The 144,179-nt window shown below is 40.0% G+C and overlaps 3 protein-coding genes across 6 annotated transcripts; all 3 read left to right on the top strand.

The window, feature by feature from the left end:
- The first annotated feature begins 33,874 nt into the window (after window positions 1-33,874).
- On the top strand, window positions 33,875-36,448 carry tmem250 (transmembrane protein 250). Of its 2 annotated transcripts, none has more exons than XM_084746622.1 (2): window positions 33,875-34,060; window positions 35,234-36,448. In XM_084746622.1, the coding sequence occupies exon 2, from the start codon at window positions 35,432-35,434 to the stop codon at window positions 35,849-35,851; it is 420 nt and encodes a 139-aa protein (XP_084602748.1). In that variant the 5' UTR covers window positions 33,875-34,060; window positions 35,234-35,431; the 3' UTR covers window positions 35,852-36,448. The 2 variants fall into 2 exon arrangements, with proteins under 2 accessions (XP_084602748.1, XP_084602749.1); XM_084746623.1 differs by having other exon boundaries at window positions 33,875-34,089.
- A 5,462-nt stretch (window positions 36,449-41,910) lies between these two features.
- Window positions 41,911-83,937, top strand: nacc2 (NACC family member 2). 2 transcript variants are annotated; one of them, XM_084745678.1, is made up of 7 exons: window positions 41,911-42,534; window positions 68,988-69,156; window positions 70,626-71,402; window positions 73,828-74,004; window positions 76,593-76,698; window positions 76,939-77,036; window positions 77,786-83,937. In XM_084745678.1, the coding sequence occupies exons 2-7, from the start codon at window positions 69,045-69,047 to the stop codon at window positions 78,316-78,318; spliced, it is 1,803 nt and encodes a 600-aa protein (XP_084601804.1). In that variant the 5' UTR covers window positions 41,911-42,534; window positions 68,988-69,044; the 3' UTR covers window positions 78,319-83,937. The 2 variants fall into 2 exon arrangements, with proteins under 2 accessions (XP_084601804.1, XP_084601803.1); XM_084745677.1 differs by having other exon boundaries at window positions 41,912-42,534; window positions 68,972-69,156.
- A 1,426-nt stretch (window positions 83,938-85,363) lies between these two features.
- Window positions 85,364-124,556, top strand: nup214 (nucleoporin 214). 2 transcript variants are annotated; one of them, XM_084745590.1, is made up of 36 exons: window positions 85,364-85,541; window positions 86,747-86,942; window positions 87,063-87,217; window positions 88,683-88,881; window positions 88,972-89,042; window positions 89,155-89,218; window positions 89,376-89,479; window positions 90,588-90,694; window positions 90,867-90,933; window positions 92,347-92,470; window positions 95,811-95,969; window positions 97,547-97,997; window positions 98,103-98,236; window positions 98,351-98,439; window positions 100,117-100,200; window positions 100,837-100,986; window positions 101,820-101,978; window positions 102,067-102,170; window positions 102,263-102,442; window positions 102,843-102,931; window positions 103,035-103,118; window positions 103,597-103,905; window positions 104,062-104,229; window positions 104,652-104,763; window positions 107,360-107,423; window positions 108,089-108,158; window positions 108,616-108,700; window positions 109,709-109,761; window positions 109,855-111,345; window positions 114,003-114,070; window positions 114,194-114,371; window positions 115,309-115,461; window positions 117,894-118,065; window positions 120,029-120,174; window positions 122,286-122,319; window positions 124,099-124,556. In XM_084745590.1, the coding sequence occupies exons 1-36, from the start codon at window positions 85,500-85,502 to the stop codon at window positions 124,133-124,135; spliced, it is 5,952 nt and encodes a 1,983-aa protein (XP_084601716.1). In that variant the 5' UTR covers window positions 85,364-85,499; the 3' UTR covers window positions 124,136-124,556. The 2 variants fall into 2 exon arrangements, with proteins under 2 accessions (XP_084601716.1, XP_084601717.1); XM_084745591.1 differs by having other exon boundaries at window positions 103,032-103,118; window positions 114,191-114,371.
- The last annotated feature ends 19,623 nt before the right edge of the window (window positions 124,557-144,179 follow it).

Here is a 144,179-nt window from a genome sequence, read left to right as displayed (position 1 = left end):
AAGAAGCAAAAAAAAAAAAAAAAAAAGGAAGAGGTGGACGAGGAAGAGGAGGAGGGGGGTGGAAGGCAAACAGGAGAAAAGGGAGCTCGGGGGATTTACGGTGACAAAATGCTGGGGTCAGGCAGGGTGTGTGGCGGCGGTATTGATCAGTGAGGCATGCAGCGCACACGTGGCCCGAACCCTGACCCTTAAATAGCGAATGAATCTCAATCCAATAGACTGGAGTGTCTGGTACAGCTTACACACACAGGGAGAGCCACGTAAAAACACACACACCACACAAATATATATGTAGAAATACACTCAGTGGCCTCGCTGCCACTGCTGCTAAACAGCCACAAACACCGACCCCCAAGCAAGCTGGATCGATACCAGCAGAGCATGATTTCCACATTATAGATTGGCAGTTCCTTAATAAAAGAAAAGGTGTGTATCTGTGTATGAGCATCAATATTTACATGCATGTGCAGTGTGTGTACGATGTATGCTTGTTTTTGTAGAGAGAGAAATGTTATAAAAGATACTAAAAGGAAAGACGTGACTGCATTTCTATTTGCAGCCAGCTTTAGCAGCTTCATTACAAAGATTTTTTCACCCCCCCAAGAAGATACCTCTTACATAAATAAGAAAATCCAGAAAAGACACATGGAAACAACCATTTGTTAAACATGGAAACGCTGATTTGGTCTCTTTATTTCAGGATAAAAAAATGAAGATGAACTGTGGCTGCTCGACACACAGATGGAAACATTAAGTCAATGCAGTAAAGGGTTAACGGGTAAAAAACAATGCACGAAAGACAGGACAACTCCACCTCTAATTACACTAATTGAATGAAATCCACACAAGGACATATACATGAGAATTATGGCGTAAGCAGAGCACCACGTAGAGATATTAACATGAAGTCACAAGGACGCATGCTGAGGCGCTGCGAGAGATTCATACACACATCCATGAATTATATGCATATATGCACATTTTATTACATTTCTAAGTGTTGATCATGAGAATTCCTCATATTTATTTATTGGAAAATTGGTTGCATTCAAGATAGATTATACATCATAGATGGAAAAAGGTAAATATCACATTTTTAACATTTGTTTTTCAACTGAATTAATGAAAATGGTGTATGACGATATGATGATGTTAAATGAGGCCTTATCACTGCAACTTCTTTACTGATTAATATATTTTTAATCATTTACAGTTAATCAGTAATACCTCTAGTTGCCAACTATTATGATAATCGATTAAACTGTGATTTTTCAAGCAAAAATTTCAGACGTGCTGATTCCAGCTTCTTAAAAGCTAAAGATTCTCTGATTTTCTGTGTCATTTATGATTGTGAATGAAGACTTTTGAGGCTTTGGACTGTTTGTTGGACAAAAGAAGCTATATAAAGGCTCTGAGAAATTGTGACAAGCATTTTTCCATTTTTGGCATTTAGCATTTTTTAAGTTAAAATAAACACACACAAGCAAACACATGCAAAACATGAAACAGTACATTTTACAATTTGTGTGATTGTATGATGGGATTCCTGGAAGTGGTGTTCTTAAATACCACAATAAAACCTACTTAACAAAATAAAGCACATTTCTAATCTTCGTTTATGTTTCTCGCAGGGTTTATCGAAGTTGAGATCAGCCTGTGTTTTACATTACTTAGAATATTAGACATTACTGGGAGCGGACCTTTTCAATTCAGCCCCATATGTAGATTGCCTGCCTACATAAGTGCACACTGGTAAAATCTGCAAACAAAAAACAGCTTGGATTATTCTAATGTCAATGAAAGGCTCCCCTCTTTATTTAATGCCTCTGCCCACTTTGCATTTCTGTGATCTTGATGCTGACACACATTCACCCTCGACCCTACACACAGTACGCACAGGCATGACACAAACATAAGGCTTTACTAATAATCACTTCTTCTATCTTCTTAACCCCCAACTGCATGCACGTGCACACACACACACACACACACACACACACACACACACACACACACACACGCATACACCCTCCCGCTCTCCAACAAACACAAAACCCTTTAACGTAATGAAATTACATCGAGTCATATGTTACATCGTCCACTAGAGTTATGGGTACATTTTACATAAAATTCACATCGGCCGCATTGTCCAGGATGCATGTGTGCATACGGATTTACATTTTAGAGGGTATTAAAGAAATGAGCGGGGTGCAGTAAAATAGGAAGGAGGGAAAAAAATGAAAAAGCGGCCCAATTTCCTGTTCTATCATCTCAAATCCTGGCAGCCATAAATAACATGAACACACACCCGTTTTCTCCCTCGATCACACACACACACTTGCAAAGAAAAAAAATCAAAGGCACATCTGTGCACGAGGTAATTTTCCCATGCTTTTTTCTTCATGAAATACAAAAACATATTTGTGTTTTTAAACTGAACTGCCTTCAAAAAAGTACCATTTTCTTTATTTTACACAGATTTTAGCCTACACTGTAAATTAATGTAATTATTTTTATTGTTTTCACAGTATTATTATTGTATTCTCAACAGAGTCTTACTGTATACACTGTACAGTACAGTTACCATAGATTTTCAATGCATTCTGGGAAAATATCAGGCCTCTTGTAAATCTAAATACAGTAATACTAACTGACCATGAAAAACAGCCACAAACCTCCATCTTCAAATGAAAGACTGTCCTCAATTTGAATGCAATATTGTGGTTTACTGTAAGTTTTAAAGGGAAAAATATGTAGCAATTACACATGCAAAAATGAGTACTGCAGTCAAAATAGTGAGTTGGAGCCACAGACAGTATATTAACTTGGTTGAAATCTATTCATTTAAAATACGATCTATGTTTAAGGTAAATTGTTTCTCACCTGCCCCCTCCTCCCAGGACTCGAGGAAGCTCAGGATGGTTGCAGGAAAACTGCAGTAGCGCAAGACAAGCACAACATTATAATTTGACAAGTCCTTTACTGTAAGCTGATCAATTGTTTATTACTTGTCAGACTCTAAAAAGCACACTGCTCTGAAAATACACACTCGATTTTGAGTTAGGTGACTGTAAAATATTTATAATTTTATAAACATCTACTCCTTCTAAAAGATTCCGAAAGATTTCTTGCGAGTCATTAACAGACACTAAATCATTTGACAAACTTTCAGCATTAATTTCAACTCTAATTAAGGTGAAATGGGCAAACAAAAACAGTTTGAGACAAAGTATTTCAATTTAACGTGTTTCCTTGATCTCTGCTGACATGTCATGGTCATTTTATGATTTATTATAGTACATTTATTACAGATTTCTCTTTTAACACCACAGCTAAGGAGACTTTCCTTATGACTTTTACTTCAGACTCAAGGAGGTTTAGAAGATAGTCTTTCCTGTCTTGTGTCTGTTTGCTGGACTGGTATCTGTTAGTACAGGGTTAGGGTTAATGTTACCTAGGTGACCTAGCTGGCACATGTCAGCACAACATAGCCATCCTGTTAGCCTGTTAGTTAGAAGCTGATTAAATTAACCTTAAGCTTTTTAAAAATACTTGTTTCGCTTATTTGATTTTACAGTGTTAGATGGTTAGATGATTTAGGCTGAAGGCCAAAGTTAACTAAACTTTCTGTGGTATTTAATGGAGTTTGGCTTTGGTTGTAACATTAATGTAAGCAGGAAGTCTTTTAGATTTTACGTTAACTGGTTTGTTCTCCTGCGTTTACAAGGCCAGAGCTGCGCCATTTAATGGCACCAAGACCCTCTTCAAGATTTCATTTATTTTCATTTTGATGTCCACAACTGGAACCGTTACACCGTCCAGAGCTTTTTACACTCTCCCTCCTGTCTCTCTCCGAGCCAGGATCACCAGGGAGCACACGGCCACCTCCTCTGGGCCAGCCGAGGCCTCTCTTAATCCAACATGGCTTGCTGGATTCCAACAAGCAAATCTCATATTTCTAAACACTGGATTATGCTTTTCTTTTATTACTGCTGGAGCTGGAGGAGAGTCGCAGGGTTAGGGGGGTAAGGCCGAACTGATAGGATTACCAGAAAAGCCTGCAGACTTAAATATGAAGGGAGGAATAATAATAATAATAAAAATACATATATGTGTTCATTAAGATGATGACTGAATGAAAAAGCTGAATAAAAGAAGGGCTAAAAATACTGATAAAAGGTAAAAGTAGGTCTGACACAGAATAATAATCCCAAGATAAGCTCAAAAGCAGTTCAGCGACAGAAGACGACCGCGCAAACACACTTGATTACACACAGTGAGCAGAAACTTAGTGCACACACATCTTGCGTAAGCTCCACAACAAAGAAAAGACGGTACACAAACACAGACACGCAGATAAACCATTTGCTTGTGAATGTGGGGCAGCTGCTGCAACGCTGCAGATAACCTTGTCACGCCGGAGACCTCTGCCATTCCTACATGTGTATGTTTTCCTAATGTTCACACCTTTATGAGCATAATAACGCCATCATGTCTCGGTGTCACGCCGCGCCGAGAACAGCGAAGAGGGGAAGAGACGGTGGTGTGGAGCGTGAGACGGAGGGGAAGGGGGTAAAAATGACCTTGCTGGAAAATAACAACAGCAACCCTTAATGTGTTGCATTACAAGATATGTGATAAAACACTTTTATGGGGAGGGCTGTAAATGCTGTGGTCTCATCCCGTGCTGTGCCCACTCAGCGGCCCATTTCGTCTGTGGGGAGGGGTTGGTGTCCAGTGTCCAGATCCAGAGATCCTCAGCAGGGAAGGAGGGGGTTTGGTTGTGGGGTGGGGGCACTAATTGTCTTTGCGCTCACCTTGGTCCAGGTTTGTTCTGGGTAAATGAATTTGTTCCCTCTCTCAAGTCACGCAAACACTTGTATTTGCTGTCGGAAGGCAGCTGAGCATCATTATTTTTATGAGTATCTGTTTTGTCTTGAGGGATTTTATCACAATGAGGGCTTCATCGCGCTGCGCGGACAGATGATACATATATGGGTTTCTCAAGTTGGCTTGAAGAGGTGGTTTTCATGTTTTTCTTTTCTGCTCTCTGTGTGTGGGCTGACAGAGGAGCAAAGAGAATCTCAGCATTGCCCCCTAATGGATGTGTCAGACAACAACAGCACCCTAACCTGAGGTGTGATAGCTGTTATATCACTAAAACAGGGCATCAGCATCACTTTATTTTCATTATTAATTAATCTGCTGATCTTTTCAACTTTTTTTGGATTAAAATATTGATTGTACAGTCAATAAAATGTCCAAAAAATGCAAAAATTGCATATCAACATACCTTAAGCCCAAAGCAATGTCTTAATTTGACCTGTTTTGTCAATTTACTGTCACATAAGACAGCAAAACAGCAAAATCATCACAACTGAGAGGCTATTTTTTCTTGTAAAATTGTATAAATGATTAATTAATTACACATATAATTACAAATCAATTTTCTTTATGAATAAATCATCTAGATCGATAGATAGATAGATGGGCTTATTCAAATTTGCCAAAAAGCCTCATAGTTTGCAAGTGTTTGAAGGAGTATTTTTAAAAAAAAGCTGCTAAACAACAGTGAATAATTATATTTCCTTGCAGCATTTTAATCATACAATATTTCCAACTCAATAGTTTCATATCAGGTGTTAGGAGAGAACTGGATCTGTATAAAGACTAACAGGATTTCTGTGTAAATTCCCAGAGATTAGTGCTAAATCAGTGGAAAGTGAAAGTGGGAGGCAGGTCTCCCCGGGGGGCTTCAAACAGTTATTACATTAGTTATCAAAAGGATATCACATAATTTTTTTATATATATATTTAGTGTAGTAGGCATCCAGAATCTCACCTCTGTCCTTCTTTCACTCACTTATTCATGATTTCTTTCATCCTAATTTGGCAGTTCTGTTATAAGTTAATGAACGGAGAGCACCTCAACTACAACTTGCTGTCTGGTTGAAAAATAATGAAGATGCAGCTTCTAGCGATGACGCCTGGCCAGACTTTTCACACCAAAATCTAAAAAAGGTAACAGTTATAGAATAAAGAGTTTGCTGTTCCTCCTGAAAAACACTGAGATCTCCGTATAACAAACTTGCGACGGCACCGCCCCTTTTGACTTTTGGGGTGGCTGCTCGTCTTTGTGCGTTGTTTGCAGCAGATGCCCAGTGTCATCAAGTACGAGGATCACCTGGGCCCAGTGTTCCCAGTATAAAAACAAGAAAGACCACTGCACACTCATAGCTCCATTTAAGTTCCATTTAATCTGCTCCATAGACATATATGCGCTGCACTGAGCCTCTCTGTCAGCACCAGCACCTCAAAAACTCTTCGGTACGCGTTCGCCTACCTCCTCCCAGTGTTTCCAGTACCTAAAGAGGGCACCCAACTTGTGCCAAGAGAAGAGAGATGGAGAACCTCTGCTCCTTGGGCTGCCTTTTAGTATCTGAATAAGCTGTGGCCTGTCATTTTTATTATATTTTCAATTTCTGAAAATACGATTTCCATACCACTCTCTCTTTCTGTGCCTCTGTCCCAGTTTCTGTCTCCGTCCGTCTCTATCAATCTTCCTCTTTCTGTCACTCTTTCCTTTTTCAACATTCACCTTCTTCCCCGTTTGTGGACCCTGACACTCCTTCCGGCCCTCATATCCAGGCAGTGTAGATGTTAGGCCAGGACTTATCGATCAGACTATAAATTACCCATGCATCACCTCTCCTCTCCTCGTTGCGTGTCTCACAAGCCGTCTGAGACCTTATAGAGAGAAAGAAGAGAGAGGGGTGGGATGGGGAGTCGAGCGGGGAGGGAGAGAGAGTCTCCGGCAAATTGTTAATTAAATACGAATCAATCCTCTGCCATTTATCAGGCCATGCGTCCACCTCACCTTTAAGAGGGGGGCTGAGAAAGGTGGGGGGATAAAGGGACGGGGAAAATCAATAAGGCGGACTGAGGGGAGGGATAAGTGTTTAATCCACCAATCAAACTATATCATGGCCATTATAGAGAGACAACTGGACATTATGGGGTGAATAGGGTGGGTTCACATATCAGCATCTTTTAGCCTACTACAGTATGTAGCATTCAGAAAGGACTGTCCACACCAACTGGATTGTAGCATGAACAAATCAAATACAAACAATACATTTTCATTTTCATTCTCCCTGCCTTTTCTATGTCTGACTTCCTGCCCTTTTCAAGCGGAGCAGAGAGATGCTTCTGGGACACACAAAACATTGTGCAGAATGGCTGCGATCAGACAAACAAAATACTTTTGTGTCTGCCTGCGTCTCAGGACTGTTCATACTTGCCCTTCCACTGGATTTCATTACATATCCAGCTGTTACTGAGCAACATGATCATTCATTTGGAGTCACCTGATGAATATGAGTCAAATAGTCAGTCTCTTTTAGCTCTGTTTTTGGTCTCCACCAACTCCTGAGTGAAGTTTCTGGCTCTTTAGCTGCTAAATGTTCCACTGAGTTCACCAGGTAGAATCTAAATGTGTATGTCTGGTGTTTGGTGCTGAGCAGACAGACAGTAACAATATGGCAAATGTTGTTTAAAGGGGATGCAGACTTTGACCCAAGAGTGCATTAGTTAGAAATAGTTCCCCTGTGAAAAGAAAGAAATAGTCAACTAACATTGCATTTGTATCCACTTTGTAGACTGGTTAATCACGATGCACACTGCATTTGCATGTCTGTGTAGTTTGTGTTTATGTGCATATATGTTTTATTGTGTGTGGGATCATCTGCCCGTGCATGGGTGTTTTTGCCCTGCCTTTTTTTTCTTATTAGGCTATAAACAATTGTCCGTGTGTGTGCGTGCGCATCCTTGCTGATGTGTTAATTATTTCAGCACTGGCTGACCAGAGAGACTCGCCCAAAGTCCATAAATCTGCACACAGTGAGAATAACAAGGGATCTGACCCCTCAACTGTAAATCTGGAGGAGAGTGTTAAAGTTACCGGAGGCAGGAAAACGATCCTGATAGGAGTTTTAGCACGCTTACATTGACTGAGTGACTTACACTGTAGGTCATTCTGTGGTTAAAAAACAGCCGACTGATGTCAAGCTGGATTTGATGAAGCAGCAGAGAAGGTTTTTCTGACCTGAACTCCTTTGTGACCTTTGTCTGCTCCAGCACGAAGATGCACTCTGTGACTTTTGTCCAATGACTTGATTAAATACATAAACAATAAGCTTACTATTCTACTACATCTACAATAAACACCAAAAAATATATATTAAGGATTTATCATGACAAACTGGTTAAAATGTCTTTTTAGTGTCAGTTGTACCTATAGAACAAGGCTCAGGGTCTTATTGTCCTTGTCCTTTTCTGTTGCTTTAAAAAGCTGCCATTAAAATAAGGAACATTAAGTCTAAACAGTGTAGGTTAGTGGTGTCTAGCCTTTAAAGACACAGTGCATAACTTTCTTCTGCCAGCTGACAAAACTAAGAATCCACACTCAAGCTAGCAGCTCTGTGAGGCTTTATATAGGCACATTGTGGCTTTGAGCTAAATGCTAACATGCTAATATTCAGCAGCTGTTTACCGTGTTCACCATCTTAGTTTAGTGTGTTACCATACTTACTTGAGCAAACTAAAGTTCCACAATTCATCCTGTCATTGTCGAGAAGTTGCACTCAAAACCATAAATGTCGACTTCATGGTGGCGCAGGAGGAAAAGTCAAGGAATCACGACCGTCATTAAGGATATTTTTCCAAAGAATCGCAAAACAAATTTTGTGTTGATGCATGCCATAGTTTTTAAAATCTCTAGAAACAGATATCTGCATATCAATACAGAATCTGTAGGCAAAGAACAAGATTTTGGCATCAGAAACATTCTGGTTTCCATGGACAAATTGGACAAAATTTTATATCCAAACCCACTAGTTATCGGCATATGCATATTTTTGTATGCAAATTTATCTGAATATGAATGTAATTTTTTAAGATAAGATTAGAGATTGGACTATAAATGACTGACACACAGAAGACGAGGTGTCCGTTATCCGTTATCTAGCTAGCTACAACAAAAGCCCCAAAACATTGACCATCGCCAAGATTGCTCAGTTCCGAGATTGTAGTTTTTTTTAATAATTCAGTCTGGATCGAAGTGGTGAACTGATTGATCAACCTACAGACCAGACCTGCACAAATGCAATGCAATGCAATTAATGCATTTAACCCCCAAACTCAAAAAATAAATGCGAATAAGAACATGCCTTCAATGGAAGCGTCAACGTCTAACTCATCCGTTCCATGTAGCCAAAGGGGCATAATATTGAAACATCAATTTTAAAACCACCTGACTTTTCAGTTGACCTTAAATTTACAGATGACACCAATCTTTTGTCATACTTACATGCCCGATTGACACAGAGCCATTTTATAACCACTTTCAACTCTCAACTTCTCCTTCCCTAAGAACCCTGGGAGCTTAACAATCATCCAACATCTGTCTGGAGCCCAGAGAAAGGCAGAGGCCCAGATGTCGGATAGATTGGTCTTATGGGAGTAGGCTTCTTGGACCGTTCACTGGGCAGCCCAGTTAGTGAACTAGGATTAGAGTTACGACACATCCTGGAGCCAAACGTAGCTGGACTCTATCCCCAGATTTAGAGATTGTAACTGTAAGAAAAACTCTGCCGTTGTTACATGTTTCACTTCTTTGATAAAAAAGGAAAGATAGATGTGCAAACGCAAAAAAAGTTTTGGCAGCATTTTCAGTCATTTACTGATAATGTCCTGTTCTGTGATGATAGCACTAGAACAATGTCCACATAAAAGACAAATTAACAAGGTGATCCAGATACGGAACAGTCAGGGTGAGAAATAATGAGCCTGATTTATGATGTCTGCGTCGACAAATATTTATCACTTGTCTTCCAAATATTGCTCTTGGCTCGTTGCCTTGATGCTGCTGACTCCAATAATTCTAAAATCCACTTTTAATGTAAGTATGTGTGTTTTCTTTTTCTCCCTGTGTCTGTATTTTTTACTTTTTTGTTTTTTCTTCTTCTAATGTGTCTTCCTGGGTGGGTGTGACAGAGCTCGTTCCAGGCAGCTGGACTGTCCTCTATTAGTGTTGCTTCTGTTTCGCGGGCGTAATCCTCTCCGCTGGAGCCTCGCCTCACTCCTAATCTGAGGCACAATCTCTCCTGCAGATGGTTCTCTCCTTAAGCACCGCAAAAGAAGTGAGCTCATCCCTATCTCTCCTGTTATCCCCCTGTTATCTCTCAACTCTCTCATCCCTTTCTCCCGACATTACTGCCTTATTTCTCACCCTCAGCGCTTGATTTTCCCCACAACCATAAAGCACAGAGCACTTTCAGATATGTCACCCAACGGTGTGAATGTCTTACTTTAAACCCACACAGACTGTAAGGGAGTAGCAACCTAAATTATAATAATAATAATTTTACTACAATATGGCTATTATTTTTAGTAGATATTGCAGCATTTCTCAATTATTACACAAAGCAATTATTGAGTTCTGAAAAACATGGCAACACTGCTGCAGCAAAATTCAACAGATGCAAGAAACATGTGGTCAGATGATTTAACAAATTATAAACAAGTCAGTGTCACTAATAATTTTCCATTGCACAGGAAAACTGTGCACAATTCCTGTACATGCAGGGTGCCAGGCCATTTCCCCAACAGCCCATTATTTCAATACCCCAATTGTCAGAAAACTGCTCCTTTGGACTGAGAAAGCCCATTTGTCCCAAAATCCCATGATCCCGAAAACAAACACCTATCAGGTATGCAGCTTAACTGGTGTACCTAACATATTTATTTGAACCCAAATCAATCAATTTCCTAAACTTAACCAAGTAGTTTTGTTACTGAATCCTACCCAAACTGCAACTGTTCCACAACATTAACCATGTGTTTATTATGCACGCCATGACAACGAACAACATGACGATAAAGGTCACTTGACGAGGGTTGTTCCGATATAAGTACCAGTACCAAAAATGCCTCTGACACTGCCTAAAAATGCGGCGTCTGGTAAGCTGTGTTCTGATCAAATACTGGGAACGAGACCCTGCTACTCCACAGCGTTATCCGTCTTTTGTTCTTTGTTTTGGGGTTGTGGAGAAAACAAAACAAACACACTTGTATATGATCGGTACCTGGAATTGGAACATCTCTACCTATGTTACCATGACGACAAATGTTACCTGACATTGCACGATAAAATACAGTAAGATATAAATTTATCTATTTTGTGCCCAGTTTTAATAAATTCCGTCACGATGTTCTTGAGATGTCGACACACAACTCAACTGTTGCTCACACAGAGGCATAAAAATCTAAAACTGCAAAACAGTCTGAAATAGTTTTTAAAAATGAGGCGTATACAGCATTTGTGAACAGCCAAATCTTGTTTAGATATGGTCTTTTACATCAATCTGAAAATATTGACTTTTTTAAACTCTTAACTACCTACTTTATTTTAAAATGTGTCATATTCTACCGCCATGTGAAACAATATTTTTTGGATTTGAAAAATCTGAACACCATGGACTTTCTGAATCTGTGGCTCCATTACCAAACTTCCACATCACCCCACTCAATTAGAGCGTGAGCCGCCCTCCCTGGAAGACTTTCACTTTTTCTGCCTCCTCCCCCAGCAGCCACACTAATAGTCCACACCTGATTGTCCACTCTGATCGGTGGTTTTCTCTAAATACTGTGCCAGAAAGGGCACCGCGAAGAAAGGGATAAATGATGAGGGCGCGACGAACAATAATCTGAGGCAGGTTTCTATGGCAACAAGGAGATATAAGAGCCAGGTATACAATGTGAGCAGTAGGCCAGGAGGCCGGTGCACTGATCAGGTGCTGTCAGGATGCTCGGGGAGCGGGAAGCAAAGCTTTGGGTGTTCGGAAATGGATTGCAGGGCGTGATTCACTGCAGAGGGAGAAGCCCGAAGAGAGACCGGGGGGGTGGGGGGGTGGAGGAGGTGGAGGGGGGAAGTGGAGATGAGAGTTGCGGCACCATTTTTCACAGCAGACAAAAACATTTGCTGGGATATCAATTTGGAGCTGTGAAGCAGTCTTCCCCTCCTGCCCCATCATCCATCATCTTTTCGTACTAACCACCACTTGGGCACTACACATCCCCCTCCTCGTCTCTCTCTCCCCCCCTCCAACCACCCACACACATGCACACTTACACACCCTCACCCTCTGCTTTCCTCCCACACTCATGGCCATACATACAAGAGGCATGCAAGCATTTTCTGCAACCTCATGCAATTACACAAAATACATGCACAAACACACACTGGATCTCAAACAGGACGGGGAAGCGTGACCTGCAGACGTGTGGGAAGAAAATGCAAAGCAGAGCTGAAACACAGCACCGCACGCGTGGTCGGGGTGGGGAAGGCGGGGCTGAGCGGTTGCCACAGCGGCCGTCTCCCCTAGTCTTCTCCCATTAGCGCCAGTAGGGGAGACCCCACCCTCTGGCTGCCCCCTTATTGGCACCTTTGCCTGCACCCCATCACTCATCTCCCAGCCATCATCCATCACCCATCGCGATCAATAGGAGGCCACGCATTCATCAGCCCCTGGGTGCTGATGGGAAAGAGGAGGGTCGGCCGGGGGAGAGATGGAGCGAGGGATCACGTGGTTACAGACAGGGAGCAGAGAAAGAGGAGAGAATATCTGAAAGTGAAAGAAACTACGCAAAAAAAAAGGAGAAATGAAGGAGGAGGAGTCATGAACACGCTGAGAAATAAAGCTGCTAACTAGAACCATGACAGGTTCTACAGCTTGTCCTTGTAGGAGAGCCCTTTTTAGTTCCTGTTAGAAACTTTTATAAAGGTTCCACTTGGAACACTGACACAGAGTTCCCCCTAGAGCCATCTAGGAACCCTTCCATGGTATAATGGTTGTACCCAGAACCCACTTTGTAGGCTCTTTCCGGAACCTTTCCACCTTCAACAACAAGAACCCATGCAGGGGGTCCTACAGAGAACATTTTTATATTCCAGGGTTTTATCTAGAACACACTCATAGGTTTCGACTGAGAACCTTTTTATATTCTAAGGGTTTTATCTAGAACCCACCCAGGGTGTTCCATTGAGAACCTTTTGAGAACCCAAAAACCCCTGATGAAAAAGTTCTTCCAAGATTTCCACAATTCTTAAAGAACTCTTTCTTCTGGGAAGGGCTCTTTGGATGAAAACGTTTCTTAATGGAACCCTTGACGAACCCTTTCTTAAAAAAAGGGATCCTCGGAGGCAGAACCACATCTCTTCAGGACGAACCCTTTGGAACTCTTATTTCTGAGAGTGAAGGGGGAAAATTTGTGAGTACGAGCGACACTGTGAAGCAAAGCGACAGAGGTGCACATATTAATTTCCCTCTCACCAAGGGGGAAATTAATACGTTTTGGGGAGTGAGATATGAAAATGTATCGAGGTGCATTAAAATGTAAAAAGAAAGAATTATAGGAGTCTTGGGAGAGGAGGAACGCCATTACTGCAGCAATGAGCAAAGGAGGCTTGTCCAATTTGCCACAGTCACATTCTGAGGTGTCAGTGTTGAAGCCATCATAATGATAAGTGGTGATCCTGTGCATCGCCTCACTACGTGAAGAGAAAGATCATTTAGAGCAAAGAGAAATTTAACTGAAGGGAGGTTTAATGCGCATGATTATACACACAAGCATGCAAACATGCACACACATATATAGGCAACATAATGGTGCAATGTCCCTGTCAGTCATTCAGTGATTGTCAGTTTCCGGCAAGGCTCTGCACTTTGCGCTGACAGCCCATAAGTTGTGCCCACACACACACACACACACACACACACACGCTGGCTCAGGCCTTTCCCCTCCTGACTGAAGGTGGACCGGAATAGATCGCACTTTAAGATGATGGATGCGCCCTCTGCCCAGAAAGGTTAGGGACGGGGCGATAAGTTACCGAGCACCGCGTTCGGGGCGAGTCATAGAGGTGGCCAACAAATACACAGTAATTGTGATTGCTTGACAGCTGGGACATGAACCTCTGTGAAGGCTGCGCCATCCACCATGACATGCTTTGGTGGGAAATGTATGAAAAAGGCGCAACATTGCATTTCTCAAACGCCAGGGTATATTCATTTATCACCTCTTATTCATTTTCTCAACTGGCTATTTGCAAATGTTAAAAAAAAATGTCATCAGAGTTTGTTACATGATGTCATATTTCAGATGTCACAGCCAGAGCTGTCGCAATGACCGCAATTTTGAAATACCGCGTCATTGCCAAGCCAACCGCCGGAGGTGGCAAGCAGCCACAACAACCGCTATGTTTTTCTTTTTCTCACGTGGCTAAGTCCTTATTTTACACTTCAACATGTGTAATGAATGAATCAATGCTTCAAAAAACCCGAGCAGTTCAAGCTCGAGGGTGGATGGAAACTGGCTGTGTGTGACCCAACTAGTAGCTGCAAGTTTTGCTGTGGTTTATGTTATTTTTGTGGGGTTCAATGCGCTGAACTTGGCGTTAGCATATTGTGCAGCTAATGTGGCTTTTCCAACACACTGGGACAATGTTGGACTAATGTGGTAACACTGAAGGACGGTCAAGAGAAACATTGATAAGGCCCGATCAGACAGCACACCGTTTTGGCAGTGAGAGGTGTCATTTTCAGTTGTTTTCTAAGGTTTTTGCATGCTTCTAATGCACCCCGGGCACCCACCTAGCATTTTGGATGTTTGGAGTGCCTCTAGTTATCACAGGAACACTCTTAAAATCTTAAGTTGAATAAACTTAAAGCCAGAGCAGAAGAGCACCCAACATCATTTACAGCGAGGTGAGCACTCTGTGGTTCTGTGGTTCACAGATGCTTTGAAGTAACAATCATGGAGGAGAAGTTACTGATCTGTTGCTAATACCTGGAGCAATATCGGGGCCTAAGCCTCGTTTGACGCTAACCAAATAGCATGAGTAGTAGGTTGGATGCCGCACCATTTTTTCATGTTGTGAAAGTATATTCTGCAGCTGCGTTAGCTCTCTGATGGTACAGAGGCTGAAATTATCCTTGTCGCCAGTAGTGTGTGTGTGTGTCTGTTGCTGCTGCAGAAAAAAAATGGTCAGACTGCATGAATTCATTAGCAATGTAGTAGCTAGCTTGCTTAGACCGTAAAGTTGCCCGCCGGTGAGTGAGGTGATATCCCAAAATCATTACACTTTTTGTTCCTGCACGAAATTACTTTGTTTGTCATAAATGAGGTAATTTGCAAAAGAATGGTGCTAATACTGCAGACTGCGCTGTTTAGTCAACCCAAACAACCGCAGGAGAAATTCTGTCATGACCACTGCCCTAGTTATGGTCACTTTTCTTCTTCGGCATGTTCTTTTGTCTGCAAAATCAAATACAGATGCACACACACAGTTGGAGGGAAAATGTCAAGCCAGACCACAGAAAGACATCAAAACCAGACCACAGACTCTGTGGTGGAAACTGGACCCTTCAAGGCCAGGTGAGACAGTGTGTTTATTCTAACCGCCACCCACTCTGCCCCATTTAGGCATCATCAAGGGAGCGGGGGGGGGCTGTGGGTTAGGTGACATGTCCAGAAACCACACCACCACCACCACCACCACCACCAACCACCTGAAGTCATCCAGTCCCCAGGTCCCCTCTGTGTGTACGTGTCAGATGTTGCTCTCAGGTTTCAAACCCCGAGTCTCCATCTACCGGATGCTGTCATTGGATTATTCAGGAGAGGCTAAACGCTCTTTGTAGCGAACAGACTGACAAAACCCCACCTGGGAAGGATAATCCACCACAAGCTCTGAGGCAAGTCTGCTCCTGCAGCATGAAAATGTTGTTACATGCTCTGAATTGTGAAGGAACTAATTATCATCCATGAATGAAAAAGAAAAACTTGTTCAGCTCCAACCTTTTATCCTTAACCTCTTTCATGCACAGTTTCAGGTAAATTACTTAGCTAATCTGTAGGCACTGCCAGTGATTTTCACTCTTCACACATGCAGCTACACTCAGGAACATTTCTGTCTAACGCCTTTTCTCACGTGATTGCGGGAATAGATGGGACAACCAGTTCCAACCAGTAGATGGGGGTAATGCAACACTTATGGATGCCAACCGCCATAAAACTCAACAGAAGAAGAAGTGGGCGGGGTCAAGGCCAGATGTACATGCAGGGAATGTTCCTGAACATTTCATGGATAGACTGCATGTGTGAAAGGGGTCAAAAATAGTTTAAGAGTTTGCCAAAGTTTAAATAATGGCCATTGTTCAAACACAGCTTTAAGACCAAAAATAAAATAAGAAAAGAGCTAGTTGTATTTTTTTATGAAGGAGACTATTAGCATATCTCAGTGTAAAGAAACATAAAAGTTAAACGCTAACTAATTTCCAAGACAAGTTATCTAAAACTAGTTTAGAAGACAAAATCATAAAACAGCCAATACTGATTTCTCCTAAACTTATTCAGCGCAAAGAAAATCTGTCTCACTTATGAGAGAGATTAGCTGGACAAATGTTACCAATATTGAAGCTATAATATGTAACACTAATGCATTAAAATGTCTAAAAACGTTACACGTATGTCAAATGTTTTGTTGAGCTGTGTACTTACACATTACATTACCATTACATTATCCCAAATGATTCCAACAACTGTCAAACGGAGAGAAATCCATAATTTGTTCATGGTAACAGTGCGTTTCTTGATAGCCGTTGCTGGCTAGTTGCTATAACTTCAAGGAAAACACGGGATTTGATTGGATGAGTCATGTCAGATAGATTTTCAACAGTTATAATGGTTGTTTAAGAGTAAAGAAAACACGCAAATCCCATGATCCCACTCCACGTCACAACATCTTCAAACCACGTCTTTTGTTACTGTTGTTCTAATGTGAGAGAGACCCCTAGTGGCAGAATATACATGTCGGTTTAAGAGATATTCTTGTCGCAAATATTGGGCTGACTGCAGGACAGGAAGTCAGTGTTGCCTGGACCATTTCAGTTTTAAGCACATAACCGCAAAGTTTGACCTGCTGTTTCTTTCTCTTTCTCCTCCTCTTTCTCCCGGTGACGTGACCTCTAACACCTTACAGCCTATGTGCTGCTCTCTCTTAAATATTTCATCGCGAGCCCATCCATTGTTCTTAGCTCGCACACACTCGTGCACGCGTAGAGGCGGATGCTTGTGCGTATGTGCGTGCATGTGTGTGTGTCTGCGTGTGTTCCTGTGTAAAGGGAGACCAGTTGCAGATAATAGACGTCTGTGTTTAATATTGGAGGAGTTTGAGGTAACCGCAAACCTGCAAACCTGGGGTCACCGTGTGTGAAGCTGGACACCTGATCTGCAGCTGAACACAGCTATTGTAAAAAAAAAAAAAAAAACAGCAGCCTGGAGGACTGATATCCTTCACCTGATTTTTGTTTCATTTGCTTCACTCATTGATATATTTAATGTGTGTTTGAGGGTTTAGAAAGTGGAACAGTATTGCTATTCACAGCTGTAACACTTCTTATGTGAAATCAAAAAATAAATAAATGCAAATAAATACTGTATGTTCCTTCCAGTATGTTTAGAGAGTTTCAGTAACTGACACTGTTAATCTCTTGTCAGCTAGCAGAGATATATGAGGTGCAAGAGTGATCAGTCAGACACTTAAAGCCTGCTGCTGACATCTGGAGCAAAACATGGAAATGTAGGAGGAAGGTGTGGACAGCTACGCACGAAGTACACTGCTGCTGCCAGGTGGAGAGATAGGGGTAAAAAAAAAAAAAACTAGAATGAGGTGGGTGTAGGATAATTGAAGAGTAAGCAGTAACAAGTGAAAATGAATTAATGTTAAAAGTAAAAGAAAAAATCAGGGGTTACCCAAGAAAAAAATGAGTGTTGACAGCCAAAGTCCTGGCGTCACCTCTGGGCTACTTCCTGGTTTGTTTAGTTTTTTCCTGATGTGCGCAAGAAACCCGAGACTCAATGTATGTCTGTGCAGGAGAGCAGAGATAAAGGCATGTTTAAAAGTATGTTTGTTCAGTTCTCAGTAGTTTTGTAGCTTCTGACTGAATCTCAGTGGTTTGAAGTTTAGTTTCTCTCCTGCATCACCGTTTGTACCGCTTTATTTTACTGTTTCATGTTCGCATTCATCTGGATAGGAGTCATGTAAAGTTACTGCTGATGAAAAGCCAACATTTCCTGATTTTGCTATTTCATAATAAAAGCTTTTAGCTAACAAAATAACAGGGAACTTCTTTTGTGAGGTATTTATAGGAAATAAAATGTTTAGCCATGGTTTTGCAGATCCTCAACTTGACAAGTGCTTTCTGAATATATACACATCCTCAAGTGGGTTCAAACTTTGCAGTTGTAGAAATTACCGACAGAGGCAACAAACCTTCATTTGCTCTTCCAAAAAGGGGCAAAAATTTGCACATCCACCTGGTTGTCATGTTTACATGAGTCATTTGGCCTGGGACTGAATGCCAATTGTCCCACTGAAGACAAAAGCAAAATGATAATGGGTGTTAGTAGGTTTTTTGTCCAGTATAAAGGCGGCTTAAGATAAATGAATAACTACTACGGCATTTGCTTTAAAACCTTACTGTTTTGGTTCACTCTCACCACACAGAAACAGTCTGATGATGTCCCTGTACACCGTCATCCCAGCGTCAAGCACCAGACAGACAAAGTCAGCAACTAGCTGGTGAACACTGTCAAGCATTTAGCTGCTAAAGAGCCTGATGTTTCCCTCAGGAGTTGGAGAGCAGACCAGAACCAGAAGCAGCAGAAGTGAATATTGGACATGCATTAATCATGTTAGACACGACTCCAAATGAATGCTAATGTTACTCTGCATCCTCTGGATGTGTAAATACTCGACTGTTTGCTAACATGTTCCCTCTATCAACTTTATAAGATGATAATCTGCTTCTAATCTCTATAAACAGATATCTGAATATGAATATGCAGAATCTGTTGTCTGAGAAGTACTGATCAAACATACTTGAACAGGCTTTGGTTGCATGCAGGTAATGCAAACTTGGGATCCAATAAAACTGTTGTCTGACAACAATTCAGCTGTTTATTAGCTTTATAAAACTGACCTGCAATCATATGCACATAACAGTTTATAGATATCAGCCTACAACACCATTCTTTTGTCTGAAGTTGCTAATTGAAGTGTAAACAGTGACCAGGAGGAAAAGGAGGTCTTGGCCTTGATATCACTGGCTGCCCCGTTCGCTGTTGCCCGAATAGACAAAATCATCATGAGACAACTATTGTTCAAGTGTTGAGTCTTGATTTGTAAAGATCAACAGATTATTGGTTTTATGCCCTGACAAATTTACAAATTCTTCTTTAAAAATAGTTTCTATATGGTATCAAGTCTGATATAACGGCGGGTAAGCTACGCTGAAAAAAATTCGCTGGTAGAATTCCTAATATGTGTTTGATTTAGATTTTTTTTTTTATTTAGACCTATGCACTTCACTACAACAACTAACAAGATTTTGAATTACTTTTTTTTTTTTTTTTTGAGGACCTCTATATTCTGATTTCTGTGCAGTTTGATAAATAGCTTTTCTATTTATTGAACTACATGGAAATCAGAGAGAAATCAGGGCAGACCAACAAACAAAAAAAAGAAGGAATCTAGGTAAAGAAGTTTACTGTTTCGCTCCCTTGCATCACTGTGTTGGTGGTGGTGATGTAATGGGGTCAGGTCACCTCCTGACCCTTAACTTTTTGACCCCTGACATCACGTCGCTGCAGGGGAGCAGCGTGTGTGGAGGTATTTCTTTCTGGTGGCTCGGCAGGCGGATCTGGATTTGGCAGGTTAAAGGAAGAGTGGTATCTGAGCTCGGGTACTTTTGTACTTGCTGTATCATTAATGGGGCGCCGATAAAGATACGCAGATCTCCTGGCGCTTTGCTACAGATTAGGAGACCGACTTCGAAAACTGATGCGTTTATCTTGTGTTTTTGATCTAGGCCACGTTTTGGTTCGAATCACATGTAGGTCCCGCTTTTTTAAAATTGATGGCTGTAATTGATACAATAGTGACAAGATGTTGAGTGACAATAGTGATATATGTTGTTGAAAAGGGCTTTTTTTTGACGTTCATTCACTGAGACTGGTTAGAGAAAAATCCAACACAAACGCCCCTCAGATGTCAGCCCTCATGCACTCATATTTTACCACTGTGAAGTAATTTGCAGCATAAATCTTCTTGCATTAAAAACGCTCTCTTGAGCTGGTCAAGAGGGTTGACGGGGCAGTGCAGTCCTAACGTAAATCAGCATAAGTGATCGGATAGATTTTTCTGTGTTAATGTAACGGAGCTCTGGCGCGCACAATAACTCAGACGAGGGGAGGGACAGCGCGTCCAGCATCCAGCCCTCTATTTGCTAAACCGATGCGGTCGGGTCATCAAATCGACAATGTGATTGACCCATCAATTGACCCCTGCTGACCTCTCCGGCCAATCAGGCTAATGGTGGCTAGTGGTTCGAGCTTTACCTCACTGGTATCCTTTCACTTGTGCTCTTTATTTGCATGTCCACACACACACACACACACACACACACACACACACACACACACACACACACACACACACAAACAAACACCCAGTCCTATCTCACACTCTAGGTTTCTAACCCATCTCAATTTTAACTGCTTGTATTGGCACCCTCTGCACAGAGGGCCTCTTGTTAGCATTGACCTTTCTCTCTTTGCATGCTAGTTAAAATTAACAGGCCTTTATCAGTTCACTTTATAAAACAGTAGGACCTCTAGCCCGTTTGGTAATCATGACTAACTTTTTGCTGTCACGGTTCTCAGTCTTGTGTAAAATGCACGAAATACTCCATTTGGGACCACTTGTTCATATTAATCATAAAAATGCAGAATCACCATATTCCATCAAAACTGCCTCACATGGATCAATGTGTTTCTGCATGCAAGCTGAATCTCCATAAATCAATTATATAGTAAAATGCTCTTTATGTGTGTGTGTGTGTGTGTGTGTGTGTGTGTGTGTGTGTGTGTGTGTGTGTGTGTGTAGATGGGAAGTGGCAGCAGGGTCCGTATCGATCAGACCCAGTATGTGGTAACTGTATCATGTTTCCACTTATTTGATGTAATGGTAGTGTATGGATCCTTAATTGACAAGAGGGTTTACATCAGGGGTGTCGTTCCAGACGCAGTGGGGTGCACAAGCCAAACTCAAGGTGACAGTTCAGAAACCACGTAGGACGCCTGTACCAAGAGTTTGAAATAGTTGGGGAAATAATTGCCAGATAAAGAAAATTCATGTGGAAAGTCAGAGAAAATTTTGTCACGAGTTCTCGAGTTGCTGTTTGATTGTTTGATAACTTTTTATTAATTCACGTATTGCATATCCATTATTTGTTCATGTGTAATTTGGAATTTGGTATTTACCATTAGTTGCTGTCCAAACAAAGTGACCTGAATTTGTTAGAAAATGTATTTACTAGCATCAACCTTGATAACAAGTCAGGTACAGACTCAGGATGTAACATACCCTACCCTACTCTTGATTCCACTGAGCATGGAAAGATTTTCCCATCTGATTATGTTTACTTCCTCAGATTTAGTTAATTTGGGTCACTTTCCTTTCTTTTTGTGCTTCTACCATGGATAAGTAGGTTAAGTAGTTAAACTGTTTCCTTTGTGTCTGTCTTTATGATCACGAGGTTGCACGGGGTCTTCTAATTTGAAAAATTGACCGGATTCTCTCTGCTTTTTCTGTGTGCGACTTCCTGCTGACTGATGCAGCATAGGTCAAAAATAGACTTGGCGCATATTTGAGCTGCTTCTGGGATGTGCCAAGGCGCTCTTGGTGGAATCACAAGCACTGTGCAGAAAACAACCCTCACTCCTCAATCGGAAGTCTTTGTATCTGAACGATTTACACAGTTGCAGTATTTTTCACGTCAAACGCAGACTTGCCATAAGACGGTAAGTGTGCAGCCCTGATGTCTGCTCTCTGCCTCAGCCTCTTACACGGGGTCAACACCATGCATGTACTGATGCCACAGTAAATTCAGGAGAAGAGCTGCACGTCTTGATCACATGGGAGTTTAAGGTTTTGCAAAAGCTGCAGTTTACCTGCACCACTTTGTCTAACAAGCGTTCTTGTCTTCTCTTTTCTTTTAATGCTTAAAACTACTCTGTTTCCTTTCATAAGAACATAAAGGTAAAGACAGTAACAGCTGGTTGCCAACTTTGGTGAAGTCAACACTTCATGTCCCAGGTTCACAGTGAAATGTCTTACCTTTTGTGTGCCATTTACTTTACATGAACACAGCTCATTTATAAATAATTACAGTGACCTCGGGTAAAAATAGTACAGCTGAGCAAACTGACATGTTCTTGCACCACACTCTGGCCTATCATGATTTGATGTTGATGGATATTTCTGGTATATCTTAAACCTGATCTATAGTTGTCAGTCAAAATGACTGATGGGTGCAAAAAGTTTTGGAACTGGTCTAGTAGATCGTCTCAGCTTACAACCACAAAATGGACTGCAACATATTCTTCTGGGATAAATATGCCCATCAAAGCACGTCCAATAAAAGCACCTGGTTTTGTCAGTGACAGGCTCAGATTGTTTTTTGAAGTGACTGACAAGTTTATGGACAGGATCCCTACAGAGAGAGACATTTTTGTTAAAGAGTAGGGTCCTTTTTGTTTAACCAGAGACAGCTGATTTATTGCACTTTTCATCCACTGACGAAAACTGTAATTTTATCTTGCAGAACCCGGGAGTAGCTGGTTTACTGCCACCTTGATCTGGTAGTTAATTCAAACACCTTAACACATATTAAAACACAGAAGTCAGACAATAGAACAAGCTAACTAAAAGATCAAAGCAGCAATAAACAGCAACTCCTGTGTTCTGCAAGGTAAAATGACAAAATAAAATGTTTTTGTCAAGAGAGTCTGGCGGCTTTGAAGAGAGCAATATAACCTGTTTTTTTTGTAAAGAAAGTAAAGTTCAGACTGCAAGTTACCTCATCTCAGCCCTCCTTCTCTACAATAATCAATTCTCTCTCTCTCTCCAGTATCAACTGAAATAAATTGCACATCTTTTCCAAACAGAGCAATTTCTCCGCCATCTGTTCACCAACGTAAATCAGGGCTTGTTGATGTCAACCTCCTCCTTCCTCAAACTCCCCCCAGTGAGGACTGAATCAGGCCTAATCCCCCCCTCCGGTCTCCCCTGCCCTCTAAATCATCCCTGCATATTAATGGAGCTATGCAGATAGAAATGGGTCCCTATGCAAAATATGCAAAACGCACAACCTTGGTTTTATCGAGCCCCATGATGAGCAAGAAGAAGAAACAGATTTTTTAAGCAGCTGTATGTGGCAAATTGTCAGTAAAGTTAAGTTACACATACTCTAAAACATACTCTACTTTTGACAGTAGCCTCACCAGTCCCGTAGGTCCTACAGGTCACAGTCCATCCCAAATACCCCCCCCCCCCCCCCATTTCTAGGTCCAAGCTTCACAACCCTCTCATCCACCCATACAGATGTTTCCACATCAGTCTATAATCCAGCCTAGCCCCCTTATGCCAAGGATTAACACTAGCCAGGCCCAATCCAGCCACATGTGGGGACAAGAAAGACCGACGAGACAGACCAAAAAGGAAACGTCTGCATCAGTAACGCCTCTGCACTGTTTCTCTGATTTTATTTAGATAAATTATTGAAAGTAGAGTGTTGAATAACCCTCTTATGTTTTGAATTTAAGCATTTCCCCCAGTGTGTGATTCCTCTCATAGTAATAGAGAAACCACTGCTGACACATGAACTTTTTTTTGGCTTAACATGTATAACTGAGCTATTGAGATTTGTGCCAAACAGCCATCCAAAGTTTGAGATAGTTCAAAGTAACATCTGTCTAGATGAATACTTGGGATCCATTGTGCAACAGGAGCAGGTTTTAATGACAACAGATGGCTTGACAGGATTATGAAACACACACACAGATGTGTGCACTTAACAGACACACATGCACAAGAGAGATGAAGACACACTGAGGGAGATTGAAAGTGTTTGAATGGGCTCGGGGCTACTTCCTTAATAATTCAACTTTATACAGCAAAGAAACTTGGAAGCAACTGTCTGACCTGGCTGCCCGCATCATGCTTTATTTTAATTAGTTTAATTGGGTACTTAATTTGCTCTCCAAGGCTTGGCATCAAGTGGATCGGTGTTAGGCCCTTTTCACATCTTTTAATTGTATTTACTTACTTGCTTCTTTTTTTTTTTTTAAAGGTTTTTCATGAATAATTTGATTCTTGAACAGAAAAACATGTTCAGCCCAAGGTGCAGATGCAGCAACATGCTTTAAATGGTCACAATTTATAATAACCACTATAAATAAAAGGTAAATTGATAGATTATTAAAATTTAGCTAATAATTGTTTTACAGTTAACAAACATTCAAATTATATTTACATATGCTGTCTTCAAGATTTATAAAAAAGAAAAACAATTTAACAACAACTTTAAAATCAGGCTACTTAGGAAAAGATCACGTAACGTAATGTGACGTAACATCACGTCACCTAACGTCACAACACGTAACGTAACATAACATAACATAACCTAATGTAACGTAACCCAACATCACATAACATCACATCACGTAATGCTACGCAACCTAACATAACGTGACTCAGTGTAATGTAACATAACGTAATGCAACATAGTGTAATATAATGTAACGTAACATAATGTAACATATCACTCGCAACTTTATAATAGCATCCCAATAACGTTAATAAACAGTTTACAAACCACTGATTGATTAAAGGTTACATTTGGTAATCATTAATAAATGCTTAATATAGCATATAAAATGTTATTGTGTGTACAATAATAAAACTAATTTCTCAAAAATGTAATTATTGCACTTCAATTTGCAATTTATAAACAAATTATTTTATGTTCCACAAACTAAATAACATGGCATAAATATTATAGCACTTATAAAAATTAATAATCATAATTAATTGTTTGTTAATGTTTAAATAACTGTTAACTAAAGTTTAAAGTTACTCCTTAGAAACAAATGAAAGCAGGCAGAAACTCCTCTGACTAAAGTCTAACACAGAAGCAGATAAAACTGGGAACACACATACATTTTCAAATAAGTGGCTAAAGTTTGGTGTGACAGGCCTAATGGATCTCTCTATAGGAGATCTATTGAGCTGCTTCATAACGCAGCACAGCGCAAACATGGCTTTGATTAAACTTTCACTAATTAAAGTCTCCCTCATCTTATTAGCCCGGCTAATTGATTTAATTTGTCTTAGCTTGACTATTGGCTGTGACCTCTACTTAGTTAATGAATTAATTGATTTAGCCCAAGTGTATTTGGAGGAGTCAAAGAGGATTTTGACATGTTGCCCCTTTAATCTTGCTCACTCTAGACACTCTTTGGGTCATGATGGCGACGTATTGGCGAAGGTTTTGGGGGGGTGAAGGGCGCACAGCCGCGGATTGCAATCGCCGCTCCACAAGGCTGCATGTGCGGAGTAGATGTGGCCTTCTGCGGTTTGTCAGCGAATGAAGAAGTAGCCTTGGCCGTGACACTTTTAAAGCACAATTCTTCAGTTACTTTCAAACTTGGAGAGAAATTTCAAAAACCTACACAGAATCTGCTCTCCCTGAGCAAGAAGATGAGGCAGAACTCCAAAGGTCTTCACGTTTTAGAAGAGAAAAATATGAGTCAATAATATTGCCATAATGCATGATTAGAACCAGTATACATCCTTTACAAGGGCACTCGGATGCCTAAATCACGAGCATCCACTTTATTGACATCGTTTTTCTTGATAATGGTACGAGACAGAGGAGCTTCCTCAGCTTGGATGCAGTTATTAACCAGACGTAAGGGAAAGGCACCATCTAAACTTGGCACTATTTAGTGGCATTTGCAGCTGTAATGGTGCTGTGTGTGTCCATTTATCAAAGATAATGTAGGAGCTGGATTTTGTTCAAATACGCCTATATAAGAAGGAGGAGGGAAAGCTTGCTGCCGTGCCCTTGAATGTGCTGTGCTCTTCCTCACAGGCGCTGGATTGGGAAGCTCTGTTAGCGTGCAGTGAAAGCTGAACAAACAGCTCCCTCCAGTGGTTGGAAATCAAAATGTTTTCTCCGGCGTGTGCTCATCCTCCAGGCCAGCATCCAACAAAGAGAGTTTCATCCAACCCTTTCTAATGAATAAATGAGAATCCAACGAAATGTCTGAGACAAATGTGGAAATATGAAAAATTACAAAAATATTCTGAGCTGTATAACTGATATTTATAGAGATAATTTTGGGAAAAACCCCTCCTATTGTAGGCCTGTGTTCCTGTGAGGAAATTATCCCATTGTGAAACACTAATTTGGAACTTGGCATCACAACTCAATCCAAACATTGCTGCATTCTGTTTGAACAGTGAGTGTTGTAAATAGGCCGACTCGTGAAATTAGGACTCATTAAAAAGAAACAGCTGATCTGCGTTGGGCAGCAGTGGGTTGAAGATGTGTCCTGGTCAGTTTTGACAAGATTTTATGTGCTTAAACATGCACGTTCAGACAGTCACATTGTAAACAAACTAACTGGAACCTATCCTTCAATTTCTCTGCTGAACATTTGTACAAGTTTCTGTGTTTTTTTGTTGTTTTGTTTGTGTTTTATTTCCTCTTACCTCAACTACTGCAATTCTTTCAATGTATAGGAATCAGTCAGCTCAAGATCAGGAAAAAAATAAGATAAGAAAATCCTTTATTAGTCCAACAACAAGAAAATTTGCAGTGTAACAGCAGCAAAGGGGATTTTCAAAATGGAAAGAAGCATCAATCAAAACAAGTAAGTAAACAAGCAGGGTCTAAATAAGAGGAGATAAAACAAAAAGAACGATATAAAGAAAAAAATAGATCCAATAGTTGACATTGCACATAGGAAATAGTGATACTGTGCAGTTGAAGCACACAATGCAGCGGCAAGATTCCTCACTGGGAAGAGAGAAATATCCCCCCAGTACTGGCCTCTGTTTACTGGTTGCCAGTGAAGTAAAGAATTGATGTCAGGATTCTTTTATCTGTTGTCACATCACTGCGTTGACTGGCATCAGTCTGCGTCTCACAGCTACTCATCCCCTACTTTACCCCTCCATGCCCTCAGATCTGGCGACCAATCACTGCGCTCCCCTCAGTTAAGGGGGTTGCGTTCACAAATTCTTTGAGAATCTTCTCAGAAAGATCCTCTAAACTAGGCTAAAAACTTCTAGCAAGGAGTCCAAGCTTAGAAGTGATTGAGGAAATCAACTCTGCGCGAGGAAGGGACAGAAACTTTTATCTTAGTGAGGAGGTGTGGTAGGATTCATTCTTGTAAAGATTGTGATTGGCTGATCCAAAGAAAAAAGTGAAGAAAATGCACTTTTAATAATAATGGCCAATGGACAATCTCTGGACTCTCTCTCAGAGTCTCTGCTAATAATTTTTAGCTCATAATCTATTTGATATGAACGGGTGAAGCCATGTATGTTCATGACTGCGATTTTGCAGGTCTGCAAGGTGACATCCAGTGGAAATGAAATGAAAGGTGTCACAATATGAAACCGTGAAAGTGCTGCGATTGTCTGTTTGATCGCTCTGCTGATATGAAGGTTGTGACTGCTGCGTTGTGATGTGATCACTTTTAGTTCTGGTGTTGTGTTGTGATATAAATACAGCATCTCATTATTATAACTACGTCATTGCATCTCTATTTAGACCGACCACAAACTTTTTCACACAAGATTGTCATCGTGCTCCATATTGGGCAAGATTTTATCTCCAGCATTTCACAGTTTTTATCTCCACCCGGATGTAGCCTTAACTTTAGAGGGGAAATTCTTTGAAAACATAATTCTAAGAAAGTGCGTAGAATTTCGTCACCAGGAGCAGATCTTTCTATAAAGAAGCTTTGTGAATACAGCCCCAGAGGAGCCGTTTCAGACGTTGACCTGAAATTGTGTAATAGTTTATACAACAATTAGATCCTACCCATCCATTGATAACTTTAAAAAAGACTAATCTTTTCTGTTTAGCCTCTTAATTTTCATCAAGTTTTATCAAAATACCTACAATATATGTTATTTATGTCTGTAGTTTTACATTTGTTGATTTAAAATGTGTGCTATAATTTAATTCAACTTGCTGATTTTTAAGACTTGTCCTCGACTGATAAAATAAACCCACATTTGCATATTTTTAAAGCTCATGTTTGCAAAGCACGCAGCCAACATAAATATGAACTCCATGTAGATCATTCTGATACCTTGTCCTTTATCGTTGATCTACCTGTGCCCTCTCCTACTGTGCCAACATCATTTATCCCTCTGAAAAGAATCTAGTTCTTCACTACCTGACAGGCAAGGATAACCTTCAAGGTATTTTTTTTTTCTTAATGGCAACCATTAATCTTCGAACCAGAAAATAGTGCAGCCCATTATAAGAACACCTCTCGAGGGAGTTACGGAGGAAGATAGGCAGAAAAGTTTCACGCCAAATGGAGTCAACTCAGCCGGGAGAAGAAGTGCAACAACTTTCACAGCAGGTTGTGGTCTTTAAAGAGGTCCAAAGATCCAAAAATCCAATTCAGAGCAAAGATGGAAAAAAACGATTCCTGCTGAAAGGGAGTGTGTTAATCAATTTTCTGCAAAAAGTTTAATAACTCTGTGTGATTAACAGATCAGGGAACTGATTGGTGTAGCCACAAGTGAACTTTTGTTTAGCTTATGATGTTCAGGATTGTTATGAAAAATATCCTGACGTAACGTTTGTCTATTGATACTGAAAATGCAGCAAGCCTTCAGCACCTCGGTCAGACGTGATCTGTCACAGCAGTGGCCTTGATAAACCGAAGATCAAGTTCATACAGGAGCAGTGAGACTACATGAGCAAATGAAAGGGAACAATGAAAGCAGCACTTCCAGTGAATGCAACACATGCACTGGCATGACCCTGAGCTTTAAAGAGCCTTTATCAGATGGCCTTAACAGGGAACACTTCAGAGAAATCAGCCATCTGTGTAAATGGATCATGCAACAATACTGTCATCAACACACTGAGTAAAGATAGCTGGTGGCAACACATGATTTTTACCATCATTTTAGCTGCCTCTGGAACTTTCCCTTTGGACCAGGAAACCTGCAGCAATTCAGTGTCTTTCCACAGCAGAGTCTAAATTATGTTGTGGGGACATAAAGTCCCTGTTCAGGGGTGCGTAGTACTTTGCAAAAATACAGGAACTTTGGGGGTGGGGCTTGCAGTACTGAAAATTTCTGATTGGTCAGCTACTCGCAGCATTTTTACTTCAGCTACAAGTCCAGGGGCATATTTAGATGAGCTCTAAGCTGTATAGTGCAACTCCACTTTGCTATTTAAATGGTGCACAGTCTGGTACAATGCACAAAGGGGTTGTGTTTAGTCTCTTTTCGTTTCAGGCGTAACATGAATTGGAAAGTTGTCCGATCAGAATGTCATCTCCTGTTCCCTTAAAGCTTTAAGATTCAGGTGCGCGTGCCTCTGGCGAATTTCAATTTACAGTGATGGATTCAGCAAATTGTGAAATGATCCACTGATAGCGACGCAGGCCCTGCAGTTAATCCGTGGATCGGACAGGACGGGGTCATAATAATTTATAAAGGGTGAAATATAATGAAGAATCTCCTTGCATTTACGCACAAGGCACAGCAGCAGCTCTGCTGTGCGCGTGGAAACATTACTATGTTGATTACTGAAAGCAGCCCCTGTAATTTCTCTAAGTTTGTGCTGCTTAACATAATTTAAAATATGATTTAATGATCAGAGAGGCTGATTTCAGTCATTTTAAACATTCCCATGCACACAATTATGTTACTGCTCTAAATTTCAGTAATATTTAAGCATCAAAACTAAGAATTCTGGTTATAAACTTTACAGGATAAAGAAACTCTTAAAGTTTTAGACAGCTATGATGAGAATCAGGATGCATACGGCTGCTTTGCTCCACACTGACTCATTGTATGAACATTAACAACACAGAACATTAATGAACATTAGATCCTGATCCTGTCAGATATAAACAGTCAGTGAAAGTACAGCTGCTGCGCCTCCTGTGTAAACGGCCACAGCTTCTCTCTCTGATAGGCAGATACTTCTTTCTATTTAACCCACCCGCAACCCAGCCACTATTATTCAGAATGTTAATTTTTATGACCCACAGATTACCTGCGGTGCCAAGCAGAATGTAGACGGGCTGTGAATGTAGGAGCATCTTACTATCTGCATAATCCTTTAAATAGCAGGAAAACACTGCGCCTCACTGACTTAAGACCAGGTTTTTGTTGGTCAGTTGCGTAATAACTTCCTGCTGCCTCAAGATAGCAATGTGCCAACAATAGTGCACCTGACCACACCTCATTTTAACACCATCACACCCACAACCAGGGAAGTGTATTTGTACACCTACACAATCTGGGTGCTGCACGTGAAAATGAAAACGTTGCTAGGTGGACAACAGAGCCCCAGGCTTGATCGCACATTTACGCTGAGGACAAAATCCATCAGTAATTGGAAACAGCTACCTGCAATGTTAACTTCTACACACACACACAAAAAAAAATCTCCTGCAAGTTCAGCAAGCGGAACATTTTTCACATTGGAAAACAGGGTGAAGCTTAAAAACTGAAGATTACAAGAAAACTAAAATATTTTGATTTTTAATTTTAGTTCCTTGAAAATGTACTTAAACATAAAATTTCCTTCCTTGTCGAAACATTATAATCTCCTGATAAGTGGGCAATAATTGTGAAGTTATGTAAATTTTAAGTAGTTAAGTAGTGGACAGCGAGTGCTCTCTTGTGGACAAAGAAAACTCTCTCCATTTGAATAAATACAGCCATTTTAATTTGCATGTCCAGAGCTGACTTCAGATTTTGGCTGCCAGTCAAATTATTATGCTATGGATTTTATTACTAAACTCAATCATAATGTGAAAGCAAAGTACACGCATTAATATATTCAGCCGCAGTGACAGCTTTATGCATGTTTGATTAAATAATATAAGGTTTGTTTTTCTAATTTTGCATAATACACCTTTAAATTCCCAGTAAAGTGATCCAGCGCACTATTAACAACTGTAATAAACTCTTCTTTTAAAAAAGCCCGTATTTATTATGATTCATCGTCACCTGCTGCCATCTGGCTTGCTGACAGATAGCTGAGATGTAATCATTCGCCCGAGCCATAAATCGGCCCAATGAAGGTTACTTGATATACAGAGGGAGAGGCTGCAACACGTTTATGTGGCTCACACACACTTCTTCTGAGGATGTGTGTGTGTGAGCGCACTGTGCAACCTTGTGTGAGGTTTACAGACACATGAATACAAATGCGCACGCGACCTTTGCAAAGCTTTTTTTTTTTTAAACTGAAACTGCTGCAAGTATAACAGAAGTTCTAAGACTTTAACTTACTTTGGCTGCTACAAGTATGATTGCGATGATAATACATGAAATGTTTAAGGAAGTAAAGGGGAAAAGTTACCCAACCCTGTTGCATCAATGTTGCAGGTAGATACGTTACATTTACTCATATTTGGAATTAATCTGAAACTTTGGCTGTTAAGTTGCTGCTCTGTGAAGTTTCAGTCCCTGAATGTTGCATATTAGTGGTTAAATTTCTTTCACATTACAACAGTGGTGAAAAGCAACTAAGTACATTTACTCAAGTACTCCTTAAGTACGGTTTTGAGGTACTTTATTTGAGTATATCTGTTTTATGATACTTTACACTTCTACTCCACTGCATTTCACAGGGAAATATTTTACCTTTTACCACACTGCATGTATTAGACTGCTGCAGTTACTAATTACTTTTCAGGTTAAGGTTTTACATTAAAAAACAAATGAGAAGTTCATGCAAAACATACAAAAATCAGTGTGCAGTTTGGGGCTCTTGTCATGTTGCAGGAGACTTCAGGAGCTGATAGCACTTCCTCCACAGATTTCTCCTCTAAACTAGATTTATCTCGTAGATGAACTGCATTTACAGTATGTAGCACTTTTCCAGTCTGCCAACCACTCAAAGCACTTTGTCAAACATCACCTCTTCACACACGCATTCGTACTCTGATGGCGGAGGCTGCCATTCAAGGTGCCAACCTGCTTATCAGGAACGATACAGCACCTTCTCTTCAAAGCACTCCGCAGTGAGTCTGTGCTCACCCACTCACACACATGCACACACACACACACACACACACACAAGGAACACGTGGAAATAGTAATCAGCAGCAATTTGGGGTACAGTCTTTTACCCAGGGACACAGGAGATCCATCCAGGACAGAACGAAAGATCCAATCATCTGATTCGTGGATGACCCACTCTGCCTCATGAGCTACAAACCCTATAGGTTGTGAATCAGTGGTCTTAACTAGCTAACCCAAACTGGATAGTAATGCTGTCACGATACCAGAATTTTAAACCATAATAGAATACTGTTATTAAAAGATGATCCTCCATACTTCTTTTGATACTGTGGCAATGGTACAACCTCCACACAGTGCTGATACAGAAAAAGTTAGTGAACTCTGTCCGGTCAGACTTGCAGAAAGAAAGACCAAACTGATTTTCTGCATGCATAATTAACGGAGATTGTATCATTTAAAACATGGTATCGAAATCAAAAAGTGTTTAAAGGGATAGTTCACCCAAAATTGAAAATCCAGTCGTTATCTACTCGCCTTCATGTCGATTGAAGGTCGGGTTTAGTTTTTTGGTCCACAAAACGCTGCTGGAGTTTCACAGGAAAACAGCGCTGCAGAATCTCCAGTGGAAGTGAATGGTGACCAGTTTTCAAATGGAAATGTAATCTGACTCTCATAAAGCCCTGACATGTCAAGTTGACCAAAAAATGTTATTTACACCATGTCTTTAGCCTGAATCTTCATTGTAGGTCCTTAGCTTGTCTGAACTGGGCGTGTGTGTTGTGACGGTGTGCAAACGGCATGTCTGGGTTTTAGTAGACTTGGATTACACCAGACGAGCAGTATGGAGGCATTTTATTTATTTATTTATTTATCTTCCTGCAACACTGTTTTCCTGTCAAACTGTGTTTTTTGCAGGGTAAGAAAATAAACTCGACTCTCAATCAGCATGAAGGTGAGTAGATAACGACTTAATTTTCATTTTTGGGTGAACTATCCCTTTAAGTATCCATCCTTTTGACAAGGTATTGTAAAGTAGGCAAAAAAAAAAAAAAAAGAAGCCTAAACCATAAAATGCTGCATATGTATTGATGCAATGTGATGTAAAATAAACTTACTTATGATATTTTAAGTACATTTTACAGCAACAACTTTGTACTTTACTGAAGTATAATTATTTATTGTTATGAGATAGAACAGTAAACACAGGTGTCACCAGTTATGCTAATTAAGGCCCCATTCTATTTAGTTTAGCAAAGCCTTTCCTGACTCTCTTTGACCTGAATGGAACAGAACCTTAACTAGAATCATTTGTAAAAACCTGTTTTTACCCAGCTATTTCTTGCCTTGTTTTTTTTTACGTAATTAAAGCTGCAGGAAATAAGTCTTTTAAGCAAGTGGTTGTGAAATTGACAGTATCTCCCTTTTGTTGCAGGGGATTAGGAAATATCACAATTTTTTGCGATGCTACTCAGACAGTCTGACTTTTATCTCCCTGCCCTGCGCATCGTCTGCTGCACACTCATTATGTTGAGCTGAAATCCTGCGATTCAGCATCGTTTCTCGAGGCGCACTTCCCCTTTAACTGGGCAGCTGTCGTCACAGCAGGATGACTCGTTTATTTTGCGACAGGACGTTCAAGCACCGGCTCGGCGTCGCTGTCTCGTCCCCGCGTTAAACAGAGCATCGTGGGGGCAGAAAAGAAAACAAATCCCGTGTGTTTGTGTCACAGTCAGGCGTTTATAATGTGATATAATGTTCCAGTCGTCTGAGAATCACACAGAAGCTGTTTAGGTGAGGAGGAGGACGTCGTAGTGTTGCATGTAAGATGACTGTTGGTTCTGCACGATCACTTGTTTTCACCAGAATATGCATGAAAGGTCTTTATTTGCACACAAGATACCGTGTCTGAGCTGTGACTCAGTCATTAAAACATATGCTGACACACAGTCTTAATCCTGTCTCTTAAAATGCACCTATACCTGCTGTTTTCAACTTAAGAACATGCACGTACAGGCCTGCATTTCCTCTGTTAGGTGTGCAACAATGTGTGCTTGTGCAATTTTGAAAAACATACAGCAGGGCCATTCATTACTTTATAAGGGCTGGATTTGAATGAAGTGATAAGATGTTTACATTTCCTATGTCTGACCTGGGAAGTCAGGAATTTAAATTTGTAAAACAATGCATCTTTTTTTTTTTTTTTTTTTCCACTTTGCTAGTTTCCACAGTTGGAAAAGAAGCATTAATGTACAAATGTTGAGGGGAAGAATGCACCTTTATAATTTTAGATTAGAAGCTTGTTTTAATAAACACAGTGTTGCATTTAGCATCTTTTTTCTTTCAGTTTGACTCCCCTAAATTTTGCTCTCCTTAAACAGCCTGAGTTCGAACTTTTTAAAACAAGTGTCTCTGTAATTAAAGGAGACATCTGTAATATATTTACAGTAATAAAATATAATAAAACAACCATAATGTCCCATCAGAGATCAAGGAAACATTTGAAATGCCTATTCCAGTCTGTAACTTGTGCTATCGTTTGACCGTTTCATGTCGATTAGAGTTCAAATGAATGCTGAATGTTTACTGAACGAGTAAGTGTCTGTTTATGTGTCGTAAAAAGTCATAAATAATATTTTAGAACGAGCGGATAACCAATGACTGTCAGTGGAGTCTGGCAGGCATTGAGTCAGGCAGTCACTGAGCTCAAACAGCTGATCATCTTACAGCGTAGGACTCGTCGGTGCTTGTTGTCGTCAGTTATGATGTTTCGCACATCTTGAATTCCCGCAGCCTGCCTGAGCATCCTGGAGTCTTTGCAGGAGGGAACAGGGGAAACAACTCGCTTCAACCATAGATTGCTGCATGCCTAATGACTTGATGACAATGAGATTCACTCCTCAGGTATCAAAATTTTGGTATGAGATGACCTGGCCGGCCCTAAGTAACAGTGTCATTTCTTCACAGGACATCGTTGCGTTGGAAGGACCGGAGTTGACAGCAGACAGACACCACCAGCAGCTCCATCTCATTCCTGGGCTCCTGCAAGAGCCACATTCTGCTCCACAACCAAATGACGCTAACTGGCTCCTCAGACGCAGCACTCACAGAGGACTCCGCCTGTAACTCCTGTGCACTCTGCTGCTGGGCTCCGGTAGCCCACCCATGCCTGTGATCCCCATCCCACGGCGGGTGCGCAGCTTCCATGGCCCCCACACCACCTGCATGCACTCGGCCTGTGGGTCGACGCACGCTTCCAAGCTAGTGCGCACCAAGTACAATAACTTTGACCTGTACCTGCGCTCTCGCTGCATGTACAGCTTCCTCCGGTTCCTCCTCTACTTTGGCTGCAGCCTGCTGACCTCGCTGCTCTGGGTGGCGCTCTCCGCTCTCTTCTTCCTGCAGTACGTCAGCGTGCGTGTCCTCCTGCGGCTGCAGTACAAGCTGTCGGTCATCCTGCTCTTGTTAGGGCACAGGCGCCTGGACTTTGGCGTGCTGAACGACCTGATCATCTACAGCATGCAGATCACCATGTTTCTGGTGGGTGGGCTCGGCTGGTGCTTCATGGTGTTCGTGGACATGTAGCTGCGACGTGAGCAGCGTGGGAAACGTAGTGTATGATGTGGATGCTTCACACTGTAACCTGAGCTTTGTTGTGTGTTGTTATGGGACAACATACGCTCTGTAGAGACCCTGCTGACGTCAACTCAAAATCTTATTGGTTTAGTTTCAGATATGATAGAATCCAATAAGAATCTGTGTAACATCTGTGTGTACAGTCCTTTAACATTGTCGCTCCTGCATAACTCAGAGAAAACCACCTGGTCGCTGAATATTAAAAACGATGCATGATCATTTGTAGACCGTTTTCACAAAGTTTAAAGGGCATCTTGGCTACATTGTAAAAAAAAAAAATTAAAAAGTTGAGAAAACTCAAAATTTCAAGGCAACTTAATGCAGCAGATCTTTGACCTTTGAGCCCAACTCAAACTCTTAAGTTGACATACACTTAAAAAAAAATGTAAGTTTTGCCAACCTGTGATCTTAAGCTGAGATATTTTTCTTCTTTAGATAAATGTGACTAGAAACTTTAGACACTCCAAAAATCATGTATTTCAAAACTTTGTCACAGCGAGCTATAAACCATATTTGTCATTATTTGGGTGCCTGAAAATTAAAGGTGTTTAACTGAAAATATTACACACTATTCACTTTCACTTCAGTGAGTGTACTCAGTAATTTTTAAATAAATTTTTTTAGGGTTTCCAAAACCCTAAAAGATTGACGTTTATCCAAAGAAGAAAATTATCTCAAAACTGCTCAAGAGTTTTCACAAATTTTAAATCTTTACTTGGTTTCTAAGTCTCAAATTCACGTTTAACTGAAGAAGAAAAGTAAATTATCTCAACAAAATATTATTAGTTGGTAAAACCTCAAAAGTTGGGCTCAAAACTCAAACATTTATTGCAGTAAGTTTCACAAATTTTTAAGATCATCTCGACGACGCTGTAAATAAAAGTCAAAATTTCAAAGCAGCTTACTGCAACTAATTTTTGAGTTTTAAGCCCAACTCAAATTCTTAAGTTTTGAAATATGCCTTTTTTTAAGTTCTGCTGACTTATAATTTAGTTGTAATAATTTGCTGTGTCTTTAGATGAACTTGAATCTTGTATTTCTTGTATCTTGTATTTCAAAAATTGGCCACAGTGAGATATGAACCTTATTTACTCAGTGATTTTAGAAATATATATATATATTTTGGGTTTCTAAAACTCAAAGATTCACATTTATTTAAAGAAGAAAAGTAAATTATCTCAACAAAAGGTTAGTAATTGGTGAATTAAAAAAAAAACTTTAGAGTTTAAGTTGGGCTCAAACTCAAATTGCAGTAAGTTGCGTTGAAATTTTGAGATTTCTCAGTGTTTTTGTTTTTACAGTGCAGAAACTCATGTTTTTACAAAAATGGAGAATGTGAATGTCAATGTTGCATGGAAAAGTGACTGAACACATGACTGATATGCATCACGGCTGAGTGATGCAAGGCAGTCATTTGTGCCAAAAAAAAACATGTTTGGGCTTCAAAGCGCACCAGGTTGAGATTATTTGGATAATGCTGAGTGTAAACACATTATAATGTAAACATACAGAGGTGAAGCTGATATACAGTAACTTATGGTGGTTAAAGTGACCAAAAACAAGCTGTCAGCGGTGTGTTTGTTATGTGCTTTTGTGGTGGCAGAGTAGGAGAAACTGACAAACTGTACAAGTGACAAACATCAACTCTTTTTTTTTATTTTTGTAAAGTTATTAAATAAATTTTCTGTCGATGAAATGTTTTCCACGGCCCGGGTGAATGTGTCGACTGTCTTGTGTAACGGCCTCGGGCTGTGTCATAAGAGTGTGTGACAGTTCAATCTGAGAACGTCTTTGGGTCAAGTGTTCCATCAGTCGAGGGCCGCTCTGACAGACTTCTCTGTTTAGCTTCCTCCAGCACGCAAACGCCAGCCACGACTAGACCCCACTGTTTCTGCCAAGCATAACAATGGACATGGCTGTGTCCCAATCACCTTATATAGCCTCATTTTACCATGGCATCAAGTATGCTTACAGGAGCTAACGAGGGCCGCTGGTGGAGTGTGATTACATTTACTCCAGTACTGTACACGAGTATAAATCTGAGGTACTACTGCTGTACTCCACTACTCTTCAGTGGGAAATACTGTAAGTTTTACTTCACCACTGGTACTTTTTCATATGTTACACTAAAACAATTTGGCGTAAAACATTTCATGGTTTTTCTTTTAATTATTTTGTTTATTTTAATGATATTGAGGTTTGGTCAGACAAAACGAGTATTGTGAAGGTTTAGACTCTGGCCTCTGGGTTACTGTGACAACATTTCTCACTTAATTGTTGTTTATTAATTTAAATAATTAATTCATAATGAAAATAATCATTAATTGTGGTTCTATAAAAAAAATGTTGGAAATTAGCTTACCCTCAGACTACAATAGAAAATAATAGAAAATAAAATACAATCCTGTGTTTATATTTGCATCCAAGTAATAATAATTGAATATAATAGTGTAACATTGTTAACACTTTTAAGTACATTTTCCTGATAACACTTACATTATGGGAATTTAATGGCACAATGTGAATGTAATATTAATAAGAATGTTTTCATTAATGTATAATAACCTGAATTATTGTGTTTTTGTTACGTTACAGAGAGCCCTTAATATCAACAGAGGGCGCGGGTCCTCTTCCATGGAGGCCGCTGTGTTTCTACAGTAGCCCAGAACGGACAAACACTTGCTCTCTATTTTCTCCAGAATATAGGTTTTTTTTTTGGATTTGGCATCCTGAGTTAGCTGAGGGAGACTCGAGACTAGGCACAGGCAAAATTTATAAAAGCATTGAGCTGTAGACGTAGCCTTTGATGCACACTTTAGATGTAGAAATATTAAAATTAATTTGTTTTTTGTTTTTGTTTTTAATATGGTGTATAGGCTACATTTTTTTACAAGAATGTGAAGAATGTAAAAACACCTTAAAGCCTATAGCAATGATAAATGAAAAATAAAATGTTAAATAATAACCTTTATTTATTTCCATATAAGTTTTGGTCAAAGTTACAGGGAGCCAAAGTAGCTTTTTGTCTCTTTGTGGTCATTTTGCGAGACGGGCAAAAGAGCTGCATGCGACTCTGGAGCTGCAGGTTGCTGACCTCGGTCCTACATAGTTGGAAGGGGAGGGTGACATGAAGTGTAATCTGCGAGCTCACCACCAGATGCCACAAAAAACCCACATATTAGTTCTCAAAATAAAGGATCTAAATATTCCTCCACCACTGACGACGGTACGACAGATAGACTTTTTATACTGAACTTGTTTTAATTGTAAGGATTTGAATTCTGCATGTGCACGCATCAGCTCGACTTCTGGCTGGTGCAGGAACCAGGCAGAAGAGGCCCGAAACTACCGTGACTCCATCTTTAGATGTGAACTTTCGACACAGTGGCTGGTGGCCTGACTGAGACATGCTTGAGACTGGTATGGCCTCAGGCTGTAAATGGATAATCAGGGGGCAACAATAAGCTTTTGTTCTGGGGATCAACACATCATATGCCTCGTACTCTGAGCCGGGGCCCAGTTACACCAGAGCAGAACTAGAGAACATGGATTGTCTCGTGATGTCAAATATAGTGCAATAGGTAGGCTTGATGATTAAGTCATGGAGTGCTTATTTTCATTTCTTCTTTTTGTTTGAAAAACCTGAAGTTTTGTGCTGAGTCTGAATGACTTGACATTTTCTTTTTGTGCGGTTCATTCATCGACAGCGACACGTCTTCTGTGTTTCCAGTGCAGATCTTGAACCCTTCGACGCCACATTTGTGAAAAATTTAGAAGAACTTAGAATAACTTGGAAATGTGTGTCATAACAAGTCGACTTTACTCATCCGGTTTCTGCAGAACTTAGATTATGAAATACTGCGTTGTTGACGACAGTTTTATGAGGCTGCCATTACAGTTTTACTCGTTTTGCTGAACAATGATTCTTGATGAGGCATCATTAATTTCCTTGTAAACATTAATGAGAATGTAATTGTACTAATGGCGGAGACCTAAGTACAATGAGATCATTATAAACTCACCACAGACACATGATAGTCCCTATAGGAATATCATAGTGGTACCACACACTGTAAATATCAAGAGGTACAATAAGAGCACTGTGAACTCGATTAAATGTCATCAAGACCCTGTAAACTTATATAGAAATATCACAGGACTAATAATAAAGCGACTTCTCATCATGATGCACATAAATATACTTTATCTGAAATTCAAAGGGAAATGGGTATCAGAAGTATTTTCACGCACTGAGATCCATGGTTTATTATGAGCAAACTTGTATCTTTAGTATTTCTGTCATTATTTTGTGTATTTCTGTAGTTGTTTTATGTCTCTTTGTGTAGTTGTATGCCAATTTGTAGTACATTTGTGTCTTTCTGTAGATGTTTTGTCTCCTTGTAGTACTTTTATGTCTCTTTTGTGGTAGTTTTATGTCTCTGTCGAACTTTTTTGTCCCTTTGAGGAACTTTTGTGTCTCTGTTGTTGTTTTTTGGTAGTGTTGTGTCTCTTCATGGTCATTTTGTGTCACTGTGGTTATCATGTGTCTCTTTGTGTTAGTTTTTTTTTTGTCTGTGGTAGTTTTGCCTCTCTTTGAGATCATTTTGTGTCACTGTGGTTATCTTGTGTCTCTCTGTGGCAGTTTTATGTCTCGTGGTCATTTTGTGCCTCTTTGTGGTTGTCTTGTGTCTCTCTGTGGTCATTTTGTGTCCTTTAGTCGAATGACTGACTTACAAAAAGAAATGTTAACAGTCACTTCAAATAGATGCTCTGATGAAGGGGCCCCCTGACCCTGCGGGCCCCTGGGCCTGTGCGCAGTAGACCTGTTCAGTAATCCATCCAAGCTGCTGACAGAAAATATTAATAAGAAATAATATAAAAAGCTCACTCAGATATAAGCAAATGTTAAGTAACTAAATATATTAATTAAATTAATTTACATTATATATAAAAGTACATTTTGAGATCATTGTACTTACAGTCAAGTACTAGTATATTTTATTTTAGCTCAACATTTATCTGATGGCTGTACATGCTGTAGTTTCAGTGGCTCCCAAGCTGGGGGTCGGGATCCCTCCAAGGGGTCGTAGGATAAATTTCAGGGGTCACATGATGATTAAGGAAACATGATATAAGTTTTATCTTTGCTTTTTACTTTTTACATGAGTGGCTGTCCATTTTCAGGTCTCTAAAATTAAATTAAAATTTCTTTCAAAGAGTCAGAGACCAGAACAGTTAAATTTGCTGTCTTGACTTAAAATTGTCTTCCATCACTAATGGATTTTTAAAACTTCTTCCACCTCTAGCTACATATAGGTGTGAGTATTAAGTTTGCTATTGTACTGTGGGCAGACGTGGAAGAAGTAATTATTGTTACTGTCCTGTATTTAATATATTGCTTATATAAAAGTACAAAAAAGTACAATAAGTAAAAGTACTCATTATGCAGAATGATCCATTTCAGAATAATGCATATTTCTTAATTATATTGATGCAGTATTATGTACACACTTCATTGTTGCAGCTGGCAGATTAGGCTTATTTATATTTATAAGTTGTGAATTTCAGCATTATTAATCTAAATCTGCAACTGTAACTATTAACTAAAGTTATGAAATACAAACAGTGGAGTAAAGCCTACAACACCTCCCTCTGAAGTTCAGTTGTATAAGTATAAAGTAGCAGAAAATGGAAATACCCAAGTAAAGTAGGCTTCATGTACTTAAGTGGTAAAAATATATATATTAAAATGTGAATGTAGGTTAAGATAAATGTTTTAAATATAATTTTTGCATTAGTAGATTGAAACATGTTAATACCTGAGCTGTAGCCTCCAGGAGACCCTGCAGCAGTGATTTAGTGAGCTGTCATATTGTGTGCAGTAAAGAAAAGTTGACTTGAGGTCACACCGCCAGCAGTTGGCGCACACATGCGCATCATGCACCCTGAGCTGTCATGACATAAAGGACACGTGAGGTAACCACACATGTAAATTTTATTTAGTAGCACAACAGGGCGCCCCTGATGTATTTATAGCCCCAAATGCGCTCCCAAATGTTGCGTTTGCCTCACATTTATCGCACACTGCGCCGGTAGGAGGTTAACTCGCACAGCAGGTTTGTTTTACCTACAATAGTCTGCACCTTTAAGCCTGCAGCAGAGTGCAGCGAGTTCATGTGTCCGTAAAGGCGGCACGATACAAGCGAACAGTGCTGACCGCGTACAGAGACTACAGTAGGACAGTGTACCTACAGTAAACCTGGAAGGCAGGCGGGCAGGCAGGTCCGACACACCAAAATGTCTGTGTCTTTAAAAAGAAACTCTTTAGCGAGTGGTGCTGCATGATGTCAGGCAGCTATACTGTTCATGTGAGCGGCGTTCACTTCCTGCACAGGGACAGAGAGAGAAAAGAGAGAGTGGGATAGAAGAGAGATGGGGGACGAGCGGCCAAGATAGGACGAGAGTGATAGAGTGAGCCAGCGGACGAGGGGGAAACCGGGGCCTGCTTTTTTTTGTTTTTTTTTTTTTCTTTTTACACCCCGCAAACTTTGTAGGTTATCCGAAGAAGAGAAAGCCTGCTGCCACATCTGCGCCAGCGGACAGCCGCAGTTTATGGAATAGCGACATATCGGGTAAATATATCCCCCCTTCTGTCTTCTTGGATGTTTACAGTGCCTGATTTTGTGTGACGCATAGGGTTTTTTTTTTCCTTTACCATGCATTATTCCCTCGCTTCTCCTTCTTTACAGACAGCCGCATACCCCGACATGTGCTGACATAACAGCGGCAGAGTTAATTTTGATAAAAACTGCCAGCTAAACTAAGTTAAACTCTTCAACTTTCATGAAGTAAAAAAGCACGAAATGTGAAGATCTCTAACGCCGGGAGGATGGTGGGTGATTCCCGCAGAAGTGTGAACCACGCGTCACCAGAAGAATTTAATCGCGTCTGATAATATTTGTAGTTTTTCATCGCCCGAAATTGTAGTTTAATTATAGTAAAGCCGGGAAATAGTGTTGCCATTACTGTAAGAGTGGAGAAAGTGGCATGATATTCTAGGTCTTGCGTCACGATGAAGTCTAAACAAAAAAAAAAAAATCCTCCACCCATAATGCATCCATTGTACTGCTATATGTTGCAAGGAGTATTTTACACCAATCAATTCAAGTTGCTGGTGCCGTTAGAGCCCTTATTTCACAAGTGAGTATAATGTGAGCTGGCTTATCAAATCCTCAAACATAAGCATTTTCCTCACAGTGTTAGTTCAGGACACTTGCTTCCTTAAATTATGTCAGATATAACACAACTATAACGTTTACAGTCAAAAACTAAATGACATGAAATAGGTTGTAAAGTGTTTGGAGGTTTGAGGACCAAATTGGATCTAGAGGCTTCAAGAAAAAAAAAATGAAATGACTTGCAGCCGGAGCCGTCCATGATATTTATGATCAAAACAAAATTACATGATATAGGTTATAAAATGTTTGAGTTTTGTGAACTAAAATCAACCAAGTAGCTTAAATGAATATGTTAAATAAGTTAAGCAAAATCAGAGTGATTGCAGTATTCTGATTAAATTAAAATAAGTTAAATTTGTACACTTTTCTGTTGCCTGCTGTAGTGTCAGTTCTGTCGGTTGCGCCTCTGTTTACCTTGCCTGAACCCTGCAGGAGCCATCTGACTATACATACAACCCCCCCCTCCCTCGCCTCCACCTCCCTCCTCATGTGTGTTCATGGGTGTAGTGTGTGGCTAGCCAGCGTGTAGCTTGTGGCAATTTTCTTCATTTCCTGTCACTTTCCTTCCCTCTCACACATGCTCTCGTTTTTATTCTCTAGTCCGCCACTCACCGTCAGGCTGTGTGTGTTTTTTCTCAAGATGACTGACAAAAAAATTCCCAGATATTTGCAAGTTGGTTACGGTCTGCAGTACATCTTATCTTTGTCATGCGGCAAACAAGCCAGTGTGTAACTTACAGTATATCTAGCAGGTGGTGCAGAGGTCAGAGGTTAAAATGACAGCATAAAGTTTAGAGTCGTGTGAATCATTTAAGTTCTGTGGTGTGTTTGAAAGAACGTCCCTTATCATTTTACAGTTTTGCCCATCTGTTTCTACTTCTTCCATGTAAAAATTATAATGGGGGTGGGGGGGGGGGTGGGGGTGATAGAGACAAGATATATAGAAGGGTGAAATCCCTCCCCTTCCAGTATGCCCCCATAGGACCCTTTTGAATTGTGCCATGAATTACACATTTGTCCATTTAAGAGATAATTTTACAAGTCAATAAAGTCACCGAATGACCATTTTCTAAGTCCAGTCCTGTTTTGCTCTGTGCCCCAATAACAGTTGAGCGAGCTTGGTACGTAGCGGAACCATGCTCAACTTCCTGTAATTATGCTATGTGCTACGCTTGTCTATGTCGACAAGAAAATCAAAATTTTAAGGTGCTTAAAAGATGTTGCTTGGGAACCTTTAAAAGAAACACATAGTTAGGATTAGCTAGCTAGCTGGCCAGAATTTAGCTAACATTAGTTATCATATGTAACTAGCTAGCTAACATTGAGGTAGATTAAGTAGCTCGTTAGCCAGAGTTTTGCTATGGAGCAAAACACTTGATTGCCAACTTGCTAACAATTGATGTAGATTAACTAGCTGGTTACAAGGAAAGAAAGTTGACCAAGGTTCCAATAGGGGCGGGACTTAGGAAGGGTCAATTGTCATAAAACTGTTTAAGTATAACACTGTGAAGATTTGTGATTAGAAGTACAACACATCCTGAAGTTGTGTAAGTGACGTTGTGAGTTTGTATCCCCACAAGCTTGCGACAGGTGCTTCAGCAGCTGATGTTAGCTTGTTAGCTTGTTTTTGTACCGGTATGTAGTCGCACAAGTGAAAAAGACATGATGTTACAAGTCAAGGTCATTTTATCAGCCTGGAAGCGAAAGAACGTATGAGGCCCGTCGCTCATGTGATTACAAAGCGGTACAAAAACACACAGGCACCATAGCTTCAGAGGCTAACGTTAGCTTGTAGAGAGAGAAAGCCATGACTTCTTGGTCTAAAGTCTTATTAATCTTAACAGTCTTATATTCAACAGTTTTATGACAACTAACCCTTACCACTCCTTTGGGAACCTCGGTCAACTTCATTCTCCTCCCCTCCTAACCAGCTAGCTAATCTACATCACTTGTTAGCTAGCTAGTTATCTAGTGTTTTTCTCCACTGCAAAACTATCCAGTCAGCTAGCTAGCCTCCTCTGATAGCTAATGTTAGCAAAATGCTGACTAACAAGCTAGCTAATCTATTAGCTAGCTTGTTAGCTAGTGTTTTGCTAATAATAGCTTTGGGACTTTGGGACTTAATATTTAAAATATCTGTATTAAATTGTCATATTTTGTTGAGTAATATAGTTAAGTTATCCCAAATGATCCCAATAATGGTTGAATCTAGAGAAATCTGTAATTTATTCAAGGCAATATTGCATTTCCTTGCTAGTAGCTAGTTGTTATAATTTCCAGGACACATGTGAGACATGTCAGAGAGTGAGGAAAGCAGTCTGCCAACCTGACAAAGCATAATGTCGAGAGAACTTTAATATTACCTCTTACCTTACCTGATCTTTCTTGACCTTACCTTACCTTACCTCACTTTGCCTCACGTTGCCTGGCCTCACCTCAGTCATGTCAGATGGATTTTAACAGTGAAGAAAACAACTCCCATGATCCCACGCTACCTCAGGACATAATTAAACTATGTCTTTTGTTAATGTGAGAGAGAGAGAGACCCCTAGTGGCAGGATTTACATGTTGTGCATATAAATTGACAGACATCAAATGTTTAATTCTTGGCACATTTCAAGAATAAAAAAAAATATTTGTCTCTCACCAGTGACTACTGTCCATATTTTTTTCAAAGCAAGTTCCCATGGTGGTCCACTGAAAGGGGAGGGATTTAACTTCTTTATTTTACTTCCCTTGTGAATAACTAAATCAGTATATATCCATAGATGTACCTGCCAGCCCTAAGGCAACACAAAGACAGCTTTTATCAAGGTAACGTATGATACCCCCCCGCCCCCCCCAAAATACGTGGAAATCAGTTCGGGGTAATGTGAGTTTGTACTGCCAAGTTTCTATCTTCAGAGTTTAACACAACATACATGGAAAATGTTGGACGCTTTTTTTTTCTCTTTCTCTCTAAACGGAGGCCTTCCAACACCACTCGTCTTTGACTTGGAGGTCTGCCAAAGGGTTGTGATGGCTCTCAACAGCTGTATTTGTCTGTGTGTGTGTGCGTTTGCGTGTGTCGGTGAGCGTGTTAGCGTGTATGTGAGTGTGTGTGCGCTCTCGCCGTGTCCCGGGATGCCCTTCCTCCATAGGCCTCACACTATACAGCATTCCACAAGGGGGCCCGGGGCTATGTGCAAGTGGGGAGTGTCAAGGAGAGAGAACGACAGCACAGTTTCAAATGCAACTGATGCGGATACTGACAGAAAGGGAGAGAAAATAGAAAGAAAGAGAGATTGTTGCCTCATTGAAGGTCTTGCCTCATCTCTTGTTAGACCCGCACATGAACTAGAGTTGATGTTTTCTCAACAGATGAAAAGATACACTGTAAAAAAAAAAAAAAAAGTATCTTCAGGTTACAACCTCTATAAAATTCCTCTAGAGCTTAGTAAGAGATACAAGGTAGAAAAGTAAAACTTCAAGCTACTGTTATTAAAAATCTTTGCTCCTTTGCTTTTTTGAAGAGCCATTTATTCATCCAAACTGCATTTAAAACCTGGAGGCTTGTTTTCGTCCCTGCTTGGGGAGTGTGTTTACGTGTGTATGATTTTCCTTTCCTGAGACAGTAATGAGTCATTGCTGATGGTATGCGATACAGAGCACCACTCATACATCATATTCTCATACATTAGTCTTGTATTTTCTTCATAGAGCAAAGGCAGTTCCAGTTAGAAAAGAAAAAAAAACCTGCTGCTTCTGCTGTTGTGTTCAGGCTTGTTGGTTGCTGTTAATGAAACTTAAATTCTAAAGTATTTCTACCAAATGTTAACCCGCAGAGATCCAGTATAGATATCTGGCAAGAAATCACATGTCACAGCTGTTTGAGATGTAAATGACATATTATATAAGCTAAATTCTAATTTTATCTGCATATTCTAGACAAATCAGTTGGTCTGTACTGCAGCACACAGCAGTTTCTAATTGACTGTGTAGGTGTCAAGGTGGTTTGGTGGAGGCAACAATTAAAATCTGCTTGCAGATCATATTTTTATTTTCGTGTCTGTGTGGCATTGGTGCTGTTTGGTCAACATGTAGATGTTTTTGTCGTGTACTTTTTCTGTTAAGGCATTTTTCGTTTAATGCTTGCACTATTTGATGGAGATACAGAGAGGAAGATAAAATGGTTTCTATAGACGTGTCAGTATGAGAGGAGTTTAGTGTAAACGCCTGATAAGTCTGTAAACCTTCTAAAAGTTTTGAAAGATACAAACATTACCTGTGAAAGAGTGTCCACTGAACTCCACGTGGGTTTAAAGAGACAGCTCACCCCAAAATCAAAAATGCATATTCTTCTTCTTACCCGTTGTAGTATTTATTCATCTAGATAGTTTTGGTGTGAGTCGCTGACTTTTGGAGATATCGACCGTAGAGACGTCCGCCCTCTCCTGAACGTAATAAAACTCGATGGCACTCGGCTCGTGGTGCTCAAAACGTCAACGGAAATTCATGTGAAAAATTCAACAGTAATGTCCAAAGGTTATGACAGGTCAGAGAGGAGGATGCACTTAATGTTTACATGCCACGCCATCATGAACATGGGCCTCTCATCCATGAGTAGATGCACGCCAGTAGTCATTAGTTCAAGCCATTAGTTGACTAGTTGTTGCACATTTATGATGTTACTTTAATATTGTCTTAAACTGATAGTTGAACATGTTAACAATAATTATTAATTAACACAATACAAAATGCAAGCCTTTTCCTCAGTTTTAAATTTTATTTAAATAATTCTAGCACCACATTATTTAAGCAAAACATTCATTCTTGAAGCACAAACAATTTAAACAAACTGAATAATAAAACAATAAGTCTCTCATTCAAAACAATGGAGCAAGGAGGCGGCAAGGAGACTGAATATTTTGTTCATTTATTTAAAAATCACACAGGTCTTGTTCTTCAAAGCACAGGAACAAATACACATACTTACAGAGTCCTGTTCTCACCTTAACCCACCATGCCTTGGTCGTCCAGGGAGTCAGAGTCCCAGTTGGAGCCGCTGTAAATCGCCTTGGTGCTGCACTCGTGGTCGTCAAAACTGGCCTCCGTCGGCCTGCGAGGATGTGGCCCAGTCCAAGCAGAGTCACCTTGCGGGACCGCTAAGCGAGCTCACTAGGTAGGGGCAGCTATAGTTAGCAACAATGTGCCAGTGATTTCAGTGTTACAAGAGAAACAGTCCACTAATACTTTAGCCCCGGGCCTAAATATAAGACACAGTTCCCTAATTAATATTATTTTGTCCAAAACAAAATCAGCATCTGTGATTTGGATATTGCACTTTTGCAGTGTTGATAATATTCCTTTTTTTTTTAATGAATTGCACGGCCGTAGTTTAACGGTCTAAATTCTCAGCTCCTGAAATGCAGATGAATAGCAGACAAAGCTGGAGGCCCCAGTGACCTCGCCTTGTCCACATATTTTCCCATTAAGGCCACAATTATGTCTGGAGTCACATCAAATCAGATTGACTGCTACATGGGTGCATTTGGCAGCACTGCTGAAAGATAAATTTACTTAGATAAACTAAATTACATTCAAATGACTGATGTTCCTCTGGTCAGTCTTCCAACTAATACACAGTAGTAGCTACCCGACAGGTAACGGTTCCCATAAGGTTGTCAGGATACTATACTACTACTATACTATAACACAATACTAATACTTCATAGACTCAAAAGCACTGAAGCAATAGAAGAAATGATCTAAGTTTTCCAGACCTCAGTTCAGTTCGGTCTTTGCCTGAATTTTAGCTTGCAGCAAGATCAGACAGTCTTCACTGACTTTTCCTCTACCAGCGCTGTGTGCAGGTTGTTAATTTAAAAACAACCACAGCAACAAACATTGAGAGGTATCAAATATTGTTTTTTTATACTAATATTGTAATGAAAATTACAGTATTGTGACAACTCTGCCACCTTACTCAATGGTAAAAATATGTCATCACGAAGAGGGAAGTGAGTCAAAAAGAGAGCAGCAGATTAATTGTAAATTTGTCTGTTGATGTATATGTGTAAGCTGGCGCCAGACGATTTGCATTTCTCATGCTGTTTTACACTACTTGTTTTTGGCGTGAAGGGTGATTGCCAAAGCCACAAAAGAGGGCTGGGTAGTTCCTCGAATTCTCTGCTCATTCAGTACGCAATATTGTAGTTTTCTTTATTGGAATTCACCACTAGCTTTTGTCAGTTCCTCCTACCTTCAGCCTCACTTGAGAACAACCACAGATTCAAGGATAAAGTAAAACAGAGAAAGATGCGTGGCTTTAAAATTAATCTTTAATCTTATTCCCCAGTGCACACAGAGACAATATTGTAGCTACGGACCTAAGTTTCTGATATTATTAAGTGGAAATCGTTGGGCTTTTATCGTGCACAAACACGGGTACAGTCCATTTACCGTATGCACACACTGAAATTCAGAAAAGTGGGGAAACAAACGAAGGAGCAAATGAGAGAAAGAGAGGATCAGCAAAAGCCATTAGGAATCTTGAAATGTAACTGATTTGGGCTGCTTTGGCTCGCTACGTGCTTTTCAGGAAGCCTTCCAAGAATTTAGACAATGAACAGTAAACATGGCATGTTCCTCAGAACAATTCCACATTAGATCTCAAAGATCACGTGTCTCTCTTTTTTCTCAGAATCGACAGCCCCCACACCACAGTACATTGCAGATAACTGTAGCAGCTAAATTTCATTCTCCCTGTGTATGTACTGTACTTACACTTGACAAGGAGCTCTCACAAACTGGCAAATGTGCAGAATCTCTCTCTCTCTCTCTCTCTGTCTTTCTCTCTCTCTATCTCACTCTGTCTCAGAGAGATTTCTGGTAAGTGACATGTTTGGCCGTTGGCATAATGCCTAGCAAGATCACATGGCATGAATGTCGTGCCTGTGTTTGTGTGAGAGAGTGTGTGTGTGTGTGTGTGTGTGTGTGTATGATTGTGTATGTCTGTGCATTTGCGCTTGAGTAGAAAAAAGAAAAGAAAGGGAGCCTGTGCACATTTGATTGTTCCAAGTATTTTCAGCATGAATAGGGGCACGTAGCCGTAGCAGAGAATTACAGAGTGCTAAGAAGTATGACGAGGATGTGTTTCTGATAAAGTCATGAGATCGCATTCTCAAACTGGATGGAAAATTAGATTTTGCATAACAATACTTCATAGTCAAAACGATTTTGCTTTATTTGATTGATATTCATGGCATCAGTACATTAAAAATTCATGAAGGTTATGTTTTGCCATCTTATAAAGTGCATGTTTCACTTGTTAGTGTAACAGGGCTGGGACACTTATCTCCTGATTTGATACTATCATGATATTTGGGTGCAATTCTGAAGTATTGCAATTCAATATTATGATTTATTGCAACTTACATTTGCTTTTTTTTAACACTAGACCATGGGGAAAAGTTGAGTCATGCACTATACATACTGTATATAATGACTGATAATTCCAAAAACAATGCACAAAAAAAGATCATAGGTAAGATTTCAAGCCCAAATGAATGGGCCCCCTGAAAACTAACCACTGAGCACACAAGTCGTTTTATGTTAAACGTGTGAATTAAACTGGGTCCGTTTGTAGAGATAATATTGGTGCGATTGTGATGCTAATTTCTGCTAGCATGTTAATGGGAATTCCAATTATGTGTTAGCATCAAGCTAAGTGACTAAGTTATCATAAAAAGAAAAAAAAAATCTGCAATCCAGAAATCAATTCGGGAATCATAAATGAAAGAAATACGATACTTACAAGAGATGATTTTTTTTTCTGCCACCCCTATAATGCAACAGAGCCCAAAAGTGAGGGTCCAGTTCCATTACATTATTAGTCAAAATGTCAGAATGCAATGATTGTGAAACAAAACGATATACATGCTCCTGTAGAAGGCACAAATCCGTACGATATCAACTAAGAAAAACATGTTTGAGATGTCACTACCCACAATCCAAATAATAAAAAATAATAAGAAATAATAATAATAATAAAATATAAAATTATAATTCAAAATAAAATAAAATACAAAATAAATAATAATAAATAAATAAATAAAAATTGCGTGACAGTGATGTCTCTGATTGGTTGAGCTTGCTGTTACCATTGAAATGTTCACAGAACCCACTAACAGGTAGTTCTACTAGCAGGCTGGCTAGCTAAGTAGCTATGTCGTACTAATAATGTTGTTATGCTGTAGTGAAAACAATTTGTACACACACACACACACACACACAGCACAAACTGCAGTATACGACAACAGTGATATTAACAATAGAAACACCAATAATGACAAAAGTAAAATTTAAGGAGAAGCAGTATGGTTTATAGGATTAGTTCTTCACTCCTTAAATAATCATGTACACAGTCTTGTACCTTCATCTGAAACAACAATGGAATGAATGAATGGAAAATTATCTTCTGGAGCCCGAGCCGCTGAAAAAGTGGGCAGTCACTGTTGAGCTTTATGCATTAGAGGGTATTCTGAAAAGCTCAAAAGATTTCCATAATTGTTCATACTTGTGTAATCACTCTTAGTATTACCTGTCAGTTGACTTCCAGTTCTAGGAACCTTAGCTGAACTCTTTTTGTGTATTTAATTTACAATATGTCAAGTCTCATGAGCATAAGGTCACCATTCACTTAGAGAAAAGTGTGGGCTTAAATCAACTTTTTTTAACCACCGCTATCTATGCAACGGCTTGACGGTATCTGAAGACAGTAGCCTGAGTGGGTTCAGAACAATTTTCTCAGATCCTTAGAGTTTCAGTGAGGGGACATTAGATTTACTGTGAAAGTCAAACCTGTAATTCGGGGGATGACGCACACAGACATGCACAAACACACACGCACGTTCACAAACACATAAATAAACCCCACAGAATCATGCAGATACGCACACACACTCACACAGAAGTAGGCACACAGAGTGAGAGAGAGAGAGAGAGAGAGAGAGCACTGTGGATGGCATTTATCCGCGCAGCCCACCTCAATTTTCCATGCTCTTTTGCTGTGTGCTGTACATAATTAAATTGCTGCAAACTTCAAGCCTCTCTCAAGACTCCTGCCAGTAAACAAAGCCCGCTAATTAGCGCATAAGGTAATAAGTGAGGAAAGCGAATAGGCTGACCCCTTTTCCGTGGCGATGACCTGTCCTGTATGTGCTCCTCATGTCCTCACCGCCTGGCAGAATGCTGGTAGGGGCCAGTGGAAAAAGACAGGAATCTGAGGCGGGTAGTTTTCACTACACAGCCCCCACACCCCCCCACCCCCTTCACATTTCCACACAGCTAACATACGTTAGCAATTACTGCTAAATCACAGCATTACCTACCTGATGCTTTCATTACGGTTGTGCGCCCTGCAGAAGGTGAAGACCACCCTGAATCTAAATTTTGTCCTGACATTTATTAGTTTATAATATATTCAAATGATAGAAATTTTTTTGTGGTTATTATGATGGAAATAATTAACTTCGTAATTGTACAGTTTCTACAAAAAAAACAAGGCACAATCATACCAAATTTAAAAAAATCCATGTTATTTATCGCAATATTAAAAAAAGAAAGACAAATAATGACTTGAAAAATGTAATTGTATTAAATAATAAATTTGATGTGTTCATATATAGTAAATAATTCCTTTTAACCTTTATTATCTTTGCTTTCCTTCTTTAATGAAATAAAATAGAAGTAGCCAGTCATGAGCTAAGCACAGGCAAAAATTGCTTGAATCATCCACATACAATTAAAAAAGAAAATGCACCAGTTGGTAGCAGTACTTTTATAAAATAAAATAAAATAAAGATAATTAAATAACATAATTAGCCATGCACTATCACCGTAGATATTGTCACAGTACTAAGATGTTTTTTATTGTAATATCTTGACATTCAATATATTGTTGCATCCCTAGTTATTTCTAAATATTGAAAATATTTCAAAAACCGCAGGTTGCAACCTCATAACAACAACAACAATACTATAAGAAATTACTGCTCCGAGCCATAATCCAGCACATAACTCCCTGTAAAACCACCACTTGTTGTTTTTATTGTTTTATTAATTAGTTAATTAGTGTATCTTTAGATGTGCTAGTTGGCAGTACATACATGTTTTTTTTATTATTGTAATGTTTGAACAAAGCCAGGCTAACTGTTTTCCGCGGTTTCCAGTCTTGGTGCTATGCCAAGCTAAGCTAAAGAGCTGCTGGCTAGCTTCAGGATTTACTGTGCAAATACGGGAGTCGTATCGATCTTATCTAACTTTTGTGTATCTGTTCCTAAAATGATGAACTATTGCTTTAACATAAAAAAATATTATTTTCATTGATAAAGAAACCCTTTGTAGCTACATGAAAAACAGTATAGACACATTACTCCATACTGTTGAGCAATACTTGTACATACAGCCCTGCTTTCAGTTCAAAATGACCTGACAGACACTTACAAGTAATAAAAAAGATACTGATCTTGATCTATGTTTTCTTATTTGTGTTATCTCCTCGAGGAGGACTGTTATAACTATGGCACCTTTGTACAGGACCATTCAACAGAAAGCACTTAAGGTCACACAAGTGGGGATTAGAAGTTACAACTGATCACTTCCTGGAATCACTATAGAAATCAGTGTTGTAAACACTCCTGTCTTGTACTTGTGTGTGTGTGTGTGTGTGAGCGTATTCATTTTGTGGAATTTACCACGTTTTATCCGCTGTGTGAGGGTGCTGCCTATTTATTTCCATGTTGTTTACTCAATTCTGACTTGAGACAGAGATAAACAAGCTCGGTTTGCGTAGGTCAGCTAGGGTCCCGTACAGTGTTTTACCAGTGTGATGAGGTTAACCAAGGTGACATGTTATTTGAGCACATGTATGCTAGCTTAGTCTGGTGCTGACTGAAAGATTCTTAGGTCACAGTATGTGTGTGTGTGTGTGTGTGTGTGTGGGTGGGTGGGGGTCAGTTGGGGTTGTGTATGCGCTCAAAATAAATGTGTATGTACTTCTGTGCACTTGAACAAACCATCTTTTATGTTACATTACAACACTGGACGACATTATGATTTTTATCATGGGAAATCTCTGCCGCATGTCATGAGACGTTCTTTTGATTCACCTACCCGGATCATGATATCAAACACCATTTCGTTCCCCTGCTTTTTTTTTCTGTCTTTATTTTTTTTATTTCCATGCCAGAGAATGAATTAAAGCATTCTGTCTGCTCTAATTGAAAAATGTACAGTCGATGTGGGCACAGCTCGCTCTCTGTATGTCTTTGTGTGGGTGTGTGGGTGTGTGTTTGTGTATGCCTGTCTGTAGACAGTGGGGCACTGATGCTGAAAGATGTGTCCTCATTTTTGCATTGCGCTGGGCTCCTCTGGCGGTCATGTTGGGCTGCTCTGATGTCACGCATGTGTCACTGCCGAACATTCAGCTCAGAAACGACAGCGCGGGGTGATCAAAATGGCATCATGTTTAGTCTCTCCGTATCTCCGCCCTCTCTTTCTACTACTGTGTCACTCTCTTCCTGTCACCCATTCTTTTATGGTGCTATATGCGCTAGAAAATCTTTTTTTTTTTTGTCATTAAACCCCCCCACCCCACCTCCTCACCGGAATCCAAAAGCAGCAGTTTTTTTTTTTGCTGGGGAGGAATTAAACGCCTCTTTCACACTTAAAGGTGCGACAATCCTATCAGAGCACAACCTCATTTTATGTGTTTTTTAAATTCCTCTCACCTTGCATGCCCTCCCCTTTGATTGACACCGTTGGTGCAGCTGTTATCCTCCATTTTTAATTGTTCTTGGATGAACAGCAACTGACACAACCTGTCACATGCTTCCAGCACGTGAATGCCTATAGAGCTTTTCATGGAAACAGCATTGCAACACGGTAAAAAAAATCAGGGACGTGCTAACGTTGCACTGCAAAAGGAAATAAACTCCATATTTGAAGTTAGGAGATGCTCCATAGAGTTCAATAAGGGCCATGACAGAAGGTAATGAAGCTGTGTTTAAACAGTCTGCACTGTTGTTTCTCCAGAGACGGTGTAATTTAGAAAAGGTTTGAACTTGTGAAGCCATTTAGTCTGATGCATGGTGCCGTGCCTCAGCAACTGAAAGTATAGAAATTTGGTACCAGCCTCTCTAACAGTGGTGGACATAGTTTATAATATTTTGCTATTTTTAACAAGTAAAACCTAGTGATTATTACAATGCTAAAACCCCCAAGATTTCTATGTTACATCACAGGTATTTTCAGATGACTCAAATTTTGGTAATCGAGACACACTGATGAAGCTGTGAAATAAACAAGAAAATTTTGTTTGTTCATATTATCAGCTCGAAATTCCCTCAGCAAAAATAAAGCTGCTTGAGGTTTAAATGCGCGGGAATCACCCGCCAGTCAGTAGAACGGATGATACTCCTTGGATGAGTCTGAAACGGCAACCCAGCTGGCTTCGATTTCTAGATAGCGCTTGACCTGGATGACTAAGAATTTTCATAGACAAAGATAGACACTACTGATACAGAAGCCAAGATGCCAACCACATGTGGAGACAAACGACTGCAACACTTAGAAGTGAAACGGATGAGTGGAAGCGGAATATTAGTTATGGTAAACACCTAAAAATGGTTCACATTAAGCATAGCCCTGGAAGGTACCCTGTAGAGCTTTTGGCCGCTAGTAGAGGTATGGAGCAATGATTTTATGAGTAGGTCCTTGTTTTGTGTGTGCGTCACAACTGCATGGGTGGCACAACCCACAGACTGTCATGAGAGACTATCATGACTCGCTGGGCGTGCCTAGCCTTTTTGCTTGCCTCTGATTGGCCATATCCTTGCAGGCGTTTCAGGTGTCACCTAAACGCTAATGTTTGCCTAGCTGTGATGCTAACTGGTGCTATGAACCAGACAGAACCAGCAACCCATCTATAGTAGCTAATGTTTATGTTCCCGTAATGCTCCACAAACTGGTGTGTCAGCGAGCTCGCACCTGTAGGGTCACTAACTACCCGGCTGGCCAGTCGTGCTCGCAGATCCTGCTGTTAGTTGGCGGGAGAACAAGGAAGATGCTGTAGGCCCCTGTAAACGTTATGATGGACATTTGTGTTTTGATATTTAAACAAACCGCTCATCCTCAGGGAAATAAAAGCCCCTTGTTTTACGAGACCACCAGCTGACAGCGGGCCTGTGAGTGTGACCGGCAGGCTAGTTAGCTAGCAACCTCTGCAGGCGCTTGTTTGCTGCCGTGCCATACTCAGTAGACACACCCAACAAGTCATGATTGTCTCTCCCATCCACACTTCTGCTACTGATTGGCGTTTGGTAGCACTAATGTACATCACTGCAGTGTTCCCACCAAGGCACTGAAGAAGAAGACTTAAAGCTATCAAACCTGGATGTAAACAGCAAAGAATTTGAAATTTAAGAATCATTTTAAGGGAATGTACTCAATGGGGTTATTAGGCCTGATATGGCCTCACGTTGTGTTATGGTGATAGGTCTTTTGTTCATTAGCATGTAAACCCCACAGGATGCCTTTAAGTAGGACTGGAACATTAGGAAAGTTATTGGTAAATCAAGACAAAACAATCAATAAGCAGCAACCTTTTTGATTACTGTTTTAATTTAAAGTCAATCTCTTCAACCGATCGAAAACCTACAATACCCACTCCACTGCATATTTTCTCACCCACTCCTTTCACTTGGTATCTCTTTTCTGTGTAGCATATGCGTGTGCGGGATTATCACTGATATGCTTTCATTTCATGCTGATTCATCTTATTTCCTCCACGTTTTACTGTCTCACGCACCATGAAAATCAAATCATGTTTGGAACAAATGCATAGGGAGTGTCACCACTGATACACATACACCCGCAAACATACAGACCTCCTGTGAAATCTAACCTAATTTTAGTCCTTGTGTGACAGTCACTGACAAACACCAGGCTATCTCATGGCCCTTCTTGTCCCCAGATGAAGGTCATGTTTAGAGGGATATCAATGAGATTTTAGGGCCCTGTGCTTTTGAAACAAAGTGCAAGCTACTGCACAAATCCGCTGTGTTTTACCATACTTGAGTATCAGATGTCTTGTGGCCAGGAGCGCTAGCACAGCAGTGACACACCTGCTTTGTAACTGTACTTGCTAGAATAAATTATCATGGTGCTCCAAAGGCAGGCATCAACTACAGCCAATTAGCTCCTTCTTAAACCAACACTCCCCGTCATGGCACAATCACAGTTTGGAAATGAGGGAGCACATTTGCCACAAAAGCTTCTCCTGAGTGTAAACTGATGTCTTTGTCAAAGCAGAGTCACAAGGCAGGAGTATAACACCCGTTCTGTAATGCCAAGGGACAATATTTGTTTCTGGAGATATTAAGTTATCTGTTCACAAACATCAAGCTTCGCACCATGAAAAGATTTTCTCTACCGCTTGATTTATAAAGCTGCAGTCACTCTGTTGCCAATTTTTTAGGTACACCGCACTAACATTAATAACCCTCAGGGCTCGACATATTGTTCGGGACAAGTGGATTCTTTGTGGAGGAGAAATTTTCTTGCCAAACAGAGAAGTTAAAAGTCAGAAACAAACAAAAAATTAGACCACTCATTAACTGGCTATTTAGTTAAATGAATATATTCAGAGCCCCAGTTCAAAATGAATGCATTTTTCCCACCATGATACGTCAAACTCAGAAGGCCTTGGTCGACCAAGTGCTAGCAAAACACCAAGAAGAACTGCTGGGTACAAACCAACTTGGCTGACAAGGAAGTTAGCTAGCTAGAATCAGCAGCTGTGCAGTTCGCTTGATATTGATAATGTTAGCTAAGATCCAAGCTGGGATAATGTGTTGCATTGACCCAAAAATGAATTTTAGAAATTAGCTAAGCTACAAACACAAGCTGCGTTTCCACTGCAGGAACTTTTTCCTGGGACCAGGCACCTTTAGAGGAACTCCAGGGACATTATTTCACCTCCCAGAAAGTCCCTGCTCAGGGGGTAGTGTTTTCTAAAAGTGTAGGAAGATTGAGGTGGGGCTTGCAGCTCTGATTGGTTAAGTACTTGAAAATCTGGGTTAGGGATTGGGGTAGAGGTAGTTCCTGGGACTAAAAGTTCCAGGTGCTTTGGGTGGAAAAGCAGCTCTATCTAACTAGAGAGGCTTGAGAGCTAATTTGCTAAGTTTGATGTTACCTACATGTCATTGGTGTTAACTCTTCAACAAAGTAATCTGAGTAGGCTAGACCACTGGTTCTCATCTGGTATACCGCAGAGTTTTTAAATTGAATCATTTCCAGGCTATGTTGACATTTTCAAGGTTTTGTTCCTCTGAATTTTGCATTTGCGAACACAAGAAAAAAATACATTTGTGTCATCATTACATGGATAAGTGACTTTAGTGCCTGAACAAGTGAAAGGTAAATTTATGTAACCAAAAAGCAAGTAGTTCAAAAACTTAATGTCAAGCCCTGACCTTCCCCCTTTTTCCTTGTCTTGCAATTAATAATGACATGCTTTCCAAAATTTAAACCAATATCATTTTGCCCTCCATTGACCTTTTCTTTTCAAGTAATGGTGATCCTTGGAAAAACAGACAAAGGTGAGAAAAAAAAAATCTGCCTGAGCCTATCAAAAACTGATACTTTGCTGGCAGAAGATCAGTACGAGCCAGCATGAAATTAGGGCCCTTAGGCTCATGGAAAATGTACAGTCCTGTGTTGTATTTTGGACACCCACCAGTCACATGGCAGCTGCAAGCCTATGCCAATATAGAGGATTTATTAGCAAGAAACTGTACCAAAAAAAGAGATATCACATGGCAGTCATGGTGCAGTATACTGTATCCTTGTATACACACACACACACACACACACACACACACACACACACACACACACACAAATGCTGTTGCTACTGCTGCTGAACATACACACATCCATTCTTCTGATGCCTCCTGAATCACTTCTTGTGTTGGTGGACTCTCTCTTCCCTCCTTTCTTCCTGTGCTGCTTACGTAGTTTCTTTTTAGGTCCGAAATCGGGGAATTTTCGGTCTTGTGTCAGTGTTTGTTCAAAATATCTCAGTCTTGCGTGAGTCCTGGCCCTGCCATAACGTCACTCTTGTGTTGCTATAAACTGGAACGACCTGCGGGCCCCCGTGGTTCTGCAATATGAGCTTAGTATTACCGAAAAATCCGACTTTCCCCCCTTCGTTCTCATGTTAGGCTGTATTCTCTTTCCTTTTGCTCTGTATATAGGAGGATTTTCTGTTCTTTCCCATGGCAGTCTGTCTGGGAAGCCTCTTTGGTGGAGCTGACATTTTGGAGTCAGTAATGTGGAGGTGGAATCTCTTTTGATTAGAACAAAGTGTCAGTTTGTTGATATCACTTGGCTTCGTCTGTTGCCTCGCTATGAAAAGCAGACACCAAATGAAATGAAATGAAATTACACCACACACCAAGTTATTGCCCATTCTGATCAAGTTTTGAATGGGAATGTGATTGGTGCAGCCAATCAGGTCTATTTAGCCTATTAGTATTTGATTTGTTTTCATTTTTTCTGAAATTTCTTTCCATGCCTCTTGTTATTTTTGTCGTTTTGGCTCTCACCGGTTTCTCTCATCATCCAGAACTATTTTTGAGCCTTACCTTTCTCCATCACGGCACCTAATTTCCCTACTCCTCTCTACCTCTCTTCTCCCCGCGACTGTGCTTTGTCAACTTCTCTCTTGTTCTTTTCTATTTGCATCTTTCACACGCACTCCCTTTCTCTGTCCTCTCTCCTTTTGTTCGTCTGTTTCCTCTACTCCGCTCCTCCTTTTTCTCCTCTCTCAGTTCTATCTCCCTCCCCTGTCTCTGTCTCTTCAACTCTTCAACTGTACGCCCAAAAAGTCATCATGCGTGTTCAAGGGTACGTGGGTTGATGTGTTTGTGTGCATGGGTGTACGCAGCCGTCCCGATGTCCTAGTCACCGGAGTTTGGTGTGATGTAGTAGCCGCTGATAGTGTTTGTTTGTTTACCTCCCACAGCCACTTGGAGTTCATTAGCAATGCCTTTGCCTCGGGAGGATCACTCACACACACACACACACACACACATGCGCACACACACGTACATGCTCTTCCTCTTGTCTTTCCCACTGTCTGCTTTTTTTATTTCTCATGCACATCACCACCACCACCACGACAAGCTGAACTGAAAGGTAGCCCACTGTTACAGGAGTTTTTTCTGTCACAACTTTGTGTTTGATAAAGTATCCAACCACTGTGAAATGTTTTATACACAATAAGCGGTGATAGTCATTAACTTGCTGCAGTGCTGTCTTCCTGCACAAAGCTGCTCCACATTTACATATGTATATTTGTGTATACGTGCGTGCAAGTTAGTCTCGTCCCTGCACCAGAAAATGGGTGGATGGATGGATGTTGTACAAATGGCAGATGATTCTTTGACTTTTTGATTTACGTGGAAAAATTGTGACCACTAATTATAGCAGCAGCAGGCAATTATATGATCCGTGATAAAGCTGGGCAATAAACTAAATTTATTAAATGACGAGGGCCGCGACCAACAATTATTTTGATCACTCTGCAGATTGTTTTTCACGATTAATGATTGAGAAAAATGCTCTTCACATATTCTCAAAGCCTAAAGTAAAAAAAACTTAACACCCTGAACTTTTAATTTATTATCATAAATGGCAAAGAATAGCAGCAAACCCTTAGATTTAAGAACCTCGCAAACAGGAAATGTTTGGCATTTTTGCCTGAAAAATAACTAAAACGATCAATCAGTTATCAAAATAGTCTGTAACAAATTTTCTCTCAATCAACTAATTGGTTAATTGATAAATCGACTCATCTGTGCTGCTCTACGTTTTACCAAAATCACAATCCAAGTCTCAAACTGCAAATTGAATTTTCTAAATTACATGGGCTATAATTAAATTTAGAATAGGTACACAAACTGACAGGGCTATCATTAAAAAAAAAATCTAATTTGAACAATAAATTTAAATACAACCCAAGTAGCATTTGTTAGTAGATTAACAAGAACATTCATTTTGAGTGGGTCTCCGGTCACCTGGTGAACAAGTGTCCAATATTCACTCTGCTTTTATCTCTATTTTTGGTCTCCACCACCTCTGCTGCTAAATGCTGCACTATATTCACCAGCTAGCCACTAGTTTTGTCTGTCTGTGTTGCGGTGCTGGGCAGGTGGGTCACAGTGGGTTTAGCTTAACATTGCTGCCTGCGTTGCAGTAGTTGAATTTCATGCTAGATTTAGCGACTTGTCAGACCTTCTTAGTGACTTTATTTCCAAAAAGCAGTTAGCGACAGATTTAGAAACTTAGTCAAACCATCAGGGAAAATGCAACGGCACCGGAGGCTGTACCTCACCCCTTGCGCCATGTGCAGGCAGTCAGTAGGTCTGGCGTGTCGGACAGAGGACACCGCTCGCGGCAGAGGAGGAGTGGGAGTTCAGTTGCAGTGACTTTCTGGTTACGTGGAAGTAAAATAGTTTCTCTCTCACTGTTTCTCCTCAGATGCCTGGATCATGGTGTTGCTTTACCTTGTAAATATTTAAATAGTTCATTTGATCTTCCTCCTCCCTTTGTACATTTAAAAAAAAACTTTTTACTTCAAATATAAAATGTCCCTGTAGTGACTTTATGATTATTTGGCTGAAGATTTCACTGTCTCCCTTTAACATTATATGGATGACCTCTAATTGGCTGAAACCAGCACAACCACTCATCATCTGGTGACTTTTAGCGACTGTTGGAACTGGTGCTAGCTACTTTCATTGGAAAAGAGTTGGCAACCCTGTGGCCGTGGACAAAACAATGAGAACAGTGATGTGCTACGAGAAGCTTTAAAGCTCCGTACAGCTGAGAGGAAATACAGAGTCATGTATAATTCTGTTTGAGTTTGTCACTACGGGCAACACGACTCCTTTCAGATTATACACACTCTTTTGATCCAATGTTATTAATCAAAATGTTGATTATAGCTGCTCCAAGTGACAAGCTAACAGGCGATGTCATTTTTATTTTTGTTGCAGATAATGTTACTTAAAGTTTACAGTCTTGTTCCAAAAGTCCAAAAACTCTCAAGTGCTCATACTGTATTAATCAGGACAAACAAATCAGAAGTAAACCAGCACAAGGCGCTGATGTTTTAATAAAATTACTTGTGGTTAAATTTAATATGATCTAACTAATTGAGACAAGTTCTTATGATGCAAGTTTGAAGCTACCTTCCGGCCCCGGTATGTGATTTTCTACATGACGTTTCATTCACATTGTCATTTTTTTATTGCCGCAGGCAGCATTGTGCCATTAGTTAAACCTGAAATTCAGCCCTTTTTTTTCCCTCCTAGTCAGACCACGAGTTACATTATTGGTGCATATTGAGTGAATACAAGTGGAAAGATACCAGACAATATTCAGCCCACAACAAATCATTTCATAGTTGTCTGTTTGTTACATAACTGCATGAATCATAGGGAGATTTTTTTTTTCTTTTTTTTTTAAAAAGAAAAGATGATTTTGATCCTGACTATGTGCAGACAACTTCACCCAGCGGGGTCTATACACAGAGAATGATGTTGCATTATAAGCAGTGATAAGCAGCCTCTCTCACTCTTTCTCTCTCTCGACATCCCATAATGATACTCAGACAGACTCAGGCAGACACCCGCTCGGTCCCGATTGGTAGAACTGTTGCCAGGGAGCGTTGCCGTCTCAACGTGGATAGAATCTGTTGTCTGGTACACTTTAGACATGAGAACAACTGCAGGATCTGAATATTTATAACGAGGGGACTGTTCATATTGAGATTGTATAGAGGCAACATAAGCAGGAGCGGAAGGAGCTGTTCCTCTTTGGCTCGCTTCAAAATTTTCTTTTACTTTGTTTTTTTTTAATGCATTGCTCTACTAAAACTGAGATATCAATTAATATTATCACTTATTTGTATTTGTCTTTTTAACATTTGTTTAAGTTGGTTGGGTTTTTGTCGCCTGCATCTTGAATAAAAGTTGACAAGTTCAAAATTGAACTTATTTGAACTGTTCCATAAAGTCCTAAATGGCATAATTGTGTATGACTTTTATGGTTTTATGTTCGGATGTTACCCTATTGTCATTTTTGTAGGTAGCTACAGTATAACTAGTAATTAAATCCGTGTGTGTGCATGTGTGTGTGTGTGCCATCTGGCGAATCGTCTCATTTCTTCATATTATTCAAATATGCCTGGACCTGCTGCTACAGTTAATAACACTGTGCGTAGGTATGAATCCTTGATTAAAATGGATGTAACACATTCCAACAAAGCAGACAACAGCAATCAGAACAGCATTCAAATCTCATATATCAACTCGCGAACTAATCCGACACACGCGCGCACACATATACACACACACGCGTACGCCTGACATGCAGTGCCAAAAGTCACAGCCGGGTATATAAAGATGATTATAAAAAAAACACGCCTCGGTATGCAAGAAACTTTGACATGGAAATGCAAACACACACAGAAGGAAATGAGGGCACAAGTACACACACACACACACATGCAATCACTCGTTAGGCAAACAAGTTGAGGGAGTTCACGTCTTATATTTTTTTATCGTGGATGTGCAAAGTCTATATTTAATGCAGGCAGGAGAAGGCAGCAAATTCCGTGTGAATGCTATGTGCGTGTGAATGCCTGCACACTTACCCTCCTTGCATACGTGTACATGCGTGTTTGCTTCATATTCATTCGTGCATACATTTACATGTGGCTGGGAGTCTGTGTATATGAGCAATGTGGCACACCGCCGTCCTGTCTGCCTGACTCAACATATTCTCCGTTCACTCTCCTTTGCTCTTTCTCTCCCCCCTCCCTCTTCCTCTTTTTCCTCCCTCCTCCCTCCTCCTCCTCCTCCTCCTCCTCCTCCTCCTCCTCCTCCTCCTCCTCCTCCTCTCCCTCTCGCTCTGCCCGGCTGGCACGTACATGCATGTCTGTAGACTCTGTACTGTGCTTGCTGCCGTGGCACGCGCCAACCTCACTGCAATGCAGCCCTGTGTGCATTAATTGGCAGAGAGACAGTGGGTATGTGGTATGCAGGGCGGGAAGGATAGAGAACAGGGAGAAAGGGAGAAGCAGGAGGCGATGTAAGGACACAATAGTCACAATAACTGACAGATGGACCGATGGACAAGCAGTGTGGCAGGTTCACAGAGGGACAGACAGACAGACAAACAAACAGAATGTGTATTGCTGAGTGTGCACAGGGAGATTACCTGCTTGTGTGTAAGAGAACGGGGGGGGAGTGTGTGTATATGTCTGTTTGCATTAGTGTGTTTGCGGATTTGTGTCTCCTGCGTGTGACTGTGCTTTTTGTGTGTGCTCACTCATGTGTGCCTATATGTGCCGTGCAGATATCACACTGCTGGGGCAAAGCTCTCTAAACCAAAGTCTGACTCACTGTATTCAACGCTTTGTGATACCCTCCCTTTCATATTTCCGCTGTGACTGAAGAGTAAAAGTTTGCTCAGTTTAGCACAACTTTCTCCACTTGAGGTTTCTTTGGCAAAAAATGAAGCGCAATGTGTCTGGATACTTTCTGGGGACATGCTCAGATATAAAAATGATCTGCATCAGCTTTTTTAAAATAATTTTTCATGCATTCTGCGGTGAAAAGATTTTGAAATCAGTCACTGAAATGTGTACCGTCTCCCCTACCAAAGTGTGGTGCAGAGGTCAGAGAGCTTCCTCCATTTATTCGTGTATGTGTGCGCGCACATACTGTAAAAATGCACTTACTCATCTGTCACAGCAATTTTGCATTCTTATCCTCCCACACACATCTTTCTGGAAGTTATCCTCTCTCTTAGCTGTTGTCTTTTATCTTTCCTTGCTTGTCACAAACTGTGACATCTGGCTTCTGTCCTCCCTCATCCGCATCAAGCAACATTTAAGGGAGGCCTTCCTTCCATGTGCTGGTCAAAAACCAGAAAAAAAAAACACACGGATAAAATGTCACCTGAATAAGCCGAGGCACCACAGTGGAGGCGTAAATTAATCATTTAATTTATCAATTCATGTAGAAAATACAAAATAGTCTTGCGTGAAGACAGAACTTCTCTCCGCTTTGTGTGTAGGTGTTTGGCAGAGAGGTCCTCGCATGATTCAGAGAAAATACACAACACTTGCTCAGAAAGTAAAACCTCTTTTTTTAAACTATTGTCTTCCGCAGATTGTAAGAAAATGGGGAATACCTTGAAATTAATTGACCTTTTTTAATCATACAATTGGAAGGATTAGAGGATTACTGCATCATGTGTATATTAAAGCCTCCAGTTTAGGAAAGCTTTGCTTTACCATGATGTGACGCATTCTCTTCAGACTTGTGTCAAACAGAGATTTCAGCAGTTTGCCTTTTCGTACCTAATTAAAGGAGCAATTTGTAACAATTGCACGTTCAAAAATAAGTACCGTAGTCCAAATAGCGAGTTGGAGTCAGAGATATTGGAGTTGGAGAAATCCTGTTTAATATTCAATCTATGGTTGCAGCAAATTGTTTCCCCCCGCCCCCTCCTCCCCATACTCAAGGAAGCTCAGGCAGGGTGCAGAACACTGCAGACGAGCACAATATTGTAATTTGACAGTAGCAAGTGACGATGACTTCACTGTCGGTGTAAAGTTAGGCCTGTTATCCTGAAAACAAAAGCCCACTGCTCTGAAAACACACACTGGAGTTTCAGTTCAGTGACTGCCTGCCTCGCTGCCTGCCAGACCCCATCAACATATCGCTCAATTTAACTGTTCTAAACATCTGCTCCTTGTAAAACAACATTGATGATTTGTTGCAACCCATAAACAGACACTTACTTATCTGGCAAACATTCGGCATTAATTTGAACTCTATATGATGTGAGACAGGCAAACAATAGCTCAAGTTACAGGCTGGAATAGAAATTTCAAAGGACCAGCTGCAGCGTTTATTGTCAGAGAAGTGAATAATTCAACTCAAGCATGCTTCCTTCATCTCTGATGACATATCATGGTCATTTTATGATTTAATGCAGTAAATGTATTACAGATTTCTCCTTTAAAGCTTCCAGTTTATAGCTTAAAGCATGATGCTTTACCATGATGTGATGCATTCTCTCCAGACTTGCATCAGAAAGGGATTTCAGAAGTTCCCCTATTTGATGTCTATTTAAAGATGCAAAATGTAACAATTGCGTGTCCAAAAATAAGCGAGCTGGAACCATCGATGGAACATTAAATTGGGTGAAAACCTGTTTGATTACAGGCCACATCTTCTCCTTGGACGCGAGGAAAGTCAGGCAGGCTTCAGGTACACTGCAGGAGTGCAAGATGAGCGCAACATTATTATAATTTGACAGTAACAAATGATTATAACTTTCAGTTGTCTGTCAATGTAAAGCTAAGCCTGTTATCCTGGCAACAAAAGCCCTCTGTTACAAAAATACACACTCTGGAGTTGGAGTTAAGTGACTGCCTGCCTTAATGCCCACCAGACTCTATTAATATACTGCTAAATTTAACAGTTGTAAACATTTACTCCCTCTAAAAGATTATTAATGATTCGTTACGATTCACAAACTGACACTCACTTATGCAGTGAACATTCAGCATTAATTTGAGCTCTGAAGTTACGGGCCGGAGTTGCAGCATTTATTGTCAGAGAAGCAGTTATTTCAACTTAGGATGTTTCCTTTATCTCTGATGACATATCATGTTTTTTTTAAAATATTTAATACAGTAAATACATTACAGAGTTTTCCTTTGAAGCTTCCAGTTCAGCAAAGCAGTGCTTTACCATGATGTGACGCATTCTCTCCAGACTTGCGTCAAACAGGGATTTCAGAAGTTTCACTATTCGATGTCTAATTAATTAACGCTGGCTGTGACCTCTGCGAGCTTTTTCTCATTTCTCTTTTGTCTTAGTCATTCCCCTCCTCTTTCTTTCTGCTACACCATATAGGCATCCGTGTCCAGGGGCAAGTGGCAGAAGTTGCTTCAACCTAATTGTCTTTCTCTTCTCGTACTGTCCTCAAATGACTTTCTCTCTGTCTCAACTCCCCCCTCCCTCCCTCCTCTGCTTCTCTCTAGCTCTGCCCAGTCTCTGTCTCCGTCTGTAACTGTAGCCTGTGTTTTTCTCTCCCTCCCACTCCCTGCGACGTATAGATACTGCATTGATCAGACACACGCGCGCAGACACATGCACACACGCACACGCACACACTGAGCCTCCCACTCCTTTCATCATTGATTCGCTGTGCTCTGCTCTGCTTTCTTTCTCTCTCCCTCACCCCCATTCTCTTTCTCCCTCTACAGCGGCACTTGTTGAATTCAACCCTTGGAGAATAGAGGGAGAGGGGGGGAGAGAAACAGAGAGAGATAATGACAGGGAGGCAGAGGGAGGCTTTGAGACAGCGCTAGAACAGACAGTGAGCAGTGAGAATGGGGCTTTGGAGGATATAGAGATAGAAGAAGAAGTCAGACAGCAGAGAGAATCATCTTTGAGACAGTAGGGAATGACACTTTAAGTGAAAGAGAGAGTCGACCAGACGGAGTGCATCAGAGTGCTCCTCTCCTCCCATCTCTTAACTACTCCTCTTCTTGTCCTGGTCCTGACTGCTGCTGCTGCTGCTGCTGCTGCTGGTGTGTTTGTGTGTGCCCAAGGAGGCTCCATGCTGTGTTGGCTTCCACAGGTCAGGACTGTCTGGGGATAACAGTTTTTTTTTTTTTTTTTTTTTTTTTTTTTGTTAGCAGAGGAAAGTCGTGTGCTGGTTTCTCCAGGTGAGAGTTTGCGTGCCAGAGTACACAGCAATTTCCTGATGCAGTTTTGTACTGTATGTGTGTGTTTAAGCGCGCACACTTTTATGTAAGTGAGCAATAGTGCATGTCTGCCTGTCTGTATGGAGAGCATGAAGTGGGAGAGAGTGTGTGTGTGTAAGAGAGGCGGTGACATTTTTTTTTTCAGTTTGTATTCCTGGAAACTGTTCTGCAGCATTGCTTAATAATGAAACTAGTGCGTATATGTATGTGTGTGTACGTGTGTGGGTTGGTGGGGAGAAAAAAAACAATGACACAAGGTTCAGGGGAAGAAAGAAGGTGCAAATATGCCTGGAGAACGTTACTGAGATGGAGAGAAAGGGAGCTAAAGTTAATGTGAAATTGTTTGTGTGACATGAGCTGGAGTTTAAAAAGAGGACAAATGCTGACAAAAGGTGTAGAGTCAGCAAAATCATGGAGTATCTCCAAACTGTGATATGAAAAACTGGTTGTATTCAGAGAAAAGTTGTCCGGGCTGACTTACAGGCCATCTAAGTCCAAGGTTCTTGGAATTTAAATCATGTAAAACAACATAGCCTTAAGGTATTTCACAACGTCCTCATGTACAGTAGGCACGGCATTGTGTTCTTTTCTTTTTTTTCTTTTTTGTGGACTGACTTGACTCCTCCTTTCTCTCTCCTGCCTGCCTCTACTCTCTTTCTCACCCACTATCTCTGCTGCATATCCATCTCTCTTTCACACACCTCTCACTTCTCCCTCAACTGTATTCATTTTCTCACTTTATCTCAACTCTATTTTCAATCTCCTCCCTTTAAGGTTCTCTCAATTTTCCCTTCGCGCCTCTCTTACCTCCCCATGGCATGTCTCTTCATCTTTCACGCGTTTTCTATTTGCTCCTCTCTTCGTCACTGCATTTCTCTTCTCCAACGCGTTCTCCATGCCTTCTTCTTTTTTTTTTTTTTTTTTTAATAGATGTCTCCTCTCTCAGCGGCGGAGTCTGCAGTGAATATCTGAAACCTCATCATCCTCTTCCTCTGCGGCCAACATGTCCCAGCTGCTCCATGTGGAGATCCCGAACTTTGGAGCCACAGTTCTGGGCTCCCTTAATGAGCAGCGCCTGCTGGGACACTACTGCGATGTATCCATCCTGGTCAAAGGTTTGTAGGGAACTTGGAGATTTTATTCTATACTTAACAAAAATATACGGACAACACTTTTACTCCCATTTTTCATGAGTTGAAGTAAAACATCTGAAGACTTCTTCAGTGCACACAAAAGGCGTATTTCTCTCAATAGTTTGTTGTGTTAGACAGCACTTCTCCTTTGCTAAATTAATCCATCCACCTGACAGGTGTGGCATGTAGAGATGCTGATAAAACAGCATGATTATTGCAAAGGTGTGCCTTGGACCGGTTACAATAAAAGGCTGCTCTAAAATGTAGGCTACAGTTTTATCTTGAAAAAAGGCATTTGTTAACCAATGAATTAGGGCTGCCCCTTAATAGCCAATTAAACCATTAATCAGTAAGAAGAGCCATGATGGACCGAGTTTTCAATTATTTGTTAGTTGCACAAAAAAAAACCCACCTCAGACTCAATTTGGGAGCTGTGCTTTGTTGCAATGAGGACCAGTCTGAGGACAGTTTGACGATCGGGAATACAGTACCAAGGTGATTTTCTATTTTCTTTTATAACACTGAAGTCATCGTAGCACTGCTGCTAATAGTGGTGTGGCTTCCATTAGCTCGTTAGCTTAGTTAATGGTTCCATTAAAGTGGAATACAGCCTCGGAGATCGACTGAGGCTAGTTTGACGACCGGGAATACAGTACCGAGGTGACTTAATGTTACAGTGGCTCCGACCAGGACTGTGACTCTTCTAGCAGTGCAGTCACCGGCGCCCTGCTGCTAACTGGGCTGGAGCTTTTGTCAGCTAGTTAGCTCAGTTAGCAGTCCTATTAGACTGGGATACAGCCTCCGAGACTGACTGGGGCTAGTTTGACATTCGGGAATACGGTGCCACGACCATTTGCACTAAACGTGCGGCCTGCTTTGTGCTTAAAAAATATATATCTAAATAATTAAATTAATTAAATAAATGTGCTACAACTATTCGACTAATAGCTTGACCTGACGACAACTAGGAAAATTTTTTGTCGTGGGCAGCTGTAGCTATTTCATATAGAGCTACAGATACCAGTTTTCCGCCAGGAGGGCGAAGTCATGACCCGTTCTACTCCGTCTCTGATTGACTCACGCTGATATTCTTCCCGTAAACCTAACCAAACTTTCCTCATGCCTAAACCTAAACGACCCAGCGATCATCGAAGCTGGCAAGTACTAAGCAACCAGAGGCAGAGTAGGGTGAGTCATGACTTGCCCTCCTGGGGAAAAAATTATATCTATTGTTAATGTATGAAAGCCATAGGTCAGTGCCTAATTAATGTCTTTTTTAAAAAATAAAACTGCACAGAAGTCTTTTTTTTACTTACTTACAACTCACAAAGAATGGGAGCAAAAACAAAAGTGTAGCGCTCATATATTTGTTGAGTATAATGACAGAAGTTTGACATGATACTAGAATTTCTTAGCAATATTCTCTGTTCTCTGTTATTTCTATCAACCAGGTCAGGCTTTCAAAGCCCACCGGGCCGTTTTGGCTGCCAGCAGCCTCTACTTTCGTGACCTCTTCAGCAGCTCCACCAAGACCCAGTTTGAGTTGCCCTCCTCCGTCACACCTGCTTGCTTTGAGCAGATCCTCACTTTCTGCTACACAGGGAAGCTAACAATGGCAGCTAGCGAACAGCTGGTGGTCATGTACACAGCTGGCTACCTCCAGATTCAGCATATAGTTGAAAGAGGCATGGACCTAATGTTCAAGGCGAACTCACCTCACTGTGACTCGCAAACAGCCGGGTCTTTAGAGGAAACAGGATCCGAGCCGCAGAGTCCTTCTAATAACGGTAACGGACTAGCGGTGGCTGCCCTTTTGGGAACACCGGGCTGGTCTCCATCCTTAATCATGCCTCAACGGAAGATTAAACTAGAAGGGGGCGACCCGACGCCCCTGACGATACCTGCCTCCGCACAAAACAAGATTTCTTCTTCGGAGTTGGGGAATCGGCTGGCGAGGGCCAGTTCACTGTTCTACTCGGCTGGCGGGAACCCCATCCCCGGTATGCCTTCTTACCACCTGCAAGGGGCCGGTGGAGGTGGGGCAGCAGCAGGAGGAGGAGGAGGAGGAGGAGTTGAAAGGTCCAGTCCTGGAGCGTCCAGCCTGCCAACCACTGACAGTCCCACGTCCTACCAGAACGAGGATGAGGAGTTTGAGGAAGAGCCCTATGATGGGATCACAGAGGATGCCTACAGTCATCTGTATGCACGCTCAGCCAACCCCTATGGCAGTGAGTACTGTGTCATCATGTTGATGCTTTTATAAGACCTTTGTGAAGTGTTGTAGTGCTTAGGTGTGTTTCAAACACTATTGTGCTGTATGTGGTGGAGAGCACTCATCACTGAGGCTTTACTCTGGAATATTTTTTATTATTAAAAACTTCTAAAAATACAGTCTATCCTCAGTTACACACGAAAACCAATGTTAGCTTTTTATTAGAGCCTACTAGATTTTTGGGACTGATGCTGATACCAGTATTAAGAAGTGAGAAAAACTCCAATATCAATTTATTTATTTATTTTTTCAGCGCACTGAAACATTAATTGGTATTTTTGATAGAGCCTGACCGATATTATCGGCAAGATCACAGCTATACCGGTCTACATCAGTCAATATATGTTGATATGAAAACCTTTTTTAACAGAACACGTCTGTTAGCTTTATAAGAAGCATTTTATTTGTATTGGATTTTTTTTTCTTAATTTAGGTTTAATATATACACATATTTTTCTCTAATTTGTATTTTATTCATTTATAGTTATTTAAAATTATTTTAAAAAAGTTGAATGTTTCCTGTCTCAGCCCTGAGGTCATTTTTGGTTATATTAGTGTCTAATAATAATAGTAATACTAATAATAATAATAATTATTATAATAATTTATTCTAATATTTTGTAACTACTACGTTTGAGGGATCATTGCAAAAACTTTGTTTATGTTTATACTCTGTATTATATTCTGCTTAAAGAATATTGGTGTCAGCCCCAAATATCCAGTATCAGTTTCAGCTAGTTTTTAGCAAACATGAATAACTATAGATTAAAGACACAAGTTTCACAACTTGAATTAAGAGACAAACTATCAGATAAATTTAAAATGCTGCCTGAAAAACTTTTTAAAAAGTATCGGTCACCATTATATCTGTCTAATTTTTATCTTACAACTTACTCAGTATACTTCCACTACTCTAACTTTTCTAGTATTTCTTTTCTAGTATTTCTAATTCTTTATGCTGTTAAATTATTGTAGTTTAAAGAAGAAAAAAAAAGGTCGAATGAGCAAATGCTAAAAAGAAGACTATATCAAAGGCGAACCTGCATCAGTTTTATCTTTCTAGTCATGTAAGATCTGAGTAAGTGAATTACTTTCTCAATTGCCCTTGGCTCAGATAGAGGAAATTCATTTGATATCAGACTGATCTAAAAAAAAAAAGTGAAACAGGGCATGACTTGCAGAAATATATAGTCATAAATGCAGAGTTTTTGGAACACAGTTGCTCCTTGTTCAGACTTGTTATGTATTGTGCAAAAAAAAAAAAAAAGAGTGGATGCACATTCATTTCATCCGAGTTACATTATTTAATCTTTCATAAATCATGTATCCTGCGCTTCTTGAAAAAGCAGGATGTTGTGCCTCCAGTGTGTGTGTGGGTTCTCTCAGCATAAAGATAGCTTTATGGAGTTATGATTGGAGTGCATCGTGACCAACAACACACTCCTTATCACAGCTACAACAGCTGCTTTTTGTATAGATTTCTACCACACTTTCATACTAGCGCTTGTTTGTCTACACACGCGGGCATAGATTCACGTAAACACGCAGACCAGATGGTAATGGTGGACACTGTCAAACTCTAACTCACATGTGCGCGTGCAAACACACACACACACACACACACACACACACACACATTCACTTTCCATCGTTCTTAGCATCCTGCAGCTCAAAGGCATCACACAGGTTTGTCAAATTCTAGAGTTTCAGATATTTATGAAATCCACTCTATCTGCAATCAGTCAGAGCACCCCAGGGTGACATTGTGGGATATTTGAGATCCATGCACATCTTTCCTGTGTGTGACTGAGTGTGTGTGTGTGTGTGTGTGTGTGTGTGTGGGTATAAGTGTGAATGCACATGCTAATGCATTAATCCACACTTTTCTGCGTACACGATGTGCACGTGAGTGTGGCAATTAATGTATTACTTTCACCTGTTCTCTATGTGTGTGAGTGTAAGTGCATGTGTGTGCACAGGAGGTGTGCGCGTGTGCATACACTCCCAAGTCATCTCAGGGGTTAGGGGAAAGAATTTTTGTGAGTAAGAACCTAACACCCAGCTTTGGATCTGTCCCCCTCTAAAACTCAAGTTGCTGATGCAGCATCATGACTTATCTGGGATACATCTGCAACGCTCTAAAACATTCATGAAACACAACAAACTTGTATGAGGTTACACCAACCTGCTTTATTAATTGCATTTTGTTGCACCTATCTAAGTAGGGGACAAAGAGGGCATGGATGATAGCACATCTTTGTTGTTTATAGTCTGATAAATATATGGATGCATACACATTTATCTGTTTTTTTTTTTAGCTGCGTAACACAAAACCCTCTTAGTTTTTCTGAACTCTTTCTGTTCTCGCTTGCTTTCATCAGTCCAGGACAAGCCAGAGATGGCAGCGGTGCCCTTGGCCTTGGAGAACCGCAACTGTGTGCTGATCCGCAGGGACCTGGTGGCGCTGCCTGCAAGCCTCATCAGCCAGATAGGCTACCGCTGCCACCCTAAGCTCTACACTGAGGGGGACCCCGGGGAGAAGCTGGAATTGGTAGCTGGTAAGCACACACACACAAACACGTGCATCGGCTCACACACATTTACCTGCTCACATTTTGTCACGCGCACACATGCGGAGAGGAGCGCGGTGAGCTTGGAAAGCAATCATACCTCCACACATTTGCAGATTCAGATCATTTAAAATTCTCGGATAAATAGTTGGTCAAATTAAATCTAACTGACTGAATTGATTTCAACTAACAAAGTCAGGAGCTTAGAGAACTCTAACATTGTAAAATAGAATTACCAACAATTACGGATGTGCTCGATTAGTCAGTTAAATGTTGCTACCCTTGGTAGCTGGCACCAGAAATGATAATATTAATATGTAAATCAGTGAGGTGGAAAGAAGAAGACATCTCATAAAAACCAGCACAGTCTGGCAGTATTTCGATCTAGTTTTTGATCTAGATTTAGATTTAGAAGGTGTCTCACATTTCAGCTGCATTTAAAATAAGATTTGGTCTTTGAAGAATGTGATTAAAAACTTGAAATGGCTCAGTATAACATTTAAGAACAGAACATAATGCGTTGTTAGCTTTAAAGGCAGCATTATGTGTATATTTGCTACATTTTTAAATTCAAGTTTAATATACTGTGTACATATATTGTTTTATTTGTTTTATTTTTAATTTACATTTATTCATAATTATTAAAAATACTGGTGAAAGTTTACTTTTTCAGTTCTTTTTCAGTCATTTTGGACTCTAAAGTTTATTGTTAAACCGTAAAATTTAATGCGTCCATTGCATATTGTTATCACAAGTGTTTAATAACCACATTTTCAAGATCATTGCAAAAAAAATGTGCATTTATGTGTATATTCTACATTCTGCATAAAGAAAATCCGCCAATATCTATATCAGCATTTTTTTAAACATCCTAATATCATAATTGGCCCTAAAAATCCAGTACTGTTTTGGCCCAGTGACCTTCACTCATATCCTTATAATGCAGGAGACATGTGTGTTTGACTAATATGAGACTGTTGTCACTGGTTAACATCTGGTCAGCACTGTTTTAATCTAACCTGAAGCTACAACTGTAGTTCATTTATACTGCACAATAGTGCTAAAGCCATTCTGGTGAAATTATGTGTAGATGTTAATAACATGTGACTCATATTCAACCAGATTCTGATTGCTGGTTTTCATTCAAGTCACTGTATTGATCTGAAAGGCACAGAACAAAGCTGCGGCTCTTCTCTGCAGCGATTGAAGGCTGTGACAGAAGGACAACCATCTCTGCAGTGCTCATCAATCAGGCCTTTATGGTAGAGTGACTAGACAGAAGTCACTCCGGAGTAAAAAGCATATGACAGCCTGCCGGGAGTTTGCCAAATGGCCCTTACAGGCCTCTGAGAGCATGAGGGAAAAGATTTTTTGGTATGATGAGACAAAAGCTGAACTCTTTGGTCTGACTGCCAGAAATCGCTCTTGGCAGTCAGACGAGAGACTGGAGTCAAAGAGAACAGGTACCACTCAACATGTATCTAATATAATTCCAACAATGGAGCATGGCAAAATGTTTAATCAATTTAGTATTGAATCTTTTCAGACAAAAGAATCTGTGAGAGTCAGAATACCATGCAGTGTACCGTACGGACAGGCAAGACATAGCCGTACATGACACATGCAGATGCAGTTTGTAGCCGGTAATCAATCAAAAGAGTTGCTCAGATTCAATCAGAGTGTCACGTAATTTAATTAAAAGCAGAACGGAACACAGAGGAAACGTGTAATTCAGTTCTGTAGTCTGCATGTAAGATACAGAACGCAGGAGTGTGAGAGAGATGGTTTGGAAAAGAAAGCAAAACCTTTGAATAGTTTGCTTTCTTTATGACCTTCGACTTCTATACAGAAAGCACAATACAACTGATACAACTCTGGACAGCTGACGCTTTGTTGAAGGAATAGTTTGGATTATTTGAAGTGGGTTTGCATGAGGTACTTATTGATAATCGGTGTATTAGCTAGTGTGCCATCGTGCAGCCTTTTCTGACTGTAGGCCGCCGTTAAGTAAGCCAAATAAAAGCAATGAAACTCCTTTGACGAAATCAGTAATTTTACCTTGCAGAACAATTTCCCTCAAGGGGAACTAATAAAGGGACGTTCTTCTTTTGCCGCCGCCTTGATCTGTTAGTTTGTTTGTTACCGTTTGACATAAGTGAATCCAAGCTCTCCTTTTTAAACACAGACATCAAACAGTAACATGAACAAACTAACCGATCGAGGCAGCAGTAGACCAGAAACTCCCTTTCTCTGTGATAATATTACTGATTTCAACTATGGAGTTTGGTTGGATCATATAACAGTGGTTTCCTGTCAGAAAAGACTGTGATCCGTCCACAGCAGTTCATTGTTTAGCTTCAGAGCAGGTACACCTCTCTGCTTCTCCAAACCGAGATAAGTTCCTCATACTGCCCCTCTTCAGATAATCCGACCTTTAAGTCCATTAAAGCTCTCGTTGAATATTGTAATGTAACCAAAGAATAAAAGATGAACTGGTAATTGGGTCAAAGAGAGAAACCTCTGAAGTCTTCAAAGACAGGGAATGGGTTGTAACATGAGCTTATTTTCTCCACCAGGTACACAGGTGTTCATGACTCGAGGCCAGCTGATGAACTGTCATCTATGTGCTGGTATCAAACACAAAGTCTTGCTCCGCCGTCTGCTAGCCACGTTCTTTGATAGGTGGGTATGAAGGAACGCTCGACAAAAGCAGAACAGCCTGTATTAGTCTTTACTGTAAGATTTGAGTATCTGTGTATGACTCCAACACTGCCGCTGTTGTCACAAAGCAACTTTCACACTCCATCTGTGGCCATGTTGTGCAATGCGGTTAGTTGTGTGTGTGTTCCTATGTTCCATCCACTGTACTGTATGTGCCTGTTGCTGACTCTGCCCCCTGGTGTCGACTCTGTGTCCCTGCAGAAACACTTTAGCCAATAGCTGTGGGACAGGTATCCGTTCTTCTACTAGTGACCCCAGTAGGAAACCCCTGGACAGCAGGGTCCTCAACGCTGTCAAACGTAGGTTTATTGTCCAAATCATCTAATAGTTTCTTTTTATTTATTCCTTTTACTTGCACTTTATTTCTTTTGTAGTTTATAGTCTGCAACCCAGATTCCAAAAAAGATGGGATGTTGTATAAATCGTAAATAAAAACTGAATGCAATGATTTGCAAATCCTCTCCACTTTTATTTGACTGAATTCAGTGCAAAGACAAATACAGACTCATTCTGAATGTGGTGCCTGCAACATGTTTCAAAAAAGTTGGGACAGTGTTGGAAATGCTTAAAAAAACACAAAGTAACACCTGTTTGGAATATTTCACATGTAAAAGGGTAAATTGGACATTGATTGGCTGTGACCTTTGACCCTTCAGGTAACACTATGTTAAAAACTGCATTAAAAACCTTTACATACAAGATAGACTTGAAAACACGTTAGCAACCTGAAGTCGTACATTAATTTCACTTTAAAAACTTCAACAAATAGTGAAAAGGTGAAAAGGTATCACAGTGGTAAAAATGAACATGTTGCAGGCATCATATTCAGAATGAGTGTATATTTATAAAAAATAATAAACTTAATCAGTTTGAACATTAAATTTCTTGTCTTTGTGCTGTATTCTTTTCAATATAGGTCAAAAACTTTCTGCAAATTGTTGCATTCTGTTTAATCTACGATTTCAGCTCTTTTGAAATTGGGGTTGTAGTTTGTTTTAGAAGAGGACAGTTTGTCTTCATGGAGTTTGTTGTCTTTTCTCTTTTACAGTCTACTGTCAAAATTTCAACCCTAACTTCAAGGAGAGTGAAATGAATGTGATTGCTGCTGACATGTGCACAAACGCGAGGCGTGTCCGCAAGCGATGGCTGCCTAAGATCAAGTCCATGCTGCCCGACAGCGTGGAGGTGTACCGTGCGGGAATGGGCATGGGTGCCGCCGTGGGTCTGGGCCTGGCGCTGGGCGCCCCTCAGCCAGGGGTGCCCCTCCCCTTTGAGCCCGACTTCAAGAGCCTAGAGCAAAGGCTGTATCCAGACCGCAAGGACCCTCTCAGGACTCACGCGCCGCTGACAGAGGGCAGCCCCGGCTCCGGGGCCGCCGGGGCAGAGGCCGAAGGTGAAGGTGAAGGAGTCGTCCAGGAGGAACAGGAGGAAGATGAGGATGAAGCCGGGTTAGAGGGTGTAGACGGATCACTGGGGGCGCCGACTTTGGTCCCAGGAGCTGAGGCGGGCAATTGTGGCGACACGCCGCCTGAGCAGGAAGTGGAAAGTTTTGGACAAGGTCTGAGGGTGAACGGACAGTGAAAGTCCCCTGGGCTGCCTCACACATTGTGAAATCTGTTTAACACCGCGTTTTCTTTTGCTTGCTCTCTTTAACTCTAACATCTCGTCCAACACTCTTCTTCTTCTCCTCCGTGCTTCCTCAACGGAAATTATTCAGCACAAAAAGCTGCGCTCGTAGGTCTTAACTATACAGGAATTTGTCACACATGCATGTGCACACGTGTGCTTGTGTACACGCATAATTACCGATAGTGGAAGTAGAACAGTGATAGTAGAAGTAGACACAGGCATGGCATTAGCACAATAAGAAAATCAACCCTTTCTGCTCCACCCTTTTTCTTCGTACATTCTGTATTTACTCAGTACTTCGGCACCCGCAGCAATATTACAAAGGCCTGATAGCAGAACAAATGGCTGTAATGATTCATCATTTCAGTGCAATACAAAAGCAACAGCTGCTTTGCTGGCAGTTTATGGAGTGTGGTATAATGCTTTGTAAAATGATTCCGTTTTCTTGGAAAGCTGCGTCTGAAAATAACCCATGTAACCTTGGGAAAAAGAGATGAGAGAAACACAGCTCGCTTGAGAAGCAGCTTATTTTGCCATGTTTGACCACTTTACATCGTACTGTATGACACATATGTATGAATATAATGTATAACAAAGGTTATTTTACAATTAAAGATCAAGTCAAGTACTGTATCATTGCTGTCTAGCAAAACAGTTTTCTTTTTCTCTCAAAACAGCACGACATTTTTATGATACAGATAAGCAAAAGTTTTTTTTTTCTGTGAAAGCTAAACACTTCTCCACAATCTAACCAATAATCTATCACATGGAGTTGTTTTTTCATGCGTATTTGCCCGTGACATATTGGATTAGATTGTCAATGTGATGCCTGTGTCTGCTCCAGACTGCCCTTACCTAACCACACACACCACACACACAGATACACACACGTCTCACGTTAGGATAATAGCCTTTAATATCTACACCGACACGTTATGAAAAAAAAGAATACACTGTCCCCCCCCAAAAAAAGATACGTAACAATGCTTTTTAACTCCTTTTAAATTACATCATTCTATCTTGGAGATACAGAGAGAGATGTGAACACAACAGCTTGCATGCATGAATACAAACAGTGGATACAGAGAATTACTGCAAACAAAGCCACAAACCTGCATCTAAATAAGAAAACAGCTACTGTTGCCTCGACATATGCCATTAAAAGGACTTTTTTATCCCGTTTCTCACTGGGATCTGACCTCAGTCTGACACATGTTAGAACTGACCTGGGCGTGACCCAGGAATGACTGTGTTTGACACGGTATCAGTTGGATTTTTCTGTTTTATTTTTATTTTTTTTAACTACGGAGCGTGCTGTCACCGCGGGTAGAGGAGACTGAATATAAGAGGAGGTGCACTACACTGAGTGGTAGAAGGAAACGTGTCAGAGAGAAGCACTGTTTCACCTCAATGTGGTGGTGTGATTGGCACCAAGACTACACAGCCCTGCTTCCATCCTGTTCTTCTTCTTCGCGTTCTCCTGGGTGGGTTTAGGGGGGGTAAATTATTTAATAAAACTCGTAAGAGCAATTTCTGCTGGCTTATTGCATTTGCACTCAAAAGAAAACAAAGGTTAAAGGGTGGGAAGCTAAGGACTGTACTTAAGACTGAACATTTCCTCCACATCACCTTGAAAAGTTGTTTAATCAGAGGATTGTGGGTTTAAAAGGAGAAAACTGGAGTGAGGCAACAAGTCGAACAGGGACTTTAACCTGTATTTGTCATTTTTCTGTTTTGACTTCTGTTTTCATGCTTTCTGTATGGAAGCCCATTCTGCAAATGTGCTAAAAAAAAAAAAGAAACAAGATCCAATACGTCATAATGAGAAACTTTCTCAAATTAGTATCTCTAAATAATGAGACTTTTTAGAAAGTTTTTCATAATAATGGCCGACCAGGTCTGTTTTTCCCGTAACATTGGTGGAAATGGGCTTCCATATTTCTGCCACGCATAGGGACATAGTCCAAACAGCCTTCCTTTGTTGTTTTGTGCATTGATTTTTAAGAGATACTGTTGTATGTTTTCTTTTGTTTTCTGGGTTTTCAGTGTCGAAGCACATTTAATCGCAAGTTCAGACCATCAAAGTCAGATGAAAGAATGAACCCCAAAGTCATTTTAAGCCACCGACATTTTGGAAAAGCTGAAAATAAAATTGATCAGTTTTTTCCTTTGTAGAAATTGCTAACAGAAGCTAATAACCAAGCAAAAAAAACAACGACAACACAGCATATACCCCTGATATATTTCTGCTTCAAGTGCTGCGCCACCGGAAAGGTCGGGCCGGATTATTCTGTCTGTGTTCTTCGTTATCTTGTTTCGGACTCTTTAGGGGAAGCTTTAAGATGGCCCTGCACAAGAAACACAGGGTTATAATTGCACTATAGGTGATAATAATGATGTTTACAGTATCTTGTTTTCTTTCTTTTTTTTTTCTTTTGGAAGAAATGTGATCTGCCATAGCTAAAACAGGGCCGTGATAGAATGGCTGAGATGATGAATGAATGTAAACTGTAGCACTGCTTTGGCGAGGGCTCCAAGCCTTGACTGAACACGGTCAGATACTCAAATACTTTTTATATTTTTCCTCAATTGTGTACTCTTAAAAATGGGCCACAGTAAAATATAATTTGACTGTGAGGCTGGGTGATGTTCTACCCGAAAGCTTTTGTGATTTGTTTTTTGATTTCTAAACTGATGTGAACAGGTCTTCCAACGTGGTGAACACAAGGGAGCGTTTCCCTAATATACAGAAAACTGAGCGAAGTTCGCGTACAAGCCTTTTTTTCTATTTTCATCCCAACAAGCTCCTCATTTTTTTAATATTTTGACAATTCTGTACGTCTCTAATGTTGAAATGTTCACAAAACAGAGTTTTTGAACTTTTCTGTACATATATATATATTTCAAGATTTAAAAAACAATTTCTTTATCTCATTTTTAAGTTGTTAAGCTTCGGTTCTTAAAGATGCTCTTGTAAAAAAAATAAATAAATAAAGGTATTCAGTTGTTTATTGGAGCCACTACCTTAATTACTGGACTTTTGAGGGGATCACCTACACTTCTGATTTTCTCAACCAAGGTAACAATCTTCCCAAAATGCATATAATCTTGAAATTAAACCAAAATCACAGTTATTACTTTAGACTAGAAAATAGTTTGCAGCTTAATCAGCCTGCCACCCAACAAACATGAAACCAGTTTACTCCACTGTTAAACTGTGCTGCAAGTATGACAGATAAGTTTTCTCTCTTTATACTTTCATGCACAATAAATCTGTGCAGAATTGCGCGTGGCCATGACTTAAACTGAGAGGAATTTGATATGAACTCCGGTTAAAACAAAGCAGTTAATAATGTAGGGTGGGAAACATTGATAAAAACTCCACTGTAGGGATAAAGGGGTGTGGAGCAGTGCCTTAGACTGTGACTGTGTGCGTGTGGATGTTGTGAATGTGACGTGAACCTTTATGTTCAGAGTTGAACAAGACAAAGCACCTGTATGGGAGTAGATTGACAGATTTTTTTGTCCTTTACTTAATTTATAATTCTACTAAAATTGGCCTGTATATAATATTATATTCAGATTTCTTTTTAATTTTTGCCATCATCCTGTTCTTTAAGGAGAAATTGTGAACCAAACCAACTGAGTCGAACTCATTAAACAAATCTGTTGCACTAAAGGAACGATCTGGATCCCCTGGACAAACATCCGCACATTATTTAATCCTATATGATTGACAGACAACCCCCAAAAAAACTATTTCAAGAATATACGATATTCACTTTAGAATAGTCTTCCTCACAAAACGATGACACATGCATTACACTTTACATTAGACTCTGACCCGACCAACGCAAAAAGAAAAACATCCTTTGTAGGAAAAACTTTTTTTGCTACTATTTTTGGGGTCGTTTTTTTTTTTTTTTTCTTGTGCAGGGTGAATTTGAACATGAATGATGTTGCACTATACTGTAAAACTGAGAAATTCTCAGAGAATGTCATGGCTAACCCTTTGGAGGATGAGCTCTATTTGAGGTGGCTGAAAGAAAAGGTCCTGTAAAATGTATGTAATGTGATGTATTTTTTACATATATCTTTTGATTGAACGTAGTGTCTCCTTCACAGCAAACTCTGTAGTTAAGAATTCTTCTTTTTTTTTAAAAAGAAAATTATTTAGTGACAGAGCTTTGTCTGACACTCACCTGGATGATCATTGAACATGTCAAAATAAGAGTCATAATAGTATTGTTGGTTGAAAAGAACCTATTTTCACAAACATTTCTTTGCAAATAAATTGTTACGTACTTTCTAAAAACCTTACATAGTGCTCTGTTCATCCCCCATTACTGTCAAACTAATGGGCGCAGTAGTCTTTGTTCCACTGAGTGGTTTATCCTGAAAACAATACATTTATATGCAAAGAGACACTTGTATCATAAAATGCATGCCATTCAGACACTCACTCTAACCCGATGAAACCTCTGATCTTTATGCACCATGTATTTTATGCTGAATAACTGTTGTCACTGTTAGCAAACAAAGACTGTGGAGTCTTGCAATGAGGAGGGTTGTATTTTTATCGCACACCCTGGCCTTTTATTGAATGTTTTAGGTAACCTATCGTAATAATGACAGCAAAGTAGTGATAAAGAGTGGAATACATTGACTAACTACCCAGATGAGTGTGCATTTGAACCTTCAGCAGACTCAGAAAAAAATGCACTAAAAGTTTATATGTGTATGTATGTGTCCTTGAACATAATGCCAGCACTTTAGAACTACTTAGACAAACGAGAGAAAAGGATGACCGAGGGTTTTGGCGAATGAGGGGGAAAACGCAACTTTTAAAGCCATGTGTTCAGAGCGCTGACAATCAGATTAGGGATGAGACCCAAAGTGCATTATGGGAGATCTGACATGACTTGCTGTGCTCTTGCTGTTTGCTTTGTCTTTCTCCGGCTTGCTTTGGTCTGTGCTAGCTTACTTTCCAGAGTGGAGGGAAAAGCCTTCTTGGTTTTAAGTGTGTGTCTCTGCAACAAGGACTGACGGATATGTGACTGATTCCTTGGTGCTTCGTGAACAGAGCTGTCCCATGTTGACATGGACCATATCTGTAAAGCTCTGATATAAGCATGGGCCGAACTTGGGCCTATAAGTCTGGGCTTATTGGTGACCTCTCAGTGGACGACAGTCCATACAAATGGACGACAGTCCGTACGACAGAAGAGGATCTTATCATGCAACCCTACACTTTGATCGTGGTAACGTTCTTCACTATCAACAGGGCTTGGACCAGGCAAACTGGGATGGGACAATTTCAGTGTTGATACTGCTTTATGTTTCAAATGAAAAATGTTAAAAATGTTTATGCGCCTTCTGACTCAAGCATCAATAATATATACAACAGAAATGCAAGTTGCCACTTTTGATGTTGCATAAGAATCTACCTTTCATTCCCATCATGGTATTTGCCATCACCAGTTTCAGTTGTGTAGTACAAAAAAGTACCTGATTTCTTTAAATGCAATACAGAAAAATCTGCTTTCTAATAAAAGTCCTTACTTCACCATATACTGCCCTCCTCTTTCTTTTATCTCTGTCTATATTAAGGCCTTTCTTAAAGATAGCTGTGTTTCCAGAGCAGAATGGCTACCTTCGGGGATTTAGTGAGTACTGACCCACAAATATCACACCAAGGAACCTTGTTTGAGAAGCTTTTGCACGTTGTGATGTCTTGTGTTAATGCATAGCTGCCCAGAATGTAGGTAAGGAGGTCCCAACAGAGGAAAAGTAAAATAATTCTTACTTATAGTGAAATACTTGTTAAATCAAATTATAGCCTATAGCATTTTTCATTGCAGGATTCACTAGATTTCCCTTGAAGACAAGCTTCAATATATTGCCTTTGGGACTACTTGGCTACCTGACAGAGAGCATGCGTCAAAGTTTTATTTCCCCCAGAAACTGTACATTTTACAGGTCTTAAACTTCAGACTCACGCTAATTCTTTCTGGTAGTATGAATAAATTTGGGGAAATTCCTGGAAAGTGAGATATATAACTTCGAATCAATCTAGATTACTTACACGTGAGGAATTCTTTTCACAGAAATACAAAAATACATTCACCTTCTAAAACACAGACATATAGGCAAGTGTCTTAGTCCTTCATTAATGATCTCTTAAAAGTAGCCTAATGGAAATGTTAAAGCATAAAAGCAAAAAAGATTTTGAATCACACATTTAGTGATACCTTACAAGAATGATGAATGATGATCAGCATGATTTGTGACATCACAACTAGCATGGAAGTCAATCCTGGTCTTGCATGAAGCAGAAACTTCAAGCCACTGGTGAACATATGAAAAAACATATGAGACACATGTTTACACAGACAGACTTTTATATTAATGCATGTCTGCAGGAGATCTGTAACGTATTTAGACATTTTTCGGAAAGTCACCAAAAGAATTCAGACTATTTTTTACAGCCAGCATAAAATGATCAGTTTCTTTCTTCATTGTTTGTTGCATTCATTTAGAATTTACTGATATGTATTGTCAAACATTATCATATGCAGACTTTTTAACATATAAGACCATTTTATTGATATGAGCAATCAGGGGAGCAGCCTACTTTTCTAATTTAGGTTACAGGGCCTAAGTGCTATTACTCTGTTTGTTAAATTGTACCTCTGTCCTGTTTATTATTAGATTTAATCCCATCAGGGAGCAGAGAAGTGGAGTAATGGCTTTGGTGATGATGTTTGGGGGGAACTGGCCAACTGTCTTTATCATAAATTCATGTGTTTTCTTTAAACCTGGCTTGGAAATTGATAAGTTTTTGTGTTTGTCTCTAATGTAACCCTCGATTATTCCTTAATGTACCCCCATTTTGGTAAAGGAGATTTAGTATAAACACATCCATCCTTATGAGCTCAATGTCAGTGTTGTGGTCGGACTGCTCTGGTATCGATTTGTCATCCTACGTACGCAATGGCAAATTCGCGCGGCGTGTGTTGAGCTCTCCTGACAGACTAATGTGGCTCACCAGAAAATTGTCTCAAATACAGCCAAGGAGGGAATAAACAGATATAACAGTTCGGCTGGAAAAGAAACAACTTCTGCTCTTCAAAATGAGTGACGACGCAGACTCCCCTCCCGAGAGGGAAATGAAGGTACGCTCTGTCATCTAAGTTGTGTTGACAGGTTAGCATATGTACGCTAATGTTTGCTAGCACTGCGTCAGTTCATTTCCAATGGTACTAGTTAGCTTAGCCGATTAGCTGTCTGATCGGGCTTGGGTTTTCAGTTTAGTTAACCTTAAATTAAACATATTTACAGAGTCATTATAACAACTTGGACACAAGTAGAGAGTTCAGTTTAAAAGTCTGTCGAGAAACAAGCTGCTACAGCAACTTGTACCGTCTCTTTCTAGCTAGCTGCTTATGCTAGTACTATGCTATTAGCATACTTACGCTATATCATACAGTATGTGCCCCATTAGAGTTGCATGCTAACTTGAGGTTAGCTGAATTAACAGCCTCCTGTGTGTGAAATAAAGTCGTGTTCAATTAAATTTGTTGTGGTTAATGTACCAACACAGCTTAGCATTAGCAGCTAACGTGACGTGACTGCATGGCATGCTAGCTTAAACTTTAAATTTCAGGCTGTGCGAACCTGTGTTGTTAATCAAGTCAAGTTGAAAGCAGCTAAATAATTTAAAAGGCAAATATGTGACTTCATGTATCACGCAGTTTAAGAAATGGCTGTTGGGTCAAACTGCAAGCATGACATGAGAACCATATAGATTAGACCATAGTCTGGGTGCTGTGAAAAACAATGTTAAGTTGCTACATGCTGCACTAGTTGCACATTATGGTTTTAATTTGCTGCTCATGTCTCACACAACTTCTCACTGACCACAATTGTCATTTTATTACCATTTTAAAGTCATAACCCAACACCCTTGTTGCACATAGTCTCATATCCACAGACTGTTCACAAACAATATGCCCAGTACCTACGTACTTTTTGTTTTCTGCTTATTATTTTATTCTTGATCTTATCTTGTATTTCATGTGTATATTTTCATATTGACATAAACGTTCAGGCGTCTATTTTATATTCATGCTTTCAATGTATTTTACAGCACACTAAATTTTGTTGTACATATACAATGACAATATAAAATTGAGTGGCAATGACAGTATAAAATGAGCACACAAGCCATGTTGTCAAGCATTTTTACATATATTGTTATTTTTATTCATAGACAGAGGTTCGGTTTAGTTAAGGTCACAATTATTGAAGTGTACCCACATATATTTACCACCATTAACTGGTCACTCTGAAGTAACAAACAGTGCATTGTCTTTTTCAGGATTTTCAGTTTCGTCAGATGAAGAAAGCAAGAGTTTTTGAGCCTGCTGAAGATTTGCCAAAAGAAAGATCAAGTCTACTTGCCGTCTCAAACAAGTTTGGTTTGACTTTTGTTGGGTTCGACAGAACGTTCAAAGTTTACCAAACCATAGACATCCTGGCTGCTGATAAAGCTGACGGCAACTCCAATGAAATAGGTATAAACATACTCTACAGGTTTGAATTTGAATATTTCACCAATCAGGTTTGCACTACATTGTCAAAAATATATCTTTAGCTTAATTTCCATTCATGTCCGATTTCCCTCTTTGTTCTAGTTGAGGGGATAGCAGCGTTGTCGGAGGTGACCGTGGAACTGTCTCTGCACCACTTGGCTCTCAGTTGTGATGAACTGACATTGTCAGTATGTGGCTTGTCTGAGGAGACAGGCTTGTCCCTCACATTCTACGATGTCCGCACCTTCGCAAACAAGGTGACTGCTTTAGTTAGTGTATTTAATGTGCCAGTATTGTATTACACATGCGTCATGCCCATTTCAGGTTTTGCCGGGGTGTGTGTATTTCTGTCTTTGTATAACAAACAAAAAGACGCTTGAAGATTTGAAGATGCTGTTGGTCTTGTTTCAGCTCTCTGAACAATGAACAACGACTGCAGGGAAATTACTGATTACTTCTAATAAAGATGCTTTTTTAGGCTGACAGAGTTATTCAGAGCAATCCAGTATCTTAGCAGCAGGAGACTCACAAATACCCAGAACATAAAGAAAAGACTGACATGCAGCAACTATATTTACTAGGCTAATCAAAATAATTTGTAATTAAATTCCCCATCTGCTTTTTTTTAATTTTGGCCTTTCTAAATACTGCAGAAGTGTACATTGAGTATGCAACTAATAAACTAGTACAAACCAATTTCAAAAAAGTTGGGATGCTGTGTACAGTACAAATACAGTGCAAAGACAAGATGTTTAATGTTCAGACTTTGACTTTTTTTCTCATAAAAATATAAACTCATTCTGATTTTGATACATGATGTTTTTATTTGTATTTTACACAGCATCCCAGCTTTATGGAATCAGAGTTGTAGAAGTAATAAAAGATTAAATAATACTACGTATAGAATAATGTAGTAAAACTAAAATACAGTAATTTTATGGAAATGAAATAAAAAAGATTTTAGGAGCACTTACTGCATTTGCTTTAGAAAAAAAATTTGCTGTTTTTTTTGTGTGTGAATTTATGAGCTACCTCCAGCAGGCTCTATGCCCAGGGCCAGCTCTCAGCCCCCTCCACCCTGTCCCAAAGCCCATAACCAGCCTCAGGCGTGCTCGAGCAGGCCCAGGCAGGACTCTCAACCACATAACCCTGACCCAAAGCCCTTAAGAGTGGTTCCTCAGCCCTGAAACAGCATCCAGCATGCTGCAGCGGCCAGATCTCAGCAACCACCAACCCCATAACCACTTAGTGAAGCGTGGGTTGACCTACAATCCATAGTCCAGAAGGTTACTTCTTTTGCCGATTTCCAACCTAAGAACTGTTTAGAGCTGTTTAGAGCAATTTGTCTGTTTATTTATTAGCCTAGGTCTTTAAACTATTGTGGGTGGAGGTGAAACAGAGCACTGACCGCCTTTTGAGAAAACCATGCACAGCACAGTCCCTACATTTGTGTTACTATAATGCATAAAGTTGAAGATTTACAGGTTTTACACGAGAAAGTTATCTCATAAATTCAGAAGAATAGGTCAATAAGTTTTCTCAAGTGAATGCAGCAAGCTTCCATAAGATTTACACTATCACAAAGTTCAGTTTAAATTTGATTACTTCTCACGCCTGGATGTTTAGTTATTAAATGTCTGCTAGTATCTGCTATATTTAATTGCTTTAAGCCTCTGACCTGTTCATTTTTTGTTAACTTTATTATTTGTTTTCCCCCCCCAGGCAAGACCACAGAAGTTACCTTTTGCATCACTGCTGCCAGCTGTACCCCCTGGCACTTTAGTGCAGGACCTGAAGTGGAATCCTGCCCAGGCGTCCATGTTGGCTGCCTGTATGTCTGACGGCAGTATGGAGATTTTGGATGTTGCCGACAGTGTGAAAGTGCTGGCAGAGCTACCTGCCTCAAGTGGCATCACATGCAGTGAGTGAGACTTTAAACAAAGTAGTGCTTTCTCCTATATTCCATATCTGTTGTGGCTTAATTATAGTTAATGTACATTGTTTCCCACAGTTTGCTGGAGTCCAAAAGGAAAGCAAGTCGCTGCAGGAAAAATGAATGCCACAGTTTGTCAGTATACACCAGTAAGTGAACCTAATTCACCCTCATTAAAAGTATAATATTTAATTTTCCCTGAGAGCTGCAGTATCCAGTGACTGAGAAGATGAATAACTGATTTTCTCCTTTATTGAAAAGGCTCTGGAGGAAAAGAAAGTCATCCCCTGTCCCCACTTCTATACCTCTGACGAACCCGTCAAAGGTAAGACGAATCCTGCACCTATAAAATTAGATGAGAGCTGTAACTGGGTTATTTATAGCATATTATGACAATATGTTTCATATTCTTGTTTCACTTTCATTTCTGTGTTTAAATCCCGTCTGTGGCTAACACCTCTCTTCCCTGTTATCTCTCACAGTTCTGGATGTGCTGTGGCTGAGAACTTTTGTGTTTGCAGTGGTATATGCTGCTGCAGATGGGTCCCTTGAGACCCCTCCTGAGCTCGTGTTGATCTCCCTCCCTGTGAGTACGCCCTACATCTGAAGTCCACTGAATTCACCCATTTGGATTTTTTTTCAGGCTGCACCCCTCCCGTTTTCATTACTCTTATGCTCACTGCCTCACTAGATTAAATTTGACTGTATATGTCTTTTGGAATTTACATCAGTTTTACCTGTTTGGTTGGTGATATTCCCTCCACACGGCCTCAGTAACAACCTGAATAAACAAACGCAGCATTAGATTTGAAGTCCAAATGCTTTGAGGTGTTTCCACATTTTTTTGTGTCGTGGCTGTGTAGTTACATAGAGGCTGCTGCTACAACTGACATGTGCCTACTTGTGTTTTGTTATTTGAGTAGGATCCACCGTCTAACTGACTATTAAGTCATTCAAGGCTTTATTGTTGATTTCATGGAGCTACTTAGGTCACAGCTTATCACACGTGCTTGTTATCAACTGTTTCACAGAATATGAAATTTTAAATCAGATTTATTTTTTCATTTTATTATTCATTACTAAAGATGATATCTTAACTAATAATTATTTATTTATTATATTAATTTTAACGAGTAATATATTATTATTTTCATTATCAAGTAGCTAAAAAATATGCCAGAGCCCAATGTTGTTACAATACCAGAATCGTAAACTTTGATGCAGTACTAGTATGAAAAAATGATGCCTGATACTTCTTTTGATGTGGCAAAAAGAAAAAAAAAAGTCCTGGGCATACAAAATAGGATAATTATTTTCCTTTTTTTTATTTTCAATTTATTTTATCTACAGTATTTTATTATTTTTTTTATTAACAGCATGCACAGTGCTGGAAAGGAAAATGAACACTGTCTGGTTTTGTCCTGCAAGCAAAATTTCAGAAAAAAGAGTAAAGGCTGAACTGAACTGAGGTCTTAAATGAGCACATTGATCTTTTTTTTTTTTTTTTTTTTTCATATCTTTGGTACTTTCAATACTATCAAATGTACTGTCTAACTAACAGAAGTATTGAAGTATCAATACTTTTGACAACCTTATTTCTATCAGAAGAGGGTTTTAGCGTTTGTTTGATCTTGTTAATCTACCTCGAGCAAATTAATTTGACAGTGCGATTTGTTTTTGTTTATTTTTTGTAGAAAAAGGATGAGAAGGTGGAGACAAAGTATCTGAACTTTAGTGACACGGTGTACGGCAGCTGCACTGAGCGACAACACCACTACTTCCTCAGCCACGTAGAGGACTGGTAAGAGTGATCCCAATTTTCGGGCATGGATAGTGTAATGGGCACCCAAAAGCACGTTCACTGTAGAGTATAAGGCATGATTTATTCCTTCAAACTCTTAAGTCTGTTTTATCTTAATGTCATGCTAAATTACTGCAATGTTCTGCTTTGTCTCGTCGTTTATTTCACTTAGGGACCTCGTGTTTGCGGCATCAGCAGCTTCCATTGAAGTCAGCGTCATCGCCAGACAAGAGGACAAGGTACCTAATTAAGTGAAAAGCTGAGGATGTTAAAGGAAACTTAAGCTTGATTGACACACTGTTAAATAGATAATATAGATAGAAATGAAAAGTGTCTCTCACCATGATGGATTTCCATTTAAATTCCTTGAGAGAAGTAAACAATGAGATCAGTGAAGTTCTGAAAGAAAAACATGACATTATGAGTGTTTGAGATGCAGACTTACATAACCGCTCTACAAAGTTCTTCTCGCTCATAACACTTTCCCTTTAAATCATTAATGTTAGCAGAACTTCCCCCATCTACAGTCAACAAACCTCATGCCACACACTTAACCAGTCCTCTTGATGACAGGCCAGTTTGTGGATGTTCTGAAGTTTCAGGTCTCTACTGCAAAACAAGTAATGTCTTCTCAGGTGTTTCAGGATTCATACAAAGTCTTCAAAGTTTGGAAAATGTTGGACATTGACTTCAAATATACTCCTTCAAAAATCCTTCATTGTCTACGTAATGTTGTATTTCATGTGCACAGTCACTCATGTAAATCAAAAATCAGGGCTGCAATTAATGGTTATTTTCATTGTCGAATTTTGGTTAATGTGTTGATTGTTTTTTTGATTAATTGATTAGTTCTATAAAATGGTGAAAAATGTTGATCAGTGTTTCCCGAAGCCCAAGATCGCATCTTCAAATGTCTTGTTTTTTCCACAACCCAAAGATAATTCAGTTTATTGTCAGAGAGGAGGAAATATTCACATCTGAGAACCTGAAATCAAAGAAAGTGGACTTGTTTTTTCTTGATCTTGACCCAAAATGATTTTGACTATTGTCAAAATAGTTGCAGGTTAATTTTATAGTCAATTAATAATTGATTAATTGTTGCAGCTCTACCAAAAATCTTTTGATACTTGAAATGAAACGATCCTAACATCATATTTGTTGGTGCCTTCTCACGCCTGAGCTTCTGAGCTAGATTGACTGACATGAGCGCCAATTAGGCGGGAATTTAACTCACTGACAGGTTTATTCAAATTCACCAGCCACTCGGTAGTAAATCATTTTTTGTCTGTCTACCAGCCACTTTCACACTTTTCCAGCAATTTCCAACCCTGCTGCAGAAATGCAAAGGGGGCATTTTATGGTCCAGCGTCTTTCCCTGTTCCGCCCGTTTTCACAATTTACATATGATGATATAGGCTTCAAGAGTTAAAGAAATTGTTTGGTTTAAGAACTTTGCTTGAATTTTACTTTTAAAAAGCTGCATGAACACTGGTTCATGATTTTAGCAAAGCTATAACTGATTACCTGTGATTTGTTTGACATAAAAAAAACTTTAATTTGACTTGGATCATTTCAGTTAGCTTTAATTTGCACCAAATGTCTGTAGACTGTCATGACCACGACAGATTGTTTTTTTTTTTTTTTCTTTGTAGATCTGGGAGCTTTGGATCCTGGAGGATGCGAGTCGGGCTGAGCTTCCTGTGACTGAGACAAGTGAAGACACTCTTCCCCTCGGCTTAGCCATAGACTACACCAGCCAGCAGGAGATCCATATCAGTAAGTGAATCAGGCTTTTCTGTGCCCTTTAATGTTTGTCATTGAATGTTAATTTCCCTTCATCAGAGATGTTTTACAGTTTGTCAAATTAACGCCAGTTTTTGAGCCAATTAAAGTCTTGATTTAGCACAGAAAGAAAAAAGTAAGGCCTTGCTTTCTTAATAAGTAAGGATTAATGGTGGATCTAATGGGGTTTTTAAGCATTTGAGCAAAGGTCAGTTGCTATTTTTTAATCACAATTACAATCATATTACCCCTATTTGCAACGATATTTTCTGCCACAATCAAATAGAGATAGCAACATCTCTACGTCCTTAGTAGTCAAAAGATATTACATTTGATCTCTCCCACTTTTCTGGGATATCAGTCTGAATTTCACAGTATTAATACTTATAAATGGTGATGTATGTCCGCACTGAAGCTCCCTTAATGAAGAAAATAGTTAAATGACTGTATGGACGGTGAGGAGAAAATTTAGTTACCAGTTTAGGCAGGTTTGTGCACCATCTGCCACGAGTGATACCGCCCACCCTGATAAGCCTGTTTTAATGAACATCCATGCTTAGAATTATTTCACACTGAAATGGGTAAAATACATGTTTTACTTTTTAAAAACTCTGTTTGTCCTTTAGGATTCCTACAAACGTAATGATTTCTGCGGTGGAAAATTATTTATTTATATATTTAATAGTTTAATTTCATAATAGTTTGTGTTATCTCTTGTACCGCATTGCATTGTTTAAGCTCCGACGCTCAGCATTCCCCTAATGATCAGATGAAGCTAGAATCCATCAAGGTATCTCTGTGCATACAGCATCCACTGCAGTGCTCTATTGCAGCATGTGTAAAGAATAGTGATAAGCTGCCGTCTCAGTACACTGTTTTATCTTAAATGGCCCAGTCTGCCAGACATTCACGTAGGGCTGCTGTTGCTGTCTAGTCACATCTCTCAGCGCTCTCTCTAAGAACTCCCTCCCCAGCCAGAAAGAAAACCTGCAATTTGAGCAACATTTTGACATGATTGTAGTCTGATCAAAACCTTTATCCGAAGTGAGACATTAGATAGGGAAAGCGCGGGGAGAGTAACGAGAGAGAGTTATCTGTGGAGAAAAAATTCACTCATTAAAATGGCTCAGACAAGCTAGAGGACCACAACAACAAAGCCCAGACAATCCTGTTGCAGAATGCTGATGAGGTTTACCGTGTGCCTCTCCCTTCTGTTCGCTCACTCTTTCACCCTCTGTCTCTTTGCTTCACTTTATCTCTCAAACTATAGTTTCTTAACTGAGATGAAACTGAACATTAGACGCTGTTTTTGTGTTTTTGTTCTTAAAACTGTGTGCTTATTTTGAGGAACTTAGGATCACTTTATTTCTTGTAACAATACTAATCTGTTGGCTTGAATATGTATTTTGTGTGTGGGTGTGTCTGTGGTAGATATAGGTTTGAATTTATGCAGGCAATAAAAAAATACTGTCATAATGTCAAAAACAAAATGTAGGATGCTCGTCAGAGGTAATTAGTCAACACGGAATGTACTAAGAAAAAGCAGTCATCCCCTGATGGCTGTGAAAGTTATACTTGAGGAGTAGTTTTAGAGATGAGACACAGCTGTGGAGAGAACAAAGAGGACAAAGTGTTCAGTTTGCCTTTTTTGACGTATCTGAAATGACTAGTATCAACTCTGACTAATGCGTCTTTAATTTGGGGTGTGAATACTCAGTTTCATCATTTAAATGTTGGTTCAGACTGGATTTGCCATTTTTGTCTGCAGCCCACAGCACACTGCGTGATTCTGGAAAGTGCAGGAAAGTGGGTGTGAAGAGCAGGAAAGAGTTTGGGGGTTTGGCAAGAAGAGGAACGCGGCGGACTGTGTTTTACCAAATGAGGAATCTTTAGGACAGTTGGCTCTGTGCACGACTACAGTGTGTCTTTCTGTGCTCCACACTGGGTATTTATTTTAACCACTGGAGGGCGGAATGAGCCAAGGTCAACCAGATCACTACAGCACTAACATACATACAGTCTTTGTGCTCAAACGCCGTCAACACTCTCATGATTAAAGTGACAAACAGCATTCTGGCATCACAGAGCGAGCATAGCGAGCAGACGACACTTGCTGTTAATTGTCTCCCTTGTGCAGTGGTGTGATTTGGAAGCACAAAGCTGTGCAGAACGCTAAATAATTTCTCACAATAGTCTGTTACTGCATAATGCAGATTGCATATGCAAGTGTCTCTTAATTAATAGACTTAAAGGGCAAGTCCATCTGCATTTTTTTCTGTGTGTTTTCAAACTGAAACTCCCACTCAGTCGTTAACAAAAAGCAGTGACGTAGGTTTGAGCTCTGAGCCCACCCCTCTGTCAACCCCAGGGGGATTGTATGGAGCAAATAGAGGTGCACAGAGACATTATTTGCATCTGTATCTGTTCAGCCAACAAAATTATTTCTCCATCTGTATTCGGATAGATGGCCAGAAGTGATGTCATGTTAAATCAGGCAAATGTTTTATTTTCAAACCTTATATTCATTGGCAATGCAGTTTTTGTGCCTACAAAGTTTTTTTTTTTGACGTATAATAATTCTTTAATATACTTCCACATCCTCTTTCTGTACTTGTCATCCTCCTCTCTGTATTCTTATTTTTAGTTAAACTAATTTTTTGTGAACTGTCTGAAGCCCTTTAATTGGGAGATATTAAAAAATCAGAAACTGGAAAAAACATGTTTTATGAATCAAAAAAGATTCTGTTTTGCATTGGAAAAAGAGAACACTACATTAAAGATATACAAGTATATGAAAATATCCTTCACTTGAACGGAATAATCTTAGTGCATTAAAGCAGTGATAGATTAAGTAGATGCAACCTTTACTTTAACTTTACTGAGGTCATCACAGAGCTGACTTTTTCTGAATAATAATGATAAATCTTCAGATGTTTCCATCATATTATTTGTGCTTTATCAAATAATGTATTCAGATTCAGGTGCATCATCCAGAAACCCATGTCACTTGAGGAAAAAGCTTTTGGATGGGCTTGGAAAAATATTTTGATGCTAAAATATACTTACATAGACCAAAATTTTAATGTTTGGATTTGAATACAAAGAACTGGGAAGATACATTAAGGGAAGACAAAATATACTACCAGAGAGCTACAGAGATTCTCCTACACTCTCTGATCTGTGAAGCGGTGAAAATGTCTCACTGCAGAGTTATGTGTTGGGTATGTTTTGTGAAATTATAGTGAACATAATATCTTAAACTGTACTTGTGGACTGCAGTATTTCTCTGTCTGAATGTCTTTTGTCTGCATCCCGTCTTCCCACCCTCTCAAAGCTGATGAGAAGACCTTGCCCCCAGCGCCCACTATGCTAATGCTCTCCACGGAGGGACTGCTCTGCCCGTTTGCTCTGCTCAACCTCAATCCTGGGGTGAAGCAGCTGGTCGCGGCCCCCGCTGCCCTCGCCTTGGAGGGGGAGAGATTGCCTAAGCCAGGTAAGCAAGCCAATGAGCTCGACAGATGTCTGAGTCTAAGATGTTGTTTGGAGAGCAGTGCGACTCTTCATAATCACTCATTACATTTCCTGAAATGATAATCATTTAACCAAAGTGTTTGCCAGGGGCTGTTTTCGCAAAGCCTCCTAGTATAAAGACGTGCTCCTAGTGAATTCTGAGACTTTTCTTAGAATTATGATGTTTTCTAAGAATTCCTAAGACTTAATCAGGAATTATGTTTAAAATGTTTTATATGGACTGATGTAACTTCTGCGTCTGCAAACTTCAAATGTATTTTTAAGCTAGCAGTGCTGTGTCACAGTCACCGGGGCACAGCTGATGGAGGATGTAGAACAGAGAACAGCGTTTTAAGTCCAAAATCCTCCTCAAAACAACAGTTTGCCTGCGGTAACAAACCGGTTTGCTCTCCAACTCCTTACACACAAGGTAGGCAGCACCCGTATTAAAGGGGCAGTCTGCACCATAAATTACATTCATTAAAGAAAAGTTTATTTAATTACTCTGCAAATGTTATCAACAGGAGGTTATTGTCTGTTATAGCCCTGGTATCGGTAAGAGGGTCAACCACACCTCCTCACTAAAATAAAAGTTTCTGTCCCCTCTTTGCTCAGAGTGTTTTCTTAAATCACTCCTAAGCTAGAACTACTTGCAAGAATTTTTAAAACTGAGTTAGAAGATCTGTGAGAAGATTCTCGGAATGTTTGTGAATACGACTCCTGGCGTGGGATCAACGTAGGCTGCTAACAAACATGGACATATCATGAGACATGTCACCTGTTTGTCTCTGAAGGGACATCTTTAAGTGTGGAGTTTGATATCGCCTTCTTGTTAGTTGTCAGTGAAGTTGAGTTGGACCGCACAAGTGGCAGTTTAACAGCCTGATAGACCTGCCAATCAAGCAAACGCACATCCCTCATTAAGCTTATCTTAATGTCTTAAAGGAACAAGACCTTCATTCTGCATAATATTTTAGTTCTTAACTTAATTAAAAAATCCACCAATGAAGTTTGGAGGTCTTATCGCACTTTTACTTGATCAAATAAGGCTTACAAAGTTTTGAGTTGTGTTTGAGTGTAGTAGTGATTAAACATTTTTGTTAATTTCAGTGTTATCATTGCTGTTTATCACACATTTTTGTAAAGCAAAATGTTGCTTATAAATGTTAAGAATGATGTTTATTCTGTTGCAGGGATCTTGCGAGGAATGCATTTAGCTAATGTCTTGTTTTTCTATGGCTTTTCACTTTATATTCACTAACATTTATTGAACGAGATCAGTTTTTGATCATGTAGGGATCTTTGACTAGACTGACGAGTTTACTTTTCTCTGAAGCTAGAAAATGAGTGTTTTTACTTAGCCAGACTCATTCAGAAAGAGGCTCGGCAAAACAAAACAAACTCCTTTGAAGTCTGACAGAAATGTGGCTGTGAGCATCTAACCATGAAGAATTTGGATTTTCCTCCAAGGCTAATCCAGTTAGCAATCTTTTCTTGTAGACAAAACTTTCCCAACATATGATGGGATCAAATAACAGCAAATTTCTTTTCTGTTTACAGGTTCTTTGGCAACCCAACCACCCAAAATTGCTGCCTCCATCCCATCTGCCCCAGCACCAATCCCAAACCTGGGTCTTACCTTGGCAGCTGCTTCCACTCCTCCAGCGCCGGCTGCCTCTTCCTCCGCCGCCCCGTTCAGCATTGTTCCCACAGCTCCTGTGTCGTCGTCTTCGTCGACCTTCGTTTTCTCTGTCCCATCTACGTGCGCCACCTCTGCCCCTTCAGCTTTCTCCCTGGGGGTATCCACGCCTTTTGGCTCAGGGTCATCAAGCTTCTCCTTCACCTCCAAACCTCCCTCCGACACCCCCTCAGCGCCTTCTGCGTTTTCTTTCACCCCTCCCGTCAAACCATCAGCGGTGGTGGCTCCAGCTCCAGCTCCTGTTGTAACTCCAACACCCCAGAGCCTTGCTGCTCCCTCGCCACCAACTGTGAAACTTAATCTAAATGAGAGGTAGATCATTATTTTCTTTTTTTTAGGGTATTCCAACTAAGAGATTGAGGTTTTTATATACACAATGCACACAAAAATGTAAAAAAAAAATCTTCTCTGTCTAAGGTTTACAGCATTGGAGACCCCAGCTGCACCAGTGTCTTTCTCCTTCAGTTCCTCCCTGCCCAAAACCGTTGTCTCCAGTTCTGGTAGTTTGACCGCCCCTCCAGTCTCAGCTGCCAAGCCACCAGCTGTTTTAGGTAGGAAAGTCCTTCCTGAACTCATTCTTATTTTATTTATTCATCAAAGAGTTCTTTAAATCTTAAGTGTTCATGGACTGGGTTGTGATTCTCATATTGTTGTCTGTGTTGCAGCCCCGGTGCGTCCAGTTCAAACCAGCACTCCACCCACAGTGGTCCAGAAACCTGCTCCTGCCGCCCAGGGCCGTGTCCAGACTCCACAGGTCCCAAATGATTTTGTTGATATATTGCTCAAAAATACAGTAATAGTCAAAAGTTTGGACACACTTCTGATTCTATGTTTTTCTTTCTTTTTTTTTTCTTTTTTTTTTTAAAGGAAATAGTTCAGTTTATACCAACAGTGTGTAAAGCTGCCATCAAAGTAAAAGGTGGCTACTTTGAAGGATTTAAAATATCAAAGAGAGAAAAGCTTTTACACACTTGTAGGATGACAGGTGTGTAGGCGAAGACCGTGGGTCGACAATAGAAAGCAGAAAAGACTCTTGAACACTGTCCTCTGCACTTGGAATCAAAGATTTAATAACAATGTTATTATGTCTTTGATTGCAAGTACAGAAGACAGTGTGGGAAAGTCTTTTCTATTTTAGATTCTTAAAAAGAAAAAATATTTTTTGCCTTGTTTTCTCATCTTTTGCTTGCCAGATAATTACGTACAATTCCATACTTCATAGTTTTTAATTAATGTGCAATGTAGAGGAATAATTAAAACAATAACTGAGTCCAGTGTGTCCAAACTTTTAACTGCAGCTGTGGGTCCAAATAATAAAATAAACCTGTTCACCATAGAGACACACTGAGAGCTCAGAGCCTCATCTTCTTCCAGATTTTTAAGGTCCTTAAAAATATTCAGTAAGAAGAATCTTCATTCCAAATCTACTCTCTGTTTTCATCATCTTAACCCTTTTCATGCAGTTTAAGCGTTCATGCCCTCCCTGTGCATTAAATGAGAATCAGTAGAATGTTAGTTTACGCCTCATGTCAGAGAACATAAAGTCTCTCCTCTGGTGAATTAATATATTATTCTGCCTACTCTTATGATGGCCCACTGGCAGATGCAGACATAAAATACAATACCTTTCAAAATAAAATACAGTGCTTCTTAAAATAAAATACAGTGCTGTACAGTGCTGTGCCAAATTAGTGACATTGGAGCTGTTTGCATTAAGAAACACTGTATCACCAGTAGAAAAAATTCAGTCCCCTATAGGAATGACATCAATGTAAATAATCATAGAAACATCAAGTTCACAAGAGTAAAAGTAAAGAGTAGAATACATAATGGCAACAGTTAAAGTCAAAGCAACTTTATTGGCATGAAAAACAGATGTTTACATGCTAAAGCAAGTGTGAAATAAAAACAAAAGAAATATGTACATAAACAGATTGTGCAATATATGGGCCCACATACAAAGATGAATAACTTAAAAAAGAAGAAAAATACAACAACAGTGAGAACTATATAATCATTGCAGCATTTTTTTTTCTCAATTTTATTTTTTCAGTTAGCCCATCACATCCCTAGACTGTTTTATTAGGCACACATTTGCCTGAGAAAGCTGTTGTATAGCTAGCCTAAAGATAATATGTCAACAAGGGCATTGGGGGAGAAGATAAAAGATGCAATATTTGGTATCATATCTGACAAAATGATGGATGTAATGTCAGTTCAACTGTAACTGCTGTAGAAGTGTGCTGGTAGCAGTTGCTACTAGCAACAGTCTCCTCAACTGAAACCAACTGTTAGTTCCAGAGAAAAGTTTAGCTAGCATTAGTTTCAGATTACAGAAGTTTGTGTTATTTATTTAACTATTTTTTTTGTATGGCTTGTGTGTAACTGTTGTTACTGTGTGTGTATCTTACTTTACCACTTCTCGATGCAGGCGGCTGTTAGTGTGAAGGCTCTGGAGAAGCAGCTCCAGCAAAAGAAAGACTCTGATCCCATTATGGCTGGCATATTAGAGGAGGTGAGACATCCAGTCAACACCGGGGATACCATGTAGCTACCACTTTTTAATTGGGGGACTTGTGAAAAAAAAAGTGAGATCCTCGTGGCTCAAACCGTGTGATGGAAAAATACTTGCTAGATGTTTGAGTTCATGACTACAGACTGCAGGCTACCCTGTAAAATTTCTCTTCTTCATCAAACTTTTATGGTAAACCTGTTCATTATATATATCAATAAACTGTGCTAAGTAAATGAAATTGTTGAAATTGTCTTGTATAGTTAGTTTGCATTGTGTGTATGTATTAGCATTAGCTTAAGTTTCACAAATTATGGTCTGTGAATTTCAAGGACAGTTACAAAGTATTTACTATTGTGTATTTTATATTTTATAAATTGTTAATGAGAAGTCAGTTTATAAAGCTTTCGACTATTGGTTATGGAAAATGCACAAAATTTGCAATAAATGAACGTTAAACAGGCGCATAAATCTGTATAAGCATAGACATTTCTTAGCTTTAGTGGAGCAACCCAGCTCAGAAAATCACAAGTTTAAAACTTGGTATTGCAGCAGATGCTAAGAACTTAGGAAGGACTTTACATAATAACATAACGAAGGATTTGCGAGTAACTAAGCTCGTCTTTGTCTCGTTATCAGATCGCACACTTCCAGAAAGAGTTGGATGACCTCAAGGCACGAAGCGCGAGAGCTGACTTTAAGGTCGGCACCAATGAGGAGATGAAGGAGCTGAGGAAGGAGTCGGAGGACCTTCATATTTTCACCCTGGAGATCAAGGAAACTACAGAGGTAAGACCGTGGTTGCAAAACGGCTTTGGCTGACCCAAATCCCTGTAAGCAAAATCACTTTCACCAGCCAAATCCCAAGTCCTACTGCCTCCCACTCAGAATGCAAGGGTCTTAAAATAACTGTCCTAAGTTTTACAGTGTTATGATGAATAAAAACATCAACATGAGTATCATCTTCTCCTCTTGTGGCTGGGGGACACCCTGCATAAATACACCTAGAACACATGAACACATTATCACAGTCATTTGACTCCATTTTTTTTTTAACATTTCAACATTTTTCAAAACATTTATACAAAAGACATGAAGATAATGTTACAGAAAATTACATTTTTCACAAAACATAGAAAGATAAATACAGAGTTACACACTGTCCAGTAGCCTGTACAACAAAAATAACACCATTTTGCACATTTAAACTCACATCATTATATAACTGACTGAATAGGAAATGCTCAAAGTCTTTAGAAAATATTAAGAAAAAAAGACTATAGGCCCTTTAGCTCTGTATGTCTGAAAAACAAAGTTATACAAAAGACAGCACTTCAGAGGACAAAAATGGCAAAAGACTCATCTTATTTGTTGGTCTTTTTCACTACATTTACTTACAATCAATAGACTGACAAATCTTTTTATCCTTGTCAGTCTGCTCTGTGTGTCTAGACTTGTTTGTATTGGCAGAATTGTAGTGTGAGCATTGTTCAAAGCTAAATTCATACATTTTTTTTTTATGTTTAATTCAATATTTGTGGTCTCCTTTTCTGAATTAAGCCTTTTATGAAATGGCTATCCCCTTTTGACCCTCTTTTTTTCTTTCTCTTTTTCTGATTCAGTCTCTCCACGGGGACATTGGTACACTGAAGACCACCTTACTGGAGGGCTTTGCTGGTGCAGAAGAAGCCAAATCCCAGAGTGAGCTGAGCAGAGACAGAAATTACAGACAGCTGCTTTACAAAAAACCTCTGGACCCACGCAGTGAGGAGCAGCTCAAGGTGAAAAGTTTGCACAAAGCCTTTACATGAATCACTCACATACTCATAGCATTTTGTTTATTCTATTTTATTCTTTACTGTTATTCAGGAGATTCGCAGGCTGTACCAGTATGTTATGTTTGCTGTGGAAGACGTCAATGACGTGCTGGATGTCGAGTGGGAGAAACACCTGGAGAAGAAGAAAAAGCAGAAGTAAGCACAAAAGACGAGTTATTGAGTATTTGATACCGGACAAGTTTGGGGTCAGGTGTTGTTTGTGATGAAAATACTTCTCTTCTTCACAGACACATGGCTGTTCCAGGACGCGAGGGTCTGTTCACGACACTGTCCAACAACCTGTACATCATCAAAGAGCAGAAGAACCGATTGGAGCAGCTGGTTAAGGAACTCACGTCGCTGCGCCTCTACAACAAGACTACCACTCCGACTATACGCCCCAGTTCTGCTACAACAACAGCTGCTGGGTAGGAGCTGGTATAAAAAAGAAATGTGAAACACTATAAATGAGATAAATGAGCATTAAGTATTGTAGATGTTGTTTGTTTTTTGAAGGGAGACTCTGCAGTGCAGGTTTGGGAATCGGATACTTCATATTTCAAGTTAACCTTGACTTAAATGGGCTGCAGTTTGAATCTGCAACAGTATTTGAATAATTAAAACTAAATAAATTAAATTTTGTTTGCATAAATGGATAATAGCTAAAAATATAATCACCATAAAGACTGCACTCATTTTTTTTTGGTGCAGCAGCATTAACAGAATATTAGCATTAATTTCTAAGTATATACATCTTAGAAAATCTGTTGTTGTTGTTGTGTGGTGTTGTTTGCAGTTGAAACAACTAATTTCTGTTTTTTATGACAGTTTGGAAAACGAGCTTGAGAGTTTAAGGGATGCTCTCCTAAAAGCCAGGCTGGACGCCACCCCTCCGAAGACCAAATCTAAATCTCCAGGTATTATCAATGTGTATTTTGGATTTAAACATAACAACAAATGTCAAAATGTTTTTTTTTTATTTCAACTTAGTACTGTAAACTATATATGCTTCTCCAGCAGCCAAGATATCACCAGCAAAACAGTCACAGCTGCGTAACTTCCTCTCGAAGGGACAGATGCCTCCTGTTCGCTCTACTGCGCCAGGTACATACATCCTGCACAAACTAATGTAACAATGGGTACCTTCATTTGTGGCATTTGCGGCATTTGCTTTACTGACTATAAATTTGTGATTGCATGAAGGTTTACTAGTGTACTTTATCTTTACCGTGAACTCTCAAAGGGAGACACGTAATAGTCAAAGAAAAGGTCCAAATGTTGGGGAGAATAAGGACAGACGGTGAGAAAAAGGTTCATGAAAAATAATGAAGCCCACCAGTATGGCAGTTTTTTTGGGAGGATTTTATATCTGTTACCTGTGAGTCTTGATGAATAAGATAATTAAAGTCAAAGTCAGTTAAATTCAAATTAAAGCAGTTAAATTCAACTATTTTCTTCTGTTTTTTAAATTAAAAAAATCTGAATAATTACCAGTCAACTGAAATGGAATTTATTGTGATTTTTTTTTTCCAGCTGTGTTGCCTGGCCCTAATCTACATGTTCTCGATCTATTCTCTTTCAGCCAACCTGTCCCGCTCAGCCTTCCTTTCGCCTAAATACTACGAGGACTTGGATGACGTGAGCTCCACGTCCTCCCTGTCCCAGTCCCTGGAGCCTCACCCGGCTCACTTGGAGCTGGAGGAGGAGGAGCTACAGCCAGAGCCCCTTCCCATGAACGTCATTCCTCCAACTTTGGCCACCCCCCGCCACCCCACAGTCGTCAGGACCCCCTCTATCCAGCCAGGCTTCGGGGCCATCCAGTCCACCCCTCTAACCAAACTTCACTCAGTGCAGGGTATGGGCTTCGGACTCAGCCCTATCGCCAGCCCCGGTGAGTAAATCATACCACCTATTGTTATTCATCAAAGACGTGATGCAACATCCCAGCCAAGATGTTTGGCATTTAAAACCACGAGATGGCTGCTTTTAAATGTCAGACGCAACTTGCTTTGTTTCATAAATGTTGCTCGCTGCGTTGATATTTCAGTTCCAACCAATAAGATCAACCTCAGCGGGGCCGACAGCACTGCTCTCGCCACAAAAACAGTCAAACATGGAGCCCCACCAACTGAGAGGAACATCCCGGTCACCATCCCTGCCCAGCAGGCTGCAGCCACTGCTGCTCTGCGCAGGCAGATGGCCAATCAGAAGCCAGGTAGGAAGAGCATGCAACAGTCACCAGCTGTTGACAGCAAAGGAGAAGAATTATGTACTTGCTTGCTTTTAAATGGTAGTGAAGATGTATTAAGTTGTTCTGGGCAACATTGTGTAAGAAGCTGTTTGTATTTTATTGCTATGCTCACTGTAATACACCAGGGGGAGACACAGACTTCCAGACCAAATAAAGTGAAACTGGCAGATTTATGATCCAACTCAGTGCTCCATCACACCTGAGACTCAATTGCCAAAATGCTAGTTCCTATATAATTCATATCAGGCTTACATCACCATGGAAACGCTCAGTTCATTTAATCACACTTGTCCGACATGCTCTTTTTTCAGTATTGGTTATGTGTGCATGTAGGTTACATCTCTGCATGCGGATTGCCTACATATTTGTCTGTGTGTGCGTTCCAGCTGTCGTCAGTGCGTCCTTGACAGAGTCCACATTGAAGACTGTCCCTCAGGTGGTCAATGTCCAGGAGCTGAAAGACAAAGGGCCACCTGTGCCCGTTTCCAGCATCATGAGGTAAAACTCAAAAATGATACAGATTTTTATTTGCTTATGTCATGAAATTTTCTTAAGTAAGTAATAGTTTCTTGTGTAAAGTGGGGAAAGGTTTTGGCCCAAAAAAAAAAACTATAATTAAAAACAGACTGAACATAGAAATTTAGAATTGTACAGTTTTTTTCCCCACAAATGAAGCTTGTACCAAATCTGTGTGTGTCTATTTTTGATGTTGCCTGGGGCAAATAAACGCCATGTCAGGCAAGTAAATCTGGCAGCTCACTTGCCCGACCTCATGCACAGTGGCAGAAAATGCTTTTTCAGTCTCTCAAATATGGAGATTTTACTACTTTTCTTTGTTCATTGTCATATTAAACTCTGTCCCTTTGTGATTTAAACTGACAAAGTGAGACATTTAAAGACATAACCCTGAACTTTGAGAAACTGGATAGAAATATGTATCTGTTTTCTAACAATTTATAGAGTAAACATGACCATTAACTTAAGTCTTTGTTGTTATTTAATAACAACTCAAATAATTTGTACAGGGGCAAGTAGATTTCTGACCAACTTTCCTAACTGGGCAAGTGAAAATAAATGTTAAGGTCAACCCCTCCTTACATCTACCGGTTTCCGGCTACTGAAACTGGATTAGAGCATTAAATCTAATTCAGAAAATGTGTATGAGGCAGGCACAGTGAGCACCCAGCACATCATCATTCTCTTTTTAATGAATGAATACATTCGTTTGCGTTATCTGCTTTCATATTCCGTTCTGCAGAAATGTGAAAGCAGGATTAAAAAGTAATATAACAATCACTTTCTTTAAAGTTAGAAATACATCCACAGTTCTGTGATGTATGCTGGAGTTTTGTGGTGTGGGTACGGCTCTGATCATACTGTGATAACGATGTTGTTATCTGTGAGCAGTTAAAGCACTGGAAGAAAACTAGGGCTGATTTTGACAAGCCTGCAGGCAGACACCCTCACTGAATCGTCATCGTTTGTAGAATAACTAGAATTAATCCCACTATTTTTGTAGTTTTTGTCGCCACTGATGACACATTTTAGCCGTAAGCCCCTGAGTCATTGTCCACAGATGTGCTGGTTGGCTCTTACTAAAGTAGTTCAAAGCTTTAACTGCTTTTCATGCATTTCACTTTGGATTTAAGTGCAGTCTTTTTGGTACAGGTCACATTTTAATTGACATGGCAGATAAAGTTAATTAGCATTTTGCATTTTTCCCCTTTTTTTTGCAGTTTCTCATTGGGTTTTATGAAGTACCTTTTATCTGTTAGTCTATCTAATAAGCATGTAATATTTATGGCGTGAAATCATGGCTGTGCCCACTTGGATCTATTTCTGATACAGTGAGTAGACAGTCTGTCACTATGAGTCCTCGAGGGGTCCAGCGTTTGTTTTGAGTGTGTCTCCTCGGTATAGATTTATCAGGTCACTGACTCCACCTAATCTTAGCCAATGCTCACAACTGGCAGAGGCCAGCGGTCTGTGATGACTTCTTACATTTGCATCCCAGCTTCTTTGCTCAAATATCACAACTCTCTATTTTATCTTGATATTTTTTCTTATTTCCTTCCATTTTACCAGCTAGTCTTACATTAATGTATTGCATGTTAACGTGCGTATGCCACACACGATGTAGTTTGTTAAGTATTACAACTGCATGTTATTGTTTTGGCTCTACTCCAGCGTAGTGCATTTTAAATGAAACGATGACTATGATGTTTAATTGCTGACTTTCAGCTTTTTTAAGGATTTATGCTTGTTTAGGAAGGTCTTTTTATCCCTGGGGTCTGTATAAAAATGAGCTGAAAGTTGACACTCTAACCTTATAGTTAACTGTTTAATTTAAAAACAAATATGCTGGAAAATCGAGCCAAAACAAAACTGTTTGAATACACAGACTGCATTTTATGCGCTCCGTCTAATGGTCTCTTCATACCATTATCCTCCTCACTTCCCTTTCTTCGTGTCTTTCATTGAGCTCTTTATCCACTCCATGATTCACAATCTCGTTTGCCCCTTCCAGCCTCCTGCACCTTACTCCTTCTGCCTCACTGCGCTGTGCTCCACTTTTGTGCTTGATATTTCAGCAGGCCATCCCTCCTTGGGGCTTTTCCCAAATAAAGCCAGCTCACAATAACAAACGAGCAAAGCAGGGCATTGTGAGAGCGAGATGGCTACGAAAGTGGGCTTTTCCCTGATTTCAGCCATAGTGGTTCAGACATTTCTTCAGATTACTAGCTCTATGCAGGCAGTCAATATTCATATTTTATTTTACTGGAACAAAAATACATGTTACCTAGAATTTCAAATTCCACGGAGCACAAAATTTTAATTATAGAGTGTGAACAAAGCAGTCAGTATGCGAATTATGATTAAATATGATTATATAGAGAGTTAAACAGTATTATGCAATTTCTTGTTCAGCTCCACACAAAGAAAGTATTTGATAACACAGAGTTTTGGTTGTGGACATGTTATTTTATTAAACATGAACACCTCGTGTCGATAGTCAATAGTAAGGTGTTCAGGCGGACATAATTTAAAAAAAACAAATCTGAACACTCTGACCTTCTTCTGCTTTCTTTCCCAGCTCACCAGCACCAGATCCAGCAGCTCAGGTCTTTGCAGCGGTTTCTTCCAACCAGGCCAAACGAGTGAGTACTGTGTCTGTCCATCACCCACCAAGCTGTCATTCATCTTTTCATATATTTGTCCACTCACACAGCTATATAACTAGATATATCTCATTTACGTGACATTCTAACCTTTAAATAGTTTGTAATACATATCTTAAATGGTCCACAATTCAAATATTTTTACAGAATTGATGAAACATGAAAATAATGTCAGCATCGTCAAAATACCTGAAATGGAGGCTCTAACTTAGTCGCTGCTACCACCTAGACTTAAAAACACCTTTAAAAACATTCAGCTTGCACAGATTCCCAGATCGCTGACAGTTTTGCATGTGAAGACACACCATAAACTGCATGGGTGAGAAATGTCCCAGCTCCTGCCATGTTGATGTTATAAATTGCAGTTGGGTGACGGGGGAACTCCTCGCACAGATTCTCATCACACTTCAGGCCCAAGTTCAGTTTCATGGGGATGACCCGAACATACCGATCTCTGGCCCTGTGATTTCAGCATGCACACACACATGCACACTTTCTCTACATCACAGCCTTAAGATTCCAGTTTATTGCACCTGTTCTGTAACAGTTTCTCCTACAGATAATAGATATAGTGTTTTTTCTGTATCAATGCTTTGCAGACTTAAAATATAATGACCACTGCCTATTTTAAACTGTCTTTGCAGAATCCTTCCCAGGGTATCCAGAAGATCTCCGCTGAAAGTACAAGCACCCCACCGGGAGGCTTTGTGTTTGGTAAGTACTGGTTAGACATACATGTATACATTCCAAGCTTCCTCTTTATCTAATGGCCCGATCTGTGTACACATTGAATGAGTTTGAAATTACCATAAAATATTCTCTATCAGTCAGTACGATTAGTGTCATGTGTAGTGATTAGTGTTGATCAGAGTGGTGATTAAAGATTTGGCTTTGATGCAGAACATTCAGTGGTGGTCTTTTTTGAGATTATTTTTTGGGGTCTTAGCCTTTAATAACTGACAGGATACAGGAAACGGTGGAGAAAGTGAGGAGAAGACATACAGCAAAGGGGCACAAGCTTGAATTGAACCCACAGCCACTGCTGAGGACTCGGGCTGCATGCTCTACCAACTGAGCTACCGGGGCACTGGGCCGTGGCATTCTTAAATTTGGGAATGACCGGCTTATATGATAGATTTTGACTGACTTTTTAAACCTCTGTGTCCTTCAGGTCAGTCGTCCAAAACGGATGTTTCCGTGGCTCCTGCTAACTCAGCAGAACAAAGCACCAGCAAAGGATTCTCATTCACATCAGGGTGAGTCAACTAATGGAAAGTAAAGAACCATTCTGTAATATAAAGAGCCTACACAGCATATCATATGTTCACTTAAAACCAGTACAACTAATTTAAACTAGGGCTGTCCCTGACTAAGAATACAATGTGTAACACTTAATTCCTGTTTGAGCCTCCATGAGTATGTTTTGCCAGTTAGACTTCATGCCTTTCTTCATCATCTTTGAAATGAAAATATCAGATTTTCACAGTCAGCGGAATAAAAAAATGCATCCTCCTATAGTTCAGTTATAAAATCAGAGGACCTGCGGAGCTTCTCTCCCGAAGTTGCAGACGCTGTCCAGCATCACCTCTGCTACATACCACGCACTCCTTTACACCGTGAGGATTTATTTTTATTTTAAGGATTTGTTTCGACCAAACCAGAGTTAGTGATTGTTGGGACAGTGGTGAGTTTTATTTAGTTTCTGTAAAGTCTGAATGAACCTGAGGATGATGAAAAAGCAGTCTGGTGAGTTTGGCATCATGTTGTCAGACACTAAAAATAAAAAAAATGAGCCTGTCAGCAGCAAAAACGAGCACAAAACAACAGTCAAACAAGCAGACGTCACCTGCCTGTGCATTTTTGTGAGCTTCTGTCTGCTTTGTCCTGTAACTGTAATGCACATTGACTGACAAAGGAAAAATAAACAAATGCTTGACTGGAAGAATCTCAGTCAACTACAGGGTGTCCTACTAATGACTCAAATCATCAACCATCAGGGGTCAGCCCTAGTGTCAGCGTCAATTTATTTATCAAAACAAATGTGATGTTAGGCAACCATAACACTTTCCATCGTATAAAACTACACTTGACCATTATCTTATGGGTCGTCATAGCTGCTGGAGGAATATTATGGGTCGCGTACTTTTGCAAATGACTGTGGTTGAGTCCTCTGTTCCCCTTGACTCCTAATGTCACTACATTTGTCACAGGAGCTTAAGATGTTCTCACTGTTGTTTCATTGTGATTTAAATTTTCTTTTGCAGGTCCACAGGCTTCAGTTTTGCTTCAGTTACACCGGGAGCAGCAATATCACAAGGTAAAAACAATATAGCAGCTTGGTATCAGGTAGGATATTTCAAACATACACTCATTCATCATATTCTGTTTTTTTCCCCTTATGTCTCTCCAGGGAAGGATGTGAACAAATTCTCCTTTGGTGGAAATGGCAAAATTGTGTTTGGCCAGGCTGGAGAGGAGTCGTTCTCCCCTGCTCTCCGCACCGCATCCCCCACACAGCCTCCAAGCACATCAGGAGACAAACCCACCTCCACCGCGGCTGCCCTCAGGATTGAGCCACAGCTCCCAAAGACAGCTGGAGGAGAAACTCTGGGCAGTTTCTCTGGACTGCGGGTGGGTGCAGGAGAAGAGGCTAAAGATTCGACCAGCAAACCCACCGCTGTCTCATTTTCCTTTGGGGAAACTGGACTTGGTATTGGAAAAGGAGCAGCGCAGTTTAGCTTTGGTCTCCAGAAGTCTGCGGAAGATTCTGCAGGAGCGGATTTGTCAAAGGGCGCAGCGTCAGGCAGTTTGTTCAAGCCTCCTGAATCAACCCCTAAGCCGGCCTTCTCTGTTCCCCAGACCAGTTTCAGTAGTCTTCTTGCAGTTCCTTCGGACTCCTCAGGGGAACCGAAAGCTCCCCCGCAACCTTCAGAACCGACACCGCCCCCTGAAAAAGAACCAGCTGCTGAACCAGCTGCAGAGAGCCCCAGTCCCCCAGTGGTACCTGAGCCTGAAGCAGAGGAGGCTGCCACCACAGAAACCACAGCAGCCACAGATAAAGCACCAACACCCACACCTCCTCCCACGACAACTACACCTACCCCAGAGCCCCCTGCACCAACTGAAGCGACCCCTCCACCTCCAGCCAGTGCAGCTCCCACAGAAGAAGCCACCCCAGACAGCACCACCACTACAACCACCACCACTGCTACACCTGCGCCCACTTCAGCTGCTGCCACTCCTGCTGCAGCACCCGTCTCCCAGGGAGCTCCAACTGCATTCCAGGTCCCCAGTTCTGACAAACCAGGCTCCATTTTTACCCAGCCTGCACCTGTAACAACAAACAGCAATACTGTAGCAGATACACCGGTCATCAGCACAGTTGCCCCTGCAGCCACCACTCCCACCCTGACTGCTGCTGACAGTACAACAACTACTGCTGCGAGCACCGTGTTCGGCCAACCTGCTGCACCTCCAGCGACCTCGGCTCCTTCAGCCCCCGCGGCGCCCGCATCCACAGCATTCGCCTCAGCTGGGTTTGGTGCCTCAACTGGAACCGGTTTTGGCAAGTCTGTATTTGGCCAGTCAAGCGGCTTCGGACAGCCTGCCAACAACACGGGATCGGCCAGTGGCTTTTCTTTTGGCCAGTCGGCGTTTGGAGCAAGTTCTAACAGTGCCACCACAGGAGGAGGTCTTTTCGGTGCCTCTACAGGTAGCAATGCCATTTCCTTCTCTTTCGGCCCCAGCAGCGCCAACACAGCCAGCAGCACCGGCTCGGGGCTGTTTGGACAAAGCACAGCACCAGCATTTGGCCAGAGCTCGGGTTTTGGGCAAGGGTCTGTGTTTGGGAGTAACACCACCACATCCTCGTCTTCAGGATTCAGCTTTGGACAACCTGGAGGTGAGTGTGAGTCTGCACTTACTGGTCAGTGCTGGTAAAATATGGCAAGAGTTTGTTTTTATTTCTTTCTACGCAGTATGTAATGATCATACCACCATTACAAAGTCGCAATATTTATTAAATAAATATAATAATAATCTGTACAACATTTATCGTTCGTATAAAATTTGTGTTCCCTTTTAACTTTAAGTGTTCCTTCTTTAATAAAATAAAAGCTGCCTGACATTAATTATGCATGTAGTTGCAAAACAAAAACAATGTAGCAGTCAGTCCTTTTAAAAAATAAAAATAATTATAAAATCAAATAATTAATAATTTCCAGTGAGCAACCTTCTGAATAACCTTAAACCTAACATGTCTGTGGGATACAACAGTAGCATAGCTATAGAAGCGAACAAGTGACTCGCAAAGATCAGTTTCTTTGCTCATGATCCCAATCTGTATGTATGTATGTATCAATGAAATGTCTAAACATTGTGAAAAATACTCATTATAACTTGCCAGAGGCCAAGGCAATGTCTTCAAATTTCTTCTTTTGTCTAACGAACAGTCCAAACCCCAAAATTCTCTTAATTTACCATCATAAATGACAACAAGTAAAGCAGCCAGTCCTCACATTTAAGATGCTGGAGCAAATATTTTGCATTTTTGCTTGAAAAATGACTGAAACCATTAATTTCTTTCAGCTGACTAGTCAATAAACTGACTAATCATTGGAGCTTTAATGTTAATGAAAGTTTTAACCGTGTGAAATAAACGTGACCCAATCCACTGGAGGGAGGACGTATCACTCTGTTGGATTTGTAAGAACTACATTCTCGATTGTACGTTAGTGTCACAGAATGGAGCTTCTTTCCTCACAAAAGATCTTTGGCTGAGTACAGACACCAGCTTGCAGAAGAGTTATCATTGCATATCAGACAGCTGATATGACCTGCCCCTGCCGACTTTTGTCATTTGAACCGGTAAAATCGACTGTCAGCACTGAAAGTGAGAATCTTCTACCTGAATTGTTTTGTGCACTGTTCTTTGATAATGTTAATTAGCGCCGTGGCTTTAGTGAATCTGCATTTTGTCAGCTCCGGTGTCAGAACTCAGACTTACTCAAGTGTGCCCATTTTTCACACTCAAACACTCTTAATTTTCACTTGCATATGCAGCAAAATGCTCACGCTGTAGGCTGCAGAGGAGGAGAGCAGCACTGCAACACCAGCAAGCTGAGGTGAACAAAACACAGAGGAGATCTAATTTTGATTACCTTCATTTTAGCACTTTCCGATCCACTAAAGTATGCGAGGTGTAAATTTAAACAGCTGAAATAATTACCTCTTAAAAGCGTGAGAACACTGATGGACATTTTTCATCATAGTCTGACATTTTATGGAACAAACAACAAATCAAATATTTGAAAAAATAATCAACAGATTCTTCAGTAATGAAAATAATTGTTAGTTGTTGCCCTGCTGAACAGTGTTGAAAACTTTTGCCAAAACTTGCTGTACTGTTTTCTGAATCGTGTTTTTATCTGGCTTTCCCTGTTTATCGACCCTTCTTTACCTCCCTTTGTCTTTTCTTTTTATTTTATCCTTGATTTATGTCTCTGCCTCTCTCATAATTATTATTTGAGGCTGGATCTAAAATGAACTGAACCTGATTGACTTAAAAGGCCAGCTAGTGTGCAGGATTTATTAGCGTCTAGCAGTGAGCTTGCAGATTGCAAACACCTCATTCTAAAGTAATGAAAACACAATTCTTATTTTCAGGTGAATTTACTCTGATGATGCCATTCTTATAAATATTATTTTCCATTTCATCCATATTCTGCCAATAAACCCTCATAAATTGTACAAACTGGACAGCACCCTCACCTCAACAGATTCATACTGCTGGAATCATTTAATTCTGTGGCTATTTATTAATCAGAAAAATGACACCTTCAGGCTTCTGAAGTAATGGCATGTACAAAGCTCTCAATTTCAACCAGTCAGCTGTAAAAAAAAAAAAAAAAAAAAAAAAAAAACAATTCATCCGGAGACGTTGTTGTCACCCAAAGTGGTGTTATCCTTTCTAATCAGAACGACAAACAGTAAAGTCATGTCTGAGCTAACAATGTCTGACAGCCCCCCGAATTATATTGTGTCCGTGAGGGCAGCGGGCAGTGAAGGAGGCCGTGTGGAAATATCAACTCGTTCAGCTGACCAGACTGCACATGCTGTGGTGATTGAAGTCAAATGCGACACTTGTTTTGGTTGACAGGCTGTCACCCTGAAGGATAAAACCTAATTTTGTCTGAACTATGCTGCCAGCCTGAGTGGCTTGTTAGGTGTGGCAGTCTGAGGAAGGAGGGTGGCATTAGGGGAGTTGTCCCATTCCCAAAGATTCTCTGAATTCCCAGTGCGGCGTGGGAATGTGTGTGTCTCTGTGGACAGCTGACATTAGACGCAGCTTGTCGCTCCTGTCTACAGATTTTAAGTGAGGGGTCAAGTTTCCATGGTCAGCTCATTCTTTTTTTATGACACTGAGAGAAGAAAAGGAAGCTACCTAGTGGTGACTAGAAAATTTATGTGGCATCACCGGCTACATGACATCTCGTCTCATACTGCAGGGCTAACAGTGTCTCAGTATTGACTGTATTTTTCCTTTCCTTCTTGTTACAGCTTTTGGCTGCTCGTCCGCCACGCCTGTGTTTGGACAGCAAGCTAGCAGTGGGAGTTTATTTGGACAGGTATCATAAACTGCGCTTCTCAGTAAGACAATGCTGTTCACCAGTGAATAGTATGTCTTAAAATTTTAAAAATGTTCTCATTCTTGTGGACACATCGTCTAACTAACATTTCTCCTGCAGCAGCAGCAGCCATCGTCTGGTGGGAGTCTTTTTGGTTCAAGCTCAGCCAACGCAGCGGGCTCAAATGCTGGTGGAGGGTTCTTCAGTGGCCTGGGAGGTAAACCGAGCGAAGACGCTGCCAATAAGAACCCGTTCGGCACCGCTGCTTCCACCGGAGGGTTTGGACAGCCTGCTCAGACAGGTAGGCTAACACAATCTCAGGAAAAAAAACACAAAGCAAAAAAGATTGTTTCAGCTGTGAAGAAAAGTACAGGAGACAAACTTCCATTTGTTGTCTAAGAGATCTGGATACCATGGAGGAGCTAGCTTGCTAACTGTCATGTCTAGATGAGTCTAGATTGCAAACCTGAGGTTTGTACATGTTCATTGCACATATTGTACAAACTAATTATGTTTTATAAAGTGACAACACTGTGGCTAAACACAAGACAGATCATGGTTTAGGTTAAGATGATCCCTCTCGCAAGATCTTTTGTGGGACTTTGGTGAAAAGACACGGCCTGAGCTAACCTGCAAATACTCTAGTTTCTGTGGGTTTGCTTTCTCCATAATATGAACCCTCTCTCCAGTGCTTCAGTTAGCGATTAATCTCCAGGATTTCAGAGCAAGTCTCATTCGTATCATTGCACCTGTCAACCTGAACATCATTCCTCACACGTTCCTTATTCAGAATGTAAATATGAGAAAGGATATTGGCAAATATTTCTGGGTAAATCATTGTTCACCTCCACCCATATTTGGGCAAAAGACAAGCCATAAAAAGTGGAGCAATCATCGGTCCAGTATACGAGAATGTTGACTGGATTTCAGTATGACAACAGACTGTCTGTAAGCTAAATGACACAGGGTGGCATCACCCTATTTAAAAAGCCATGTATTAACTATAAAACAAAGACAGTAATGATGGGGACATTGTTATTGGACAACTGTAGTTGTTGTTTTTGTTTTTTTCACATTAAGAAATGTTTGTTGACAAATGTTCCTTCCTTATATTTTGCCTTACTTATGATTTTGAACAGATAATAAGGCCAGTACGGCCTAAACAGTGGCTTTAAAAAGTCTTAAATTTAACTTGCAGATTCATAGACCCCCCCTTTATCGGTCTATTTCTCCTCTAGGTTCCAACAGTCTGTTTGGGAACAGCGGTGCCAAGACCTTTGGTTTTGGACAGTCCTCCTTCGGTGAGCAGAAACCCACTGGGACCTTCAGCGCTGGTGCAGGAACTGTCGCATCCCAGGGATTTGGCTCCTTCTCTACTCCCTCAAAACCAGGTACAGCTTTACCTCATATTGCTTTTTATTCTAATACACCAAAGTCCTCACTGCATCATCCTGATAGTCTCACCCACTTACTGGAAGTGATGCTTGCTTTTCCTCTGCAGATAATATTTTATCAGATGATTTATACTGCTGACATTTTCAGACCAGACTGTGCTGTTCATACTTCCTTAGAGTGGGGATTAATTTTGTTAATAAGATTTGAGCACAGAGCCTAGTAAATGTAAATAGTGCTGTTATTTTGGCATTTTGTAATTCTACGCTTATACATATTCACCTGATGGGACTCGTGTATTTGTGATGTCTGATATTCTCTGTTCTTTCACATTTTTCTGGGTCTGGCTTTAGGGGCCTCAGGTTCAGTGATGTGTGAGGTTCAGTGATAGTGGCACGGCCATGATAGAAACCCGGTGCACCTTTACATAATCGCATTTCGCACAGCAGCCGACTCTTGACATTGCTTCCTCCTTTATCATCTGAGCTACAGCAAGTGCCCTTATCTCCTCACCCCAGCAGAGCAGAAAGTGAGCTAGTTGGACTCCATTATTACCTGCCTGAATACTGCTGATGCAATGTTACCTCTCAACACTGCCAAGTCACAGTGCGACGATGAGTCAAAGATGTGATGTGTTCATTTCACTATCAAAGGCTAATTTGATACACAACAAGCTTTCGATTATCTATTTCAGCTACATTATTTCATTTTAAATGAGGGATCTGTGTCTTGTATAAACAGCACTGAACAGAGCTGCTACTTCATAAATAAAATTGTGTAGATTTGTCATGCATGGCTAGAAAATTTACCAATTTTCTGCTACAGCTTGCTTTTTTTTTTGTAACACTTAAGAGCATGTGAGGACAGCTGAATAAAAGCAGAATCTGTTAGCGTGCTTTGTCCTTGTAGATTTGTTATGCTATGCTTTGTGAACAAGAGTTGCCGCTTGTCAAATAAATAACATCCACGAGTTTAACCGTCAAGTCATGTAATAAATTTGAGTCATCATCTCACTGCTTTAAAATTGCTATGCTTTACTTAGAAGAGGACTGACATGCCAGTTTGTGTTTGTGTCGGACATTACAAATGATTGTGGACTGTAAAACGTACATTAAGACTGAGCTACACCAACAAATAATTTAATCTAAGACTAGCTGTAATCAGAGTTTAGCAAAATCCAGATTTTAAATTAGTCATAGCTCTGTTGCACAATCAAAACTAATCTCAGTTCAAGTTTAAGCATGTAAAGCGACATTAAATAGAGTTTAATCAGTATGGAAATGCTTCTTTACCCAAATCAAACTAAATAAATAAATTTGAGGGCTGTCAGCACCTCATAAGTATAAAAGGGGCGACACCGTTTTTGGCTGCTCTACATTCCTAATTGTTGCATTGTTTGTTTGTTAGAGTAAAGTAATAATCTGAAATTTAAAGAGAGGTTTAAATCGAATCTTTCTTAATTTAAGATAGTTTAAAAGTTTAGTGAAAAATAAGTTTAAATTTAACCATGATGTAATCTAGTTTAAAAAATAATCCACGTTGGTGCTACTCAGCTTTAGGCTATTTAGATATTTCACATGTTTTTAAAACTGCCTCCTGTGCTCCTGTAAACCCAACATCCAAGATTATTTGACAGATTAACTGGTCAGGGTAGATCAGGTACAAATTAAATTAGATGTAGAGCAAGTTTATATATGAAGCATCAACTTAATACTGTCACAAATAGATTACTTTTTGAGTTTTTTTGTTTTTTTTTTTAGTTTGAGTTTTCTTTTTTTATTCACAGTTCTTGGTAATACTTTAGTCGTGGTGGTTGCAGCCACCCAAGCTATCCCTTCGCTCCACTGGGATGTTGGTACCACTCAGCTCACTAATGCCCTATCATTGGCCCACGTACAGGGAATGTAATCTTGTTACATTAGCTCAATCAATTATTTACTGGGGCATGCTGGTAGCCAGGCTGTAATTTCAGTACACCCTTTCTCCTCCTGCCACTCCTACCTCTGAGGCTGTGAGCTGGACTGAAGTGTTCATCCAGTCATTAAGCTGTCACGGTGTGTTGTTTCCAAACAATAATATACTGCACACAACAAGACACAATGTAGCGACTGTATTCACCATGAGCTGACATTTTCTTGTGAGAGACAATAGGGAAAAATACACACTTTTATTAGGATTGTGATAAATCTACTAATTTTTATATCAGTTTAGTTTTTGCCCTGGTTTAAACCGTGTGTAGAATGTGTGTAGTCAGAAAAATACCCTCCACATATGTGAAATATTCTATGTCAGTAAGCAATAATTGCACCACCCCAGCATCCTGACTGACCTATTTTATCTTTTTTTTCAGATAAACTGTGCTGTAACTGTCTGTAAATGTTGCACTGCTTTCTGCTGCAAAACCTTTTTTAAGCCAGTTCCCCCTCTACAGGTGGTTTTGGCAGCGCCCCAGTGTTCGGGAGTCCCCCTTCCTTTGGCAGTCCCCCAGCGTTTGGCAGTGCGGCGTCGTTCGGCTCAAACGCGTCCTTCAGCGGCAACATGGGTTCCTCGGCTGGTAAAGTGTTCGGAGAGGGAACGGCGGCTTCCAATATGGGCGGATTTGGGTAAGAAACTTTACATGTTCTGTTCGCTATAAGAACAGATTTTGTGGAAGATATTCCAGAGAATTGAGTATGCTCATTTTTGAGGAGCTTAGTGTGAAGGCAACGCTCCATTTTTATTTCATGCAATAAAGAAAAAAAAGAGCAGCTAACCCTCTGATGTGTCGTGATTATCCGACCAGTGCGACTTTGTTTGTTAGCGTCCTCCACTTTTGGCTGAACGGCAGCAAAGTTGGCCTGACCCTATAAATCCAAAAAGTCTGTCCCTGACTTCCTGAGTTAATAATGAACACCACACCAGCATCTTTTAACCATTTTCAAAATTTGGTTTGCTTTTCAACATAGACAAGCCTGGCACATATCATATCTAAGCACAGGAAGCAGGAAAGGATAAAGTTGACCGAGGTTCCAACAGGCACCAAGATTGCTTGACTGTCATTAGAGCACAGTGCAAAAAGGGGGCGGGATTTCAGAAGGGTCAGTTACGTCCTTGGGAGCACGATGACCAAACACGGTCCAGCCATATATTTGGTTTCAACCTATTCTTGTCATTTATTAGCTTCGTTCACTGGTAGGTCAGTAGATCATGCAATAGGTCACAGGTTGGACCACAAGGCAAAGCACTTTAAACTCTCTGTTGAGCTTGTAGACTAAATTTTGAATTGCAACAGTTTGCTACAGTTAGAATATTTCATTTCAAATGAACTGTGATGTGAAAATGTGTAAGTGTATCTATTTTTGGTTTAAATCAACTCCAACATTCAAAGCAAAATCAGCAATTGTTTCTTGTGCCAACTTATTAATAATAAAGTAGAGCAACACATTAATGTTTTTCTGTTTTTAGATCGTCGCAGTCACTAAACATTTCATAATGTCAGTGTCACTGGGCTTTTTGTGCAATACAGAGGGGGAGAGGAGCATACGGATTTTGCCTGCAGCATGGAGCAGGTTTTTTTGAATCAGAACATCTGTGATGTGTCTCTCAGTGCGCCATCACACAAGCATAACAGATAAAACAAGTGAAGGGCAGCTTTCAGCACATTGTTAAGCACTCTGTTAACATTATGGTGAAGAGGTGATAAAATAAACGAAACGGAGCAAGTTTTGGAGGCCCCGTTGAAACCCCGTCCATTTACTTTACAAGGGAGGCTGCTTTTACATTGTTGAATCTGCTGTTGAATCAATGTTTTTTTTTTTTTATTACTCCAATGACCAGGGGTTTAATATAAAAAAAATAACTCCAGGACAAATTACTGAATGGGGAATTCTTTACAGCCCCCATTAAATGAGTCAACTAAAATATTTTAAGGTGCAGGAACAGGGATTATTTTATCGTATCTCCTTTTTCCTCCTTCCCACCATTTGTAATGATTTTTCCAGCTTCATGAACTGTGTGTGTCCACAGTGTGTGCATGTGTTTTGTTACAGTGTGCATGGCTATGAGCCCAGAACTATGGAGCCCTGTGCAGGACTAGATTATTCGCCTCAGATAATCTCACTGCTGCCTGCAGATTAAACTGGCCTGCTCCCTCTCTCTCTCTCTCTCTCTCTCTCCCTCCCTCTGTTTTGCGTATTCTCCCTTTTCTCTCTGTTGGGAGTCAACGGGCGTGGGTCCTGTAGAAGGGATTAACGCTTAAACCCCCATCTCTCAATCCTCACAAACACACAAACACCATCTGACACCTTCCTCCTTACTGACATGTTTATAAGAAATACATATACTGTAGTCATTTCTCCATTTTATTTCCCTTTTTTCTCTAATTTAATTTCATTTATTAGGATCCCCGTTAGCTACAGCCAAAGCAGCAGCTATTCTTCTAAATATATAACTAGTATAAAGCAGGTCACGTCTTTGTATTTTCACTCATTTTGTCTCGGTATCAGATACGTATTTTAATTAAGTTGTCGTAGTACTTGTACCTTATTGTTAGCATATCATATCATCTGTGCCTGCGTCTGTTTTCAGGTTTGCCTCACCTCCCAGCGGCCCGTCCTTTGGTTCTCTAGCCAATCAGAGCACTCCGTCATTCGGAAGCCTGGCCCAGCAGGGCTCTGGCTTTGGAAGTCAGCCGAGCAGCTTCTCAGGCTTTGGACAACAGCCACAGGCAGGAGGTGAGACTGCTACTTCAGCTGCCCCTTTTTTTTTACCCTTTTCTTCCCTCGTCTTCGTCTTTTCATGTCCTCCTGCTCACCAGCACTTAGTTGAATATTGCAGTCAGTGGCTCAAGTAGAGTCAGTATTCTTTCAGCATCAGTACAGTGGTATATTAACGACGACAGAGCGTCTATGTTTTTTACTTTATCTCAAGTCTGTGCCTCTGTTCATCCATCCGTCCCATTCTTGTGAAGGCGGTATCATAACGCTGTGACAAAATTCCTTAAGACTTGACCCAAATGTCCACTTGGACGGAAGGAAGGAAGGATGGATGAGCTGATTCAATTTTGGGGGTCAGAGGTCACGGTCACTTTGACCTCACAAAACACATTTTTGGCCATAACTCAATAATTCATATGATAATTCTGACAAAAACAAACGTGTCACAGGATAAAAAACATTTATATCCAAAAGGTCAAAGGTCAGCTTCACTGTGACATCATAATGTTCAGCTCTCTATCTGTCCTCTGTTCTCCTCTGTAAAAAAAATAGTCTCTTAGTGAAGACAGCATGTTTCTCACTGGAAATGATTCACTGGAATCACACATGTATAGTGAGAATTAACAATAAAACACTTAATACCTTTAACTAAATTCAGTCAAAGTTACAGGTCAGTATAGAGGTAACTTCCATATTAAATTCCTTCAAAGTCTTCACTACATACATTGTATGAATCTGAATAGATATGAATATAAACTGAATTTTTACTGGTTGGTGGAGGCATACAGATGTGAGGCAGTAATTCTAGTTGGCTGGTCATCTCGGGATGCTTTAAAATGCTAAGAAAAAAAGATGTTTGGGGTTTTTCTTAAACAAAATGAATATTCAGAACAGCAAATTGTTTTTGTACAACAGAAATAGCTTCTTACAACCAAACATTTGCTTGTTCTGGTGCAGTAATTATATTGTCTGCTTAGATTTTGCACCAGATGAAGGTTTACTAAAGATGTCCATTGTCAGTTGTCAGAACAAACCCACATACAGTTTGTGCAGTGGAAGTGATTGATACCTAAGCTGCCTTACATCTCTAGTGTTGTATTAGTAGTGGTACTATAAGTACTCCTACTACCAGATGCTACAGTAGTCCAAGTACTAAAATTCTTCAAGATTAAATGGCACCCAGGGTGCTACAATAAGGATTGTATGATGGCCCAGGGCCAGTTAAATGTTTCTTTGAGCCAGTAAATGCACTTAACTAGTTGCCCGGTTGAGCCAGTGCATTGATTGTTACGTTTAATTAATTTTCCTCGTCTCTGAGACTTCGCTCTGTCTGTTTCTGTCTTCACGCAAATGTGAGCAGAGCCCTGACACAGACAGGCTTGTTGACTTCATAGAATAAATGGCCCTAAAACAACATGCAAGTTGAAACAAAAAGAAAATTCACTGTGAGAAAAACATGACTGGGTTGATGATGATCACTTGATACATGCAGATGCACTGTTTGTTTTGTCCTGAGGACCCAACAAAGTCTTGTTTATTTTTTGTAATCGGGGCCAATAGAATTTCTTTTCCAGGCCTGTAGGTTCTTGACCAGGCCAGTGCCAGACGACATTATTGTTGAACCCTGGCACCCAAATGATGGTCATGTTGTGGGACTTGTGTCGGATTCAGAGATCTCTAACCATTAGGCGTCATCTCTGCAGAGATGATGTGCAGGCATGTCTGCATTCGCACGCGTGACCCAAATTTGGTAGCAGATCAGAGTCTTTTGTCATCTGCATCCCACTTATTTCTGTGGGGTTTTTTTTTTTACTCTTGTGTCTCCTTAACTTGTCAGTCAACTTGGTTTTTCTGCAGCCTTTAACGGTTTTATTGTTAGTCGTATACATACTTACACCTATCAGACTGTCCAATTCATCCATTCATCTTTCCAAAACCTCTCTGCCTCTCTGTTTGCTAGCCCTGGGCGGCAAAGCCTCGCCCGTGTCAGGTCATATTACGTACACGGCACGCAGACCCTGCTTGTTACAGATAAAATGAGAATGGCTCGTAGGACTGTGAGTTTTCATCTTTTGGCACACAAACAGTTTTATCGCTAAAAATCACCCAATTAATCTCTCTTTTTGCAGGATTCTCTGGAAACACCTTCGGGTCAACAAACCAGTAAGTGTGGTCAATACGTTAACTTTTAATTGATGTGTTTTTTTGTGTGTGTGTGTGTGTGTTTGAACTATAATGAGTAGACGGACCCATATTTCTCCCTGGCAGCTGTGTGTTGTGCCTGTGGTGCTTGAACTCTGCTGAGGCTCACATCTTTCTTCCACAACACGGCTCCCCGTAGAACCTTTTCAGATTTAATACTACCTCATCTACCCTCATTTATTTCTTCTTTTTTTCTCTTCACTTTATTCATTCAGAGCAGATTGAGCTTTATTGCTATGTCACTGCGTTGAAATACATTATTTTTCTGCCTTTTTTCTGCACTCACAGCCTCGAATAAAAACACTTAAATGGAAGACTAACATTAAAAATTCTGATTAAAAAAGGATCAGATACATAATACAGTAAATACTGGACAATGCTCCACATATACTAAATACACATCATTCTGACCCCCTGTGGAAAGTCGCTGTCCTGTAATGCAAGGTGCATGATTTACTGCTCTACAAGCACTTCCTGACTAATTGCCCCCCTGCGATTAGATGTCCCCTCCCATCCTACTGTCTCCTCTTTCTTTTCTCTCATCCCTCAATCCCACTTTGCACCTCTCCCTCTCCTCTGCCGCTTCTCCCTCCGTTTGCCGCCGCCGCTGCTGCTGCTGCTGCTGCCGCCGCTGCTGCTGCTGCTGCGTGTCACATGGCAGCCAGTGTTCCCCGGGGTGTGTTCCAGTGGAATGCACTCTGAAGTGTGCAGGAGTGTGTGGAGACGAGGCTTAGCCTATTGGACACATTCACATGCTGTTAATAATCCTTCTCTCTCTCGTTCCTTTTTTTAGTTTCTCTTTTTGTGTCGTCCTTCCCGCATCATATTCAGCTTCGTGCTCGTTGTGTTTCTCTGCTAACTTTTGGATTGCAGCAACATTAAAATAGTAGCCGCTTGTTTGCTTGCACACAAAACTAGCATCTGTAATACTTGGCTGAAAGAAAATCAAAATGCAAAAATCTGTATCCTTTTGTATTACAGTTTAACAACTGGGAGACCCCCACCAAAAAAAAAAAAAAAAAAAAAAAATACCAGATTATATACCAGATTAACAGAGATCACAATCCCATCATGAACTCACTGCAGCCACCGCACTGAATCCTGAACAGAGATGTTTATGTGGCAATCTTAAAAACGTAGAATTAAAATAATTTAAAATCCTACTGCCATTTTATTTTAAGTGATATTCAAGATATAAGACACAAAAAATTCAATATTTTGTTTATGTTGCTTTTGTGTTTGTGCTTATTTTCAGTGTGGTGTTTGTCCGTCTTTACCGGCTGTTTGTTTATCTTCTTGAACCTCTTAAAAGGACAGTTCACCCCTAAATCATATATGTATATGTATATGTATATGTATATATACATACATACATATATATATATATATATATATATATATATATGTATATATATATATATATATATATATATATGTATGTATATGTATGTATATATATATATGTATATAACGCAACTGCACAAAAACAGTCCAGACAAATAAATTACACTTCAGGTGAGAGGGGTGAACTGTCCCTTTGAAATTCCCATTTTCCTCCGATCTTCCTCCATAAGAGATTGTAAAAAAAAAATCAAACAGTTTGCTCATTACAGCATCATCACATCAAATCTAAAACTGTGCAGGTCTTGTGGTAATAATACTACTAGTGCCGTTTCAAACACTGAAACTCTTTTTCAATAATCTCTCCCTTTCTTCTTTGTCTGTCATTTCTTCTTGCAGATCAAGTGCTCAAACATTTGCCAGTTGGAGAAGCTAGTTTTAATAAACCTCCGTGAGCTACGCGTCACTCCTACAGTACATTCTGCAATCCAGCTCTTTGTGCCACACAGTGGGTGAAGGGAGGAGGGGGTGAACGTGTTGCATCTGTGTGAAAGGGGTAAATAAAGCGAACTAGCAGATAGATTGACATGCATTTCTATTTGTAGAAAATCTGTATATTTGAGAAGAAAAAAGCTTTCAAGCAACAGCAGAATGAAGTTCAGTCTTTACAACACAGGAGAATTAAATACTGACAGCCATACAAGCAGAAGACAGATTTTCTACACTGTTATGAAAACCATAGAAAACTAAAATCAGTCTTTTTGTAAACATTTCCATGGCCTTCTACAGAAGATGTAGCGCATCATCACACATGGGCTTGTGAGTTTACAGTTTTCTTTATTGTAAAAACATTTGTAGTTCTGGGTTCATCTTGTGTCGAGCTTTTTAAGGTTTTCGTTACAGCACTTTTAAACTCTCGAGCTTTACTTCTGAGCATTTCATCCTTTCGTTGAATTATGTGAGATGGTGTGGAGATCCATCATGGACAAATCAAACCTGTACACTCATGTGGAATGTACCAAAATCCAACAAACCATTTTCAACTGTCATAATAGGTATTGTGGTTTGAGATGAAAAAAAGTTCTATTTTCTTTTTCCAAATGATTTTTGCAGTAAACCCCCCGCTTGATGTATATTTTTACATGAGAAATAAATTAAAATTTCTCCAACAAATCATTTGTCTACTCAAAATTGTCTTTATTAATGCAGTCATGTTAATGGCTCATTGAGTCTTTCTAGTCACAATCAAATGGAGCAAAGTTATTCACCAGTGTAGTGAATAACCAGGTGAATTTTTGTGACTTGTTCTTAATAAATACCAGGTGAAAAAAGGTTGAATTTAACCGATTTATTCTGAATTTAACCATTTTATTTATCAAGGCACACAGGTTACGATTTAAGTGTTAACAGAACAAGGAAAAACACAAATACATTTACACAAATATATATATATATATATATATATATATATATATATATATATATATATATATATATATATATATATATATATATATATATATGTATGTATATAAAAATAAGGATAAATTATTATTAAATGATTGGCTGTTTGAGTGTCACTCGCAGCACGCTTCATTATCAAATGATATAATTGACTGTTAATAAACCCAGGCTTATTTGTTTTGTGCTTTCATTGCAATTTGATTCCCCGGGTCTAATTGTCAGAGTCATATTCTTACCTAAACCTTTCGGAATGCTCCTCAGGTAGCTTCCAAATTATCTGGCAACGCGGGAAGATTTTGTTTAGATATTATACCATTTTATTGAACTTAAAGTACAGAAAATTTTGAATTAAAATGTCTGAACAACCAAGAGCACTTCACATCATTGCGGTCGAAGCAGGGCCTAACTGTGCTCAGTGTTGCTTTAATACAGAGGAAAATGAAATCTGAATATTAGCCATATAAAGCCAAACAGTTTAATACGAGGTGGCATGAAGAATAGCATGGCAGCCAGCCGGAGGCCGTGTTTAGATGGTTCACTAATTAATGCTAATTCCCTGTTGATATGCAGCTCATTCCTCCAACTTCAGTGAAGAATTCATCGACTCGGAGCTAAATCGGTCTGTGGCAGAATGCTGATCGGGATCTATGGCTTGTGTCAGGCGGAGCCTCGATGTTGTGGCATTTGGCCACCGCCATCTACAGAATTAACTTTTCCGGCCCGTAGCCGTGTGTGTGGGGCATGTCACCGTCACTCTGTCCACCCCTTATCTCCACCCGCCTCTCACCGAACGGGTGGCAGAGGTCCTGGTCCCTCTGAAGTGGCACGGGAATGTCAGGGTCATAAAATGTGACCTGAACCAGACACCTGCTGAAATGGTCAAATCTACATTCCCAAATAGTCTCACTGTGAAAAAAAACATGCAAGGATTTAGTGGAATTAACTCATCTTTTCTCAAGTTTTATTTTTTCATGTTAATTGAACATTTATTCTCAGAACTTAGAAACATTTATTATTCTAAGTCTTTTGACTTGACTTTGACTGCACAGAGTTCAATCAGCTCATTAAATTAAGTTAAAAAATATATATTCAGCATATTAGCAAACTTCCCAGCATGCATTGTTTGAAAGTTGAAGCTCTTCTGGGACCCTTCTCTTTATAGTTTGATGACAGGACGAAGTTTCGTGATTGTGACTGAGAAGTTGTTGCTTTAACTTTTTAAATGTTAAACTTAGGACTGAATTAATTTCAAGTTTATTTGACTAAAAAGTTCATTTGTTTTGAATCCTTATGAAACTACCTTAACTTGTCTTTTCTAGTTAAATTTGAATTATGTTGCACCAAACCTTTAAACGAGCTTAAAATTTAGAAAGATCAAATTTAAACCTCAGTTTAGTTTTTTGCTCAAAACCTAGTTTAAATTTATTTCTGTTGCACCAGAACTTTAAATTCTCTGCTGAGTCATCTTTCGTTAACCAGGCTAACCAGCTGCCTAGCTAGCTAGCAAACAATATAAAGTTTTTTTTGTTTGTTTTAGCCAGCCACTAAACAAAACTTTTTTTCTGTCTAGCTAGCAAACAGTGTGACATTTTGTAAACAGAGCAGAGGAAAGTTAACAGTTTCCCCTCTGTTTTATACTTAGTAGGTCCCAACAACTCATTTATTTTTTGTGTATTTATTTACACCAATAAAGTTGGATTTCCTAAACTGAAGTAAGTTTTTAAACTGTGAAACAGAGCTCTGCTTAATTCTAAATCTTGATTTACTCGTTTTAAAAATAGTTCTTCTAAATTCTGATTACAACAAATTGAGTAAAATTTTAAGGAAGCCTAGACAAACTTTTTTAAAGGTAAAACAAATAATTTTTAATGTATAAACTGTGGCTTTAATTTGCTATTAATCAAATATAAATATGTGTTTTGTTTTTCTAATAAGCAACATATATTTTTTTTGGATCGGTTAACCCAACCAGCAACTGAAATATCTTCTGATTATTGTGTTTTTGTCTGAAGTGACAGTGTTGCATACATGCTGACGACATCAGCCTCGGATCTATTTGATGTCTCAGGTAAAGAATTACAGTTGGGCACACTGGCAGATTACTGCGGCACACGGGCAGTTACAGAGCCCAAAGTCTGTAATGCCTTCAACTAAAGCGGATGAGCTTATGAGATTTTCAGCACCCACTCCACAACTGGCCTCTGTGAACACACTGAAGGTTGGGGGGAATGGTTTTTTTTTTTATTATTATTATTTTTATTTTACCCCAAATCAAACAGAACTAGCGACAGTACTACTTTCTTATTTCGTGTGTCGCTGTTCCTGGTGATGGAAAGTCTCACAGACACTCTGGAGGATGACAGCTGTCTTCATGGAATCCAGATAAAAATAGCTAAACCGCCCCTCCCCAACCCCCACCCTTATTCTCTGTTTTTTTTTTTTTCCCACCCCCCCTCAAGTGAGTGATGATTACCAGCTCTCGAGCACATCCTGCCTCGCTTTGCTGACATTTTCATCATCCCTGCATGGATGCTTGTGTGCATCTTTTGGGTCTGCAGGTATTTCTGTGACTGCTAACTCAAGTGTTACCCATTTTGTACTGTACCAGGCGGGCAGCTCGGGTCACGGCGTTGTGCGAGGCGAGTGTTATCCGGGGGCGTCTGTGAGCAGCAGCTCCTCTGAAAGAACACGCTGCAATTATTTTCCCTAATGGGTAATTTTGTCTGCACAGATAATCCAAATCCAATAATCCACTAACAGGCAGTGGAGAGACCTGTCCCCCTGTTTCCTCTCCTCTCTGCACGCTGTGCTGAGTTGGTGGTGCACTGCGGATCGCTTCTTCTAGAGGCCTCCCCCTGTTTGGAGATGGGGCACCTATGGGTAGCTTTGGCCTCACCGCTGAAAGATTCACAAGGCTTCTTTAAATTTTTATGACTAAAAAACAGGAAGATAAATAAGTGAGGTCAACGGGACACAAATATTTTAGAGTCTTATCAGTGTCAGGTTTTCTTACTCTGCAGAGCAACAAAATACGAGTCCGACCACTTGTATTCATAACATTACACCAAAGGAAAATCTATCTGTAAACATATTGATTAAATTCAAGGTTTTTAGCCATGTAAGCAGTTCTAGTGATGGCAGTTGTTGGTCTGTCCACTTTACTCAAGGCTTAAATATATATATACAGATAACCAGAGGATGAATCCTAATGACTCTGGTGATTCCCTGATGTTTTATCTAGCACCACCAGAAGGTCAGAGTTTTCAGATGTCCTGTCAGATATCTCAGCAACTACAGGATTGATTGTTGCTGACTTTTGTACAGGTATTTGTGGCTCCCAGAGGATCTGTCATGAAGACTTTGGTGAGCCCCTGAACTTTCCTCTGGTGCTGCCACGAGGGTTCACACTTGCAGTTTTGACTGAAATGTCTTAACATCGATGGGATGGATCTCCATGATGAGCCAAATCATCAGGTCAAAATTTCCCTTAATCTAATACTTCAGTTTATGACTAATGCTGCCTTCTAAAAATTTCCAGCCTCTTACTAGAGGAAGTTCAGTGGAACGCCACTCAGAGTCGGAGTTTCTACTTGTAAACTTGGGGCAAATCCATCAACCCCTGACTTCATTCAGAGGCAGTTGTCTGATGTCACGCAACAATGGAAGCAAATTATAAATGCTAAACCATCAACTAAGGCAACATAAAAGAAAGTTTTGCTCTCAGAATCAAAAGTTACTAAGTTACGTTGAGATTCTTTCCTCTGTAGATGAGTAAATTAATTTTTCTGAGTTATTTATTCGTAACTAATGTAATGTTGTAAAGACAGCCTTGTTTCAGTGTAGCTGGAGAACAGGTTACTTGTAACTCCCAAAAGTTCCCTTTTCTCCTTCCAGACCCAGTCATTTTTGAGGATTTTCCTACAAAAAGGCTGCTGTGGATCATATAAAACTTACCGCTACTTCTCGGCCACTTTAATTAGTCTCTCGTTCCCCCTTTCGACCGCTTTGATGAGAAGAAACAGAAACGTCAAGGACGTCACATCAGTTTTAACCAGATAGAATAGGTTGGAGGTGCATGAAACTTCGAAATAGAGCCAGGGCGAGTGATTTTTCGAGCAAGCATCAAGTCGCTCAGCCTGTTCGCTGACACACGGAGCAGGTTAGGACATCCTCATTTAGGAAAATTGAAGCAATCAGCTGATTTGTTTATTGCTAATTAGCAAATGTTAGCATGATAACACAGTAAACATACCAACTTCACATCAGCATATTAGCATTGTTATTGCGAGCACGATGGCGTTAGCATTTAGCTTAAAGCACCACCACAAAGGTCTGCTGACATGATTGAAGACCCTTGATCTTATTAAACGTATTTTTCTTTAGACCTTTTGAGTTTTTGACACCTGTCATTTAATTTCTTAAATCTGTGTACTAATTGTGCCTTCAGATGAATTCGTGAACTCGAAATTACGACATGGAAAGTTGTGAACTTTGAACAAATGAGCTTTCAGAAAACTTCCTGTTAAGGATGTTGCAAATACCACACATCATAAAGTTTATTGGATGTATAGATCTATCACCACGTTCAGCTTTGATTGATTAAATTAACACTATGTGATGATGCAAAACATATAACATACACTGCAGTCATTACTTACATTAAAAATCTGAGGATGAAAACAGTAAAGCCTGAAAACTGATTTTCACTGCAGTTCTCTTGCGTAACACTACAAGATCGAAACAAAACAACACAACAGCAAGAGACAATACAATCAACATATATTAGAAATAAGAGCTATGCCGACATAATCATGTTTTCTTGGTCATAAAAAGATAACATTAAAGTTAAATATGCTACATTTCTTTGAGGCTACTTTAGATGTGCTCTGTGAGACACTCAGTTTATGGAAAGATTATTCTGCTGCACTGTGGAAAAATGTTTGTGCCCATTTAAATAAGCAAACCCCTGCTAAAAATCCAAAAGCAATTGACAATACTTAATTTATACTGTTTCATAATCTTGCATCGTCAATTTCAGATTCCATTGTAGTCTGCACTTTTTATTGTGTGTCGCTCATCACCTCCGGGTGTGTGTTTATCCCTTCTGTCCTGCAGGTACTGAAACTACAGAATTGAGTTGCTGATTATAAGGACATGATCACTTTGTATGCTGGTATTCACGCGTAAAGGCTAAGCACAGCTTTGAGCGTCGTAGCTCTGCGCTGACTTGAACATAATTCATGATAAATAACATCCGAGCTGAGCCGCGGTATCAGTAAATCCATCCCAGCCTCCCAACCTTTAATTACCTACCTGCCTCAGTTCCTCCTCTTTCACTCTGCTTCCCTCTCTGTCTTTAACTGACTCACAGGGATTATGCAGTTCAGTGTCATTACTTATCCTGATACTTCAAAGGCGCTTTATTCTGAGAGTTTTAATTTCAAACTCCATTTAGTCTTCCAAGTCTGCAGGAAGTGTCCAGAAAAGAGTCGCCCTGCTGCAGAAGAAGTCTCAACCATTAACTCGTGGCAGCAACATAAACAGGTGCACGCAAAATTCAACACTCGCTTTGCATGTGAATGGATTACGGAGAATGGGCTTAAAGTCTTATCTAATAGACTTGATCGCGGATGACAGGCATTATCACAGATGTCAGGGGGAAAGCTTTGAGCATCACCAGAGCGAGCTGCACAGTTGATGAGGTTTTTGAAGAAAGTTTTTGAAAAGTCAATACACTTATCAGGCAACAACAACTCTTTCTGGTGTCCCCGTAAAAATGTATTTAATTCGTGTAAGATATGATTAAGCATGACCTCAGGGTATGTTTTCAAATCCATGTTTATTTGTTTTTGGTTTAAAAAGTCTTTCAGTGTAGCAACTACCAATTTCATTGCCTTTTTCATATGTACGTTGTTTTTTGGCTTTTCTTCTCCATTTCTTTGAAAGAAATGCTAAAAACAGCCATTGATGTGTTTTTCGTCCCGGTCGTTAGTTTATCATTTTGCTAATGCTGCATTCAGGACAACGTTGGAGGAATTGCCCAGTTGAAACTTCCAACTTCCGACCTCAAAGCGTTCCAGGTGCACAGCACCTAAAGTAAACAAAAGCCATGGCTGACTGTTACAAATCGATGAGTTTCATCAGCAATTTAAAATTTGCTCTCTAGCAAAACTCTAACTAACTAATCTACATCAGTTGTTAGCTAGCTAGTTACATTTGTTGGGAAAAGGTTAGCTTACTAGCTGGATAATCTACAGTACGTCAGTCTTTCACTAGCTAGATAGCTAGTGTTTTGCCATTGGCTAACTTAGATATGACTCCAGGTTGTTGCCCTAGCAACATCTTTTGACCATCTTAAAAATTTAGGTTATTTTGGCAAGTATATAGCATATCTAAGAACATGAAACAGGAAAGGAGAAAGCTGACCGAGGTTCTGCCAGACACCAGGCTTGTTAAAGTGTAATTGGAGCACAGAGCAAAAGGGGGCGTGGCTTAAGAAGGTCAATTGGAATGGCGACTTACAATGACTGCAGTGGAAACAGACAACAAAGGGCTGAAGGAACCTTTTAGTTCCTTTAAAAATAGTTCCTGGGACTACAAGTTCTTGGTACTTTGGATGGAAATGCAGTTTCATGAGAGTCCTTTATGGCAGATAACTTTAACAAGCTGCTTGCATCACTGATGTGAGAAGTCCTCCATTTACACTTAAGTGCACTCGAGGTCAGCGCATTCCTCTGGCCACAAAAGACGTTTTTCTTTTTAAGAGTAAGAGCTGAGCCACCGCTGGCTTCCCAGCATCACCTCTAAATTTCCCACTCAGGTGAGCATTCCCTGTTTCTATGGCGCTGGAATCCAGTTTGAGCCAAAGCTTCGCCCAGCTTTCATCAACCTTGTCAGACCTGGACCTAAAGCAACCATGTTGTCACCTCATCCCTCTTAAAGGATCATTTTGATTGCTGCGGTTTTGGTATAATCAAATTTGTTTTGCAGCAGAAGACTTATTTCATCAATGTCCCTTTGAGAGCGTTTGATTCTGAGCCTTTGATTCTCAGGAAACACTTAAAGTAGTTAATTTTCTTATTTGCTGAATAGAGGAATTTCCCCGCCTCACTAAGCAAGCATCTTGCATTCGAATGCATATTAAACACTGCTGCCGTCAGCAGATTTGTTGGACTGCCCGAATTTGGGGTACATAAATTAGCTAAATCCATATCTGCCCCCAAAATGATTCCTTTTTTTTTTTTTTTTTTTTTTATCAAAATGTCTGATGATGAGACATTGCAGTTGATTCAACACACGCTGTGAGCTTTTACCATTTTTAAACAGTGTGATGTTTGTCACACAACTCTTTGGTCCGGTCTCACAACACCATAGCAACATCTGCATGCTTTTATCTTTATAGTGTATTTATTTGACCAAAGCTTTTTCTCTGATTGGTCAAAGAGGATAAGCATCGGAATCATGGGCCGTGTGCTCACTAAGCTTTTACATTAATTACATCCCAACATGTCTGATTGCGGATAATGCCACGGTCTGCCAGCCAGCAGAGGTTCTGATCCAGTCTGTTACTGTTTCTTGGCTTTAGCTCAGTTTACAAATGGTACAAAATTATTCACTCTGTACATTTGTTGCCAGATAGTAAGACACAGCATCATAAATAAATGTCCTTACTAAACTAGATAATGTATTGTTTCCATTTTGTGATATATTTGAGCAAATTACTTTGTTGTAAATACTGTTTATGTTTTTAGGCAAGACTTTAAAATGTGGACAGGAAGAGGAAGTACCTGATAATTTATGAATTGTTAATAAATTGAGTAATTTCTGAATAGCTGTGATCGGAGGACTATATAGTAGATTATGATCAGGTCATGAATATCTGTGAGTCTGACACACTGACCACTGCTCTGATTGTGCTACTTTGAGTAAAGCCCCATCAAAGTTTGAGCTCAGCTGACCACTTTCATAGTAAGGCACCCTTATAAAAGTGTTATAAATCATAACTAATGGCTTTATTAATTGTTCATTAATGATATGCTAATTACTGGGTTTCCAGGTTGTAGAAAAGTTCCTTCCTTCCTTTCATAAAGTGAATGGATAACCTACATTTATTGCAGCTGCATTAGTACAAAATAAAATAAGATAATAAACACCAGTAGGACTTTTAGCAACACAAAATGTGTCCTCATGAAGGGCTTTTAAAATGATGCATAACCATGTCAGGTTTGAATTTTAAATTTTAGTTGTGTAGCACATTACAAAGTGCCTCACACTAGCAAAATGAAAACAGAATCCAGTAAAATCACAATAAAGCAAGAGCATAAAAAGGAACATAAAAGTAAAGATAAAAGGACAAAGCAGAACAAGCTGATTTATTAACCATTACTAAAGCTTTTTATAAAAGACGCCAGAACCTGAGACTGGTAGCAAAAGTTCTTCACTGGAATTCGGTGCGTTTTTGTCCGAGGACGGCGTGTTGTTGATGTGTGGAGGTGCTACACATGGCACGGCGGTGTGGAATGACAGGACATGGCGGTCCACGCCTGTGAATTTTGTTTGAGCTGAACGGCGTTGAAAAATGTTTCGCAGTTTGTCCCTGCTGCCGTAAATCATGATGGAAATGTCTGGATGTTTTTAACAGTCCTCAGCTCTCAGAAAACCACACTGGAAGGTTAAAAATGGAGGGGGTTAATCGGACCACCTGAAAGCACATCGCCGTCCTGTAACAGCACGATGGTGTAAAGATTTATCGGCGTGGCCTTGGTAAAATCACTCTGTAATGGGATCACTTGAAATTATTTCAAAAAAATGTTTTTCTGTCTGCTTTTTTTGCACCTATTTGAGACCTGCCGTCATCCCACTGGATTGTCAAGACCTTTCTAAGCTCCTTTGAGTTGTACAACTGTGGAGAGAGAAATTAAAGTCACTATCAAATGAAAGGGGACTAAGTCTTATGTTTTATTCATGTGAGCGAAGGTATTAATATTCACAGATATGAATTATGGACAAGGCAGGCGCAGGTGAGATGAGGTGCTCAGTTTAACTTGGGCTTATAATTGTGTGTAAAAGATCTGGATGCTCTCCCTGAGGAGCTGCCTGTGATAGCTGGGTTTATTACAAAATGCCTTGGCAGAGTGTGGGAGGTGTGGGATCCAACTGCATCACATGCTGTAATTACACTGATGGCAATTAAACATCGCCCGTAAATGCCCCTGTCCCAGCTTGTGGGATGTTCGGCGCTTAATGGCTATCATTAATTTAACAGGAAATTACATTATACTCCATAGTAAGCAGTTATTGTTTTGACTCCAGACTTATCTTCTGACAGTCCTGATGTACGTGTTGTTTAAATGACAGTCTCTTACATAACTGTATGTGCCTGGCTGAAGCGTTACAGTGATTGATCTGCTTTCCTGCAGCATTACATCTAAATAAAAGTTACATAATATTATCTATAGGGTATCTGCAGGCCTTGGAAAGCCTTAATAGAGATTGAATTTCCTGAAAAAAAAAACCTCATGAATTACTAAAAACTCTTCAATTTAATTTAAAAAATTTTTAGAAGAGAAATATGCAAGACCTTCGCATACAAAAGTTAGTACTGCGGTCCAAATTGGAGCCAGTTGTTTCCCCGCCTCCTCCTCCCTGTACTCAAAGCTCAGGCAGGTTGCAGGAGGACTGAACCTACTCGAGCTCGCCGTTGTGACCGGACAATGACGAGCCACGACGAGTCCCCGCACTGTGAGTTAATTAACCGTTTTAAACTCTGTCACTCGTCCGTCGATGTAAAGTTAAGCCCGTAATCCTGAAAAACGAAAGCTCGCCGCTCTGAAAATACGTCCTCCGGAGTTTTAGTGCGGTTAATACAGTTATCTAAAGCAAAATCTCCTCCTGCTTTTTTTTAACTAATCACTGTAACTTTGCCTGTGAAAATGTGAACACATTCACCACAGAAATGGCCAGTCTTCTCGCTGATGGTCTCATTTACTCATGTAGGACATATGGAGGCTGCCCACTGCTTCTAATATAAAGAACTAAGTTCTCTCTATATGTTGCACTTTTATATGTGCTGATTTACCATTTTTCATAACCAGTTCAAAATGACTTCTAGTACATTTAAATTCATTAATTATATCAATAGGAATTATTGCTATATTCTGCTAGGAAGCACTAAAAAAGAAGAATGTGATGTAATAATAAATAATTTAAGGCAATATCGTCCCCACTGGTTTTCCATCATGCTTTCATGCTGTGACAGGTATGATCATAAAAATGGGTATTAAATTGCATTTTATATGGTCTTGAAAAGGTCTTAAATTTAACTTTGTGAACCCTAAAAAAAAAAAACTCCCAACAACATTCTCAAATCTTGTGAATAAACGGAGATGTGTCACTCAAGACCCAGTCCATCTTTTGTTGTTTCTCCCTCCATTAATTTGTCCTGTTTGTGCTGACTGAGAAACCAGCAGGCCGGACGGGATATTACATCCTTGAAAGCACACAGGGACCCAAACACGGGGCAGTTTGTGGCTTCATCGCCCTCATTCTCATCATTTCAGAGCAGACATATTGTACAGCCTTCAGAAAGTCTTCGTTCCTGCACAGCTGACACCGCATAAAGAATTTTAATCTTAAAAAACTGGTTTTGATCAGACATATTTTTCGATAGATTAAAACATTTGCTAATACTGATACGTCCTTACAAATGTGTCTGATGAGTTTCTTAACATCCCCGTCACCACTGCGGTTTCACTTTTAACTTTAAACGTTGGGTGCGCTAGAGATTTTAAGAGTGCTTAAGTTTAAGTCCAGGTCCCCTCCATTGCATCCTCAGACAATTTAGACCAGACATCGAAGAGGGTCTGTTTTTCTGTAAATTTAAATTCCCAACATTAAGTCTAAAAATGTCTAAAACTGTTAAATGTGTACATTTTTAAATTGTAGATCCTCACAGGTTGCTAAAACCCCCAGATTTTCTTCACTCTTAATTAAATATATTCTGAATGTCTTGCTTTCTGTTCCACTAAAAGTTGCCTCAAACTCATCATACTTTCATACTTGAAAGTGCTACAACTTTGAAAATCAATGAGGTGAAATCGTGATCCAAACTTTGAACTAAGTCCCGCTCCAAGCAACAAAGTTATATAGAGGTCAATCCTGGTAAAGATGGAAGTCTTTCAAACCGAAATAGCCTGCAGATTTCTGTGGATCAGTGGCTAATAAGCCCCAGTATTATCCCAGAGATACCCAAAGAATGATCGAGAGCCCTTGCAGCTCTAACATCGGCACCATGGGAGTATTAATAGTAACGTCTGGTGCCAAAGATACAGTGTTAGGGTGATTATTTGGTATTACAAATAGGGACAGGTGTATGTCTGCAGAGAGACGCTGCAACATATTCACAGACTCTGAGCCAAGTAAATATAGCTGTGAATGTGCAGCTCAGGAATGTGACCAGGATAGCAAAGACAGAGGCTGCAGGTCTGGGACCAAGTCCAACTGGACGTAGAGAAAGCTCCTTCTGGACATTTTATTTGCTTTACGGACATGTCGTAGGATCGACAATTTTGATTTAAACTGAAGTTAAATTCAAGTTTAGTAAAACTTTCCCTTATCAGCCCCTCTGTCTTCTCTGCTTCGCTGTTACCCAGAGTTTCCACACTTCAAATTAAAGCCAACAGTGGCCAAACCCCAAACTTGTCTTAAAATGTGTGAGTCACTGTCTTTTATATCTGCGGCGATTCTCCGAGCCAGTACTGAAAGAGAAAATATCGGCTCCCTGCTTGTGCTGTGGATTAGAGATTAATTTTAAGGCCTTATCTACGTGTTTAATGTTGTAATAGACCGAGCGATGAAGCCAACAGAGCAGTTTGAAATCCTGTGAGAACTCCTCAAGGAGTTATAATGAAGGTCCAGTGCAGAAAAATGCCCCCCGCTATTACAGCTGTTCAGTATACCTGAGTGTTCTCTTGCATTTCAATTACTTTATTTCGATTCATACGTTTTGATTCATTTGACCCAATGCTTGGGTGCTGATGTCATAGAAAGAGTTTCCAATTCCACTGAGAGAAGGTCATTGCTCCATTGTGCTTAATCTTTTATAATGTGGCTTTACTGCAAATCAGTTCTTTTTTATATCCTTTTTATCCCCTTTGACGACAAGATAAATATATATGTGACAAATGGCGAGGGTTGCACACAATGGAGGAATAAACAAACGGATAAAGCCAGAGAAATTCAATATTTTTCTTTATCAAATTGCATGAAAAGACCAACAACTACTAACAAATACTGTTTTGTCAAAGCCTGATATGGATTATTCTTCTGTGCTGTAGACCTCCGTTATTCTCCAAAATCTATTAAAAACACATTAATGAGCTGCACTTCTGCCCTGGGTGACATGTTCATCCATTACACTGAACATGGGCGCTGTCGTTTATTTCAAGTCAATCCCACAGACTCTGAAGGCATAAATATGTAACATTTCTGCTTTAAAAGTCTAAAACAAGTTGTGTACTTGCATCATCCCGAATGTTTCGTGTTGACAATGTTCAGAACCAGAGAAAACCATATTTTTATTCAGGATAACGATGTGTTTCATTTTGTTGCCTGTAAATGGCATCATAGTTGCTGCAACTTCGGTGGTGGTTGTTTAACCATGAAAGACATCAACTCCCATGATCCCACGCTACTTCACGACATCATCAAACTATATATTCTGTCATTATTTTGACTGAGAGATAGTCATGTCTTGAGGGAAACTTGAAATTTGCAAAACTCTTGTGCATGCACATTTTATTCAGGATGGAAGCATTTTTTTAGACTTAATTGATTTATTATTTCATTTTTTTAAATCATTCACAGTCTCAGATTGGCTAGATTTAGGCACAAAAACTACTTGGGTAAATTTAGCAAAAGATCATGGTTTATGGCAAAACTGACCCTTTAGAGAAAAGTTAGATTAGGTAGAAAAGTTTTGAGGTAATCATGAGGGTGCGTTGTTGAGGCAAGGAGAACCAGCCAATCACAGTACAGTAGAGGAGAACTAGTACAAATTTTTGAGAGACTTTTGCAAATCTTGCAAGTCTGAGGTTCCCTTCTAGACACAACCTCAAGAGACCTCTCGTGGCAGAAATTACATACTGTGCATTAAATTACTCGCTAGCATTCAAAATGTATATTAATCCGCAGCTGAAAATAGTCCCAGACAAATGCACTGTTTATTTCTGTTTGCATACGGTTTGCCAAAAACTGAAAATTAAATAAATATTAGTGCAGCATTTTTAAAGATTTGCATTCACAAGACAAGGAAGGGAAGTCATTAAATGTTGCAAGACATACAAAACATGGCTTGTTTTGGTCTTTGCAAGGGATTTATTGACGATAAGAAAAATACAGAATGCTGCCAGCTTTATCTGTTAAGTAGGAATGTGGTTGAAAGTGCTAATAAAAGTCTAGAGGACCTGCTTTCACCAGGGGAGTCTAAAGGATCTTTACTGTATCATTTGTCTTTTTCTTTTTTATCCTCTCTTGATTTTGTCCCATTCCTTCACTCCACTATACAGTGTGTCCTCTTTTTACTGTGTCGTCTTTTACTGCTTTTAATCGCATCATCTGCAGAAAGAGACGCGCACAACAGTAGCATCCTTTCCAACGCTATAGAAATCAGAAATCTGTGGGCTGACTGTGGTGCGCTGTGCGTCATGTGTTCAGTCATGTATGTGTAGCTTCGGGGTTTATTCGTATGTGCATGCAGGCTTTCAAGATTTTTCAATTCAGCACTTAAAGACTGCATATCTTTATCCTATAGCTCAGAGGCTATCTGGTCCTTTGGTTTGTGCAGAGTGAATGAACAAACAGCCCAACATGTTAAAAAAGGAAACCGCCCTGAAGTGACGCATGTATGGATAAAATGAGATTCATCCAGTGTAAATAATCATTAAGGAAGGAAACGCACAGTCTGTCTTGTTGGTTTCAGTTTGAATATTAAACTCAGACCAGCAAAGTGGGCAATTGATAAAAACATTACATTTCTAAACAGAAATACTGATAAATTGACTGTAATAATTCTTCATTTAATCGTATTGTTATTTGAAAACCACTGTAGATATTTAAACTACAAAGAAAGGCAAAGACAACAGATAATATTTGCACATTTTATTCATTCATGAAAAAGACCTTTTTTTATTTTTTTTTTTCAGGGGTTGTTTCCCCAAGTGTTGTGCATTTTTCACAGTTTTAAATATTTGCCAGAACTGACCCATTTTCAAGTATCGGTGTAAAAGTCAAAGCTGAACAAAAGAACACAAACTGCTTTAACTATTTCAGTGCTGTATTTCCAGAAAACAAACCAAACAAAACGAGAAACGTAGATAGCCGCCCATATGATCTTATGTGCTACATTTAGGGTTGTATTTAAATCACGGGACAATTACATTTTGAATTAAAGAGAACAGTGAGATGAAGTGATGCTAACTTTTGTTTTTCATTCGATAAAACCAAAAGTAAAAGCCAGGAAATGAAGGCAGGTGGTCCTGAGTGTGAAAGGGAGGATGATTCTGTAATGGGGGGGGGGGGGGGGGGGTTCAATAACGACATAAAGGTCTGAAACAAAGGTAGCAGCCCTCAGAAGAACTGTGACGGTGTGGGTTTAGGAGAGGAGCTCTTCATTCATTCACTTGGCACAGCCCGACGAGCAGAAAACACAACGACAGAGAGGCTACATTTTGCATTTGTGATGTTTCTCTGGAAATACAAATATGCTAAATGCATTTAATGGTCAAAAAACAATTGAAAACAGGCCCGCCATTAAGTGCCAAGAGGTTTTTTTTGAGTTCACAATGTCACTCATAACATCCCACCTACTGCATAGTTTTGGCTTTGTCCAATTTTGGCACTTTTTGCCCTCCATACAGCAAATGAGCAATTGTTTTTCTGTGGCTTAGTTAAGGAAGCACATGAAGCATGAAGTTCTTCTGTTGTGTGAACATAAAATACAACATCATTAACACATTTTTAACAATTTTGGACACACACAGAAAACAATTAGTGCCCTTTTCCTACAATATACCATGAATTGCTGTTGATAGTTGACAGGCACCCACACAGCGACCTCAATGTTTCCATTAAAACCGACTCACTCTACTTTAACAACTCAAAAGATACATAAATCACCTCCTGTTTATTGGTAAACAGGTGTGTTTGTGCATATGGCTTTGTTAGCATGTGCGTGTGTTCGGACGGTCCACGTGCAGAGCTGATAAATGAGTTCACACTGCCAATGTGACACTGCTGTGACAATCAGATACCACGCCAGGCCTGCTCCTTTCCCCTCAGGGTGTTTGTGTTTGTGTGTGTGTGTGTGTGTGTTTGTGAGTCCAAGCTCTGTCCCAGCTTTATGACAAGGACGTTACCTTCCCTGCACTGTCTGTGTGTGCGAGTGTGTGTGAGAGAGAGAGAGACAGAAAGAGAAAGAATCATGACTCAACAACAGCAGAAGCACATCAGTGAAACTCTTCAACTCCCTAAATCCCTCCAATGGGATTTAACACACACGCTCACATGAAAACACACACGCTGTGAGTGCCACTTCGCGTGTCAAGGTTTAATTACATTATGTGTAGTCCAGTTTGAGTACTAGCCAGTGTTCATAGGTCATCGCAAGTCATTACGATGCAGAGGTGGCCCCCATACTACAATAGGTTAAAGGTCACTAAAAGGCTCTGCTGCCTTCAAAACAAACTGCAAATTGAAATAACTTGTGGTTGACATCCAAGTTGTGCTTTGCAAATGTCAGTGTTATTTTGAGCTGGCTTTTAATGTCTAAATGTATTCGGCTTGTTGTCACCTTGGCCGCGGATCCCAGGGGTGACAGAGGGGATGAGTCTCTATCAGTGGTCTGAACTACATACGTCATTTCATGGGGTGAAAACAAGCGCTGTAGTGCCGGTCCAGTCAATAGTGTCTTACTGTGGCAAACACTTTATCACAAGTGAATAGTAAGTTAGCCAGTTAAAAAGGAGCAGGTGGAGATTTTTATTCATATCATTTTATTTTCAGAGTTATATTTTGTGGTTATTATGGTGGGAAAACTACTGCTTTTGTCCACAGGAGCCTCCAGAATCAACAAAATATAAAAGTTCCTTGTAGCAGCGTTTATAGAAGCTGACTCCCCTTTTTAAATAATTCACACATAAACACAACACTTTTGAAGGTTTTGTTTATGTCTTACTCCTGTCTATCCTGCTCAGTGGTCTGACATCATATGTAATTTTCCTTTTATGGAGTGGCAACAGGCGCTGTAGTGCTGGGCCAGTCATTAGTGAATGTCTGTGGCAAACGCTTCATCATAGGCCAGTTAATGATGCTACTGAGCAAATGACGTGTGCCGATTGTGCCTGTAAATCAAAGCAAATCAGGAAAGAGTTTTAGGGATAGTGAAACTACAGTTTTAACTGTGGAAAAAATATGGCTCATATAAAACACCTGCTTTTAGAATGGAGTTTGGTGTAAGAGTCTGTCTGCTCTAAAGTCCGCCTGGAGCAGAGGTTATTTTAATGTTTTTAATTAACATAAATTGAGCTGACCTACCTTCTAAAAATAAGCTTTGTAAACAGCAAAAAGTAATGAAGGCAGTGGGGCTAAAACTGACCTGTTCTCAGCCTCTTTTTTGTTTTCTCAGTTCGTAGTAAAATGTCACGTAATAAGCACAAACTGCAATCAAAATAGAGATAGAGACAGCGGCCCGTGGTTGTCACTTTCGTAATAATTCTCCCACGCCACTGTCCACAAGTACATTTTTAGGACTCTGACAAGCACTTTGACCCCGACCTTTGCTATTTGACCTCACTCAAACCTCACCCAAGACTCCAGCTAGCCCTTGCATTGCACAGCACAGCACGACACGACACAGTTCAGTCCATCTAGGGCATGTAAGTGTGTCACGGCAGATCTAATTATGACAGCAGTCCCCCAAAAGCCTTTTTAACTTCTCCTCTCCTTCTCCCTTCACCACCGATGCCCTGCAACCCAGCCTGGAGCAGAGGCTAGTATATATACACATGAACCATGCTGAGCAGTAGTGTCTGATGAAGTTATAATGTGAACAAAGTACTTGTCACTTGTTGATAAAGAAATACTTAGACATTTTAGGAAATACTTGCTTTCTTGCCAAAAGTTAAATGAGAAGATTGATATAACTCTCATATATGAATGCTAAATTAAACTACAGCTAGGAGACTACTAGCTTAGCTGGAGACACTTCTTGTAAAGCCATGACTTGTCATTTTAAGACTTTGGTTTTCGTATGAATTACACAAATAATATATACTTTGTTCATTAGTGAACTTAGGAGTTGCTGGTAAGGTATTTTGTTGCCTTTGGACAGAGCCATGCTTGCTGCTTCCTTCTTCTTCGAGTTTTGTTAAACTAACTGCTAGCTATCCCTTCAAATTTAGCGTACAGGCATAAAAGCGGCATCAATCTTCTCATCTAATTCTTGACAAAATAGTGAGACTTGGATGACAAGATTGATATTGATCTCATATCAGTATGCTAAATGTGAAGCTAGAGCCAAGAAATTGTTATCTTAACTTAGCAAAAAGACTGTAAACACCTTGTTTAAAGCCACAACCTGTCTTTTTAACACTTTGGTTTTGGATAGATTAAACAAATGACACAAAATGTGCTAATTAGAGAACTTCAGAGGTACAGGTAGAGCCAGGCTAGTTTCTCACAGTGATGCTAAGCTAACTGCTAGCTGTAGCTTTATATTTAGCACAGACGAGAAAATGGTTACAATCTTCTTGTCTAATTCTCTGCAAAAAAGTTAAGCGTGGTTCCCAAAATGTCAAGCTATTCCATTACAGTCTTGATAAAGTACAACTGAGTTCAAATCAAAATATATTCCTGTTTTGTTATAGTAAAAGGGGCAGATTATTCTAAAAACACAAAAAATTGTGTTCAGAACCAATGGATGAACACTTTGAACAGCCGATAATAAGGAGATGCAGATGCTAGTACACTGAAACAGCAGCAGCTTACTGATCTTTGTGAAATACATGAGCGGATCAGACTTGCATGCAAATTATTTCTTTGGTTGGAGCCAAAACACAGGGACTCAGCGGACACAGTGAACATCTGAAAGTGAATAACTGGCCATTAACAGAACAAACTCTTGCAGAGCTCATTAGCAGATAAAAACAGTATGTGTGTAGAATAACTTTTTACTCATATTTTGGCTTCTCATAAGAAGATTTTTAAAGGCCCCGATTCCACATTCAGCCTTTCTCTTTGCTTTTAAAAGAGTTTCCAGTTTGCAGCTGAAGCCCCTCTCAAAGATTAACGGTTAAATGGGCATCAACTCGTCTAATGCTGGTATTTTAGCTGACCGGCGCTGCTTGTTTATGCGTGTGTTTGTGTCGTACATTTGCTGGCGGTGAAATAAAGGGAGACAAGCCCCGCATTTCTGCAGCGAGAGCTACAACTGGCAAAGCAGGCAGAGAAGTGGGTCATCTATATGCCAACCGAGCAGTCAGGATCAAACTTGCATGCCTCCTGCTCTGCTTTTTCAGCCTCGACAACAGATAAAAAAACGAAGAGAAAGAAGAGGGGAAGGCGGCGGGGCGAGGAAGGAAGAACACTGGTGCAGATGCAGATTACAGATCATTGAGGATGAGGGACAGAAATGTTGATTAAGAGGAAGGCAACAATTATAAATACAAAGTGTGTAAGATTGTCAGACAAGTGGCGAAAACATGACAAAGCAGAAGTCCTGCGGTTTTTATCCTCCAGTTATTTACTCTGCGTGTGACTGCTTATTAATCCAAGTATTGATTGTTCAATGCGAGCAATGCAAACACTGTTATTCACTGTGGCAAGTAAGGGTAGGCCAGACAGGATGGGTGAAAAAAGAGAAGGGAAGGAAGCGAAAAAAAAGGGGCCCTGAGATGGAGTGACAGAGAAAGGAAGACATGTTTTCTGATGTCGAACGCTTCGACTGCCTATAAACAGAATAA

The sequence above is a fragment of the Lutjanus erythropterus genome, chromosome 20 (assembly GCF_056507025.1).
Source record: "Lutjanus erythropterus isolate fLutEry1 chromosome 20, fLutEry1.hap2, whole genome shotgun sequence".
Lineage (NCBI taxonomy): Eukaryota > Metazoa > Chordata > Actinopteri > Lutjaniformes > Lutjanidae > Lutjanus > Lutjanus erythropterus.
Note: the sequence above shows the minus strand (reverse complement) of the source record. Positions and strands in the feature narration are given on the sequence as shown.

Excerpts from the sequence above, each read along its gene's own strand:
- nup214 (XM_084745591.1), top strand. The coding sequence starts at position 85,500 with ATGAGTGACGACGCAGACTCCCCTCCCGAGAGGGAAATGAAG. Across the intron at positions 114,372-115,308 it reads TGGACAGCCTGCTCAGACAG|GTTCCAACAGTCTGTTTGGG; the intron begins GTAGGCTAACAC and ends TTTCTCCTCTAG. Across the intron at positions 115,462-117,893 it reads CTCTACTCCCTCAAAACCAG|GTGGTTTTGGCAGCGCCCCA; the intron begins GTACAGCTTTAC and ends CCCCCTCTACAG.
- nacc2 (XM_084745678.1), top strand. The coding sequence starts at position 69,045 with ATGTCCCAGCTGCTCCATGTGGAGATCCCGAACTTTGGAGCCACAGTT. Across the intron at positions 76,699-76,938 it reads CTAGCCACGTTCTTTGATAG|AAACACTTTAGCCAATAGCT; the intron begins GTGGGTATGAAG and ends GTGTCCCTGCAG. Across the intron at positions 77,037-77,785 it reads GGTCCTCAACGCTGTCAAAC|TCTACTGTCAAAATTTCAAC; the intron begins GTAGGTTTATTG and ends TCTCTTTTACAG.
- tmem250 (XM_084746622.1), top strand. The coding sequence starts at position 35,432 with ATGCCTGTGATCCCCATCCCACGGCGGGTGCGCAGCTTCCATGGCCCC.